Source organism: Brassica napus, chromosome C4 (assembly GCF_020379485.1).
Source record: "Brassica napus cultivar Da-Ae chromosome C4, Da-Ae, whole genome shotgun sequence".
In the NCBI taxonomy this organism is placed as follows: Eukaryota; Viridiplantae; Streptophyta; class Magnoliopsida; order Brassicales; family Brassicaceae; genus Brassica; species Brassica napus.
In genome coordinates, this window is record NC_063447.1 from 11,370,748 (window position 1) to 11,491,182 (window position 120,435).

General features: G+C 34.3%; 15 protein-coding genes, 2 non-coding genes and 2 pseudogenes across 28 annotated transcripts in view; 9 read left to right on the forward strand and 10 right to left on the reverse strand.

Moving 5' to 3' along the window:
• Positions 1-1,386, forward strand: part of LOC106453490 (VQ motif-containing protein 4-like) — a 2,644-nt gene extending 1,258 nt beyond the window's left edge. The window contains exon 1 of the mRNA XM_022701066.2: positions 1-1,386. This exon is cut by the window's left edge and continues 1,258 nt beyond it. Coding sequence (XP_022556787.2) covers positions 548-1,150 — 603 coding nt within the window. The 5' untranslated portion in view covers positions 1-547 and the 3' untranslated portion in view covers positions 1,151-1,386.
• A 7,690-nt stretch (positions 1,387-9,076) lies between these two features.
• LOC106454733 (protein RALF-like 19) lies at positions 9,077-10,473 on the reverse strand. Its single transcript, XM_013896849.3, has one exon. It carries the CDS (start codon positions 9,587-9,589, stop codon positions 9,257-9,259), a length of 333 nt encoding a protein of 110 aa, XP_013752303.1. The 5' UTR covers positions 9,590-10,473; the 3' UTR covers positions 9,077-9,256.
• A 4,897-nt stretch (positions 10,474-15,370) lies between these two features.
• LOC111214743 lies at positions 15,371-26,888 on the reverse strand (annotated as a pseudogene).
• On the reverse strand, positions 20,459-21,079 carry LOC106372893. The gene has a single exon (XM_013813155.1). The coding sequence runs from the start codon at positions 21,077-21,079 to the stop codon at positions 20,459-20,461; it is 621 nt and encodes a 206-aa protein (XP_013668609.1).
• A 20,353-nt stretch (positions 26,889-47,241) lies between the features above and the next one.
• On the forward strand, positions 47,242-48,745 carry LOC106451175 (purine permease 2-like). Of its 2 annotated transcripts, none has more exons than XM_013893055.3 (2): positions 47,242-48,161; positions 48,199-48,745. In XM_013893055.3, exons 1-2 carry the CDS (start codon positions 47,454-47,456, stop codon positions 48,580-48,582), a joined length of 1,092 nt encoding a protein of 363 aa, XP_013748509.1. In that variant the 5' UTR covers positions 47,242-47,453; the 3' UTR covers positions 48,583-48,745. The 2 variants fall into 2 exon arrangements, with proteins under 2 accessions (XP_013748509.1, XP_013748508.1); XM_013893054.3 differs by having other exon boundaries at positions 47,251-48,161; positions 48,232-48,745.
• Positions 48,635-50,356, reverse strand: LOC106451176 (protein CutA, chloroplastic). The gene is made up of 6 exons (XM_013893056.3): positions 50,110-50,356; positions 49,929-50,035; positions 49,760-49,822; positions 49,355-49,386; positions 48,956-49,050; positions 48,635-48,871 (listed from the first exon to the last, which is right to left on the reverse strand). Exons 1-6 carry the CDS (start codon positions 50,283-50,285, stop codon positions 48,790-48,792), a joined length of 555 nt encoding a protein of 184 aa, XP_013748510.1. The 5' UTR covers positions 50,286-50,356; the 3' UTR covers positions 48,635-48,789.
• Positions 50,357-50,376: 20 nt separating this feature from the next.
• LOC106451178 (chaperone protein DnaJ) lies at positions 50,377-51,563 on the forward strand. The gene is made up of 5 exons (XM_013893058.2): positions 50,377-50,635; positions 50,729-50,806; positions 50,887-50,962; positions 51,064-51,134; positions 51,228-51,563. Exons 1-5 carry the CDS (start codon positions 50,564-50,566, stop codon positions 51,297-51,299), a joined length of 369 nt encoding a protein of 122 aa, XP_013748512.1. The 5' UTR covers positions 50,377-50,563; the 3' UTR covers positions 51,300-51,563.
• Positions 51,564-51,813: 250 nt separating this feature from the next.
• Positions 51,814-52,381, reverse strand: LOC106451177 (B3 domain-containing protein At2g33720-like). The gene is made up of 2 exons (XM_022701762.1): positions 52,047-52,381; positions 51,814-51,940 (listed from the first exon to the last, which is right to left on the reverse strand). Exons 1-2 carry the CDS (start codon positions 52,379-52,381, stop codon positions 51,814-51,816), a joined length of 462 nt encoding a protein of 153 aa, XP_022557483.1.
• A 10,202-nt stretch (positions 52,382-62,583) lies between these two features.
• Positions 62,584-65,464, forward strand: LOC106454731 (annotated as a pseudogene).
• Positions 65,465-72,123: 6,659 nt separating this feature from the next.
• On the forward strand, positions 72,124-74,147 carry LOC106451174 (ethylene-responsive transcription factor ERF112). Its single transcript, XM_013893051.3, has 2 exons — positions 72,124-72,432; positions 73,125-74,147. Exons 1-2 carry the CDS (start codon positions 72,255-72,257, stop codon positions 73,595-73,597), a joined length of 651 nt encoding a protein of 216 aa, XP_013748505.1. The 5' UTR covers positions 72,124-72,254; the 3' UTR covers positions 73,598-74,147.
• A 577-nt stretch (positions 74,148-74,724) lies between these two features.
• Positions 74,725-77,139, reverse strand: LOC106451171 (probable protein phosphatase 2C 27). 9 transcript variants are annotated; one of them, XM_022700534.2, is made up of 6 exons: positions 76,884-77,138; positions 76,326-76,385; positions 76,132-76,256; positions 75,860-76,039; positions 75,580-75,785; positions 74,725-75,493 (listed from the first exon to the last, which is right to left on the reverse strand). In XM_022700534.2, exons 2-6 carry the CDS (start codon positions 76,330-76,332, stop codon positions 74,932-74,934), a joined length of 1,080 nt encoding a protein of 359 aa, XP_022556255.1. In that variant the 5' UTR covers positions 76,333-76,385; positions 76,884-77,138; the 3' UTR covers positions 74,725-74,931. The 9 variants fall into 9 exon arrangements, with proteins under 9 accessions (XP_022556255.1, XP_013748503.1, XP_022556253.1 ...); XM_013893049.3 differs by having other exon boundaries at positions 76,817-77,138; XM_022700532.2 differs by having other exon boundaries at positions 76,681-77,138.
• Positions 77,140-80,623: 3,484 nt separating this feature from the next.
• LOC106451170 (pentatricopeptide repeat-containing protein At2g33680) lies at positions 80,624-84,720 on the reverse strand. 2 transcript variants are annotated; one of them, XM_013893044.3, is made up of 6 exons: positions 84,142-84,720; positions 83,876-83,991; positions 83,706-83,756; positions 83,286-83,359; positions 83,127-83,197; positions 80,624-83,017 (listed from the first exon to the last, which is right to left on the reverse strand). In XM_013893044.3, the coding sequence occupies exons 3-6, from the start codon at positions 83,728-83,730 to the stop codon at positions 80,812-80,814; spliced, it is 2,376 nt and encodes a 791-aa protein (XP_013748498.1). In that variant the 5' UTR covers positions 83,731-83,756; positions 83,876-83,991; positions 84,142-84,720; the 3' UTR covers positions 80,624-80,811. The 2 variants fall into 2 exon arrangements, with proteins under 2 accessions (XP_013748498.1, XP_013748497.1); XM_013893043.3 differs by having other exon boundaries at positions 83,876-84,002.
• On the reverse strand, positions 84,625-84,696 carry TRNAD-GUC. The gene has a single exon. It is a non-coding gene; the product is annotated as a tRNA-Asp (tRNA).
• Positions 84,721-95,166: 10,446 nt separating the features above from the next.
• On the reverse strand, positions 95,167-95,240 carry TRNAT-AGU. The gene has a single exon. It is a non-coding gene; the product is annotated as a tRNA-Thr (tRNA).
• A 933-nt stretch (positions 95,241-96,173) lies between these two features.
• Positions 96,174-98,014, forward strand: LOC106451169 (protein OS-9 homolog). The gene is made up of 8 exons (XM_013893042.3): positions 96,174-96,359; positions 96,436-96,512; positions 96,583-96,786; positions 96,863-96,937; positions 97,039-97,130; positions 97,218-97,284; positions 97,356-97,462; positions 97,691-98,014. The coding sequence occupies exons 1-8, from the start codon at positions 96,266-96,268 to the stop codon at positions 97,815-97,817; spliced, it is 843 nt and encodes a 280-aa protein (XP_013748496.1). The 5' UTR covers positions 96,174-96,265; the 3' UTR covers positions 97,818-98,014.
• Positions 98,015-98,663: 649 nt separating this feature from the next.
• Positions 98,664-100,533, reverse strand: LOC106451168 (galactan beta-1,4-galactosyltransferase GALS1-like). The gene is made up of 2 exons (XM_013893041.3): positions 99,240-100,533; positions 98,664-99,162 (listed from the first exon to the last, which is right to left on the reverse strand). The coding sequence occupies exons 1-2, from the start codon at positions 100,367-100,369 to the stop codon at positions 98,805-98,807; spliced, it is 1,488 nt and encodes a 495-aa protein (XP_013748495.1). The 5' UTR covers positions 100,370-100,533; the 3' UTR covers positions 98,664-98,804.
• A 3,320-nt stretch (positions 100,534-103,853) lies between these two features.
• LOC106454730 (mitotic spindle checkpoint protein BUBR1) lies at positions 103,854-106,138 on the forward strand. 2 transcript variants are annotated; one of them, XM_013896846.3, is made up of 11 exons: positions 103,854-104,131; positions 104,204-104,263; positions 104,336-104,480; positions 104,588-104,745; positions 104,834-104,918; positions 104,993-105,065; positions 105,145-105,196; positions 105,281-105,446; positions 105,535-105,620; positions 105,691-105,777; positions 105,874-106,138. In XM_013896846.3, exons 1-11 carry the CDS (start codon positions 103,935-103,937, stop codon positions 105,935-105,937), a joined length of 1,173 nt encoding a protein of 390 aa, XP_013752300.2. In that variant the 5' UTR covers positions 103,854-103,934; the 3' UTR covers positions 105,938-106,138. The 2 variants fall into 2 exon arrangements, with proteins under 2 accessions (XP_013752300.2, XP_013752301.2); XM_013896847.3 differs by having other exon boundaries at positions 104,996-105,065.
• A 1,045-nt stretch (positions 106,139-107,183) lies between these two features.
• Positions 107,184-109,058, forward strand: BNACNNG05440D (trihelix transcription factor ASR3). Its single transcript, XM_013896845.3, has 3 exons — positions 107,184-107,973; positions 108,059-108,106; positions 108,551-109,058. Exons 1-3 carry the CDS (start codon positions 107,367-107,369, stop codon positions 108,847-108,849), a joined length of 954 nt encoding a protein of 317 aa, XP_013752299.1. The 5' UTR covers positions 107,184-107,366; the 3' UTR covers positions 108,850-109,058.
• A 3,921-nt stretch (positions 109,059-112,979) lies between these two features.
• On the forward strand, positions 112,980-117,843 carry LOC106451167 (RNA polymerase II C-terminal domain phosphatase-like 3). Its single transcript, XM_013893039.3, has 11 exons — positions 112,980-113,808; positions 113,919-114,054; positions 114,155-114,210; positions 114,298-114,358; positions 114,443-116,293; positions 116,380-116,526; positions 116,607-116,875; positions 116,952-117,063; positions 117,144-117,401; positions 117,482-117,528; positions 117,615-117,843. Exons 1-11 carry the CDS (start codon positions 113,237-113,239, stop codon positions 117,676-117,678), a joined length of 3,573 nt encoding a protein of 1,190 aa, XP_013748493.2. The 5' UTR covers positions 112,980-113,236; the 3' UTR covers positions 117,679-117,843.
• Positions 117,844-120,435: the final 2,592 nt, after the last annotated feature.

Sequence of the window (120,435 nt, forward strand, 5' to 3'; positions counted from 1 at the left end):
ATTATAAAGTAAAATATTAAGTTAATCAAATTTTAGAAGATTGGCTATTTTCAAAATTAAATATTATTAATATTTTAAATATATATACCATTTTGAATATCCGGATACCCGTTCAATTGTTAGTTTGGTCTAAATATTTTTAACTAAAAATACATGAATAATTACTAAAATAAAACGAAATTCTTAAAAACTTCAATCAGTATTAAAACTAGCAAATGCATACACATTTAAACTGAACAATAATAATTAATTAAAAGAAAAATGCATATCTACTTAAGATATTGGACCATAAGTCAAACCAAAATTATAACATTTATGGTATTCTAAAAAGTCGAAGAAACAAACAAAAATTACTTTTTACTTTTGATAACTGCCTTATATTTTACAAAATACACCTCATCCCGCTAATTGAACTTTGTGTGAACGATAACTCTTGACAAGTTTCTCTTCCACTAGTATAAATATGTATCACCTTTCCACGTTCTATTCACAATAACCTTAGTGAAAAGTGTAAACACTAAAACTCTTTCTCCCAACGCCTCCTCCAATGAAGAACTCGCCAAGAAACAAAGATGACTCACAAACCAGCGGCATGATGACCATCACCAGAATCACCACTGCAAACCGACCCTATATCACTAGATCCGAAACCGCCACTGTCTTCTGCGCCAACTCTTCTTCCTACAGACAAATCGTCCGGATGCTCACCGGACCCTCCATGAATCCTAACCCAACCCACCAACCCGCCCCGCCCCTGAGGTACTCACTTCCTCCACTCAGAACCGTCCCAACCAAGAACCACTCTTCTTCTTCTTCCACCACCATCTACGAACGCCGCAACCAACAACTCAAGATCAACCCGGTAAGTTCCGGGTTAACCGGGAACGTTCCTTCTCTCGTTCTCCCCAGCCCTGACACTCCTCTCCTTCATGACCCGTTTGGGTCTGTTACACCCAGCCCGAGCGCTTCCGAGTCCGGAGAGTACGATCCGAAACATGACTCGGACGTGGAGGAGAGAGAGATAAGAGAGAAAGGGTTTTACTTGCACCCGTCGCCGTCGTCGACTCCGACTGATCCGAAGCCTCAACTTCTCATTCTCTTTCCGTTGACTTCTCCTCGAGCCTCGGACTCTCCCGCCTCCTCAACCTAAGCTCATGAAGCTCTATTTAATCCTATTTAAAATAAATATTAGCTAAATTTTATTTCGTAACCTATATTTTCGTTTTGGAAGCTAAGATTTGTGAATGCTGCTTGCGGCTAACTAAAAATCATGGCTCCATATATCTATGTTGTTGTTTTCTTTACCATCATTTGACATTGGGTTTCATAAACTTATTCATGTATTATTGGATGTTATAATTATTGGTTTAATATCTGCTATATTCGTCAAGTCCTATTGTAATCGAATATCTGAAGAACAATATATACATGATTTAATGTTTAGTATGAAATTGGTTGGTGTTTCAACATGCTAGACATTTATTTATCGGTTTTCTCACGTATTTTATTTTTACATTTTCATACAAAGATTAGAATATAGTAACAAGTGCAAAATTCATGAATCACACGCGATAAAAAATCATCAAATTTGGTGTAATTTAATGTGATAATATTTTTTTCTATTCAGAAAAAGCTGAAAATTATACTATTTTTCAGTCCGAGATTTACGTATTAAACATTTTAAAGAATTTAAAAGGTACAAAATTTAGTCAAGGTATAATAATAAATGTACATAAATATGAATAGATATTCAAAACATTATAATGAATTTATACAGATCTCAAATATGATAATTATACTAACTGCATTTATTATAGATGTGTTCTATACTTGTCATCATTCGTAATTTAGTATAACTAAAATATGGTCTCATATTTCAGTTGCATAAGGATTTGTGAAATATATAATAAATTAGATGTGTTGTTGTTTTCGTTTCTCCTCGTTAAACATTGTTTTCATAAACCTATTCAGGTTTTATTAGATGTTATATTTATTCGATATAGATTCTTTATGTTTTTACGTCCTATTGTAGTCAGATATTTGAAAAACAATTTACGCTTGAGTAAGTTTACTGTGAAATTGGTAATTTAATATGCCCGACATTTCTTTGTCTCAATTTACAAACTTTTATTTTTTATGTTTTTACAGTAAAAATAATAGAAAATCGTAATATGTACGAGGAAAAGTAAATGCGTCAAAAATTTGGTGTTTATTGTGAGATGTTTTTTCATTTCATAAAAATTTGAAAATTATATAATTAAGTTTTACCAATCATAGATTTATGTATAAAACCATTTTTGAAATTTTAAAAGGTATGAAAATTTAGTCAAAGTATACTAATAAATATATGCGAATATGAAAAGTTAGTCAAAAGATAATAATAAATCTATACTGATCATAAACATGATAGTTATACTAATTGCATTTATTATAGATATGCTCTACATTTGTCATCATTCAAAGTTTAGTATAACTAAAATATGGTCTCACATTTCAATTTCATAAGGATATGTGAAAGAGCGAAGAATTAGATAATTAGATGTTGTTGTTGTTTTCGTTTTTCCTCGTTTAACATTGTTTGCATAAATCTATTCAGGTTTTATTAGATGTTACATTTGTTCGTTATAGATTCGTTATGTTCTTCAAATCTTATTGTAATAGAATATCTTAAGAAAAATTATGATTGAGCATGTGTATTGTGAAATTGGTGATTCAATGTACCCGCCATTTCTTTGTCTGAATTTACATAATTTTATTTTATTTTTTATTCTTCGTAAGAATAATATATATGTACGAGATTCATTAACCATACATGAAAAGTAATGTGTCAAAAATTTGGTGTGAATTAATGTTAGAATATATTATTCTATTTTTATAATTTAGAAATTATATAATTAAGTTTTACCAATAAGATATTTATGTATTAAACCATTTTTAACTTAGATAAGGTATGAAAATTTAGTTAAAATATAATAATAAATATATATGAATATGAATAGTTAGACCAAGTATAATAATAAATCTGCACAGATCATAAATATGATAGTTATATTAACTGCATTTATTATAGATGTGCTCTACATTTGTCATCATTCGAAGCTTGGTATAACTAAATTATGTACTCATATTTCAATTTCATAAGGATTTGTGAAAGACCGAAGAAATTAAATGTTGTTGTTTTCGTTTCTCCTCATTTAACATTGTTTTCATAAACCTATTCAGGTTTTATTAGATGTTACATTTATTCGTTATAGATTCATTATTTTCTTCAAACCCTATTTTTATCGGATATCTAAAGAACAAATTACAGTTGAGTACTTTTAATGTGAAATTGATGTTTCAATATGCCCGACATTTCTTTGTCTTAATTTACACTATATTTTAAAAAAATTTCTTGAAAATAACAGAAGATTGTAATATGTACGAGATTCATTAACCACACGTGAAAAGTAAATGCGTTAAAATTTTTTTGTGAATTAATGCTAGAATATGTTTTTCATTTCGAACCTTTTTGGAAATTATATAATTAAGTTTTACCAGTCAGATATTTATGTATTAAACCATTTTTTAAATTTTATACGGTATACAAATTAAGTCAAAGTTTAATCATAAATATACATGACTATGAATAGTTAGTCAAAATACAGTGATACATCTATAGAGATCATAACTATAATAGTTATACTAACTGCATTTATTATAGATATGCTCTACATTTGTCATTATTAAAAATTTAGTATAACTAGATGTTGATGTTATTTTAGTTTCTCCTTGTTTAACATTGTTTTCATAATCCTATTTAGGTTTTATTAGTTGTTACATTTATTCATTATAGATTCATTATGTTCTTCAAATCCTATTGTAATCTAGAATATCCGAAGAACAAATTACGCTTGAGTATGTTTAATGTGAAATTGATGTTTAAAATATGCCGACATTTCTTTGTCTGAATTTACACGATTTTTTTTTAATGATTATCGTAAAAATAACAGGAAATTCTAATATGTACGATGTTCATTAACCACACGTGAATAGTAAATGCATCAAAAATTTGGTGTGAATTAATGTTAGAATAATTATATAATTAAGTTTTACCAATTTATGTATTAAACCATTTTAAAAATTTTATAAGGCATGAAAATTTAGTCAAAGTATAATAATAGATATACATGAATATGAATAGCTAGTCAAAATATAATGATATATCTATACAGATCATAAATATTATAGCTATATATACTAACTGCATTTATTATAGATATGCTCTACTTTTGTCATTATTTGAAGTTTAGCATAGCTAATATATATATATATATATATATATATATGATTTAGTGTTTAGTATGAAATTGGTTCATGTTTTGATATGACATACATTTATTTATCTGTTTTCTCACAAATTTTATATTTATGTTTTCATAAAACGATTAGAATATAGTAACAAGTTCAAGATTCATGAATCACACGCGATAAAAAAAATCATTAAACTTGGTGTAATTTAATGTGATAATAATTTTGTCTATTCACAAAAAGCTGGAAATTATACTATTTTATCAGTCAGAGATTTATATATTAAACATTTTTAATAAATTAAAAGGTACAAAATTTAGTCAAGGTATAATAATAAGTGTACATAAATATGAATGTTTAGTCAAAACATAATAATAAATTTATTCATATCACAAATATGATAATTATACTAACTGCACTTATTATAGATGTGCTATATACTTGTCATCATTTGTAGTTTAGTATAACTAAAATATGGTCTCATATTTCAGTTGCATAAGGATTTATAAAAGAGAGGAGAAATTTGATGTTGTTGTCGTTTTCGTTTCTCCTTGTTTAACATGGTTTTCATAAACCTATTCATGTTTTATTAGATGTTACATTTATTCGGTATATATTCATTATTTTTTTAAGTCCTATTGTAGTCAGATATTTGAAGAACAAATTACGCATGAGTGCGTTTATTGTGAAATATGTATTTTAATATGCATGACGTTGATTTGTCTGAATTTACACAGTTTTATTTTTATGTTTTCTCTGTAAAAATAACAGAAAATTGTAATATGAATGAGATTCATTAACCACAAGGAAAATTAAATGCGTCAAAAATTGGTCTAAACTATTCTGAGAATATATCTATTTTTTCATTTCATTAAAACTTGGAAATTATATAATTAAGTTTTAGCAATCATAAATTTAAGTATTAAACCATTTTTGAAATTTTAAAAGGTATGAAAATTTATTCAAAGTATACTAATAAATATACGTGAATATTATTAGTTAGTCAAAACATAATAATAAATCTATAACGATCATAAATAAGATAGATAGTTCAGTCTGAAGTTTAAAAGGAATCTGTTCTCTTTTATTTCTTGCTTTTGATTACATATCAACAATAGAAGCACTTGATGTAAATATGTTTTGATTGAATAAAATTTTACATTCATTCAAAAAAAAAAACATAAATAAGATAGTTATATTAACTGCATTTATTATAGATATGCTCTACATTTGTCATCATATAAAGTTTAATATAACTAAAATATGGTATCATATTTCAATTTCATAAGGATTTGTGAAAGAGCGAAGAATTATATAATTAGATATTTTTTGTTGTTTTCGTTGCTCCTCATTTAACATTGTTTGCATAAACCTATTCAGGTTTTATTAGATGTTACATTCATTCGTTATAGATTTATTATGTTCTTCAAATTCTATTGTAATAGAATATATGAAGAATAAATTACACTTGAACATGTGCAATGTGAAATTGATGTTTCAATATGACCGACATTTCTTTGTCTGAATTTACACAATTTTATTTAATTTTACTTTATGTTTTTTGTAAGATATGTACGAGATTCATTAACCACACGTGAAAAGTAATGAGTCAAAAATTTGGTGTGAATTGAATATATTATTCCATTTTTATAATTTAGAAATTATATACTTAAGTTTTACTAATCAGAAATTTAGTATTAAATCATTTTTAAGTTATATAAAGTATGAAAATTAGTTAAAATATAATAATAAATATATATATGAATATGAATAGTTAGTCAAAATATAATAATAAATCTGCGCAGATCATAAATATGATAGTTATATTAACTGCATTTATTAGAGATATGTTCTAAATTTGTCATCATCTGAAGCTTAGTATAACTAAATTATGTACTCATATTTCAATTTCGTAAGGATTTGTGAAAGACCGAAGAAATTAGATGGTTGTTGTTTTCATTTCTCATCATATAACATTGTTTTCATAAACCTATTCATTTTTTTATTAGATGTTACATTTATTCGTTATAGATTCATTATGCTCTTCAAATCCTATTGTCATCCGATATTTGAAGAACAAATGAGTACGTTTAATGTGAAATTGATGTTTCAGTATGCCCAACATTTCTTTGTCTTAATTTCTTTATCAAAAATTTGGTGTAAATTAATGTTAGAATAATTATATAATTAAGTTTTACCAATTTATGTGTTAAACCATTTTTAAAATGTTTATAAGGTATGAAAATTTAGTTATAAGTATAATAGTAAATATACATGAATATGAATAATTAGTCAAAATATAATGTTATATCTATACGTATCATAAAAATAATAGCTATACAAATACTAACTGCATTTATTATTGATATGCTCTACTTTTGCCATTATATGAAGTTTAGTATAACTAAAATACAGTCTCATATTTCAGTTTCATAAAGATTTGTGAAAGAGAGAATAAATTAGATGTTGTTGTTTACGTGTTTCCTCTTTTAAGATTGTTTTCATAAATATATTCAGGTTTTATTAGATGTTATATTTATTCGTTATAGATTCATTATATTCTTCAAATCCTATTGTAATCGAATATCTGAAGAACAAATTACGCTTGAGTAGGTTTAATGTCAAATTGATGTTTCAATATGCTCGACATTTCTTTGTCTGAATTTGCACAATTTTATTTATTATGTTTTTCGTAAAAATAACATAATATTGTAATATGTACGAGATTTATTAACCACACATGATAATAAACGCGTCAATTTTTTTGTCAACTAATATTAGAATATTTTTTCATTTCCCAAAGAATTTGAAATTATATAATATAGTTTTACCAATCAGATATTTATGTTATAAACTATTTTCTAAATTTTATAAGTTATGAAAATTTAGTCAAATCATAATGATAAATGATAGTTATACTAACTTCATTTATTATATATATGCTCTACATTTGTCATTCAAAGTTTAATATAACTAAAGTATGGTCTCCTATTTCAATTTCATAAGGATTTGGAAAAAGCAAAGAAATTAGATGTTTTTGTTTTTGTTTCTCCTCTTCTAACATTGTTTTCATAAACCTATTCAGGTTTTGTTAGATATTACATTTATTCGTTATAGAAATATTATGTTCTTCTAGTCTTATTGTAATCAAATACTTAAAGAACAAATTATGCTTGAGGACATTTAGTGAGGAATTGGTATTTCAATATGCCTGAAATTTCTTTTTTTTTTTTGAATTTATGCGATTGTTTTTTATGTTTTTCGTAAAAGTAACATAAAATTGTAATATGTACGAAAATCATGAATCACACGTGAAAACAAAACGCGATAAAAAATTAGTGAGAATTCATGTTAGAATATATCAGTGTTTTTAAAACCGGACCGACCCGATGGTTGGACCGGGTTCGACCATGAACCGGTTATATAGCCGGGTTGGTCTAGTAATTGGTTCGACCATGAACCGGCCACATAGCCTGATTATATTTCAAAGTTATACGTACCAATAAAAACCACAAAAACTATCGAAAATCTATAAATCATCCATATAAACAAGAAACTAATTTATATTTATAATATTTTATGTTCAAAATTGATTTATATTTTAACTATGCATCATGTTTACTAATATTACTTTTATATTTACATACTAAAAAAATATTAAACCATATTATTGAACCAGGTTTGACCCGGTCGAACCATATTGAACCGTGACCCAAAATATTTCCGGTTCAGCTTCCGGTCCGGTTTTAAAAACACTGGAATATATTTTCATTTCACTAAATTTAGAAAATATATGATTAAATTTTATCAATCGGATATTTATGTATTAAACCATTTTCAAAATTCAAAACGTAAGAAAGTTTGTTAAAATAATATAATAGATGTACATGAATAAGAATAATTAATCAAAATATAATAATAAATTTATACACATATATAACCATTATACTATAGCTGCATTAATTATAGATTTTTTCTCCACTTGTTATCTTTAGAAGTTTAGTATAACCATAATATATATGGTCTCAACTTTCAATTGCGTAAAGATTTGTGAATTGAGTGGATAAACTAGATGTGTAAGAAAAATGTTGGGAAGTTTTTTTTTTTCCAAGAAATTTGGGTCGAATCTCATAATTTGAACTCCATATTCGAAGCCACACTATAATATTAGTTTCTCTTTTTTTTGTATTATACAAGGGGGTATCTTGGTCCCATAGAATTGGGTCCAGAATAGCCACGTGTTAGTAGCCTACGTTTTCAGTTTATGTGTTGGTCCCCTGTCTCTGGCATTGCGAAATGTTAATTTTCCAGCGGCTGGAACTCGAACTTTGGTGGCTCATCGTATTGGGTTTTGCCCTCAAGTTAATCACCACCGGATCACAAGCCCTGGTTTACTATAATATTAGTTTCATGTTAACGGTCATTCGAATCGGGGCTCTGATACAATGACCAAGTCTAACGATACCATGTGAGAAAATTTTGTTTAGTCTAACTTTTATAAGTGCAAAAAGGATCTAATATTAAGGGTCGTCTTGGATTATAATATTAAAAGTCGTCTTGGATTATGATACTAAGGATCGTCTAAATACAGTTTTGACTTTTATTTGAAGATATAGATACAATATCATACAATACAAACGTCGTCAACATTTTCAATTCTGTCTCCATTTTTCTCCCATTTATAAAGCCTATTATTTAACGTAGATCACAAGGGATTGCTTACTTATAGACATAAATGAAACACAACGTCGAGAAATATAAAGGGATACCAACAGATAAACGCGTATATGCATCATGATCATAAATAAAAGGATTAAAGATCACTGAGAGAAAAACGGGAAATATCAAGAAAAACAAAGTTAAGAATCGTACGTAGAGGAAACATGTGATTTTTTTTTCTTTTTTTTTAACGCATTCTTTGCACTCTCGCTTCGTTACTCACACTGTTTGTATGTGCTCATTCAGATTAAGAAGTTAGCCTGTAGCAATGCGTGATGATACTGCACCCACGCCTGTAAGGGTTAGCCCTTTTCCTCTTCGTGCAATCATAGTAAGACCGGCCACGACGGCTACATGGCACATTGTTCTTCTTGAGTGCACCGTAACTGATGTACCTTCGCCTTGCGGCTAGTTGCCGCCGGTTAGTCTCAGAATCCATCAAGGACTCAAGCCCATCATCGTCTCCAATGCAACCTTGTCCATTGACACGAGATTTTGTCAGGGACCACGTGACATTGGCTGATTCAGCGACTACAACCAGGGTCAAGAGGCAAAGGATCAACAGGAACTTGATACCCATTTAGCTTCTTTTTGTGTTTGATTGATGATGAGATTTAAAGGTTTTCTTTTACGGTTATAGAACTGTAATGTTGGATTCTTCTACGCCCTTCCTTGTGAAAGGAGGGAACAATAGAAGCGGTATTACAGAAGAACAAACAAGGATGCTTTTGTTGGGGATAAAAAGGGGAAGACAGTGTGTAATGTTTTGTGTTTTATTTTTGTGGTTGTTATTTTTGTTTGTGTCCAAAAAAAAGGTTGTTATTTTTGTTTTCTTGAAGTGTTGGCCCTCTCTCTTTTAGGATACCTTATTTTTGTTGGTTGGTGTCGTTCATTTCTTAGTTTAGTTGTGTTAATTTATATATGTGGCACTCCTCTTTGATCGGGTATCTAGTTTTGTACGTAGAGATTCAGTTAATTGATTTTTCTAATTAGCTTGCAAGCCAAGGGCTAATTTATAAGTTACTTTCTGCATGCTATGTTTTTAGCACATTATGTTCTTCCCAGTCAATTACAAATATGTGGATCAGTATGTGTAGTCCCATGGGAGAAGAGAGAAAGACTGCACATACACCCATAGTAATTTCAAAAGCTAATTTATTTTTTTATTAGTTCGATCAGTATATTTATCTATATTTGTAAATTTACATTTTGAACAGCCAATCCAGTAGAAATTAGTTCCACCGTTTTGTACCAAAAGCATGTTCACTGGAATTATTTAAAGAAGGATTTTCATAATAAAAATAATAGAAAAATGAAAAAGTGAGAAAATAGTTTTCAAATGAGTTATTTTGAGAAATTCATGAGAACTTCTAACACCACATATGTTTTATTTAGTGGTTCTTTTTAACTAAAACTTAATTATCTAACGAATTTTTTCTTTAAATATTGATATAATTTGTTTGAGATATTCATCAAAGCTGTTTTAATAGTTTAATAAGGGGCCAATATGTTGTATAAAAAGCCTATATTTCTAATGTTTTTTTATTTTGTCAACCTATAGTTCTACTGGTATTTGTCCTTAACCTGCACTAGATTTGGATCCGCGCGCCCGCGCATGTGTTTTTTTTTTAATTATATGTGACTAACATTTGACAATGCACTCAATTCGATTGTTCTTGTTCATGTTTGTCATTGGATACGTTTTTTTTTTTTGGCCTGTATACCTTTTTCAATGTTTTTAGTTTCTGAACTTTATAATTTATGACTTTGGTATTCATTTTAATTTAAAATTTTCCACGGTTTTTCAAGAGTGAATCAGCTTAACACAGATTCGGCAACCGATTTTCCATTGTTTTGCATCCTTAAAGAGTGTAACTACTTTTTCCCCATTGCCTCCGGTGATTTGATAATGTGATCATGAATTGAGTTGATAGGAAGTGGTGTATATAAATAAGTAGATAACGCCTAGATAGGGAAGATATTAAAAATGTACTTAATTCGGCTATATTTATGTGAGATTATAGCGCATAAAAATTAGAATATTCCTATCTAAAATATATTTGAATTTCGTATATAGCTGTTAAATATTATAGGATGCAATCCGAAAATGTGAATCACACAATGTATACGGAAATTAAACTTTATTATGAGTAATCAAATATAGAGATTTGATTTTCAATTGGTTGACTATATTTCTGTAATATATTGTTTACAAATTTGACTGTCAAAATTTATTTGGCAAGTAACTCTTGTTTACATATTTTCAAGATTTTTGGCTGATTGGTTAATATTTTAGTTTATTTTCAAAAATACCTTGTATGTAAAAATGAATGATTACAAAACAGAACCGTTGGTTATTTTAACTGAATGATTTAAATACAAAGACCAAAACATGACCAGTTTTCTACCTTCTAAGAGTAAATTATACCAAAATTATATATGTAATATATATATTTAGGAGATCATCAATATCATAAGTTATAAATTGCGTAAGAATCATAATCATAAGTCAAAATTGTTCTCATAATTATACGATATGTGCATGTGGACTATGAAGTGGAAATATGTTTTAAGTATAAGATATAATCATATTTCGGCCCAATAATTATTTTTAATCATAAGTAATGGACTTCAACAATATCTAGTAGTAAAAGCCTGCCCAAGATTATTATTAGGTTAAGAAACAATGGCATTCAATGGTAATTGTTAAGGAAAATTAAGGTTAATAACTAATTGTACTTCAGTTTTAATAGTTTAGATGATTTAAATACAAAGACCAAAACATGACCAGTTTTCTACCTTCTAAGAGTAAATTATACCAAAATTATATATGTAATATATATATTTAGGAGATTATCAATATCGTAAGTTATAAATTGCGTAAGAATCATAATCATAAGTCAAAATTGTTCTCATAATTATACGATATGTGCATGTGGACTATGAAATGGAAATATGTTTTAAGTATAAGATATAATCATATTTCGGCCCAATAATTATTTTTAATCATAAGTAATGGACTTCAACGATATCCCATGTATATTAATTGAGAAACATTTGAAAAGATGTAACCTCAATTTTGTATTAATTAAAATAAGCTTCAATGCATAGGTGGCACTCAATTAGGTAGTCAATTACATTCAATTGAAAAATAAGTAGGTCCACATTCGATTTTTATATGTTGTTAGATACATAAGTTGGTCAAACTATATGATATAATGATATGATATGCTATTTTCTTTCCTTAAATAAAACCTACGGAATTACCATAAATGACTAATATATATATGACAATTAATGATTTTAATAATAAAGATTTGATAACAATTTATATCTCCTCCATCATTTTTTGTTTAATTTTATATTATTAAAATAAATTAAACAATCAAATTAGCTATAAAAGTAAAATTTAGATTTTTTCGTATATGTTATATTTTGAATTTTTAAAAACGACAATAAATGACTAAAACTATTAAAATTATTATGTTAAAAATTAATGATCAATGGTTTAACATTTTTATTATAAGAAGATACACATGATTTTAAAACCATATGAATAAAAAATATCATTTAATAATAAAATAAATATATATATATATATATATATAGATTAAACACTATATACCATAAGATTACATAAATATTTTAATATTAAAACTTTCAATGAATTTTCAAGAACTTTTATAAATTATAAACTTATTAAAGATTTCAGATTGAAAATTTTGTTATCGATGATTTAAATATTTGGTTATAAAATGATATGAATGATCATATAAAATATACTATTCTTAGAAAAATAGGTTGGTCCATCTTAACTTATATTACACTTTTTATTAAACTAACTATCGAATTGATAAATAATGTACCAAAAAATGTTTTGCACTTTCCTTAAATAAAAGCTACGAAATTGCCTAATATGATTAACATATATGTGAAAATTAATTATTATGAATAATAAATATTTGATAACAATTTTTGTATCTTGGTTCTTTTTTAAAATTTTATATTATTAAAAGATATTAAAAATCACATTAAATATATAATAAAAAACATTTATATTTTTTTTATATGTTATATTTTAAATTTTTCAAAACGTCTATAAATTATTAGAAATTTGAAGATCCCCACTCTTAAAATTTTGTGATCAATAGATTATTTTTTTTGTAATAATAAGTTACAAATGATCATAAAATTGTAGTAATATGAACTTTTATTTAATATTATAAGAAGATACACATGATTTTAAAACCATATGAGTAAAAAATATCATTTAATAATAAAACATATATATATATATATAGATTAAACTATATACCGTAAGATTACCTAAATATTTTAATATTAAAACTTTCAATAAATTTTCAAAAACATTTATAAATTATAAACTTATTAAAGATTTCACATTGAAAATTTTGTTATCGATGATTTAAATATTCAGTTATAAAACGATATGAATGATCATAGAACTGTATGATTATAAATTCTCATTTAATAAATGACTATATAAAATATACTATTCTTAAAAAAATAGGTTGGTCCATCTTAACTTATATTATATTTTTTATTAAACTAACTATCGAATATTCGAATTGATAAATAATCTACCAAATTTTGTTTTTGCACTTTCCTTAATTAGAAGCTACGAAATTACCTAATATGATTAACGTATATATGAAAATTAATTATTATGAATAATAAATATTTGATAACAATTTTGGTATCTTAGTTCTTTTTAAAAAATTTATATTATTAAAAGATATTAAAAAATCACATTAAATATATAATAAAAACATTTATATTTTTTCTTATATGTTATATTTTGAATTTTTCAAAACGTCTATATATTATTAGAAATTTGAAGATTCTCACTCTGAAAATTTTGTGATCAATAGATTATTTTTTTTGTTATAATAAGTTACAAATGATCATAAAATATAACGCATATGAATTTTTATTTAATAAATATTCAAACTAAATAATATATATATATATATATATATATATACTAATGATTTAAAGCAACAAGATTGGCTGATCAATTTAGTTGTCCAGTTGAAATCTTTCAAAAGTATGTGAAAGATTAAACTCAAAGTAAATATGGATTTAGAATAGTAGTTATATTTTACTAACCAAAATACCGTAAAAAACCGAACCGAAACCAATCCGATATCTGGATTGAACACCCCTAATCCAAATGAAGCCAAACTATTGTTTCATTCTCCAAAATATAACAAAAATAATAACTTAATTTCGCGCAAGGCGCGGGTCTCATCCTAGTCTCGTAGTAAAAGCATGCCCAAGATTATTATTAGTTTAAGAAACAATGGCATTCAATGGTAATTGTTAAGGAAAATTAAGGTTAATAACTAATTGTACTTCACTTTTAATAGTTTAGATGTTTGAAATCATGGGTTCAAACCGGCCTAAAATATTCAGGCACGGCCTGGTTACAGGCTGTCACGTCCAAGCTATTAGGCATGGGACGGATCGGATATCCGGGCAATTTTAAGATATCCGGATCCGGATCTTTATCCGGTGGATCCATAATTTTACTATCCTTATCTGGATCCGGGGTTCGCGGATATCCGGGTGTCGGATATCCTTCTAAAAATTATAATATCCGGCGGATATCCAGATCCGAATTTGGATCTTTAAAATAAATAAAAAATAATATTAATCTATATAAAATATTAACAATAATTTAAAAAGAAAAATATATATAATGTTTTTAATTATTTCTATGTATAATATTACAAAATTTACATAAAATTTATATATACTATTATAAAAATGAAAATATATTAAATAAAATTATTTTTTATATATAGATATTACTATTTTTGAAATAATTATTAATAAAATTTACGGATCCGGATATCCGGACTAAAAATCAAGATATCCAGATCCAGATTCGGCTTTGATGGATCCAACATTTTACTATCCGGATTCGGATTCGGCCTTTCTGGATATCCGGATTTTCGGATCGGATCGAATCCGGTTTTCGGATAAAAGTCTCAAGCCTGCAAGCTATTACTATAAGTAAGGTTAAGTATATTCCTAAGACAAGTTTAACTTAACCAAAACACACAGAAGTAATTTAGCCCCTTGAAAAAGGCATCCTGATTCGGACAATTATTACACATTTATGTTATTTAATTTTGCGAAAGTGGTAGGCAGAGGCATCTTCTTATCTGGAGGGAATCAACTTGGTTTGGAAAAAGCATCCAAAAAGCAGAAACGAATAAAGGAAACCCCATAAAGGAACGGTAATCGGATTTAGAAAATAGAATTGCTATAAAGCACAAGCATAAAAGGCAGACGTGGATGTAGTTGTATTGGTCCAACTCTAAATCAAGATGAAGTTTTTGTTTCAGCTGCCTTGTTGCTCTTGCTTCTGTTTCGTCAAGCCAAAGAAGGGGAAACACAAGGAGGGGGAGATAAAGAAAGAGTAACGAGAAGCACCTTCAAAGAGAGAATGAATCCTTTTTTATGGTGTCAATTTGATGTTACTTATGTATCAATCGATGATTATCTTTGTCAAAAGAAGGCAAGATCATTAAGTTAATTATGATGTTGCATCCTCTTTTTACATTTACCAATTTGATTAGATTCCCTCGATATGATTTCTACCCAATCTTTATTTTCCTTCTTAAACGTACTCTAAATTAACTCGTTACTATGGGCTATGAAAATGGTTATAGAGTTTTGTTTCTCATTAAACAATTTTAAAGCTGATTGCTTTCAACTAATTAAGAAGAACGATAAGAGATAGCATGTTCCAGTTACCAATCTCTTTACTTACCTTTAGGTCCGTTTATCAAAATAGCCTAAGCTTGTGTGCCAGTTTCAACTACAAGACTCGATGAGCACAACATAACATGATAGACTGTCAAAATCCTAGTTTCAAGTAGCCAAAAATGTGGTTTAAAGCCAAGAAAGACCAAAGTGTTTCATTGCGTAAGACCCAACTAGAAAGTTTAAAGCCAAGATCGACCAAGATCTGCCTGTGTCTTCTGAATACATGGATTGGCTCTGGCACTGAAGTATGGAACCCATGGAGCTCCTCCATCCTTCAAGTTCATCTTTCCTTTCAGGCTCTTGTTCTTAGTGAGAAGCCATAATTACTTCAACGAAGCTGGCTATGATAAGCAGTTTGGCCGAGCTGAGGAAGCGAAAAACTCAGTGACTTACAATGAGAATGAATTGCTGTTATGATTCTGCAAGTCTCCAAAGGTATGATTCTGCTGCAACAATTCAAACGCAAAATGAATTGCTGTTATCCAATAATTACAGTATTGATCAAAACTGTCTCTCTCTTTTTTTTGTAACTAAACAGTTACAAAAAAAAGAGAGAGACCGTTTTGATCAATACTGTAATTATTGGATATTAGAGAAACAAATCTGTTTATGGAAAATGAATTCTATTCTCCTTAACCGTAAAATGTAGCATACATGGAGTTTATATACACTTGCGTTTAACCATAGTAAACCACATACAATAGAATGAAAGTCTAATCTACTCTAAACCGGACTGAACCGACCATATACATTAATAGCCTCCCTCAAGATGAAGGTGCATATATGTTATGGAAACCCATCTTGCGTATATTGTCCCGGAAAGGAGTAGGATAAAGCGCCTTGGTGAGAACATCTGCAAGTTTATCACCAGTACGCACATACATTGTCTTGAGAAAGCCATCTTTCATCTTCTCCCTTACCTTATGGCAGTCATTCTCTATGTGCTTAGTGCGTTCATGGAACACCGGGTTGCTCGCGATGTGCAAAGCGGCCGTGTTGTCACAGTAAAGATAAGTAGGAAGCTTAAAAGGTAAGCGGAGACCAGTCAAGACTTTCACCACCCAAATCATCTCCTTTGTAGCCATACACATTGCTCTGTATTCAGCCTCCGCTGAACTACACGACACAGTGTCTTGCTTCTTCGATTTCCAAGATACAAGAGAATCTCCAACAAACATTGCATAACCGGTAACTGATCTTCTAGAGTCTGGACATCCATTCCAATCAGAATCAGAGTAACCGCGCAAATCAAAGTTAGTCTCTGTACTATAAAACAATCCAAGACCAATCGTTCCCTTCAAATATCTCAGTATCTTGTGAACAGCTTGAAGGTGAACATCAGTAGGAGCCGCAGAATATTGAGCTTGCTTTCCAACAGCAAAGCAAATATCTGGTCTCGTAAACGTTAGATACTGCAATCTTCCCAACAATCTTCTATACTGTTTTGCATCCGTAAGCAGAGTACCATCATCTTGAGATAACTTCTGATTCGGTTCCATTGGTATTGATGAGGGTTTACAGCCAGAGAAACCAGTTGATTCCAGAAGATCAAGTACATACTTGCGCTGACAAATGGAAATCCCTTCAGCAGATATTGCTATCTCCAGACCAAGAAAATACTTAGGAGCTCCCAAATCACGTAGTTTAAATGCTGCACTCAATCTCTATTTCAATTCATTCACCATATCATCATCTGTACTGGCGATGAGTATGTCATCAACATACACCAATATTACCAAGAACTTCCCATCCAAAAACTTCACAAACATCATATGATCTCCAGTACATGTCTCGAAACCGAAATCTAGTAAAGTTGTGGAGAGTTTCACAAACCATTGCCGAGGAGCTTGCTTCAAACCAAAGACTGATTTGTGTAGACGACACACTGCTGTAGGAGAAACTTCAACTCCCTTTAGCTCAGAATATCCTGGTGGTAACTTCATATAAATCTCTTCCTTCAAATCTCCATTTAAGAAAACGTTAGAGATATCAAGCTGCATCAATTTCCACTTCAACTTAGGAGCAACAGACAACAAAATCTTCACCGTAGCAATCTTTGCTACAGGGGAAAACGTGTCAAGAAAGTCTATGCCCTCTTGTTGAGTATAACCCTTACCGACGAGTCTTGATTTCTTTCTCTCCTCCGTACCATCTGCATGATATTTGATGGTATGTATCCATCAACAACCAATTGCTTCTTTCCCTGACGGTAACTCAGTGATCGTCCAAGTCTCTGTTCGTTCAAACGCATCAACCTCCAAACCCATGGAATCACACCATACCTTATCCTTCAATGCCTCTTTGTAATTTTGTGGAATTGGTGCTTTGGTGATGATATTAAGAAAGGCATAGAAAGGCTCAGATATAGAAGTATAAGAAATATAATTTGTGATGGGATATGGAGAAGTAATATGAGTTTTATCAGTAGAAGAAGAAGTATTATAGCAATGATAATCCTGCAAATGAGAAGGTAATTTCCTTTGGCGAAGAGATTTTGATTCAGAAGAAACCAAAACCTCAGAGGATATCTTATCTTTTGAGAGATAAGTATCAGAAGAAGATTGTGGTATATCAAAAGTTGCAGGAGAAAGCGATATGAGGAAAAAAAAGTCCTTGTATCCTCTGTGATGGTAGAGGATACTAAGGGAAAAATATCCTCATAGAAAATGACGTGTAGAGAAATAGAAACCGAGTGTGTCTCTATGTCTAGTAGCTTATAGCCTTTATACCCATGGGGATAACCTAAGAAAATACAAGCTCTAGCTCTAGGATCAAACTTATTTCTATGACTCGACGAGGTTGAACTATAACAAAGACAACCGAAGGTTTTCAAGCTATGATAATCTGGGACTTTAGAAGTGAGTTTCTGATAAGGAGATTGATCTTTAAGGACTTTAGAAGGTAACCTATTGATAACAAAGGTAGCCGTTAAGACACAATCACCCCAAAATTCCAAAGAAATACCCGATTGAAACATAAGTGCTCTAGCCACATTTAAAAGATGCTGATATTTTCTTTCTACTACTGAGTTCTGTTCAGGAGTTTCAGGACAAGAATGATATGCTTTAATACCCTTTTTATGATATAAATCAGTGAAATTGAGTTCATTAGCATTATCAGACCTAACAGAACAAACTTTCAAGTTGTATTGAGTTTCTACCATCGAAATAAAACCAGGGAACACATGCAAAACATCAGATTTTTGTTTAAGCAGATACACCCAAGTTGCTCTACTAAAATCATCAACAATTGTCAAGAAAAATGGAAACCTTCTTTAGTTGGAACCGAAAACGGACCCCATGTATCAATATGAATCAATTCAAATGGTTTGTGACACATGTTTCGACGAGATGTAAAAGACAAATGTTTCTGTTTTGATAGATGACAAACATGACATGGTTCATGATTTTTATTACTTTTATGTTTAGGTAAAACCAATACATCAGACAAGAACTCGATCTTAGACACAGATGGATGGCCTAATCTTTTATGCCAAGTGGCAGAATCTATATGTAAACTAGAACGAGTAGGAGACATACCTTGAAAAGATAAAATATCAAGCGAACAAGGTAAATTCAGAACATATAAATTTGCCATCTCAACACCTTGACCAATCATCTGGGCCTGAGTACGATCCTGGATAAAACATTCATCAGCAGTAAAACTAACTTAAGAATGCAACGTTTTAGTTAAAACACTAACACTCAACAAGTTGAATTTAAAAGCAGGAATATACAGAACATTGTATAGAGAAATCACATCAGTCAATTGAATAAAACCAGTTCCTTCTATTCTGACAGTGTAACCATTTGGGAGAGTAACATAAGTCTTATCTAAAGTATCATATTCTAAAAAATAAAGACATATTATGAGTAACATGATGACTAGCTCCCGAATCTATTACCCAAGCTCTAAGAGACACACTGGTTTCTTTAGAGGTAGATGAAATTAACACGTCATTAGTAGAACATTTGAAAGTGAGAAATGTACTAGTTATCTGTGAGATAGATGGTACGGAATGTGAAGACGAGGCAATGTTCCTTTCGGATATAGGACTAGGAGTTTGGAGCTTAACACTGTTCAACTCTGGTGCAATGACAGAAGAACCTTGGAGTTAATTACTGAGGTACGCAATCATGTGCTGAATCTGATCTTTAGTCATGCTGTTATCAGTCTCCTTCACCTGAGATTCCTGATGACCAAGAGTTGCGAGATTGGTGTTCACCGTCTGTTTGTTAGGTTTTCCTCGTTGAGGATGTCCAGGTGGATAGCCATGGACCTTGTAACATTTGTCAATGGTGTGACCAATTCGGTGACAGTGAGAACACTTCGGCTTTTGATAGCCTCCCTGAGCAAGCATGATCTGGCCATTATCTGGAGCAACAGACTGCATTTGAAAAGCTACAGGAGTAGGACTTGCCATTGTGTTGTTCCCAATCAATCTTTGACTCTCATATTGTTCAAGCATGTTGTAGATATCATTCAGCTGGGGACGCGGCTTCATGTTCAATATCTGACCACGGATGTTGTTGAATGAATAATTCAATCCCATAAGGAACTGGATAATTCGACTTCTTTCAGCATCCTCAAGCAATTCCTTCACTTGATCACAGTTACATTTCTTCACAAGAGACGATTCGGTGTTCGCAAGTTACTCCCATAACGTCTTCTTCTTGGTGAAGTATGTAGATAGATCTGAATCACCTTGCTTGAGCGTCATCACTGCCTGTTCAAGTTGATACTTCCGCGGTAGATTATTGACTTTGAAACGCCGGAACAAATCATCCCACATCTCTACTGCATCTTCATAGTAAAGAATGCTATCATAGATTTCCTTATTAACCACATTCAAAAGCCACGATTTCACCATGCTATTAGAATGACTCCAGATCTTGAAGTATCGATCATCAATAGATGGCCTAACCAAAGATACGTCTATGAAACCTAATCTGTTCTTCGCATCGAGACTAATCTTCATCGCAATTGACCAGCTATTGTAATTCGTTCCGTCAAGAGTATGAGAGACGATAGATAGACATGGATGATCGGCGGAATGAAGGAAGAAGGGACTATGAGTGCTATCATACGATTCCGTCGGCATCAGCGTCGAACTAACTCCATCGCGAATCACCGAGCTGCGAAATTGTTGATGTTTTGCGGAAACTTCATCAGGTTCGTCGCGATTCGGTGTGATCGACCTCGTACGAACCTCAGAACCTTGATCGTCATCGTTGAAGTTCTGATTCTTCAGTTTTGCGCCACGCTTCACCATTTCGACCCGATCGAGCTCAAAAGAGGAGAATCAACCGGTAGAGAATCGATATTGAGGTGAATTGGAGCTGGAAAACACTCAGAGGATCGAGAAATCACGAAGAATCAACAAGCGAAGCGAAAGATCGCTCTGATACCATATTAGAGAAACAGAATCTGTTTATGGAAAATGAATTCTATTCTCCTTAACCGTAAAATGTAGCTTACATGGAGTTTATATACACTTGCGTTTAACCATAGTAAACCACATACAATAGAATGAAAGTCTAATCTACTCTAAACCGGACTGAACCGACCATATACATTAATATTGGACTGTAGCATTTTGAGGTGCTTGTAAAGGACCACTTCGCGCATAGGGCTCAGCATGTTCTGGCTGCGTGTAAGGCTTATATGGAAGGCGTCACTGTAGGATCATCCACGAAACTGCAAGAGATCTCAACCACAAACTCCACCGGTTTCAAGATCATGCTCTCTAAACTTTACCCAAAACTTGTTGAAGCATTCTCAGAGATTGGAGTTGATCGCAGCCAAGGGTTTGCACTTGAATCATGAAGGTTGACACTGTTGTTATGTGTGAGAATAAAAGGCTGTAAAATAGATTCAGCTTGTAATATATCAAAGGGTTGTAATGTTGCAAAGAACCATGTGTACCATGTTTTGTAATAAAAAAATGAAACACTTGTGTGTTGTTGTACAATACATATAGATTCGATTTGACTCATTGTACGTTTAGGTCAATGAAACTGTCGGGCCAATTTAAGTTAATGTAGGAATTAATATGATCAACAAGTTCGTGCACCGCGATATGGCTTTGTGTAAGACATTTACAAATAAAATTAATATGATCAACAAATAGTTTGTTTATTTTATTAATTAAAATTAGTCACCATTTCTTTTTTTCTTGTTAAAAAAAAGGTTAAACCCGGGTCTATTAAAGACACAGGCCTAACCCCCGGGTGGGAGGTGCAGTCCACGACAGACCCTCTCCCGGGTTTTCATACGGACGAATCCGCAGCCGTGGTGAGCAGAACAATGTGACTTAGTTTTCGCAGCAGGAAGATCGAACCCGGAATGTGTTTCACCATTTCGGTACGTACAGACATTTACAAATAATTTTTTTGCAGCTCTCCATCGATCCCGCCCATCTATGACAACGATAAAAACATCCATAACAAAAAATATGTTCGGCCTTATCGTCGAATGTTTGAGGACTTCCTGCATGCTTAAAAGGAAGAGTGTGTCCTTCTAAATCAGAACTTGCCTTGATATTACATACACCTGCAAAAATTATTAATAGAATGTCAAACAATTAAAAAAAACTGTTGGCGAATGATAAAATAGGATGCATATTGATCTTAGTTAACCAGAAAAAAAAACTTACATGATGAAACAAAGAGTAAAGGAACAAACAACTGTCTTCATTTTCCTAATGTAATTTTTCCAAAGAATGATAATTAAGTTGTTTGCTTATCGCTTTGAGCTCCAGTTGCAATGTTAATGAGGTTAAGTAGTGCCCTATTTATACACATCTTTTACCCTTATCTTACAAATAATTAGGACTATACTTAACGTTCTTTCTTATAAATGATGTTTACAAAACCATAACTCATGTAACTTACGGTGCTCTATTAACATATATACAGTTAAAGTATTTTTTTTTTTGTTCAAACCAACTTTCATTAATAAAACTTAGACTCCATCAATGGAGGAATTGTTCAACAGAAACAATAACACAGCCACATTAGCTAAATAAACCGCTGCATCAAAAGCACATCGGATAGCACAAACATAAATAAAAGCAAACATAACACACAAGCAACTTAAAAGTGAAACAACATGAGTGCTACTGAGTGAGATGAAGCCACGGGAATTGGAGAACACATTCAGTGAACTGCTACCCGAACATGCTGCAGCAACAAATGCATAGAGAGCAGCAAGAAACTTGGCTACAGAGGTGATCAAGCACCAACTTGATGAGCCTTGAAATTGTGAGGAAATCCGCAACCATAATGAGGTGTAGAGTTGCAAGAACCACCACGGCTAGAAAACCAAGTCTGAAACTACGAAGCCAAGGTTGGCTTTTTTAAATCCATCGCTTATCTTTTTGAGTTGTAGACCTGAAACATAAGAGAAGACTACCAACACACAAATATATTGTAATGAGTCCAAAAAGACATTTCGAACAACAACCTCATGCCGAGTTAAGTAACCCTTATACTGAAGTAAATGAACCTCATACTGAGGTAAAGGAAGGCAAAACAAGTGCCTAACAGCTTCGTACTGAGTTAAACGATGACTAACAAGAAGCATAAGGTCCTCATACTGAGGTAATGGTCGTGAATGGTTCCTTATACGGAGGACAAGGAATCCAAATCTACGGTATGTTCCATCCCAACTAGAAACATCTAGACGGATCACAAGGGTCATACCTTTCCAAGCTATGCCTAAGAACAGGGAGAAAAAACGAGTTTTTCCCCATATGAAATTATAGATCTGAAACCTGAAACCATCGGTAGGGAGAAGCAGATGGTTGACAAGGTTCACTCCAAGAGAAACAATCAGCAAACAGACTGAGTCGGATGTTGTTGTACAATGAAGAGGAGACCTCGCAGCTGCTAAGGTGAAACAATGGCAGGGGAAAGAGGACAGATCCAGTACGACGAGAGTGTCAGAAGCGTCGGGAGGATCAGGAGGGTCGGGAGCAGAGACCCCAGCGAGTAGATCTGGAGGAAAAACAAACGGCGGCGGCTCAGGAGGCGCGGGAAGGAGCAACAGTGACTCTGAACCCCGAAAGAGCAGCATCAAACCCATGGAAGAAAGTAAGAGGAGGGAGACAGAAGAGGTTCTCACCGGTGGGCGAGAGGCCACACCGACGGCGGCAGATTAAAGTGAAAAAACCCTAATCGCCTTGGAGTCGCATAGAGAGAGAAAACACCATTAAAGTCAACCGACAGATTTTCTATGGGTCTCACAGTTAAAGTATTCAATGAGACTATTTATTTTAGCGATTGATGGATCCACACCATTCAGTAACTGCTCATCATGGATATGATGGATCCTACGATCCATTCACCACTTACATTTGAGTTTTTCTTGAGATGGTTTCTACCGGTGGCGGAGCCATAATTGTTTTATACCGGAGTCAAAATTATTTTTTTCACAAACATAATTTATAAACCATTAAAACTATAAATTAAAACTTTAATTTTTAATGTTTTGTAACTATTTTAGTGAAATTATATTTTTGTGGGGTCAAATTTTATATTTTAATGGGGTCAATAATTTTTTTCTTAAACAAAAATAAATATATTTTAAAAATTAGTGGGGTCAGCTGATCCCACTTCTCCTTTACTACATCCGCCCCTGGTTTCTACCAATGGGAAGTGGTGAATGGTGTGGATCCATCAGTTGCTAAAATAAATATTGCATCCGAAAGTATTAGCTTGTATATAGCTTGGTATAGCTTGTATATAGTTTGGTACAGTTAACCGGTTTAGTTATGGTTTACACTTGTATATAAGCTTCACTTGTAATCATTTGTGAATTAATGAGATTAAGATATTATTTGGTTTTAAAAAGCTTACCTGTCTTTCTCAAATTGATTTGAGTAAAATGTAGCTATTAACAAATTGATTCGAGTAAAACAATACGTTACCTCACCTCCGCCACTGTACATGTATATCATTATATATACTAGGTTATTTTCCCGGGCTACGTCCGGGTTATTTATTTATTTATAAACCGCTTGTTATTTAATTTTAAGGAAAGCTTTCGATTTAATGTGAATATACCATCTTTTTGTTGGTTGAATGTTACATATAACTTTTTCTTGCATTTTGTTATGTAACAAAAATATTTTTTTTAGTTTTCTAAAAAATCAAAACTAAGTTTAGAATACATGAATAGTCCAGATGATGTTGAGAAGTTGTTATTAGTTATATTTCTTCGATTATTATCTCATGAGCTGTAGATGGAGGTTTAGCTCTAACTCAGTTAGACCTAAAATGGAGTAACTTCTTTGTTGTTGATTTATTTATTTTTTCTTGCTACTTTTTTTGATGTCATATATGGTATAATATCAAATTTTAGTTTTTTATTTTCATTTTTGATAGAAATTTTGAATAATCTATATTATATCTAATGAAATGGAATTTTTTTTAATGGTGTCGTGACAATTACTAAGCGAATATAACATCTATCATATACTCAAGCATACAAAGATGTATTGTAACAACCAACCTTTAGTTTGGATTTTGGGTAAAAACTTGGTGTTCCACGTGAGATTAACACATTTATTGAACCTAGAAAGGAATTCTTATATTGATCAAAGAGTAATATAAGGATTTTAAATCATAATTCACTACGTAACTTAACTTAAATAACCCCTTATTCAAAAAAAACTCATTTGCACCAAAACGGAAACCTCAAAGCCATATTTGATTGCATCCAAACATCAAAAATGGAGAATCTACCGTAATAAGGAGTATAGTCTGAAACATAAAATTTAAAGAAGGCAAAGTCTGAAATGAAAACTATGAAGCAGGCAATGACTTAACATATATTAGCCACTCTTAGCACGTTTAGCTTCATGTGATTCAAGACTGCCAGAAGCCTTTCTAATCCTCTCATCTGCTGGATCTTCAATGGCGTTTTGTGGAGCTGGTGCTGGGAGAACCTTTGTGACAGTGATGGTGTGAGTCTTGCCAGTGAGGTTATGCTGAGAGACTTTGACAACAAACTTGTGTATCTATCCAATGGTATCCATGAGAGTTTGTGAAACCAGGACAGTTTGATCAGTTCCCACGTCCTCGTTTAACTGACATTCAAGTAAAGCACTTGTGTGAGAACATAGACTGAGCTGGTGGATAAAAATGTTTGAAATTACCTCAAAGTATCTTGCAACTAACTCTGAAACATGCTTGCCGGTCAACTCACGACCAGCATCACCAGGAAGGACAAACACCGCCTGCTCACTCTTGTCATAAACAGAGATCTTAGTTAAGTACCTTCCAAGAAAGGAAATTAGTAAAGATTGATGATAATAGATGGATGTAATGAAGCTAACAACTCTTACTGTGGAACTCCCACGACCTCAGATTTGGCACACTTTTTGTTCGTACAAACCAGTGAGGTAGGCCCTTTGGTTGCCTTTGTGTTACACCCACCACAAGAAATATAATACCACGGGGAACCATGGAGTACATCATCGACAGTGGCTGTACACTCAAACCAAGCAACCTATGACAGTGTTAAAAGAAATTTCTTAAGTACCCAAGCATATCATATTAAACGGAAAGACATAGCAAACATTGTACCTTAGCAGTTTCTTGCTTGATGTAGGAGAAGAGTTCACCTAGAGTCACTGTCTCAGGCTTAGTGACTACATCTGCAATAACCTCATTAGCAACACCTGAGTTGGAGCCCGACCTGTTTAGAATGAGAAAGTGAACATTATAGCACAGATGGAGGAGCATGAAATACAAATTTGTATGCGTAATAACCTACCAGTTAAGATAGTCCCTGGTCGGCTGGACATCAATGTCCATAAACACTCTAGAAGATGTCATAGAAGTAAGAGCAAGAGTCCATGTTTTTAACACATCAGTTGGGTGTTAGTAACCAAATTATATTACAATTTTATTTTGTAAGTGAACTACTGACCTCCAATTCGTTTAGGATTCACTGTGGTAACTAAAAGAACGCGTGGAGTGCTTCCATAAGATTTGAACTTCTGGCAGAAGGCTGTTGCGGCTTGGTCCCATAGGCATAGCTTCATCACTGGTCTGCTGCATGATATTAAAAATAAAGTGTTAATAGAAACAGACATATAATACATGTAAACATTAGATAAACTCACTCATGTGTCTGAACATGGACCACCAAATGCCGCTTTTCTGCTATGTCAACTTCGTCAATTATGAGATGCTCGGTCATAGCTTGCCCATTGATCAGCCTCATGTGGCAAACATAATCTGAAATAGGCTAAGTTAGTTGCCAAACATCTGAAAACCTAAAACGTTCAAATGCAACAACCCCGCAACAGCCAACATATATACAGTCGGTGATGTATTACAACCCAAAAAAATTTAAGAATCAACTCAATGCTAATTAAATTCTCAAAGTTGTATATAAATGGAAGAGACATGGCTTACCATAAAGATCACCCCTGAGATCACAGTTAGCCTCGAACTCCTCGTGGTCATGAAACCGGAACCGATCTTCTGGAAATGGTACCAGACTATTCTGAAGAGGAGTTAGAACCGTGTTCCATGAAAACATTACTGTCACGTTGTGATCAGCAACCCGAAACTGAACTTTACTCCTCGATCCAAAGAACTTGTTTAGCCTGTAAACGGATCCTGATGTCATCTCTCGCAGATATGTCTGAACACGACTTGCTGGAATAAATCCTTGTATAACATTTCCCTATCCACCATATGAAAGTGATCCGATTAATAGAATAACTTTATTAATCGATCAATAATAAACATACAGAAAAAAAATTAAAGATGAACCTGCTCATCAATGAGAAGCATCTCCTCTCCAATGAGGGTTTTCGTATGTGGGCTCCGAGCCTCCCAAAAATGGATAAGACGAAACCGCAACTCCGCTTCATGTGGGACAAGTGTCACTTCGCCAAAGCCCATAACATCGACATCGTTCCCGGAGACTACAGCAGCCTTACCATGAGGCTTGGTTGCAATCACGGAAGAGCCAACAGCCTTTCCGCTGGTTTTCATCTTCATCGCGGAGGAGGCGACGATCTTCCCGGTATGTTTGAGCGCTATCGTGGAGGGGCAGGTGATTTTCCGTTTGGTTTCATCCTAATCGGGGATTCGCCTTCGGTTTGAGTGGTTGATTTGCGTTCGATAACTGAGTAGCCGTCCGTCTCCGTGGCCGACATGCGATCGATGGATGTTGGAGTCCGGCCTTTGGATTCCATCGGTGTGGATGAGCCGTCGATCTGGAAGTTTGACTTCGGTTCGATCGCGGAGGAGACGTCGGTTTGCATGTTTGAGGTGCGGTTTCTGGAGGCTGAAAGGTGGCTTTTGGATTCCATCGATGTGAATTTTTTAATATGTCTTGAGGATTACCATCAAAACATAGGGGAAGAGTTTTATCCAACAAAGGATGGAGAGGAAGATGAAAGGTCTTCATTGAATGAGATAGAAGAAGCTACAATTAAAGCATATAGTGGAGGAGTCTTCGATTGATTGCAGAAACGGATCGAAAGAGAAAAAGAATCGAAGACGGAGAAGTCGAAAGAAGAGGAGTCGCAAGGGAAGAGATCAATCCCGGCCTGATTAGGGTTTCACGGTTAACAAACCAGGCCCAAAGGAAAATGTTTTAATTCCAGCCCACGCCCAACCGGATTGAAACTCGGTTTCACGTCATCGCCAATGTGGCAGTATGAAGCTTTTCTATTGGTTGTTTTTTTGGGACGACGTGGACACGCTAGTTACTTAGCATATCCGCCTTTTATTTATAGTAGATAATCCAAGAATGGTGAATCTATACTATTAAAACAGTATCATATTGTCATTTTTACCTTAGCATGCCCTTTCTTTACTTACATTGCATGTTTCATTAAGAACAATCAAGTAATATTAAAAACAAATCTATATTGGGCCATTTTTTTTGGATCTAGCCCACTGTCCACATCAGATCACTCTTGGGCCATTTGGGCCGATTAAGAAATTAGATCCAATTCTCACCTTTTTTTTTTCCTTTGGGCCATTGAGTCCAAGTTCAAATAATATTTTTTCAACTATTCTTAATTTTTTTTTTCTTTTCTTAATATAATTTAAGCATTCATAAAAAAAAATGATTTTTTCATTGAAAAGTATAAATCTTTATTAAAAGTATATAATTTTTTTTATTAAAAATATTAACCACATAATAAAATTAATTTATCAGAGTTATACCAACTTAATTCATTAAATAAATACAGTTTAATTTTTTAAACATAATTAGTCATTTAAAATAAAACACGATAAAGAAAGATAAAAAGTTTAAGTCTTTTATAAAATAAAACACAAATATATGAAATATGACATTTACTAAATATTTGTCAATTGAAAAAAAAATAATAATAAACCCGCACTTTGAAAGCGCGGGTCAAAATCTAGTTAATGCTATTAAAACAGAAGCAAAATTTATTTACTTGCAAATAGTCTATGTTGTACCATTTTATTTAATAATAACTAGCATTCCTATTTTTTTTGGATGTACCCTATATTAACTATTATTAAATATACACTTAATCTTAACACATTATTTAGTTTTTTTATGACATCTCTAAAACATTATTTAATCAATCGAAGTAAGTGACATATTTAAATGAATCCTAACACATAATTATACAATAATACGAAATCATAATACATATATATCGAACCAAAACCTTAGGGGGAAATTTCATGTTTACCACTTTCATAGTACCACTTTTCATCTTTACTTAAAGAGACATTTTCAAAAATACCTTATTCATTAAATGGCAAAAGACTTTTATACTTTTGTTCTATATATAATAAATCATTATTTAAATAAATAAAAAAACTAAAAATAAAATTTAAAAATTTAAAATAATTTTAAAAATTTTTAAAAATTTAAAAAAAAAATTTTAAAAATTTTAAAAATTTTTAAAAAATTTAAAAAATATTTTTTTTTTGTTTTCGAATTATACTTTTTTATAGTTTTTTTTTCAAAATTTCTTTTTGAAAATCGAAAATTATGTTTGAAACTATTTTCTTAAGTATTTATTTATATATTTATTAGAATCCTAAATTTCACATTCCAAAAACCCTACTCCACCCCTCAACTCTAAATTCTAAGTCTAGATTAGTTAATCGTAGGAGTATAAGTGTCTTTTATCCTTCATTAAAAATGAGGGTAAAGTGGTTAGTGTCAACATGAAAAGTAGTATTTGCGGCAATTTCTCAATAGATTATTGGCGCTTATACCCATACGGGAGCCTTAATCAGACGCTTACCCCTCCAACAAATTTACTGTTTTATGACTTTTTTGTCCCTATTCTTGCATTCCTTATCTTATTCTAGTTCTGACAAAGAGTCTGTAAGCTCAATTTTGTGCATTATTCGTTGCAGACAAAGGGCCCTCTTCTTATTTTCTACCAGCTCTCCCTCACATACTCTTTTCTACTTTTTTCATCTTCTCTCCTACTTTTCTTTCTTTTCCTCTCAATTATAAAACATGTCTTCTGATTTTAACCTCAATCTCTAATTGTTATACAAACTCTATTTTCATCGTCTATTTCATATGTAGCTTTGAATACAAAAGATATTTGGCTGTATCCATCAATTTTAAAAATTCTACAATGTTAATTTCTTCAGTCAGTAAAGAAATTAACCAGTTTCTTTTTCACATTTTTTAAATCTGTTAGTTTGCTTGTTTTGAGCGGATTTATGCAAGATTTAAAAAATGTCTTTTGTTTTTTATGTTTGTTTAGGGCTTGACAAGAATGTTAAGTGTTTCTGAAAATTCCAAAATTATTTTTGTGTGTTAGTAGGCTGGATTCTAAAATAAGCTTCAATTTTGCTGTTATAGCTCTCTCTGCTATTATTGTTTTTGGTCTTTTATCGATTGTATCTGTATATTGCCACAGTAATAAACAATTCTGCAAAGAGGTTTTGATCTGACATGGCATAATTAATCGTTGTCACTAATGAGTCTGCGAAACACAGTGAAGGAATTTCAGATCCTCCATTCTAGTTTCATGATCATAAATTGCCGATCCGGATATATGTTTGGTTAGCCGCTACGAAATTGTTATTACCATCCACGTTTTATTAACTGTTTAATAATATTACAAAATAGATTACAAATAAGTGTTCTTAACTGATACTTGGTTTGTTAACTGCTACAAATTTGGTTACAAAGTAATGGTCGTTAGATGAGTCACCATATATTTTCAATCTGATGCAAAGTATGAGATGAATGTGTAGACCACAACGTAAATAGTTGTCCTTAGCTGATACTTTGTTTGTTAGGTGATACATTTTCTTGTACATCGTTTGTAAGCTTATATATGTTTTCTTATTATATTTTATTAAATTATTCATGATTTGATATTAAAGACTCGATATTCATTGTTATGTATACTACTGATTTTTAACACTCTACATATAATTACTAAATGTTACAAAATGTTATGGCTAATTGATAAATTGGTCCTTTGATGCTACAAAATAATTGTCACTAATTTGTTTGTTACCGGGGGGGGGGGGGGGGGGGGGGATAGTTAGTTGATTTAAAATTTGTCCACTATCCTTTTCTATATACGGTCAATTGTTTTTAAACACATTATATGTTTACTTAACAAGCAACAATTATTATTAAGTGTTAAAATAATCTAATACTATACCAAATAGTGATATTTATTATTCAACATTAAACCATGTAACATGTAACAAACAATGTATCAGTTACCAATTGTTGTACCGCCTAACAAACGACTTATCAGTTGATGCTAATTATTTTGGTTAGTTTATGAACTAAGTTATTTATGAATACATATGTTTTATTATTTAGTTTCTAGAAGGGATTTTATGTTTCCAATATTTGTCACAATCTCTCTTAATGTATTGGTTCTAAATTTTGAAAAAAAAATGAAGAAGATTCAAATATTGAGGAATTGTGGTAAAGATGAGATAAAGAAAACAAAGAGAACAATAGAAGTTTGAGGTTCAAAAAATCAGAGTTAAAATTCGGAATGAATACAAACGAAAAAGAGTTATGACTTTGTATAAAAATTAGACTTCTCCATTAAATTGAATAAATTTTTGTATTATGAAAAAAAAAATAATGAATTACACATAGAATTTGTTAGCGGTCTGATATTTATGTTGGTGAAAATTATTATAAATTTTAATTTAGTTTTGGATATATGTTTATATATTTTAATGTTTTAAACAATGATATTGATTGTTGAAGACAAAAGATATTAATTGTTTCAGAAAAAACCAAGATATTGCTTCATAAAAATCAGTGAAAACAAGGGGTCCTCAATTGTTGTAATAGCTTACATATACTGCGCAACAGTAACCACGATTTGACAGTGAATCAGACATGTCTCTGAGGCTTGTACTCGTCTGGATCATTGTGTTAGAAGCTAAGGACATTATCGTCCAAACCCAACATCAAATGTATGCCTTTGTCTTTTATGTCACTCCATAGATACATTGCAAATATGGGTCTCCATTGATGGTAGTCCACTAATTCTCCCATTTCCCAAACCTTAGCTACATTGCATATCAAACCCAAAAAAGCTTACAAGCTTTAAACAACTTACACATGTTCAAATTCAAGATTAAAGCCGACAATTATTCCAACGAATATCCAACCATGTCTTATAGAAGTTTACCAATTTGTTTCAGACTGTTTCATATATTTTACTAATTTGTTTCAGTTTTTTTCTGCTAAAATTTTGTTAGATTCAGTTTTTGCATACTACATTGTAAATATTTATTGGGATTCTTTCAAAAATGACTCAAAATTTCAAGTCAAACACAAAAATAACCTATGCTTTTTTGAAACTTTGTTTTGTCATATTCACCCTAGAAGTTCTAGTTATTCACGAAAATGTCAGTACTTTTTTCTTTCTTATTTTTTTTGAAAATAAGGCTTTTACCTTACCTTCCTCATCTTCACCAAACATTTACAACTTTGCCATTGACATCAATACCCCAACCACCATAAACTACCAAATTGAGAGTGTTAATGCCCTAAAATTTCAATTTTTTATCATCCTTTCTGATTTCCTATCCACACAAACCACATATCTTACACTTTCTCTCTAAATTCCTTTTAAAAAAACTGAAGATTTTGATTACAAATTATGTAAGGTTCATAAGCTCACGATTCTTGGTGATTACGAGTAGGTAGCTGTTTTGGTGAAGTTCTAGGTGATTGGAGAAACCACGCAAGTCATCTCACGAGTTCAAGGAATGAAATCGCAAACTATATTTTATTTTTCAGATCTGTTCGACGAAGAAGTCTTCTTCATCAAGAAGACTTCTTTAGAAGTCTTCTGGTCAATGCATAGGTTAGTTTTGCAATTGACCTTTTGTGTGTTTTTAATAGAAGACTTCCCTAGAAGTCTTCTAACTTTCCTTTGTAAACAAAAAATTTCGAAATTCCGGATAAACAGGTTACTTTTAAATTTGGCCGAAGTTGGTCAGAAATTTGACTTTTTGTAGAAGACTTCTAAGGAAGTATTCCTGGAGAAAACTTCGACAGAAGCCTTCTGAAAGTCTTCCCTAAGTCTTCTCAATGTCGGAAGATGTCTGCGTGGGTTACTTTTGCAATTGAAAAATAATAGTAAAACATTTAATATCAATGAGAAGACTTCTAAAAAAATCTTCTATAATTCTGGGTTTTGGTCAAACTTTTGCCCGCGAGAGAAGACTTCTAGAGAAGTCATCCGACGGACTCTCGAAAAGTCAAATATAGTCAATTGCAAAAGTAACCCATCAGACTTCTTGCGACATTGACAAGACTTCCGGAAGACTTAGAGAAGACTTCTTTAGAAGTATTCTCCAGGTAGACTTCCCTAGAAGTCTTCTACAAAAATTCAAAATTCTGACTAACTTCGGTCAAATTCAAAAGTAACCTGTTTCTCTGGGAATTTCGAAAAAAATTCAATTTCAAAAGTAAGCCAATATTTACAAATGATGACTTCCGAAGATGTCTTATGTAGAGTAGACTTCTTAAGAAGTCTTCCTAAATTTGCAATTGCAAAAATGACCTAAATAAAAGATTTTTTTGAAGTCTACACAGAGTAGACTTCTTTTGAAGTCTTCCGTGAATGCATTCAAAAGAAGTCTTCTACGTAAATCTTTATTAAACTTCAAATTTATCCAAAATTAAAATGAATTTTTAATATCTTCTTACTAATTCATGTTTATTAGTCAATATTGGGACTACTGAGTCGAATTTATAACTCAATTGGTGATAATTATGAAGTTACAAACATTGATGTTTAATAATGTTTCTAGCTAAACGGAGAAGTCTTCTGTAAGTCTTCCTCATAGACGACTTGTAGAATCCGATGATTTTGTTTTATTATGTTGATGTTCTGTGTTTGTGTTGTCTTCCTCATAAGATACAATTTTTAACTTCCATGAGATTTAAAATTTCAACTTTCACTTAAAATTTAATTTTGATCTTTTGTGAATTTGACTAAGATTTCTTGAGAAGTCTTCTCTCTTAGTTTTAGCAAATTTTACTAAGTTTTTGTGTTGTTGTGTTTTGTTATGTGTGGGTAGAATGATTAAAATATTTTTTGGTATGTTGCATCAATAACTTTAATGAAGTCAAGTACTTTTGGCAAAACATGAACATATTTACCATTCTTTTGATTAACATCTCTTAAAGTTTACAAAATAATTCATAACTAAAATATTACACATACAAATCATAAAAAGACCATAAACAAAATTATTACACAACTAGATATTATTCCTCAACATAGATAAGCTTGGACTCCACTTCACATCATCTCTTTGTACTACTTTGGGCAGAAGACTTTCGAAGACTTTCTGAAGACTTTGTGGAAAGTCTTCCGAGAGTCTTTCGAGAGTCTTCCGAGAGTCTTCCAGGAATTATCCCAGAAGTCTTCCAAAATCTGTCTAAGATCTGAAAAATCTGCATATTCAAAAGTATTCAAATGACTTAAAAATAGAAAAGACTTCAAAAATAAATTTTTCGATAATAAACAAAACAGTCACATTAGGTTGGATCTATCATTTTTTAGAATCTAATATATAAAATACACGAAATACATATCCAAAATTTATACCACTTTAGGCAGAAGACTTCGGAAGACTTCCTGAAGACTTCGTGGGAAAGTCTTCAGGAAGTCTTCTAGCATAAAATGCATTAGAAGACTTTCTAAGAAGGCTTATGAGAAGTCTTCCGAGAGTCTTCTTAGCAGTCTTTCAAAGTCTCTCGGATCTGGAAAAACCTGTAAATTCAAAAACATTCAAATGATTTCAAAACAGAGAAAAACTTCAAAAATGAAAATTTTATGCTTACAAAATAAACAAAACAGTCACACTATGTTGAATCTATAGCTTTTTAGAATCTAACATATAAACACACACATAAATTCATATCCAAAATTTAGAGATCTACCTTTGAAAGAGTGAAAGATGAGAATCATGTAATGAAAAACCAACAAAAAGAAGATAAATTAGTGAGAAGACATAAGAAAAGTGAGAAATGGATATAAAGTTTGGTGTTTTGATGTTCAAATAGACTAGAGAGAGGTTGGAGAGTTTTAGAGTGAGAAACATTACATTTTTGTTGCAGTCATTTGAGAGGAAGAAAGAGAATGTGTAAATTTTCTTTATATGTGGAGACAAAAATTCCAATTAGGTTAAATATTTTCGACCCAGGAGACTTATGGAAGACTCATGGAAGACTTATGTAAGACTCATGGAGGACTTATGGAAGACTTTGATTTAGGCGGGATGTGTCAGAAGAGTTCTTTTTAAGTTTTTTGTGAGTCTTCTAGACCCTAAAATCAAATAACTATGCAAAAAAACTTTTTTAAACTTAAAAAAACTTAGAAATTGTTTAAATCAAATTATTAGATAGTTACTAAACATATATAGGTCAATTTGAAAAAGGAAAAAAAATGAAGATAAGATTTCAAGTCTAACCCTAAAGATACCAACAATACTATAGCATATGTTACCAAACTCTAAACCAATGACTCATGAACCAATCTACATTCACTCATCTATATTGAAAATAATTCAATTTCAGATAAACTAAATTTTCATCATTGAAAAATGTTTATTATTACATGATTTCAAATTTTAACCCATGAAAATATTTTTTATAAAATTTTAAATTATTTTTAAAATCTAATCGATGAGAAGACTTTCTCTGGAAGACTTCTAGAATACTTATGGAAGACTCATGGAAGGCTTATGGAAGACTCCTGAAAGACTTATGGAAGATTTTGATTTAGGTTGGAAACCTAAATTATTCCAAAATTTAGGCGGAAACCATAAATTCTACTAAAATTTAGGCGGGATGTGTCTGAAGACTTTTTTAAGTCTTCTGTGAGTCTTCCAAACCCTAAAATCAATTAACTATTCAAAAAACACTTTCTTAAACTTAAAAAAAAATTTAGAAAGTGTTTAAATCAAGTTATTAAATAGTTACTAAACATATATGGGTCAATTTGAAAAAGAAAAAAAAAAATGAAGATAAGATTTCAAATCTAACACTAAAGATACCAACAATACTATAACATATGTTACCAAACCTTAAACCAATGATTCATGAACCAATCTACATTCACTCATCTATGTTGAAAATAATTCAATTTCAGATAAACTAAATTAACATCATTGAAAAATGTTTATTATTACATGATTTCAAATTTTAACCCATGAAGATATTTTTTATAAAAAATTTAAATTATTTTTAAGATCTAATCCATAAGAAGACTTTCTCTAGAAGACTCCTGGAAGATTTATGGAAGACTCCTGGAAGACTTATGAAAGACTTTGATTTTGGTGGGAAACATAAATTATTCCAAAATTTAGGCGGGATCCATAAATTCTACTAAAATTTAGGCGGGAAGTGTCTGAAAATTTCTTTTTAAGTCTCATGTGAGTCTTCCAAACCCTAAAATCAATTAACTATGCAAAAAAACACTTTCTTAAACTTAAAAAAAAAACTTAGAAATTGTTTAAATCAAGTTATTAAATAGTTACTAAACATATATAGGTCAATTTGAAAAAGAAAAAAAATTAAGTTAAGATTTCAGAATCTAACCCTAAGGATACATACAATACTATAACATATGTTACCAATCCCTAAACCAATGATTCATGAGCCAATATACATTCACTCATCTATGTTGAAAATAATTCAATTTCAGATGGATTAAACTTACATCATTGAAAAATGTTTATTATTATATGATTTTAATTTTTTACCCATCAAAATATTTTTTATAAAATTATTTTTAAGATCTACTAAACGAGAAGACTTACAAAGAAGTCATAGAGAAGACTTACAAAGAAGTCATTATAGATAAGACTTACAAAGAAGTCTTCTCCAACGGAGGATTATAATGGTAAAATTGAAAACAGGTTTTTTGTTTGTTCATAAGGGGACTGTTGTAATTTCACTAGGCTTTTAGGTTACTTTTGCATTTGATTGAATTTGTGGTACACTTTTGTATTCAAAATCAAGTTTTGAGTCATTTTTGGCAAATCCCCCATATTTATTTTTAGATCTTATCCGAGATTTGTTTTTGAATTTAACTGTAATATAAAGTTTTCTAAAGCATTAGATTTTGACTTTATATCTTTGATCTCTTAACAACTTAAACAATATGCACTTTATTAGGAACTAGATTATGATCCGCGCCTTGCGTGAGATAAACATTATATATAAAAATTATTTTATATATTATATGTTCTTACATATTATGAAATAATAAATATATATTGAATAGTTAAAAATCAGTAACTATTACATATATAATTAAATTGGTGCGAACGTATAAATCAATTTTATTAATCCAAACAATTTTTTAAAAAAATTGGTAGCATATGTAATTAAATTTAAATGATTTTAACATACATAGTATATTTTTAATATTAATGTCTATTAAATGATGCTTTCTACTCATATTTTTTATCATGTGTATCTTTAATAGCAAAAACTTTAAATTACTGATAACAAATTTTCATTGTGGGATTAATAATTTTAGTAATTTATAATTTAAAAAATATTATCAATGTTAGTTCGAAACTTTTATCAAAAAAAATTATTCAAAGTAAATTTTGAAATTAAAATATTTATTTATTCAATATGGTTTATAGTTTGATTTAGAATGATATATATACATATATATTTTAAAACTTAATGATTAATTAAATTAGACTTTTATTTATATGAATGTAATCATTTGTATTTTGTCATAACAAAAATTTTAAACCGTGGATCGCAAAATTTGAATGTGAGACTTTTAACAGTTTTAGTAATTTATAGTCATTTTTTAAAATTTAAAATATAACATATACAGAAAAATCTAACTTTTTATAATATGGTTATTGTGATTTTCTTAAATTATTTTAATAGTTTAAAATTAAACAAATTTGATAGAAGATACATAATTTTCTTATCAGATCTTTATTATTCAAAATCATTAATTGTCATATATATTTTAGCCACATTAGGAAATTCCGTAATCTTTATTTAAGAAAATAATAAATGACATTAATAATGAATTTATGGTTAGTTTAATAAAAAACTTATTATATAATTAGATGGACCAACATATTTTTCTAATAATTCTAAGAATCATCATAGTGATGACATGTGGCTACAAAAAGAAGTTGTAATGTTTCACAAATAATATATAGGGGATGTTAGCATAACCAAAATTATTTTTGTAAGATACTTAGAAAATTTTCTATATAACTATTAATTTTTCAGTTCTATTTATATGTATAATTAATTAATTATATATCAGTAGATCATATATATGATCTTTCTTTATTTGATCCATCTATACTAAATAATTGACAAGGACTACTTGACTGACTAAAATAATAAGACTAATAAGTTAGCATAAATGTAATTTGGATTAATTTTTTAGACATACATCAAGTTTTTTTTTTACGACCATCAAGTTTATACATCTGATTTCACTAATAAAACCCGGGTTTTTTTTATCAATTTGGTTCTACATGTGAGTATTAATCAATTATACAATGGTTATAACCCATTTTGAACAGATTCGTTTATACATGTGACTCAGTGAGGAACTAATCGATTATATTTTATTTATTAAATAATGATCCATGTCTACTAATCGTGTATATACCAACTGTGCATTAATTCAAGTGCAAGAAATAAATTCTTCAATATCCTCACCACATACATAAAAAAAATATAATTCTTATAGTTAGTATTAAAATTAGATATATATATATATATATATATATTTTTTTTTTTGATAAAGTAAACATTAATAATTAGCTACTATTAATATTTAATAAGATGAAACATGTTATTATTGATATTTTTATGAGTATAGTTCTTACGGGTTATTCGAAAAACATGTAATATATTTGTCAGATATAACTAATTGAAAATATATTAACACAATTATATCATAAAACGTTACATTAACATAAATTGATGCAAGAGAGTATGGGTCAATAGTTTAATTACTTTTAAGTATAATTATATATATAAAACTGTAATAAATTAGGAGTTAGATATATAATAAAATATATATATATATAACAAAATTAAAATTAATAAATATTTAAATATCTAATGTGAATAATAAGAACTAACTTTTAAATAAAAAATAAACTAAAAACCAAACATCAAAAAAATTCTAATAATATGTGAAAAACAAAAGCAAACTAAATAAATAAAACGATTTTATTTTTTCTAACGTAAATCATTAAATTGTAGTAGACGTATACAAATTGTTGATGCTCAAATCTATTTCTATTTTTAGCATGCATCCTCTCAAATGTTGATCCATTACACTTACAACAAGATGAAAAATTAGTTTGACTAAAATTATGTATATCTATCTTTTGTAAAATTGGAAATATTCATGAATTAAAATACTTTAAATATAACAATTTAAGTCAAATTCGATTACATATCGAGTCACCCATGAGTTCAATCGGTAGCCAGATTCCGGGTTTTAGCAATTATTTGCGGTTTTATAGAATTCTTAAATAACATTTTTTTCTTTAAAACAAATTGTATTACATATCCTGTCACCGGTTTTGCTAGTATAACTGAGGATCCGGGTCGGATTTGAAAATACTGAATATAATACTTCATGTGGAGCATTTAAATGTAGATACACAATCAAAAGTACCAATTTACATCATATAAATTTGATTTGTTTCAAACATAATCTCGTGCTTTCAAAAGCGCGGATCAAAATCTAGTAATTGTTAAAATTAAATATATATTAGATTGAATTCGAGATGCGAGAAACAAGCTTTCAAAATGAAATTATTGTTAACTAGTCACATGATAATTTGTATTACCCAACCTCATGTGCATATAGTGTATAAGACACGCCTGATCGACCCCTATTATTATATATGATTCTTATATGGGCTTTGATCCTCATGGTTTGTTTATTTGCTTCTGTTCCACCAATTGGTAGTCTTTTTTTCTGCTAAAAGGTACCGTTAATTTATTCTAATATATGATGGTTTCAGTTTTTAGAAAACCAATGAACCAAAACCGAAAATAAACCATAAAAACGAAAGTGTACACTCTTGGAAAGTACTGAGGTTGGGTTGGTTGATCAGAACTTTGAAAACACGGTTTCATTTTGCAAATGCACCGCGCTAGGTATCCCAAACTTTAACTTACCTCTGAAGTCTATTAAACCAATGATACATGAAGACCGCTCTTGTAATCATAAACTGTATTATTTCGGCGATTGGAAATATGTATGATTTTTGGTATTTGATATTTTTATAAGGAAAAAGACTAGTATATGTACTAAGATGAAGATACAAGATTCTCAAAATATGTTAGTAATGCCAAAGTGTATTTTTCCCAGATATTCCACAAAATTCAATCAAACACACCAAAAAGTAGTTAATTCATTCATACTGGACATCCTTTATGGCTTCATGGACCAGTGAATATAAAAGAACGAGTACAACGACAAATGAAGTTTTCACAGCTTTGCACATATTTGTATCTTCTTATACAACTATGAACACATCTACCACAAAAATCATATTCAGTTTCAAAATTGGCATTTTTCTTTTTGAGAACAGTTTCAAAATTGACATTTTGAGGGCTTTCTGCACGCTTAAAAGTAATACCATGTCCGCCTAAGTCGGGTTTTGCCATGATATTTGACATACCTGCAAAAAAATGTATATGAAAATTAAATTATTAAACACAAAAATATTGTTAGAAAATATAACATATGATGTAAAGTTAACCAAATATAAATTTACATGATGAAACGAAGATTAGATAAGTTAAAAAACAAAGGACTGTATTCATTTTTTGAAAGGAAAATAAGTTTTATTCTTCTTCTTTTTTAGTAATCACTCTGAGCTCTTGTTGAGATCAAAATAGTGCGATACTAATATACAATCTTTTACTTTGTAACGCAATAGTTGATATAATACACTCGACGTTTATTCTTATAAATATTTAGAAAACTCCTTTAAATTACAGTTTTAGTTAAAAACTATCAAATGTGCATATATTTATTATACTGGGTCATTGATTATTCGGTTATTTCAAATAAAATAATAACTATAGTCATTAATTTCAATCAGAAGTGTCAAGGGATAAAGTTTTGTTTTGAGCTTGAAAGAGAATGAATTACACATAGAATTTGAATAAAATTTTGTATTATGAAAAAAAAGAATGAATTACACATAAAATTTGTTAGCGGCCTGATATTCATGTTGGTGAAAATTATTATAAATTTTAATTTAGTTTTGGATATATGTTTATATATTTTTAATGTTTTAAACAATAATATTGATTGTTGAAAAAAAAATATTAATTGTTTCAGAAAAAACCAAGATATTGCTTCACAAAAATCAGTGAAAACAAGGGTCCCTCAATTGTTGTAATAGCATACCTATGTTGCGCAACAATAACCACGATCTAATAGTAAATCAGACATGTCTCTGAGGCTTGTACTCATCTGGATCTTTGTGCTAGAGGCTAAGGACATTATTGTCCAAACCCAACACCAAATGTATGCCTTTGATCTTTTATGTCACTCCATGGATACATTGCAAATATGGGTCTCCGTTGATGGTAGTCCACTAATTATCTCATTTCCCAAACCTTAGCTACATTGTATATCAAACCAAAAAAAGCTTACAAACTTTAAACAACTTACACATGTTCAAATTCAAGATTAAAGCCGACAAATATTCCAACGAATGACATAAATATGTGTATTTACAAATATTCAACCATGTCTTATAGAAGTTTACTAATTTGTTTCAGACTGTTTCATATATTTTACTAATTTGTTTCAGTTTTTTTCTGCTACAATTTTGTTTGATTCCGTTTTTGCATACTAGAATGTAAATATTTATTTTTAGATCTTATCCGAGATTTGTTTTTTAATTTAATTGTAATATAAAGTTTTCTAAAACATTAGATTTTGACTTTATATCTTTGATCTCTTAACAACTTAAACAATATGCATTTATTAGGAATCTTAGCATAACCAAAATTATTTTTGTGAGATACTTAGGAAATTTTCTATATAACTATTAATTTTTCAGTTCTATTTATATGTATAATTAATTAATTATATATCAGTAGATCATATATATGATCTTTCTTTATTTGATCTGTCTATACTAAATAATTGATAAGGACTACTTGATTGACTAAAATAATAAGACTAATAAGTTAGCATAAATGTAATTTTGATTAATTTTTTAGACATACATCAAATTTTTTTTTACGACCATCAAGTTTATACATCTGATTTCACTAATAAAAACCGGGTTTTTTTTTTATTAATTTGGTTCTACATGTGAGTATTGATCAATTATACAATGGTTATAACCCATTTTGAACAGATTCGTTTATACATGTGACTCCTGAGGAACAGTTAAAAATATTTATTATCCTCACCACTTGATATTAATTTTATTTTACTATATATTGTCATTAGCTTAATATATTGTTATCTTTTATGTGTTTTTTTTTTCATTAATACTTAATTAGAAATTTATTTTTAGATACAAATTAATATCTAACTTTTATTTGTAATATAAATCTAATCAATTTGTTCTGACTAATATAATTGATAGAATAGAATTCTAATCTATAATTTTGATTATAAGAGTCTACATAATAATATCAAAATATTTTATTTTGTTATAATATAGATTTTAATATGAAATGTAGTAGTCATAAATGTATTTTAATTTGACTAATATTTAAGATCATATATTAATAATTAAGACGTCTATAATATATCCTTACTTTATTTTACACTCAAAAATTACAAAAATAACATAGATTTATATATGTTTTATTGTTTTTAATAACTGATTTAAATTACATGTATATGTATTGATCAATTATACAATTAATTAATTATTAATATTTTCTTAGGAGATATCATAATATAGTTTTTTATTGACATCCGAAGTACTATAAGTTTACATTTTATTTCATTGATTTTATAGAATAACTCGAGTTTTATTTTATTTAATTATATTAATAAATTATCTTATGATTCGGACTACTATATCTACTATTATGATAGAATATTATAAATTATAATATATATAGTATATAATATATATATATATATAACTTGATAAAGTATAAACAATTAATACATATTAGCTACTATATATATATATTATATAAGATAAAACATTAATAATTAGTAATATAATAAGATTGTTATATTTTTATGGGTATAGTTTTTACGGGTTATTCGAAAAGACATGTAATATATTTGTCAATTATAACTAATTGAAAATATATTAACACAATTATATCATAAAACATTACATTAACATAAATTGATGCAAGAGAGTATGGGTCAATAGTTTAATTAATTTTAAGTATAATTATATATATATGAAACTGTAATAAATTAGGAGTTAGATATATAATAAAATATATATATATAACAAAATTAAAATTAATAAATATTTAAATATCTAATGTTAATAATAAAAACTAACTTTTAAATTGAAAATAAACCAAAAACCAAACATCAAAAAAATTCTAATAATATGTGAAAAACAAAAGCAAACTAAATAAATAAATAAAACTATTTTATTTTTCCTAACGTAAATCATTAAATTGTAGTAGACGTATACGAATTGTTGATGCTCAAATCTATTTCTATTTTTAGCATGCATCCTCTCAAATGTTGATCTATTACACTTGCAACAAGATGAAAAATTAGTTTGACTAAAAATATGTATATCTATCTTTTGTAAAATTGGAATATCGCATTCATAAAATATCCACCATTCATCTAAATATTCATGAATTAAAATACTTTAAATATAACAATTTAAGTCAAATTCGATTACATATCGAGTCACCCATGAGTTCAATCGGTAGCCAGATTCCGGGTTTTAGCAATTATTTGCGGTTTTATAGAATTCTTAAATAACATTTTTTTCTTTAAAACAAATTGTATTACATATCCTGTCACCGGTTTTGCTAGTATAACTGAGGATCCGGGTCGGATTTGAAAATACTGAATATAATACTTCATGTGGAGCATTTAAATGTAGATACACAATCAAAAGTACCAATTTACATCATATAAATTTGATTTGTTTCAAACATAATCTCGTGCTTTCAAAAGCGCGGATCAAAATCTAGTAATTGTTAAAATTAAATATATATTAGATTGAATTCGAGATGCGAGAAACAAGCTTTCAAAATGAAATTATTGTTAACTAGTCACATGATAATTTGTATTACCCAACCTCATGTGCATATAGTGTATAAGACACGCCTGATCGACCCCTATTATTATATATGATTCTTATATGGGCTTTGATCCTCATGGTTTGTTTATTTGCTTCTGTTCCACCAATTGGTAGTCTTTTTTTTCTGCTAAAAGGTACCGTTAATTTATTCTAATATATGATGGTTTCAGTTTTTAGAAAACCAATGAACCAAAACCGAAAATAAACCATAAAAACGAAAGTGTACACTCTTGGAAAGTACTGAGGTTGGGTTGGTTGATCAGAACTTTGAAAACACGGTTTCATTTTGCAAATGCACCGCGCTAGGTATCCCAAACTTTAACTTACCTCTGAAGTCTATTAAACCAATGATACACGAAGAACCACATAAAATAGAAACAAATGTTTATGAGCAAGAAGATGAGATGAAGACCGCTCTTGTAATCATAAACTGTATTATTTCGGCGATTGGAAATATGTATGATTTTTGGTATTTGATATTTTTATAAGGAAAAAGACTAGTATATGTACTAAGATGAAGATACAAGATTCTCAAAATATGTTAGTAATGCCAAAGTGTATTTTTCCCAGATATTCCACAAAATTCAATCAAACACACCAAAAAGTAGTTAATTCATTCATACTGGACATCCTTTATGGCTTCATGGACCAGTGAATATAAAAGAACGAGTACAACGACAAATGAAGTTTTCACAGCTTTGCACATATTTGTATCTTCTTATACAACTATGAACACATCTACCACAAAAATCATATTCAGTTTCAAAATTGGCATTTTTCTTTTTGAGAACAGTTTCAAAATTGACATTTTGAGGGCTTTCTGCACGCTTAAAAGTAATACCATGTCCGCCTAAGTCGGGTTTTGCCATGATATTTGACATACCTGCAAAAAAATGTATATGAAAATTAAATTATTAAACACAAAAATATTGTTAGAAAATATAACATATGATGTAAAGTTAACCAAATATAAATTTACATGATGAAACGAAGATTAGATAAGTTAAAAAACAAAGGACTGTATTCATTTTTTGAAAGGAAAATAAGTTTTATTCTTCTTTTTTTTTAGTAATCACTCTGAGTTCTTGTTGAGATCAAAATAGTGCGATACTAATATACAATCTTTTACTTTGTAACGCAATAGTTGATATAATACACTCGACGGTTTTCTTATAAATATTTAGAAAAACTCCTTTAGATTACAGTTTTTGTTAAAAACTATCAAATGTGCATGTTTATTATACTGGGTAATTGATTATTCAGTTATTTCAAATAAAATAACTATAGTCATTAAGTTTTTTTTTTTTTTTTTGTCGACCATTAAGTTTTGTTCTGAGCTTGAAAGAGACTTGCAAGTTTCTCAAAATTTTGATTTCTTTTTTTTGTTAAAGAAAATTTTTGATTTTTTAATTAAAATATATTTTTTTTGTAAAAGAATCTTTTGATAACTTTGTATACGGATGTCTTCACAATGCAACAATTGCACCTTACGATGCCAAGCAGTATCCGAAACCTAGAACTTTTTTTTTTTTTTGCCATCTAAAGTTTATTAAAGGGACAAGGCCCAAAGGACCAAGTCCAAAACGTAAACAAGAATACAACCATGAAGCCCAAACACACTACGGCTAACCAAACCGTAAACCTATTGGGCCCTAAGCCCATCGTCCTAACCCAGAAAGGCGCCTCTTCCTTCCCGCGAGATGCGTGAACATGACACGTGTCGTAATCCTTACTGCAAGGGATACGCGTCACCAGGCCGCCACGTCTTGACCGAAACACCATCAGAGGGGCATGTGTCCTAAGATCGAAGCCCCACCCCTTCATCGGCATGCAAACTCCGTTGTCGCAATAATCGGACCTCCACCGGAAGAATACAACAGCTTCCGCCGGGGTCAGAGCAAAAGCGCGACCCGACTCCACCTTGGAGCCCAAAACCGATGAAAACCTATAGATCTCAAACACCATCGATCCACGCTTTGAAAAACAACAATCATCTTCGATCGATCCAAAAAATCCATACAGATTTTCAGATCGAGAGTCGATTGAACAGAGGAAGAGCAAGAGCGTATATCGAGAACTTGATTCCGGATCAAACCGGAGAAGGAGCCGGCGAAAGAACAGTGCTATCAGAGCCACCGCTTTCCCGGAGACGAAAGCCGGCGAAATCGGTGTTGTCAGAGCCACCGTTCACCGGAAACAGAAGCTGGCGATAGCGGTATAAAGAAAAACACCGCTTTCCAGAAACAAGCGTACTAATTGGAGATGAGACTGTTAGAAATTCCGGTAGAGGTCTCCTCTCAATCCTTCCTCTGTGTCAGATTTAGAGAGGACCGAGCAAAAGGACAGATGACCTCTCTCTTCAGGTGTTTTATTGTTTTTTACCTTGTTTCCGAAACCTAAAACTTCTAAACTAAAGTCAAATTTGAGAGAGAAATTTTCCAAATATGTTTGTATATTTATTCACATGCGACGGCTGATGCTTTGTTTTTCTCTTCTGAATGATTGATTAGTCACCTAATAATTTGTGTCACTCAACTACGTGTATTATTATTATATCGTCGCGTGTGATTCTTAAAGGCATTCCACTAGAAGGTGGTGAATCTTTGACTTCGGTGATCTCGTTATCATACAATAGATTTTAAAATGGCTGTAGATACCAACCAATGGTGAAATAAACTAAATATATTTTATATTGTTCTATCAATAGGTGATGTATTGGTGTTATGTTTCACAAAACAAATGAACCAAAACCGAAACTAAACCGTAAATCAAACCTATGTAAACCGGCTTTTCAGACGTATCCCTACACCACATCAAGTTGAACTAGTAACGATACACTTGAAGTCACTCTTTACGAGCAAGAAGATGAAGATGATGAAGATGAAGACGGTTCTTGTAATCATAAACTGTATTATCTTGGCGATAGGAAACTGTGGAGGCCCTCTAATGACGCGTCTCTACTTCAGAAACGGTGGCAAACGAATCTGGTTCTCAAGCTTCCTCCAAACCTCAGGTTGCCCCATCATCCTCCTCCCTCTCCTCATCTCCTTCCTTACCCGTCACCGTAAACAAGAACAAGAAGATACGAAGACTACACTTTTCCTCATCAAACCTCCTCTGTTCCTCGCCTCTGTTGTGTTCGGTCTCCTCATCGGCTTCGACAACTACCTCTACGCTTACGGCTTAGCTTACCTCCCCGTCTCCACCTCCTCTCTCATCATCTCCTCTCAGCTAGCCTTCACCGCTCTCTTCGCCTTCTTCATGGTGAAGCAAAGGTTCACGCCTTTCACTATAAACGCCGTCGTTTTGCTCACTCTCGGCGCCGGAAGCCTTGCTCTTCACGCGGACGGTGACAAGCTCCCCAAGGAGACGCGCAAGGAGTATATAGTTGGGTTTGCTATGACGGTCGCTGCAGCTGTTCTCTACGCGTTTGTGTTGCCGCTTGTGGAGCTTACTTACAAGAAAGCTAGTCAGAGGATCAGCTACACGCTTGTGCTTGAGATGCAGTTGGTCTTGTGCGTGGTGGCCACTTGCTTCTGTCTCGTTGGGATGCTAGCTGATGGGGACTTCAAGGTGGGAGGCTTTTTATCTTTCTTGATTAGGATTCAAGAATCAAGAATTTGACTTTTTGTTCATCGTGCAGGAGTTAAGAAGAGAAGCGAGAGAGTTTAAGCTTGGAGGGTCGAAGTATTACTGTGTGGTGGTTGCGTTCACGGCTGTTATCTGGCAAGGGTTTTTCTTGGGGTCTATTGGGATGATCTTCTGCGCTTCGTCTCTCGTCTCTGGAGTTTTGATCAGTACTCTGCTTCCGTTGACGGAGGTCTTGGCTGTACTTTTCTTCCGGGAGAAGTTCCAGGCGGAGAAAGGTGTCTCTCTGTTTCTCTCCCTTTGGGGGTTTGTTTCTTACTTCTATGGAAAGATTCAGTCCGAGAAGGAGAAGAGGACTCAGGAGGCACAACTGTCTCAGCTTCAAGTTACTGAGTCTGTAGCTTAATAGCACCTAATGGTCTATGTGATGGTTGCACTTTGGTTTGTTTGCTCACGTATATGAGTACAATTTTTTATTACACATAAGTGAACTGGTCTTTAGTATTTGAACACCTCACACAGTCGCACACTATGGCATAATCCACAGATGGGGAGAGCTCTTTATTTGAGAAACCAAACTCCAGAGCCAGTGATGGTGGACAGCTACGAGATCTTAGTTCCTTGTGCTGTTTTTCAACCATTCTAGATACTTGTCGCTCCCACCAGTTATGGGCAATGCAATAACTTCTGGCACACTAAAGAAACAAGTAAACAATGTTCAGTTACTTAGGTTTTGTAATATGCTAAAGAAGACAAGGCAATATATGAAAAATGCATACTCGTATTCGTGATTAGCATTGACGTGCTCGGTAAGAGACTCCAGAAGGGATTGCCTTGTTTTGATTATCAGGAGCTCCTCCGAATCACTCTGAACCTGAAAGTCAAAAGGGACATGATTATATATATGTAATGTGTTCAGAGATCAGCTTGCAGAAATAGCTCAGATCCAAGATGAACAATGTTCCAAGCAATAAAAAACAAATAGTAAGCATCGATCATACAGACTATGCATTAAGTAATCTCATATGTAGTCTTTTATTCTGAATTTTTCTAGTAAATCTTTAAGCTTTAGAGATCTTTGTTAGCCATTGTCCATACTAGTCTAGTCCAGGAGATAAGGGTTGAGATCAAATAACATTGCAGAAAGATGATTTTGCAAGTGTTGTTTCCTTACTAACCTTTCCTTCCCACTCGTACACCGATTCAACACCTGCATCCAAGCGATGAACCATAAACATCGTGTAGTTTACAAGACTAGTAATATTCAAAATCACAGAACATGGGAAGCAAACAAAGAAGTAAGCTAGATATCAAGATGGTATAAAAGCATGGACTGGCCAAAGTTTAGCTTATAGTCTTTCTTGAATTAACTTAGTTCTATTTCTGAATAGCAAAAACATGCTCACCACCAAGTGACTACTAAAACAAAGAAGGTTTTCTTACAAAATCTTGTTAGCAGAAGAAACTTAAAATGACTAAATTGGATGGAAGAAGATATGTTAACTCAACTTACAGAAAGTTTGTGATGGAAACAAAAAGGTGAAAGAGGCAGCTAAAGACAGCAAGAGTAGGGAAGTACCTACCAGGGACAATGTTGACACAAGCAGCAAGCTTTTCTTGGACTATGCTATTAGCCAACTTCTTTCCTGCCCAGTGATACAAACGGAACATCAAAATATAGGTAGAAAGTTTTCGACTTTAGAACATTTTCAATTCATTTTCCAGCCATTACACAATGAATTGAATCCTAACCTGCTTCTCTGTTAGGAACAGTGACGTAGACAACAATGCTAGGCACAGTGTTGCTCCCCTCCTCCATTCTGATCGATGATGAAGAAGCCTTACTGCTAAATCTAGACCTATAAATAACAATCTCCAGTGTTCATAAGGGGGGGGGTACACAAGAAACCACAAACTAGATCGAGATGCTAACCTTAAGAGAGGGGCAAAAGAGAGAGACTGTGCACAACCCGGTTTATAGGAAGACGAGGAGAAGGAGGATGAGAGGGAGGAGAAACCCAAGCTTAGCACGCAAAACGCACCGACGAAGGGAATACGCCGTCGTATTAAGACGGAAGATCCGATTCTACTTCCCAGAGACAAAGCCATCACAGCTTTACCTCAGCCGTGTCTTATTTATTATTCTGGAAACTGCTATAAGGTCACTGCTTTTTAATAAGAAGAAACTTAAGGGGTCTATATGCAATATTTAAAACATTGTTTTCTTTTCTTTTCTTTTCTTTTTTAGCTTCTTTTATCTTTTAGTTCCGAAGTGCGTGAGTGCGTGAGTGAGAGAGAGAGAGAGTGAGAAACTCGTGAAGTGAAGAAGACGAAGAGAAGAAGAAGAAGAAGAAGAAGAAGAGTTGTTCACTTGTTTGTTCACACGAATGTGGTGTTCCGGTTGGGGAGACGGCCATGGCTCTTTTCTCGATTTCAATTTCGATTTCGACAACTACAAGGTAATAAAAAAATAACAATATTTCTCGACAGCTGTTTGGTTTTAAAGGTGAAGTTTTTTTTTTTTTTTTGGGGTGAATTGGGTGTGGTTGCAGGATCACTATAAAGTCCTTGAGCTGAACAGCGACGCCTCCGATGATGAGATTCGCTCTAACTTCATCCGCCTTGCACTGGTTCCTTATCCTAATTTGTGTCCTTTTTTTCTGACAAGGTTTTGTCAGTGATGGGAGTTGTGTTTGGTTGTGTGTTGCAGAAATGGCATCCGGATAAACTTAAAGAAGAGGATTCCGCTACGTCTAGGTTTCAAGAAATCAACGAGGCTTACCAAGGTTTTTGCTTCTCTTTTGCCCTCTCAAAAATATGTACGATTGAAGAAAAAGGGTTAACTAGTTAGGCGTAAAGGTTTGATTTTTATTTTTGGTTGGAACAGTATTGAGCGACCCATTTACAAGGGAGGAGTACGATAAGAAAAGGATGCGTCGTATCTATGAGCACAACATGGTATGTACAATAGATTTGTTATTTCTTTTATTTTGATTTGAGAGAGCTTCAGAGTTTGATAAAATCTCCATTGTTTTTCTGTTGTTCTTGCAGGAGCTATTCGACCGGTACAAGGAGCTGATATTTACTTGCAATGGCCTTGGGATGAATAATTTTCTCTGGTGAAATTGCCAAAAAAAAAAATTAAGGTTAGGTGATATGTATAGACTTTGTATGATGATGAGTTAGAGACATCAGCCTTTGTAGCAGTGGTTGAGTATTGATTCTAGTCTGAGAGCAAGACAGAGTAATCAAATCAGTTTAAGGATAATCATGTTTTAGGTTCTCTGCTTCCACAAGCTTTCATTGTCCTTTCTGTTCTTTGTTCTCAGTTGAAGGCTAGACTGGGTTTGTATTCTGCTCCAAAGTCAAATGTTATGTCTTTTATGATTTGCAGTTTGATAGCGAAGGAAGCAGAAGCAGTAGCAGTAGCTAGCGGGATAGTTTGAAACTTTTGAGTAACTTTTGAATTATTTAGTGCTGATTCTGTTTATTACTTGCATAAGAAACCACATGATATACCATAAAAGAAAATATGTTTATGATTCTGTCACCAAGTCATAACCATTAGCAACATTAACATAGCACACCCAGTAAAGGTTCTATGTATTCTGGAAGTAGAGTGTCCACTGGGTAGGTTCTATTGATGCCTGAGATGATCTGCAAGAAGAGTGTCCACTGGTTCACGAGGCAGCACGCTGAAATGAAGCTTCGAGTCAAAAGGATCCCAAAACATTCCAATCTCATCTTCAATCTTCAAAGCCCTCCTGCAGACAAAATCCACGAACCATCCACCAGTGAGAACATAGTAAAGACACTTGGTCACATTTCCTTAGTAGCATCTGGTGCGTAGAATCAGTATCGTGATCATACACGTCAACGGCAAATGCCCAGCCTTCTTGGACTATCTTCCGGTCACACTCAGGGAGATATCTCAGTATGTGGTGATGTATGGTACTGGTGTTTAGAAGAAGATGGTTTAAGTAGCTAATATCAGTTATGGTCAGTTCCTTCTTGATAGTCCATGGATCAGTGAAGAGATTTAGTTCTGTTGAGACACCGTACTGCTGCTCCTCTTCTCGTTCTTCACTCGAGAGAAGCCTCATCCGAGCAAGGTCTATCTTGTCTGAAATAGGAGCCACGTTCATTACAACGTTAGGGGTCAAAGGAAATAACTCGAGAGTTAACTTTTGCGTGTCTTGGTTCATTCTCGTTCAATTCTTTTGCACCGATAGAGACTGCAATATAGAGGAGCGAGTGACCAAAAAGTACTTTGAGAAGATATATCTGGATCGAAGCTCACTTTTCATTCACAGATTGCAATAAGTAAATGTATTTAAATTAAATGAACGCATTGGTTACATATCTGTTCTGAGAAAACAATATTAATCTAGGAAAAGAGAGATGGAAGAATTTTTTTTTTTTTAAATGAGCCCATAGTTTGCATTTATATATAGTTTTTAGCGAATATTTTTTTTGAGAAAAAAAAAATCTAACAAAAAGTCTTTAATTTGCTTTAAGAAAAAAAAAAATCATATCAAAATCCTTGACAAGTAAATAATTTTACTAAAGTATCAATATTAAAATCTCCATTAAGTTTTAACACATTTTCAACTAGTATTTATTTAATATTTTAACTAGTTCATTAAAATTAGCCAATATTTATTTTTAATGAAAAATGTATATCAAAATATCTAAAATAAAATTTCCATACATTTTCATATGTAAAATTATGCAAGATAAAATTCGAAAGCATCATAACACACAGATTTTAAATATACATGTCATTTAAAATTATTTAGATTCGGGCTTTTTGCAAAAGTAACTCAAAACTTGAAGTCAAACAGAAAACTAACCTTTTCTTTTGACTCCTTTTTTTTTGAGATTTTAACCCCACACCTGCATTTTATCTACGAAAATGCCATTAACATTTTGTTTTTTTTTTTTTCGAAAATGGCTTCTTTACTGTCTCAACCTCATCTTCTTCAAGTATTTACAATATTGCCACTGCAATGAATAGTGGCAACAACCTTGTACGAACTGTTTGGAGCTTTTAATGCCCTTTAATGCACGTAAATCTCTTTACACTCTCTCTGTTTCAATTGTTATGAACTAAAAACAACATTTCTTTCACTTTCTCTCTATATTCATCCAAAAAACTCAAGCTTTTGATTCAAAATATGGGCTATGGTTGACAGAGCCATATTTCTTTCGTTTTTACTTACGGTTGCTTTCGTTTGAGGTTCTGGGTGGTTGGAGAAGACCCTGTGTGCAAACGAAGTCATCTCACCTAGTTTAAGGTACGAATTTGAATTTTTTTTCAAGATCTGTTCGCGTAGAAGACTTACTAGTAAGTCATCTGTATGTAGAAGACTTACTGATGAGTCTTCTGGTCAAACGGACGACTTAAATTAAGTCGTCCAGCTTTGTTTGTTAAAAAAAAACACTCCAGACGACTTATATATACGTCGTCTACGAGAAACGGGCTAGTTTTGCATTTGACCGAATCGTGTCAGATCTTTGACTATTTCTGGACGACTTATAATTCAGTCGTCTCTGGGAAAGTTAAAATTTTAATATTTTATGAAAACTTGACGACTTACGTGTAAGTCGTCCTAGGTTAGTTTTGTAATTGAAAAATAAAACTTCATAATTTAACTTTAACCAGACGACTTAATATAAAGTCGTCCCTCCAGAAGACTTAATTTAAAGTCGTCCGGGGAAAGCAAAGTCGTCCAGAATTTTTCCCAATTTTCTGGTCAAACCTTGCTTATCCCGGACGACCTTAAATTAAGTCGTTTAGCTGGACGACTTTCATCTAAGTCGTCTGGAGAAAGTTAAATTTCAAGTTTTATTTTTCAATTACAAAACTAACCTAGGACGACTTACACGTAAGTCGTCAAGTTTTCATAAAATATTGAAATTTTAACTTTCCCAGAGACGACTGAATTATAAGTCGTCCAGAAATAGTCAAAGATCTGACACGATTCGGTCAAATGCAAAACTAGCCCGTTTCTCGTAGACGACTTATATATAAGTCGTCTGAAGTTTTTTTTTTAACAAACAAAGCCGGACGACTTAGAATTAAGTCGTCCCTTTTAATTTTCAATTGCAAAAGTGACCTCTTTAGACGACTTACCTTTAAGTCTTCTGGACGACTTAATGCTAAGTCGTCTGCGGCAATGTTTATTGAACTTCTTCATTTTCTCTATGTTTACTAATGTGTTTTATTTTGAATATTTGCAGATGATTTTTCAGTTACATGCAGTGTATGGAGAATGGTTGTTGAGAGATTTCCGTTGGGATTTTGTGGTTGATGATCTCAAAGGAGCAAGATTGTTTTTATTGAATGAAGATTCAACACATGCTGAACTTGTTGCAATGGCTCAAGAAGATTATAACCTGGACATGAGAACAGTGAGTGTGGAGATTAGCTACTCATTACCAGCAGAAATGATGATGGCTCCAGGCAGTCTTCCCATTCATGTTACAAGTGATAGACAAGTTCGAAACTTGCTGGAGATACTCAAAACCCATAGAGTATGTCTTTGTGTATCAAGCCGCAGCAAGGTCGAAACGGTTTCAGAGAAAAGGGATATTGATGAAGCTGGTGAATGGGAAAAAGATGTTGGTGATAATGATGAAGCTGGTGAATGGGAAGAAGATGTTGGTGGTGATGATGAAGATGTTGGTGATAATGAGTTTGTTGAAGATGAAAATCAAGATGGGGAGGAGGAAAATGGGGAGGAGGATGCTGATAATTCTATTGTTGGTGAAACGGATCAGAATGGTGGGGATTACAGTCTTTATGGAAAGGTTCCAGATGAGGACGAGGAAGATGATGATAATATTTGTTTTGAAGAAATCCAAAAGGCATATGCTAAGACAAATGCTATTGAAGGAGGAAAATCGAATGGTACCATCTATGTCAACCAGAGTTTTGTTAGCAAGGGTGCACTGCTTTCAGAGCTGCGGTTGGCAGCAGTGAGGGGTAAGTTTTCTTTCAGATTATACAAATCAACGAAAACTCTCGTTGTGGCAACATGTCCGGTTAGCTATTGTGGATGGAAGGTCAGAGCGAGTGTCAAACATGGGACAAACACGTTTTGGGTAACAAAGTATGTGGAAAAACATTTATGCTCAGCGGGAGACCGAATCGCTCAGCGGAGACACTGTACTCCGAAGTATGTAGGTAGTCTTTTCATTGATCGTGTTGGAATCATTGATGGGATAACTCCGCAGCATATCACTGATGCAATGAGGAACATGTTTGGCATGGCGCTTGATTACACCACTTCATACAGAGCACTGTTATATGCACAAAGATTGGTGAGAGGATCAGCAGAAGAAGGGTATTCGCGTCTGGCATCATATCTCGAGCAAATCTCCATTGCAAATCCTGATTCTATCACGGCGATAGAACTTGATTCTATGAAAAGATTTAAGTATCTATTTCTCTCTTTTGGAGCTTCTATCAAAGGTTTTAAGTATCAGAGAAGGGTCATTGTGGTGGATGGAACTCACCTAAGTGGAAAGTATGGAGGAACTATGTTAGTTGCAGCCGCACAAGATGGCAATTTTCAGATATTCCCATTGGCTTTTGGGATCGTGGATGAGGAAGATATACCTTCTTGGGAATGGTTTTTCACAAAATTGGCTAGTTGTATATCTCATGACAAGCCTCTGGTGATAGTCTCCGACCGGCACAAGGCCATTAAAAGTGCGTGTGATAAGGTGTTTCCTTGGGCAACCCGAGGAATATGTTATTATCACCTTCAAGATAACATTGTCAAAAAGTTTAAAGGGAAACATCTCATGTACTTGGTGAAAGGGGCTGCTTATGCTCACACGGTTTACGATTTTGACCGGTACATGGCTGAGATACGGAGTGCAAACCCGGAACTTGCAACGTATTTGGAGAAAGCCGACGTCAGGCTATGGTCAAGGGTTTATTGTAAGGGGAACAGGTTCAACATAAAAACAAGCAACATTGCTGAATCTATTAATTCCGCACTGAAGCGAGCAAGAGGATTTCCGATTACGTTCCTGCTGGAGTTCATAAGGCAGAAGTTAGGAAAATGGTATTGGAAAAGGAGACAAGATGCTTTGAGTCTCACAACTGAACATAGCCGGGCTGTTGAATACTTGCTTGCTGTTCGAGAAGAGATAGCGGGTATGATGACGGTCGAACCAATTGATGGATGGCATTTCTTTGTCAAAGGTGGCAAAATGGACTGTGTGGTTGATTTGGAACATGCAAAGTGTGATTGTGGTGTCTATGGAGTGGAGAAAATACCTTGCTCTCATGCTATAGCTGCTGGAATACATGCTGGTTTGCATATCTCCACACTTGTATGTCCACTGTACTCAAAGAATTATCTGTATGCAGGATACTCAGAGAATATATATCCTATCGTGTCACAACATATTGAGGAACGAGAATGCTTTCCTCCAGAACTAAAGCGTGGTCGGGGGAGACCGAAGAAATCAAGATGGCAATCTTGGTTGGAGCTATCTAGGATGAGAGGACACAAACCCAGGAAGAAACACAGGGCACGGAGATGCTCAAACTGCAAGGAAACTGGCCATACGAAACCACAATGTACACAACCAGTTGACTAGTTGTCCAGACGACCTAAATTTAAGTCGTCCCGTCTTGATTACCCGTCCAGACGACTAAATATTTAGTCGTCCAGTGTATTTTATTTTTAGACGACCTTCTACTAAGTCGTCCAGTGTATTTTATTTTTAGACGACCTTCTACTATCCCTTCAAGTGTATTTTATTTTTAGACGACCTTCTACTAAGTCGTCCAGTGTATTTTATTTTTAGACGACCTTCTACTATCCCTTCAAGTGTATTTTATTTTTAGACTACCTTCTACTATCCCTTCAAGTCGTCCAAACCTTCTAGACGACTTATTTGTAAGTCGTCCAGTTGGAAAACCTTCCAGACGACTTATAATAAGTCGTCCAAACCTTCTAGACGACTTATTTGTAAGTCGTCCAGTTGGAAAACCTTCCAGACGACTTATTTGTAAGTCGTCCAGTTGGAAAACCTTCCAGACGACTTATTTCTTCCAGACAACTTATATCATGTTCAAATACAAAAATCATGTTAAAAAATCATGTTCAAATACAAAAATCATGTTCAAAAATCATGTTCAAATACAAAAATCATGTTAAAAAATCATGTTCAAATACAAAAATCATGTTAAAAAATCATGTTCAAATACAAATCTAATCATACATGCCCACGAACTTATCACCATCCACATTTTCTTTCAGATGCTGATCAACAAGCTCCTTCCATATATCCACCGCCATATTATCCCTCATTTTCTTCGCGTTGCACCTAGCAAAGTCTTTAGGGTCAAAGGAGCCCCCGAGCGCATGACATTCAATGTACTTTACAGTGTACACGCCACAATCACCATTGTTGGCCGTGGGTACACCTTTCAGCGGTCTCTCATATGTGTATGGCTCCAACCCGTATTTGACCCGCATTTCGTCGGTGGCTGCGCACTCAACAAGCAGATAAGGGACCATCTGGAGAAAAGGCTCCATTATCGCATCCCATGCGTCTGGTACACTAGATGAAGGTATGCTGTCCCAGACGACTATGTGCCTCTTAGGGATCGATATCCAAATAGCAACCCAATGCTTGTCGTCCAAGTTCACTGGCGCATAGATATCATCAATGTCCTCCCCCCACTTCTTGTTTGATTGGCAAAATGAAGGTATTGATCCGTCATAAAAATACGACGCCCCACCAGGTAGAACTCTTCCTAAACCTTTGTGATCAGGTTCCGATGTTTTGAAGAGCTGATACTGCTCTCTCCAAGACTGAGAAAAGTTGTGATCCAGGAAGCACATTCGCTCGCTCCTGAAAGCTTGTGGGTTCTCCTGATACCTCTGCCTTAGCACATTAATCCAAGCATCTATATGCTGCATATTAAATATAACAAGTTAGAAGTTACCAGACGAAGACGACTTAATTATAAGTCGTCTACGTGGTCGTCCAAGTAGACGACTTTCCAGACGATTTATCTTTAAGTCGTCTGGAAAGTAGTCTACTTGGACGACTTTGTAGACGACTTAAATCGTGTGCAGAAGACTTACGCAGTCTTCCAGCCATCCTCTGGCTGTCCGGAGGAAGTGGTACCACCTTGTTGGTGATGTACGTGGTTTGTCCTCGATCTTAGTTAAATAATGACTGCAAACAAAAAAGCAATCAGTTTTGGACGACTAAATCAAGCTATTATGGGTAAAGCAATCACTTACGGATCAGTTTTCAACCAATCAGCGAGTTCCTTCAACTTTTCTTTGTTTACTGGCGGAAATGGATTATAGGCTGCCACTTTATCTTTTTTTTTCTCTGCCATATAAGGAGATCTCACAGTAGGAGCAGGTTTCTTCGCTCGTTTACTCTTTGCACGCTTGTCCAATACAACCAGGCTCGGTTGTGAAACTGGATCGCTTGGCTCGGTGGAAGCGAGGCTCGGTTGTTGATCTGTGGAAGCGAGGCTCGGTTGGTGATCGGTGGAAGTGACAGCAACAATCTCTTTGGAGGTGACACCATCTGCTTTATTTACCGAGTTCGCCTCGGTTGCTGTATCCTCCGGCAACCATCTCTGCAATAAAAGTTGCACACAAGTTAACCCTGGACGACTTAAATAAAAGTTGTCTGGACGACTAGTTGACCCTGGACGACTTAAATAAAAGTTGTCTGGACGACTAGTTGACCCTGGACGACTTAAAATTAAGTCTTCCGTGGTCAACTAGTCGTCCAGACAACTTACGTTTAAGTCGTCCAGGGTCAACTAGTCGTCCAGACAACTTTTACAGTCGTCTGGACAACTAGTTAACCCTGGATTTGATACTAACATATTTGATTTGAGGAGGCTGTTTCTTTTGAGGAGGAGGCTGTTTCTTTTGAAGAGGAGGAGGCTGCTGCTGTTTCTTTTGAGGAGGAGGAGGCTGCTGTTTGGTTTGATGAGGAGGAGGCTGGTTACTAACCACGGTTTCATTGGCATGAGGGGTAGCCTGTTTGTTTCTACCCCCGGTTTCTTTGGCAAGAGGGGTAGGCTGTTTATCTTGAGGGGTAGCCTGATTGGTTAGAGGTGGAGGGGTAGCCTGATTGGTGACACCAACCTTCTTCTCCACAGCTTCCAATCTATCAGACAACTTCCTAAACTCCCTCATGCACTTATTAAACCCTTTTTTCATAGCCTCAGCTACGCCCTTGAACATAATTTCCAACTCCTCTCTGGTCACCCCTCTAGCCTCTTCTCTAGCCTCTTCTCTAGCCTCTTCAGGAGCCTCTTTACGAGCTTTCTTCCGAGGTCTTGGATTGTCTTCCTCCTCCTCCTCCTCCTCCAACACAACCATCTCTTTGGCCTTCTTCGATGGAGTCACAACCTTAGGTTTTGTATTGACCTTAGTACCAGTGACTTCCCAGCAATCCATGGTCCACTTCCACGGTCTCCGCTCATACATGACTTTAATGATGTTCTCCGCGGGCAGGTCCTCAACCTCAGAGTCCCATTTTGGCCACATTTCACTAATGTCCTTCTCAACAAAGTTGATCACGCGGGTCTGCAGTAAATAGAAGAATCGAGTTAGATATTTGAAAAAAAATACTAAATAGACGACTTAATTATAAGTCGTCTACTAAGTCGTCCAGCTGGAAGACCTTCCAGACGACTTATAATAAGTCGTCTAATAAGTCGTCCAGATGGAAGACTTTCCAGACGACTTAATTAAGTCGTCCGATAAGTCGTCCAGCTGGGAAGACTTTCCAGACGCCTTATTATAAGTCGTCTAATAAGTCGTCCAGATGGAAGACCTTCCAGACGACTTATAATAAGTCGTCTAATAAGTCGTCCAGATGGAAGACTTTCCAGACGACTTATAATAAGTCGTCTAATAAGTCGTCCAGCTGGGAAGACTTTCCAGACGACTTATTATAAGTCGTCCGATAAGTCGTCAAGCTGGACGACCTTCCAGACGACTTATAATAAGTCGTCTGCGCAGTCTTTTGGATTGAAGTAAATACCTGACTCAAGATAGCAGCTTTCATTGATCTGCGGCCTCTGCTGCCCTCGTAAGCCAGTATCGGTGGAGACGGACTGTCTGCTCTGGGACCACCAATACTAGCACCCAATTCCGGCATAGCTGTGTACGTCCAGACTTGAAGAACTTGTATAAACCCATCCACGGTGTAACAGCCAGCAATTTCTTTGTTCCACAAAGAGTCCATCAGCACCTTAAACGCGACTCTCCCCCATGGATAATTCTCAAACCGTTCTAAATCCATCACTAGCCTTGCCAGAGTAGATCGTGTAGCGGTTGAAAACTTTCTCCCTTCAATGAATCCAGTGAAGATGGAGAGGTACGCGAGCCGCTTGCGATCTTCCCTGGACCAATCCCCGCATCTCTTCAGTGCTGCTATTATCTGATCAGTAGTTGGCCCAGCTTCCAGATGAACTCCCAGCATCCCCCAGAAAGAAACCATCTCTGGGGTAACGTCACATTTTGGTGTCTCAAGGTCCTCGATGTACTCGCAGTTTAGACCAGTGAGGTTTTCAAACTCTAACAGTGAAAACCTCAAAGGTTCTGGACCAACGAGAGACCACATCTCATACTTCTTCTTAATGTCCAGCTTGAAACTGAGCATGTAGTGAACCAGCCTTGAAGCCCAACCAAATCCCTGCTCCTTGAACTTGATGAAAACTCCCAAACTCGACTCCTTGAGCTCTTCAAATTCGTCATCAGTAAGAGCTTTCCTAAGAGCAGTATGCAACTTGCTGTTATCCGTATGATACGAAATGCTATTGTGGGCTTCTGGCTCTTCCCCTGATGTGTATAACCTACGGGGGAGTTCTGGAATATCCATCCTTTTTGTCTGCAAAATAATCAAAGACAACAATATAAGTCCAGACGACTTAGTAGACGACTTAAATTTAAGTCGTCTGGAAAGTCTTCCAAATGGACGACTTATATTTAAGTCATCTACTAAGTCGTCCAGTGGAAGACTTTCCAGACGACTTAAATTACTTACAAGTCTTCCAGTCGCAGAAGGAGTTGGAGTACTCGTCATTGCGGTTATAGATCTGAAAAAATAAACGTGAAACGGTGAGAATGAGTAAATTGATAGAGACAACGTTTTATGTTCATCTTTTCCTCGAGATTGATGACTTAGCGGCGTTAGGGTTTACAGAGAAACGGCGCTAAGGTTTACAGAGAAGAAGCGGCGGCGCTAGGGTTTAGAAGAAGCGGCGGCGCTAGTGTTTAGAGGAAGCGGCGGTGAGAACGTTGGTGACCACGGTGGCGAGGGCGACGGTTTGTTCGGAAATAGTGGAAGCGGCGGCGCTAGGGTTTAGAGGAATCGGCGGCGCTAGGGTTTAGAGGAATCGGCGGCGCTAGGGTTAGAAGAAGCTGCGGCGACAACGGTGAGAATGAAGTGAGATAGATAGCTGACGTTGAGAACGATGGTTTGTTCGGAAATCGTGGGAATTCGAAATCGCCTTTGAGAGAGAACTGTTAGGGTTTCTGAATTTCGTGAAAAATGAAACAAAAAAAATAAAAATCACCTTATATATTGGGTAAATAATCCGGTTAGCTTTAAAAGTACATTGGTAAACTTTAAGGTTTGGTCCGGTTTAGACGACTTATTCTGGCTGATAATGTACAACAGACGACTTAATATTTAGTCGTCTGTTTTCAGACGACAAAATATTAAGTCGTCCTAGACCCTAAAATGAACCCCTAAACTAAAATGACTAGATTAACTAACTAACCACGTTATAAAATCAAATTATACTTAAATAGTGTTTACTATACACAGAAATGAACACGCATAAGTAATTTTAAAAATTTTCAAAAACGGTTTTAATGCTTTCCAAAATCTAACCCTAAGAACACATACAATACTACAACATATGTTGATGAAACATAAACTAAAGAATATCATGACTCACTACTTTCACTCATCTATGCTGAAAACAATTGAAATTTGTTATATCTTAATTTATACCTCCTAAGACATATGTTAATTACATAATTCCCATTTTTCACTTATCAAAATATTTTTTACAAAATTTTTAAATTATGTTTAAGACTAACTGTCCAGACGACTTTCAGTTAAGTCGTCTGGACGACTTATTTTCAAGTCGTCTAAACAGACGACTTGCGAGGGGTAGAAACGTAAAAAAAATTCCGTTTTTTTGTTTGGTCACAAGGGGATAGTTGTAATTTCAATAGCCTTTTAGGTTACTTTTGCCTTTGACCCAAGTTGGGGTATTGTTTTGGTTTGACTCCAAGTTTTGAGTCACGGTTGGCAATTCTCCCTTTAGATTCTTCAAAACAATAAACATGTCCATCGTATCTTCTTCTTCGCCAAAGAAAAAGAAAACAGTGAAGAAGAAATGAAGCTCATTAGTCCAGTTATGGCGATCCTTTTCCTAACGATGATCGGCGTTGAAACGGCTATGGATATGTCGATCATTTCCCACGATGACTGCCACCACACCTTCTCGGCCGGCAGCCGGAGCGACGCCGAGGTTTCAAGGCTCTACGAGGAGTGGCTAGGGAAACACGGGAAGGTTCAGACAGGCCTGGGTTCAGAGTTCTCTTACAGAGAAAGATCGACGGTTCGAGATCTTTAAAGACAATCTCCCTTTCGTCGACGACCACAACGCGAAGAATCTTAGTTACAGTCTTACAGATTGGGTCTTACGAAGTTCGCGGATCTTACTAACGACCAGTACAGATCCATGTATGTCGGCTCCAGGCTCAAGAGGACAATCACGAGGACCAGCCTTCGCTACGAGGCTTGTGTAGGTGACGCGCTTCCGGAGAGCGTCGACTGGAGGAAGGAAGGTGCCGTGACTGAGGTTAAAGATCAGGGAAGCGGCGGTAAGAATTTTTTTTTCACTCGATTTATCTTAGCTTGATTGTTGTCTTAAGTGGAATAATAAGTATGAGCATGATTAATAATATCTTATTTAAGAGTGGGTTCGTAGTTTTTTTATTTAAAAATTAAGAGACGGTTTTTTATATTCCGTTAAGAATTCACCATCTTATTTAAAAGCCGGTTCTTAGTTTTTTATTTAAAAATTAAGAGACGGTTTCTTATATTCTATTAAGAACTTCGCCAAAAAAACACTCCATTAATGATGCTTTAACTATTTTCATCAAATATGCATGGAAAAATATAAATCTCTTGTTTTGTCTGGCTCGTTCAAAAACTATTGAAACCCGAGGAAAAAGACGTGTTTGCCCCTTTTAGGAATGGTTTATCGTAAGAAAATGTTGATAATGGTGTTTTGTTTTGAACATAAAATGTTGATAATGGTTTATCGTAAGAAAATGTTGATAATGGTGTTTTTTTTTTTTGAACATAAAATGTTGATAATGGTTTATCGTAAGAAAATGTTGATAATGGTTTATGAAGTAACTATGTGTTAAAAAAAAAAGGTTTATGAATGAACTAATTTCTCTTGTTGATAATGGAAGGGAGTTGTTGGGGGTTTTCAGCCATCGGAGCTGTGGAGGGCGTAAACAAAATCGTGACCGGAGACTTAATATCTTTGTCTAAGCAAGAGTTAGTGGACTGTGACATTCCATATAACGAAGGCTGTAACGGCGGCCTCATGGACTATGCTTTCAAGTTCATTATAAACAACGGTGGAGTCGATACAGAGGAAGATTATCCTTACAAGGGTGTTGACGGACGTTGTGACCAGACTAGAGTTAGTGTTTTGACCAGGAATTATATAACTCTTTAACAAATTTTGGATGATTTTTAATTATATTCACTTTTTTTTTTGTTGCAGAAAAACGCTAAAGTTGTCACCATTGACTCATATGAGGATGTGCCTGCTAACAGCGAAGAATCACTGAAGAAAGCACTTTCTCACCAACCAATCAGCGTCGCCATTGAGGCTGGTGGTCGTGCGTTCCAGCTCTATGATTCAGTACGTATTTTAACCATGTTATCATAGTTCTTAGAAGTTTTTTTTTTTTTTGAATACCAGTAAGTTGAAGTAGAAGTCCGTAATCTCCATACCCGAAACAATATCATATAATATTAGTTTTGTCCTGGCGCTGGCGCTGGCGGATCTAGAAAGAAATTTAGTATGAGACACAAACTGTAACATACACATAGATTAGGATATATGAATAAATTTTAAATTAATTACTGAAGAAAAAATAAAAAAGAGAGTGGGGCACGTGCCACACCTCTCCCCTACCTGCGTCCGCCCCTCACTCGAACAGGGACCTCTGACACAATGGCCACATCTTTATAAGTTTTAGCATTGCCTAGGTTGTTTGTTTACTTTTGCATCTCTGTAATCTAATGTTTTTATTGTGTTATTTTCCTTCTGAAGGGTATATTCGATGGAATTTGTGGAACAAATCTAGACCACGGAGTTTTGGCGGTCGGATACGGAACAGAGAACGGCAAAGACTATTGGATTGTGAAAAACTCATGGGGTCAAGCTGGGGAGAGAGCGGATACATAAGGATGGAGCGTAACATTGCAGCTTCAGGTGGAAAATGCGGAATCGCTGTGGAGCCTTCATATCCGATCAAGAATGGCCAAAACCCACCAAACCCGGGACCTTCACCTCCATCTCCCATCAAGCCTCCGATCCAATGTGACAATTACTACACATGTCCTCAGAGATACACTTGTTGCTGTCTCTTTGAGTATGGAAAGTATTGCATTGCTTGGGGATGTTGCCCACTAGAAGCAGCCACTTGTTGTGTTCACAACGACAGTTGCTGCCCTCACGACTACCCCATTTGTGACCTTGATCATGGAACTTGTTTAATGGTAAGTTTTTGCATCTCCCACTTCTCAAGAAAAACAACATATTAATGGCAATGCTTGAAACTAAGTCATGCGTCATTTGCAGAGCAAGAACAGTCTGTTTAGTGTCAAGGCCTTAAAGCGAAAACCTGCAACGCCATTCTGGCAACAGAGCAGGAAGAACATTGCATAAAGAGAAGATTGAGACACTGCACATCTGCTTCTTCATCCAGGACCCTGACTCATATGAGCAGAGAGATCTCTCAAGAGATTTGTCAGATGCTTGTAATGTTGTTGTTTATGCCATAACTAGATACATTAAAAATGCAGCAGCTGGGTTTCGTGTATATATAAAGAACAATAAGCTGCATATAGGCGCTCTTAATTGGGTTTCGTTGATACAGTACAGTATATGGCGATGTTATGGAAGTATCCCTTATCTTCTATGAAATGATGGTCCACATTTCTTTTTCTTTTTGAGTTTTTAAAAGATATACTAACCTAAAATTTAATATAAGTGTAAATATATTATGAATCAATACCTTTAAAAGATGATCATTCCCAAATTTAACATTTAATGAAAAGTGCAGTTTTTGCAAAAATACCTTTATTTTTACAAGGTATTAATAAAATTCATTAATGACATTTAAGTCTTTTGATTTTGGGCTTACAGATGCACATGAATGGATTTATAAATAATGGGCATATATCTATATTATTAAAGCAGAAACATTGCGTTGGACCTCACATTTATTTTGTAAGTTTTTAAATTAAATGCATCTTTCTACTTTATAGTTAAACCTACATTAAATCACTAATAATACTTTTTTTATACTACTATCAATGTTTCCAAACAATATACTTATTTTTTTATACTACTATCCATGTTTCCAAACAACATTATAATAATTAATTTTGTGTCCAAACAATATAAAATATTAGAATTCATATTTTTAATATTATTAAAAAATTTCTTTCAAATGATTTAGATAGATTAAATAATTAAAAAAATTAAAATAATTTATAAAACAACGAAAATAAATAGAACTTATTTTTACAGGTTTAAATACTACAAAAATATTTCAATCAATAATAAATTAATTAAATTAACATATTATTTTATTTATAATTACTAAATAATGGTTATATCATTGATTTAAGTAACATAACAATTAAATAATAGCCATTACATAATATATATATATATATATATAAACATTATAAAATTTACAATAAATTTAATAACAAAAAAATTTATGAAAAATGTTCAAAATATATGTTATCTAAAAAAATGCTTAACACTAATTGTTAACAGCAAATTTAAACCGATTATAATATAAATTATTAACAACATAAATTACACAAAATAATTATTATAAAATTAATTAAGCTATATAAAAAGGAGCAATATGATCAAGACATATTTATAATTGTTAATTATTTTAAATCTATCATTTTTCTCTATCAAAATTTTGTAGAAACGTCATAATTTCATAAAATTACAAAATAAGGAACTTTAAAATTTGGATTAAAAAGTGACAAATTATGAAACTATAACAATTTAAATCAAATTGGATTATATATTGGTCATCCATCAGTTCAATCGGTTAGTCTCGGGTTTTAGTGATTTTTTAAATATGAATATTTTTACAAATCTAAATCGAATTGTCGGATCAGCGGATTAATCGGTTAGACCGCGGGTTTGGGTCGAATTCAAAAGTATTGATTTAAATGCAATAATATTATAAATACACAAAATTCTTACAAATTAACAAAATATTTGTTAAGTTATTAGTGAAATTATCGTCATAAAATAATCTGCGCTTGCTAAGCGCGGATCAAGATCTAGTATATATTTAAAAGATATACTAACTTAAAATTTAATATAAGTATAATTTTATTATGAATTAATATCATTAAAAGAGCATCATTCTCAAATTATACCCTTAATAAAAATTGCAGTTTTGTCAAAAAAACTCTTATTTTTACAAGGGATTAATAAAATTCATTAATGGCATTTAAGTCTTTTTGTTTTGGGGTTACAGATGCACCTAAATGGATCTATAAATAATAGGCATATATATATATATATATATATATATATTTAAAAGATATACTAACTTAAAATTTAATATAATTATAAATATATTATGAATCAATATCATTAAAAGAGGATTATTTCCAAATTATACATTTAATGAAAATTGCAGTTTTCTCAAAAATACCACTATTTTTACAAAAGATTAATAAAATTTATTAATTGCATTTAAGTCTTTTGGTTTTGGGCTTACAGGTGCACCTAAATGGATCTATAAATAATGGGCATATATATATATATATTTAAAAGATATACTAACCTAAAATTTAATATAAGTATAAATATATTATGAATCAATACCTTTAAAAGAGGATCATTCCCAAATTATACATTTAATGAAAAGTGCAGTTTTCTCAAAAATAATCTTATTTTGGGTTTACAGATGCACCTAAATGGATCTATAACTAATGGGCCTATATATATTTAAAAGATATACTAACTTAAAATTTAATATAAGTATAAATATATTATGAATTAATATCATTAAAAGAGGATCATTCTCAAATTATACTCTTAATAAAAATTGCATTTTTCTCAAAAATACTTTTATTTTTACGAGGGATTAATAAAATTCATTAATGGCATTTGAGTCTTTTGGTTTTGGGCTTACAGATGCACCTAAATGGAGCTATAAATAATGGGCCTATATATATATATATTTAAAAGATATACTAACTTAAAATTTAATATAAGTATAAATATATTATGAACTATAAATAAATTAACAAACATGAAAATATTATTTTTTAAAATCTACGTATCAATATTCAAAATAGATCATTCGAATATTATACATATTTTCAATACAAACCAAAAATATATATCTTACACCATATATCATATCAATACCGTTAAAAAATGACTATTCCCAAATTATATCATTAATGAAAATTACAGTTTTCTCAAAAATACTCTTATTTTTATAAGAGATTAATAAAATTCATTAATGGCATTTAAGTCTTTTGGTTTTGGGCTTACAGATGCACCTAAATGGATCTATAAATAATGAGCCTATATATATATTTAGAAGATATACTAACTTAAAATTAATATAAATATTTTAATTAACAAATTAAAAATAAAACATAATACCCTTCATCTGATAATCTATCGGATTTTTAATTAACAAATTTTTCATTAAATCCGAACCGGATTATATTCAATGCATCGGGTCTATAGGTTCAACCACGAATCTAGATCGGATATGATAACAAATCTAAAACTCAAACATTATTAAAGAACAACTACAATATTTCGAACAAATACCATATTTTGAAAAGAAAAAAGAACAAATGATAAAAATCTAAAAACTCAATTGTTATGGTTCGAAACAAAAATAATGGTAGTTTTTTTTTTGAAACACTAAATAATGGTAGTTTAGAAATCAACTTTCGATCTATAAATGAAAAACAAACAAATCCGCGCTTTCTAAGCGCATATCAAAATCTATTACTTATATTAAGACCACATATGAGAGAACCTATCTGCACATGCGCTCCCTTTATATCTCTTCTCACATATTTTTTGAGGCACATTTAAGATTTTCTTAACACTTTTAGCATTGCTTGACGATGATGGATTAATGGCAATGCTTGAAACCATAATAAGCTGCATTTAGGCTCTTCAAATTTTTGTTTTGGTTATTGCATATCCAATTTTATTTTTATATTGAATCAAATGTTAACATATGAGTTTTCTTATTAGGCTTATTAATATTAAATTTTGCTTCATAATTTCTGTTAAAAATGTTAGTTTGTTAGTATGATATTATTATTCTTATTTTAAATTGATATTTTAAAAGTTTTTATTTAATTTTAATGCTATATATTATTTTAAATTTTTTAATATAATTGGCAAATCGAATTGAATAATCCGTAATTTTTTAAAAAAAACTTCGGATATCCAGAAGACCGCATCGAAGCGAATCACAAACGTAGATATTCGTCTCGGACGGAGGGGATCACGAATACTACGAATTTTTTGGATATTCACTTCATGCCTAGGCCTAATTGCAGCAATGTTTTTATTTAATTGAATAGCATTCGAATAATCAATACTATTAAAACATAAAGAATTTTTATCTACGTAGAAATAGTATAGGTTGGACCTTATTTTTTTGGGTTCCTATTATTTCTACTTATTTCTAACTCATTTATTATTAAATATATATACTATCCTAAAATTAAGGAACTAAATAACTAATTTATTGTTTTTTAATAATGAATTCAATTTATATTAACACTAAATTTAAGTAACTAATCAATTATTTTAATTATTATTATTTTAACTAATCAGTTGTATAAATACAGCTGTACTTAATCCAAATGCAAAAAAACAAATTCTTCAAAGCTCTCACCAAATACATAATAATATAATTCTTATAGATAGAGTATTAAATTAGATATATATATATATATATATTTGATCAAATAAATATTAATAGTTATGTACTATTAATATTTAATGATATGATGGAAGATGTTATTTGTTCTAACCAAATGGGTAGCACAAAAATGGAACATGTTATTGTTAATATTTTTATGAGTATAGTTATACGGATTATTCCAACAAACATGTAAAATATTTATCAAATATAAAGCTAATTGAACAAAACATAAAACACACTTTAAGCTAGGCTTGGGTGTTCATGTACCTGTTGGGATAGACGTTGGGTATTTTGAATTTTGGTTCTAGCTTATATCACATCATATGTCTCATTATGGTAAATTTGTAAGCATAGATCGGGTTCGGGTATAATACATTGGTTTTGGTTCTAATTTGCATCACATCATAAAATCCATAAAGTAATCATATGTCGTTTGGATTCGGGTTATATTGGTTTGGTTCGGTATATCTGTAGTTAAATTCAAAATTTAAAAGCATAACATAAGAAATAAATACTTATATATATAATTGGATATTTAAGGTACTTATTTTAAATTTAAATACTTATTTAGATATCATTTAAAAATAAATATAGAATTGAATATTTGAAGTACATATTTATGTTTCAAATATTTATATTAATATAGACATTTAGATCGGTTTTCAGATTTTTTCGGGTTTTCCGTTTTTTTAGGTTATTCGTTCGGGTTCGTCTAATAACACTACGGTTGCGGATATGTTTTACACCACCCTACAAAATCCATTATGGTATTTCTTACCGGATGCGGATCGATTTTTTTGGTTTAGGTTCAGTTTGGACTTCGGATTACGTATTTTATGTTTAGGCCTATTTTAAATAAAGAAAAAAATGCAATTATATAAAAAAAATTCCAAAAATTATCTCGCGTTTTCAAAGCGCGGATCAAATTCTAGTTAAGATGCAAATAGAATCATTTCATCCACCTTACCAAATAATTATTGTATATAATTAAATAATTGCCACACTAATTAATTAAAGAATAATAAATCAATTTAATACAAAGTCAAAGTCAAAGTTTTGTGAACTTTGATACTTAGTCAAAGTTGTCCAAGGATAATCATTATAATTGTGGCAATTACTTAAACGACGGTATTTGATAGGTATGTGTTGGAGTTGATTTGTTCGTGTAAGTCTGCTCTGACTATAATATTCAAGGTTGACTACAATTTATGTAAGCACATACGTCATCTTGGTCTTAAAACCAATATCTTATTTCAAACACTTTCAGATTCTAAGTTAGCGCAGTTAATTTATCTAGTTCAGGTTATGTTTCTTTTTTCTTTTAAGTTTAAATATTGTTTTTTTGTTGTTCAACCACAAGTTCTTAGATGATTGACAAATTATTCATTGACATCATGTGCATGCAATGACAAGATTCCTACCCCAGAAAGAAAAAAATAAACCCTCAAACTATATATTAATGGCACGAACTGTCCAAAACTGCTTATAATACCTTAGAAATATAATATATTTAAAGAGATTCATTGCATATTCTGTTGTACTTTTTTAATGACGAAGTGCGGAGAGTACATTCAGGAAAGTTGTGTTGCGAATAGAAGAAACTCAACTCTTTTTTCTAACAACGATGAAAGTGGCAATCTCATAAAAAGTAAGCACACACGTGAATGTTTCAAAAAACGATGTGGTGTTTTCTGAATACGCAAAGTTTAGAAATCAGATCACGAGAATTGGTTGAAAACTCTACATTGATTCAGAAGACCAAAATAGAAATCGGTTATCAGTGTCTCGAATATGTATTTAGTGTCATTTGTTCTTTCTTTAATATACTTATTGACTTCATGACGGGACTGCCACGAAGTGTCCTTACTAAATCTTTAGCTTTTGTTGATTGGAGTACCGAATTTGATAAATTGGTTTCATGTTTTCCCACGATTAACTGACTAAACATTACATAATTATGGTATACATTGATATACGATTGGTCAAAAGTTAGTGGCTAGTGTACATGCACGTAGGGAGGTATGATGTGCCAATATATTTATAGGGTGCAATTATGATTACCCAAACAGATAGATCATGCATGATCTAAATACACAAATAACCGTAACTAAGATCTTTATGGAGCATCTTGACCTTTGAAAAAACGAACTCATTTCATGAAACAAATAAGAAATTTTTTTTGTTTTCTTCCGATCGATAATCAGTGAAATTGTGGTTATATGTTGTATTAATAAGAAAAATATATTACAAGATTATATTGCAGTATACTCCGTAATTATCGTTGACTTAATGATGGACATTTATGCTTCGCATGAGATACTTAATCCCAAAGTTAATTCTATTGAACTTTTAAGAAATCGTCATAGGTGTGCCAAAACAGAATAAATTTTAGTTACACCTTTTTTAAAGGCTTACACTTTGAGTTAATAACTTAATTAATATTAGGACATGACGCAACTTAAAGTACTTGCATGGTGAGTCTATCCATACAATTATATAAGAGATTCCAGAATTATTTATATGGATCGAACAAAAAATCTGTGTTATGAAAAATAATCATCTAGCTAGTTATACAAACCTTATAGGTATCAAATACCATTAAGTTGAAAAGTTATACACAAACCTCTCTCTATATATATATATTGGTCAACAAATACATGCGTGTGTGTCTATATATAACATAGATAAATGGATTAGACATCTTTGCTGTACTTTTGGCTTGTACCCAATCCATCTTTGACTACCCAAAAAAAAAAATCGTAATTGGTATCATCGGATAATGCATAGTGGGAAGAGACCTCTTTCACCGGAATCAATGGCCGGAAAAAGAGAAGAGAAAGAAGAGTTGGGTTCTTGCTCAACTTTGTCAGAGTCTGATGTGTCTGCTTTTGTCTCTGAACTCACAGATCAACCTACCCCACCATCAGTAAATCAACCTTCATCTCTTACCCTTCAAGGTAACCTCATCTGATCTATTTGCGTATAATTCTAATTACTATGCATATAGCTTTTGTGTTTCTCTTTCACAAACTTGGAGATTGGATGGTTTAATTTATATTGGAATTTTGACATTAGTATTGCACCTTGGCCTTGGCCTTGGCCAATTGGAGATTTCATAAAATGAATATCACTCTTGTATGTAGCTCATTTCGTTAGAACTCAATGCATCCTTTTGAATATTCCTGGTTTACTTTTCTCAAGGTAAAGCTCCCTCTTTAATTTTCCAAACTGTATTTTAAGCTTGACACAAAGGGGCTTAGTATTCTGAATGGTCGGGCTTAAATATTTTATATACTAATATCGTAAGAATTAAGAGAATGTGTTATGGAGACTAATTACCTGGTCTTTGGCCTAATAGGCATATTTCAGGAGAGATGTAGAATGATCATATCATATGATCCCACCACACTACACACATTAGAATAATCTTTAACAGGTGCTTTTAAATCGGTAAATTGTGTTCTTTATCAAAACGAAAAATAACATGTGATATAACGATTTCTCCTAAATCACAAGCATGCGTAATTTCATCTCGCTTAAGATCCAATTTAATTATTTCACCGTTACCACAAGAGTGAACTTACAATTTGAATCATTTCTTTTTTTTTTTTTTTTTTTTTTTGTAAAATTTTTGAATCATTTCTTTCAGAACAAAGTAATACGAGACAACGAAACTATAGAGGTGTGAGGCAAAGACCGTGGGGAAAATGGGCAGCCGAGATCCGTGACCCAAACAAGGCAGCTCGTGTGTGGCTTGGTACGTTCGACACTGCGGAAGAAGCAGCCTTAGCATATGATAAAGCTGCTTTTGAGTTTAGGGGTCAAAAGGCCAAGCTAAACTTCCCCGAGCACATTCTTACCAACTCTAGTGGTCCATATGGACCATATCCATCAACCGCTACTTCCCATGATCGCATCACCGTAATGCCATCTCCAGCTATTGCTCCTGACATACTTCTTGATCAATATGGACAGTTTCATTCCGCAAATATTGATTCAGTTGCCAACTTTTCTTTGACTATGTCGTCTTCTTCGTCTTCACTGAATCAACAAGAGCATATACCTAAAGTAGAGGATGGTAAGAGCGTGAAGAATGTTAGTATTCATAAACGAAGAAAATAGCATATCAATGCTTCTGTGGTACGTATATGCCTATTATGACTCTTCTGTTCAGAAGCATGACAGGATCTGAGATTTAAGGGGCTAAAACGCATTGAATGTCGATCCAAAGAGTGAAGAAGTGCATTTAGGATTCAGGCATCATGGATGAAAGATTACCTTCTGGGACATGAAAATGCTATAAGGGATGAAGATAAAGAAAGCTGTTCTAATTATTCGGTCAAGAGAACCAATCGATTAACGGGTCACCATAGAAGATGGAGAGAGTGATAGAGACTATGTACAACACACCTTGATCCAACAGCTGCAATGAAGTTCTTGTAGGCGAATAATCTTAAAACCTCCGACACTATTCTTTTACAAGCATACTTTAATTTTAGTTATATTTCCTTTATGTGCTGGCGTTGGATTAGAAAACTAGATGCATACATGTGTGGCGTTATCACTTACTTAGCATTATCTTATTGCGAGGATCTCATATCAAGAAACCAACTCAATTATAAGGTATCGTCGTTCCATAATACGTACGTACTATACTTATAATCGCTGTAAAGCAATTTTTGATTTTTGATTTTTGATTAATTGATGGTTGCTACAAGAGCAGCTCCAACGGTGGATTCCTATGAAATTCCATGCACAAAAGAGTAAAATTAAATTCTTTAACCAAAACTAGCTGATGAGCAGTTCCCTCGTAACAAATGAAAGTTGTAGTATTGTTTCAGTAGAATCTGTAATCAATGTTTTTGAATCATGTTGATTAAAGATAAGTACGTTTTAATGTTTTCATAACTATATAATGTATTTATATTGTTAATTTATTGTTTAAGCTATCGTACACATTGACCGTCCTGATCGGTTAAGACAACCAACCAATTAGCATAGAAGATGAAGGCAGAGATAACAACACGCCCTGACCACTTTAAACAAGTAACATAAAAATTGGGCTATAGATAAGCAATAAGATGAAGCCTATTCCTAAGCATTGAGAAGAAAGATAAGATAAGGGTTCTATCAACCAAGAATTAGAGAAAATGGGCTTTGTCTTTACAATCTTTCCACCTTCAGCTGTAACACAATATACAACCTTGTTTAGATATGATGGAACAACCCTGTGGATTTGAGCATACAAGTGAAGAAGAAAGTCTTATATATTTTTAAAAACTAAAATATTTACAAAATAGTAGTACATACATCCATCTAAAATCTCAATGAATCTTGAATACTAATATATGTAAAACAACAACATATTCAGATACACAACATGGTCAACCTGTAACACTCTCTAACATGGCAATAGCCTCCTCACAAAGTAAACATAGAACAACAACGAACATACTCTAAGGGTAGCCATCAAGCACGCCTTTAAGTAGATTCAACCCATCCGCAGATATGCTCCGCCTCACCCGTGACTGCACTCGTACCTCTATCCTCTGCGGAGGATCCGGAGAGAAGCACACAACAACCACTGTCAAATTATCACACGTGTTCCGTTTAAGAGCCTCCCTAACAAGCTCTCTAGAGCACCTCTCCGGATCATTATGAATCATCAGCGCCTTCCTCGCGATCGTCACCGCGCACTGGCTGCTCATCACATCCCACAGACCGTCACAACCCATTATCAAGAACTCGTCGGCTTCGCTCAGGTCTGTCTCTTGCAACTCTGGCTCGGGGGTTAGAGGACAAGCAGAGCCTCTGGGGCCTTTCATGTGCCAGTCTCCTATGGCACGTGAGACTGATAGTTGCCCGTTGAGGTAGCCATCGTAGACAACTCCACCTAAGTTCTCTATTCTTGTTTTCTCGGTGATGCAGTTTGGTTTGTGGTCTTTGGATAGCTCTATTGCTCTGCCTCTTCTACCAAGTACTGCTCGGCAATCACCAGCGTTTGCAATGATCAACCTCCTGTAAAAGAAAGAAAGAAAGCAGCAACTCTATTCAAATTCAAATCAAAACTCCAACGACTTATGGTAAACCAAACTGCACTTTACCTTCCAAAAATCAAAGCTGCAAGAGCAGTGGTCCCAGAAGAGATGTCAAGAGAAGAATCATCTGCAAATTGGTAATCAGCTTTCAAGAAAGCATTCTTTATTGCCTTTTTGACACATAGAGGGAAGTAAGTGTCTTCTATAATGAATCTCAGAATGTTCTTTCTAACAAACAGTGCTGCATCTGTGCCACCGTGGCCGTCGAATACCTGCCCAAAAGGTTAATATCGACAACGTTAAACTACTTTCAAAAAGTAAGCATGAGCTGCATCTATACACTCACCCCATAGAAGGCTGAAAGAGATGAGGAATCAAGAGATGCACCAAGATGGTCAACGAGATCATCGATGCAAATATGTTCATCTTCCATGAACTGTTTTGCCCCTTGCTCAGCACAGCTTCCTGATCGGTATACAGGTAAAAAATCCGATTTTTCATCAGGTGACTTACAAACATCCAAATCCTGCGCACAAAACAGAAACCCAATTACATCATTTGAATCCCAATTGCAAAAAAAAAACAAATCCAGAAACTGTAGGGCGTGTATAAAATTACCGCAGTGACTGCAACCTGAAGCCTACTAGTAGTAGTGGTTGTGATACGTTGCATAGAAGATAGGTGCCTCGGAGGTTTTCCTTTACTACTCATTAGCTTAGTAGAGTCATCTAAAGTATCAGTTTCTGTTGAAGAAGCATTGTCCATGTTGAAATCTCCCTCTAGAACCGTTATCAAAGGTGAAAAATCCATACCAATCATACAAATACTCTTTGTGTGTGTGTTTCCAACGATTTGTCTTGTTCCCACTAGATCTAAGATCAATCAACAAAGACCAACATGCAAGGATCAGACTTTTTAGTTTACCCACTTGGAAAACTAGAGGATCCTTACTTACCAAAGATCAACTTTAAAAGCAAAAAAAGAAATGGTTTTGATAAATTCCCAAAATCAGTAGATCATCATTGATTATTCCCAACAACTTCAATTAAGCAAAGCTCCCAAAAAGGGTCAAGAACCAAATTCTCAAAGGTGGGAGCTTTTCTCAAGTCAGATCACGCAAAATCGATGATCCAGAAACCTAAACCTAAACCCTATTCAGAAATTTACCAGAATCACACCCAGAAGCTTAATTCAACAAAACCCCAGCTCACAAATTCTCATAAATCCCGATGAATTCAGCTCTTGGGCTAATGAGAAACGATATCTCGAAGCAGGTAGATCATTCAGAAATTGAGAAAATTACCAAAGACAAACGCTCAGAGATTATCTGAAGAAATTCTTCGAAAACCCAGAAAAGAAAAAAGTTACACCTTTGAAGAAGAAGATAATTGACGAAAGGCAATCTCAGAAAAGTTTCTCTGATAGAGAGAAGAAGAAGAAGCTTTGTTGTCTCGTTTGGTATTTTGTTGGCCACCGGCGTTTCCAGGTAATCTCTTGGTTTCGTCCCTCTGTCATACCGGAGATCTCTTACCGACACGTGTCGTCAATCGACGGCTAAGCATCGCTTTGACTGGGTACCTATTCCCAGCCGTTAGATAGGAAACCAACGCTCACGATCTCATCCACGCTATCTCCTTCTGCCTTTTCCGAGTCGCGAGGGGGTTATTACCTCCGATTTTAAAAACCAAAAATATAGATGCGTTAGATTCCCGCCGTCCACGTGTCGTTATTACACTGGCTGTTTCTAATACTTCGGCTATGTTCAAAACCAAATTTTGTTAGCAACCTAATTAGACGCGATTATTTCTCTCTCTGATTTGATCTCTCATGAAATGGTATCATTAGTTAGCTAATGTTGTTGGTGATTGGACGTCTCATTGATGGAATAAGCATATTAGTTTTGCAATTATTATTTTCTGACTCTTATTGCCTTTAAAAGTATAAATAGTAGCTAATGATGAAAAAAATAGAAACTTTGATGCCTAAGACTATAACAACCGGTGGTAGTTACACATATGCTATTTGTGGTCGAATCTTCTATGTGATTGTTGAGATTTCGATATGTTCTTTCTATCAAAGTCATGAATACGATTGAGATTTTGATATGTTCTTTCTATTAAAGTCATGACTACGATTGATATCTATCTCTTACTGTCAGTTGGTTGTTATGTTCAAAAGCTTAATCAAAGTGTTGCTTATAACATCTCTTTTCCTAAGGTTCATCATCAAGTTTAGGAAGATGCTTGTCGCCTTTACTAAGAGTTAATAATAGTTTAATGTCATGTTTTTTTTAATCGCTAGTGGTTATGGAATTGACTTTTAAGTTAGTTTATATTTTTTTCTAATTTGCTAAAAAAGTCATTCGGTCATCACAACTTGTGCTAGAAAAATATCGTACCAAATCACGTGTGATTGAATAGTCAAACTCTGTCAAAATATTCAGCCGTATGAACAGATTAATATTCTTTACATAAATGTAGGCTAATACTATTATACATTTGATGTATAGTTTCTGGCCAGATGGCCGGGTTCTCTTAGACATAACATCTATGTATTGATGACAGAAAATCATAAACAATGGATAAAAAGATAGAGAAACAAAAAAAAAAATCAAGTCAATTATCTCACAACATGAAATAAATCACATTGGAGAGTAAATAAAACAGAAGCGAGAGAGCACATGTTTGTTGTTGAAGCCTAAAAACCGGCAATCACGTTTAGAGATTAATCAAACAATAATAAGAGAGATGATGTCGGAGATTTCATTTATATAAATATACAAGTCGAACCAAGAGAGATGATACAAGAACATGTAATCAGTAGTTTAAGAGATTGTAGTCCTTCTCTCTCACATGTCATCATTACATCTACTTGCTTGCACAATAGTGTCTTCTTTAACTATTTACTAGGATAAGATCTCAGTGACATCCTGAGTATCGTAAATTTATATGAAAGTTATTCCAAAAATATAGTATAGAAAAATAAAATTTATATTATTGATCGAATTGATATTTTTGGTTATAAAACAATTTTTTTAAAAACGTTTTTATAAATTACAGAATTTGTTTACTAAAGAGCTAATCTCATTTTTAAAAATAAATAATCACTTATCGAATAAAAAGTTAACGTTTAGGCCGAAGAATCTCAGGCCTACTATTTGGTTACAATGAAACTACGTCAGCTCGGTTTTATATTATGATTTAACAATTTAAAAGTTAATTATGGTTATGAGAAGTTTACGTTCACGTGTCAATTCTATCTATCTTCAATATTTTTCTCATTTTTGTGTCGTTTTTTTTTCATTTTGGTTATTGCTCGATATAAATATTGATTTTTGAATTTATTCTCATTTCGTTATTTTGTTTTGGCCTGAGATTAAGAAAATGTTTAAGATTTAAAATTATTAAAGAGATACATACTTGGGTTAAGATCCGCGTCTTGTGCAGAATAAATATTTTATATTTTTCGGTATATTATGAAATAATAAAATAATAATTATATATTAAATAACTAAGAAACCAGTTACTATTATGTAATAAATTGGTGTGCGCATATAAATCAAACGACCACTCTTGTTTATTCTCAATCACTTTAGGGTAAATAAATCAAAACAATCAAACTTATCTATCGTATATGATATATAGTTAAATTTAAATGATATTAACATAAATATATAATATGCTTTTAATATGAATATTTATTAAATGAGGTTTCTACTCATATGATTTTATGATTATTTGCATATTTGTGTAACAAATTTTACACAAACGATTTTTTTTTATGTGTAATGTTTATTAGTTTCAATAATTTATAATCATTTAAAAAAAACAATGAATATGAAATATATATATCAAAATATAAGTATATATTTTCATATGATATATATTTTAATTAAACGATATGAAATATATGTATTAACATAAACACCTATTAAAATAAAATTATTTATTCATATGATTTTATAATCATTGTATCTTATTGTAGAAAAAAAATAAACTTTGCTCACAAAAGTTTATGTGAGACTTTTAACAGTTTTAGTAATTTATGCTCGTTTGAAAAATTCAAAATACAACATATACAAAAAAATTTAAATTTTTTATATGATTAATGTAATTGTGTAATTTGTTTTAATAATAAATAATTAAAAAATGATAGAAAGTATACATAGCAAACATTTATTATTTAAAATTATTAATTTTTATATATATATTAATCACATTAGGTAATTTCGCAGGTTTTATTTAATGAAAGAATATATAATAATTTCAATTTGATAAATGAATGGTCCATAATTGACATAATATATAATATAACATTTCCTTTTTTAACTGAATATAATATTCCCTACCAATTTAATTTTGGACTAACAAAATTCTCAATTGATTCTCGAGCCGCCACGTAAACAAAATTAGCATTATAATTAGGTGACAACTCAGCAGGACATTTTTTTAATTAGTACAAATTACATGATATAACTTTTTAAATGTTTTTCTATTAATTAATATCCCCTAGACTATATTTGCGAAGTGATTTTGCCACATGTCCTCTCTACAATCAATTTCACAAAACAAATATGACATGGCTATTGAAATTGATGATATGACTTCCGCAAAAATATGACATGGATAATTTTATTTAATGCTGATTTATATTTTTGGCAAACTTATTAAAATATGGTAATAATTCATATATTACATGTAATATTGATATTTCTTTTTGGTAATTTTTTTTAATATGGTAATAGCTCATACATCATCTATAAAATAAATATATTCATATATAACATTTCAAATTTTGAAATATTATTATTTTTGTATAATTATCCAATTTGTATTACTAAAGCTTTCAAAAATTCCTACAATTTTTAAAAAATTTAAATATCTAATCGTAAGATCATTAGTTTTTTATATACCTACAAATTTTATAAATATTGTTTAGGCTAAATTTTTGATAATTATATAATTTTATATTAGTTTTATTAGTTTTATACAAATTAATTTAATATATATATAATATATATTAAATATTAGTAAGAAAATAGTAAAATCTACAATATTTAATAAAATTTATTTTTAAATATAAGTTAGATTAAAAAAAATTATTTACAGAGGATTTCAAAAGTTGTATCCATTTTTCATAGGCATACTAATCAAATTCAATCACATTTGATAGGTTGATTTAACTATATGTTATATAATTTCATACAAAAAGGTTACACACTTAAACTAAAAACCTATAAATTTAAAAGAATACAACAAAATTTATATCTCTACTCGATATATAATAGACGGATAAAAATCATGACAAAACTAATTGTGTTCCTTCTTGGACATGAGAAGAATCCAACACAGTTGTGAACCCTTCTTCCATCATCGGTCTACTCACCAATCTAACCAAATCCTTGATCTCTTCAATCCTATAATGCATTGTGTCCCCCACAACAAAGGTATGGCACTGATTCTCCAAAGTGATCCAACTACAACCCACGTCTTTGCTCACCCCGTTCGCTCTCATGAGTCCCCAAACTCGTTCCACATCTCTCATCCTCCCTAAAACCGTGTAAATGCTTGCCAACTGCACATAAGTTGACGACTCCCTCGATCCAAGGGCCATTAGCTTCTCCCCCGCGTAAGCTCCTAGCTCACAGCTCCCATGGTTCTTACACGCGCTTAGCAGTATCCGCCAAAGGCATATACCGTGATCGACACCAGCTGATTCGATGAACTCTTTCGCCTCTCTGAGCTGTCCTGCGCGGCTCAGCAGATCAACCATACACGCGTAGTGGTCCACCTTTGGAACAATCCCAAACTGATCGGACATTTTATTGAAATAAGACCAGCCTCTCTCCACAAACCCTTTATGGCTACACGCTGATATAACGTTCACGAACGTGACATCATCCGGCTCTGTTCCCACCGCTAGCATCTCCTCAAAAAGCTCCAAGGCTTCGTCTCCTCGTCCGTTATGGGACAGGCCTGAGATCATCGCGTTCCAAGAGACAACATCTTTGTTAGGAGTTCTTTGAAAGACGAGGCTCCCATCTTCTAAACTCCCGCACTTTGAGTACATTGTAGAAAGCGCGCTTCCAATTGGAACTTCTAAGCTGAACCCGTGCTTGATTGTGTGTCCATGTACTTGCTTCCCTAGCTCCAAGGTAGCTAGAGAGGAGCAAGCTTTTAGAACGCTAGCCATGGTTGGTTCATTTGGGATAATACCTTCTGCTTTCATCCCGCAGTACAGAATCAGAGCCTCTTCGTTATCTGAGTTTTGGACGTACCCGCTAATGATCGACGTCCAAAGAGCGACATCACGTTCTTGCAGACAGTTAAATCCTTTCCTGGCGTCTTCTAAACAACCAGCTTTCGCGTACATGTCAACCAAAGCCGTAGTCGCAAACAAATGATTCTCAAATCCCAACTTTAACAAAAAGGAATGAAGCTGTTTCCCTTCTTCTACATAGCAAATGTCACTGCACGCGTTAAGAACCCCAACGATAGTGTATTCGCTAGGCTTGATTCCAGCTGAGAACATTCTCGAGAAAAGCTTCACTGCTTCGAGTGATTCTCCATTCTGAGAATAGCCAGTAACCATTGCTGACCATGTAATCCCATTTCTGTCATCAGACGAGTCAAACATCTTGCACGCCTCGGTCAAGCTCTCGCACTTTGAATACATGGTAACTAGCGCGTTACTCAAAGCAACAAACACGAGCAAACCGTTTTTAACCGTGAGGGAATGGATTTGCCTCCCTAGGCCTACGTATTCTGTTGCAGCCAGAGAGCTAAGGACCGCGGTGAAGACATAGTCACAATCACTTTCTTCGTCCTTTTCTCTAAGAAACAGATTGAAGACTTTGATGGCCTCTTCAACGCGTCCTCTTGTAGCAAAACCAGAAACCATAGTGGACCACGTGTAGGTGTTCCTTTCAGGCATAAAGGCGAAGACTTTGAGTCCGTCCTCAACGAAGCCCGCTTTACAGTACATTCCCAACATCGAGGTGTCAACGTATATATCCCCAAAACTTGACATTTTGACCACAAGGGCGTGAGCCTGCCTCCCAACTGTACAACTTCCAAGACTCGATTCAGCTTTAAAAATTCCAGCGAGGGTGTAAGCGTTTGGGAGCACATCTTGAGATCTCATCTCTCGGAACAGCTGCATAACGGTGCGGGAGCTGGAGAGACCTCCGTGCTGGGAGTATCCAGTGATGAGACTGTTCCAGGATACGACATCTTTGCTTACTATGGAGCTGAAGATGGAGTGGGCTTTGGGTAAGTGTCCGCATTTGGCGTAGAGATTGACCAGGCCGTTGGCATGTTTGGTGCATGACGATGCTCCAGTTCTGATGATCTGTGCGTGAACTGCACGTCCAGCCTTGAGGTTCCTTTGCTGTGAATGACGCGTCAGTTGGTGTAAGAACGTCGAACTCGGAGTGACAGGATTGAGTTCTGTCTGGGAGGTACTCGGATGCATTTCTTTGATTGATGTTGAACATTGTTTGTCCCTGAATGTAATGCAATATTTAGATTATTAGTTGTTAGATAATATTTGAACTCTACCTAAGAACAAAAGGGTGAAAGAAAATCATCTAATGGAAAGGAACAAATACTTACAGGGTCTCTTCTGCTGATTTTTCTAGACCAGAGTGTTCTTCCAATCCAGGTTTCGGTCTTCTTGCCAAACTCTGACAATTTTGAATGAATATCAATCTTAATGGTAGCAAAAGATATTCAAATATCAAAAAGATGCGGAGACAGAGGTATTTTCTCTACCTCCTTGTCAAATTCAGTGAAAAGGCCAATACTTCCAGCTCCGTAAATATCTCTCTCTACTTTCTTCTTTATAGCTGTTGATTACACAAGGAGCAACGTTCAAAATCCAAATTACTCAGAGAGTGCATGGAAACCCACTCACATTAAGCCTAACGCTAAAAAGCTTACATCCCCCTGAAACCCCTAGTATATTTCAAAATCCATCCTTTTCATTTATGAAAATTCAACAACTTTAATAAAAAAGATAGAACACTGATTCATATTATTTTTACGTCAATCATATCCTAAGTTTCAAAAATCCCTTTGCCAGCACCGACCCTGACAACCCTTTAACAGCACCTTGAAACTTCTCCATGATATTTTACACATTCTCAACGAAGAAAGCATGACAAAAAGTTTCAAAAGTAAAACATAATTTACCCTTAGCGGCAGGAGCTTTAATCATTGAATATTCAAATCCTTTAGCGCAGCCTGAGCATAAGATTTTCCGACATTAGTGGCGCAAGTTCAATTGAACTTTAAATGAATCGACAACTATAATTGAACAAAAAAAAAAAAAGAACTCGACAAGGAACGATGAGAAAACATACCCAGAGAAAGGTCGCTACTTTTACATTTTGCTAGAAGAACCACCAAGTATAGGACCTCTAAGCCTATTCATTTGTCCCACTTAGCTTCTTCTTCTAAAGACGCGGGCTTTTAAAGGCTGCAATATCACTAACAGTCATACAAAAAATGAGGGAGAAGTCTGCTCTTACATCACATGGCTATCTAAGGCATTTGATCGAACAGATTGTGCGCAGATATATTTTAAAGAAACAGAACCATGAACACATCTACAAGAAGAGAGACTTACGAATTCAGCTAGCAGGGGGGAGGAGAGTAATGGTGGTGACGGCTGTGAAATGGTGACGACGGCGCAGGATACAGAGACGGCTAAAGTAAGTGCGGTGAGAGAGCAAGCGATACGATGTTGCACCCCGTTAGGGGGCGTTATTTTCAAAATTTACGGTTTTGTCTTTAAGACAATGGGCCCTTGATTGATTATGGGCTTTTTGTTGTGGTTTTTGAGATTGTTTTTACTTTTTCTATTCGTCAAAAAAAAATCTGTTTAATCATCTACGAAGAACACACAAATATCACTCATCATCACTTAAACAAGTTATAACTACACCAATTTTAATATTTTATCACTCATATAGGTTAATTTGCTCTATTTGTTCACCCTGGTTTGTAGGTTTCTAATTGGTTTGAATCGGAAATGTAGGGAGGCGAACGATTTAGAGAATTTATAGAAACAAAATTTTGTTAAAAAATTAGCAGAAAAATAAAAATTAGACGCCGTTGCCGGGTATCGAACCCGGGTCACCCGCGTGACAGGCGGGAATACTTACCACTATACTACAACGACTTTGATGCTAAGTTTCGTATAACTAACAATTAATACTAAAACTGAATATTCCTTGAGACAGTTACCATATAGCCGAAGTTATGTCTCTGTACGTTAAGATAACTGAACTTCAACTAAAAATATTGTCACCTACGGACTACAAATGTTTCAACTGGAATCTAGTAGATAAGTGTTTTATGAAGTTGAGAATCATAAGGGATAAACAGTGGAAGGTGTTCTCCTCTCTGTAGACTAACTTGTTCGAAATAACAACTTAAAGAGTTTTCTCGGAGTCTCTGACCCTTCAGCTACCATCACTCCCAGAAGAAGTTATGGACCATTGGACAATCCGGTGCATCAGATGTTCTATTAGCAGACAACAATATTGTTGAGCCATTGATAAAAGTGGATTCACCAAAGGAACCCAAAGATGAAGATCCTGACCTTATAGACAAAGTCAACAGACCATAGGCTTTGATCCTCCGCAGCTCCGCTCTTTTGGCCATAGCTCTAGAAAACTCTTAAAAGAGACGAAGAAGTAGTATTGAAGATAGACTGGAGCGAGACTATACCAAACCCTTATGTTAGAGTTGAGTATTAGCCGGTGGCGAAGCCAGAAACTTTTTGAACTGGGTCAAAAATGTTTTTAACATAATTACTAAACTATATAAAAAACTATATTCTACGACCTTTATACTACAAGAAAACATAATCTTAACGAGGGCGGTTTTCCTCGTTATTTCGTCGTAAAAGAGGCTTTACGACGAATTAGCGAGGAAACGCGTTTGCTCGTTACACGTCCGTCGTAACACATATTTCCTCGCTAATTCGTCGTAACTTAGCGAGGAATATATTTCGTCGTAAAGACGAAGTAGAACGATTCGTCGTAAAGACGTCGCTACAATTCCTCGTAAGGACGTCGCTACAATTCCTCGTAAATAACTCGAAAACAGTTCCTCGTAATCTACACGTAAATACCTTGAAAGATTTTCCTCGCAAAATACACGTAACAACCACGAAATGATTTCCTCGTAAAATGGTCGTAAACATTTCCTCGTTATTTCCTCGTAAATAATTCCTCGTAAAATACTCGTAAACTGTTTCTCGTCATTTCCTCGTAAGATTTCCACGTAAAGAGGTCGTACTTTAGCTACGAATTTACTTCGTTTTTATTATTTTACAGAATTTTAAAATATAATTAAAAAATAATTAAAATTATTTAATTTAATAATAAATTAAAATTCAAAATAAAAATAAATTCATATGAAAATATTTTATAAATAAATAAGTTTTGAATTTATATAATACAACAAAAAAAAAAAAAACTAAGGGTCGTTCATCGCCCGGTAGAATTCATCACTCCTCCTCGTAACATCCGCCTCGTTATGTACGTCGTCGGATGACTCGCCATGAATGGGATGTTGTTGTCGCATGTTCCTCAACATGGACTCCCATTCCGGATTTGTGGCCGCAATAACGTCCAAGAAGCCCTCGACTCCACCCATACGAGATTTTGTCGCGGTCAACTCGTTACGCAGCTGAGCGGACTCTCTACGCAGCTCCGTGACTTCATCATCCCGTCGCTGACCATAAGACGATGTCGCTCTCGGAACATCGTTGACGGAACCAATACCCAACGTCCGTCCCTTTTTTTTAGGGACAACCTTAAAAACAAAAAATAAATATTGTAAGTAAATATTTAAAGTTAAATTAAATGAATAATTAAAAATTAATTTTTTTGAAAATTTACCTCCTCGTAAATCTTATCCACTTCAAGTGTGGATAAGGTGACGGGTAATCCGTCGGTAGACTGCTGGGTCAGCTGAGTCTGGCGGTCTTCAACCCGAGCAACTACGTCGTTGTAGATTTGCTCGGACTTGCCATCTACAAATACGCCCGCCTTGTTCTTGTGGGTCCTCTCGTAAAGTTCCATAAGAGACGGGAGATGTCCCGTCTCTTTGGCCTAAAAAACAGTTAAGAAAGTTAGAATAAATTAATATAATTATTAAAAAAATTATTTAATAAAATATTTAATTTCCAAACGGACACCGGCGTGGGGTTTTTGGCCCGCAGTGTGAAGCATCGGCCCGTTCCCGTGCTCATCGACCGTGTTACGGGAGTTAGAGCAAGCCTGAGCGATTCTAATCGAATCAGGAAGGCGCCAATAACGGATGAGGCCATCCCACACGTCCGTGGTGAGCTCAGCGGGTTTGCCACGCTCATACCCCTTCACGATCCAGTCACCCTTCCAGTTGGAGACCGTGTCCAACAAGCGAACTTTCGCTTTCGCGTTAAACTTCTTCCTCACCCTCTCAGTGATCCCCAAAGCCCAATTATATTTTTGCTGTTGGAAAAAATAAATTAACAATTAGTTTTTTAGAAAGTATATATATAAATCATGAAAAAATTAAAATATATATAATTAATTAATAGAAACTTACAGCGTAAATTTTGAACCACGTCTTTCTGACGTAGTGAGGCGTCTTACTCCAGTTTGGATGTGCCATGGAGAAGTAACCCTTGATCGTGTCGGTTACGTCCGATGCAAGACATCCGTCAACCCCCCACCTGGAAAATACAAATTTAAAATATAAATTATTTTTTAATGTTATAAAAGATATTTAAACGAATTAAAAAAATTAATGCAACATACCACAACGTTCCGTCCGGTCGGTCTGGGTCGATGACTGGTAAACCTTCTCTGCCTGGCAGACTGAGAATGTCCTCTACCGTGTACTGCGAGTAAGGAGCACTCGGAGGCACCATCAGATCAGGATGAATATCAGCGACCATCGGAGGTGCCATCGGAGGAGGCACAGGAGGAGGCATCGGAGGAGGCACATGAGGAGCCGATGGTGCACTAGAAGAAGTAGACCCAGAGACTCTCTGAGTGTACTGAGTCTCGGGGACAGTCTCCTGGCCCGAAGAACTGGGAGCGGAAGAAGAGGCCGGGTCTAAACGACTACCCGGCTCACCGAAGATCTCTCTGTAATGGGCAGTAAGTCTTCCTTTTCGAACCTGGAAAAAAAAATGAAATTTTAAAATTAACATCAACAATATATTTTCCAACATTATCCACCTAATCAACACTAAATAACATAAAATCCGCAAACCTATCTAAATTCCATATACTAACCACCTAATCTATCCTAAACTAACCAAATTAGAGAGGAATCAGGCTTACCATTGCTACGAAATGGAGAGGAAGTAGAGAGGAAGTAGAGAGGAAAGAAAGAGTGAGCGGTCGGGTGTATATATAAGATTACATATCGTCGCAAATTCGTCGTAAATTTACGACGAAATAGCGAGCAGTTACAAAGGCCCGTGTTTTTTTTTACGAGGAAATGGCGAGGAATCACAAAGGCCCGTGTTTTTCTTTACGTGGACTTTACGACGATTTTGCTTACGTGGAATTAACGTGATTTATGTTTAAATCTTTTTACGTGGTCTTTACGACGATTTCATCCTACGTGGAATTAACGAGTGTTATGTTTAAATCCCTAGAACCCCAAACCCGAAACCCGAAACCCCAAACCCCAAACCCCAAACCCCAAATCCGAAACCCGAAACCCGAAACCCCAACCCCGAAACCCGAAACCCGAAACCCGAAACCCCAAACCCGAAACCCCAAACCCCAGATTCCTTATTTTCTACTTCATATATTCCAAACCCCCATCTTTAATTTTCTACTTCATATATTCGAAACCCCAAACCCGAAACCCCAAACCCGAAACCTGAAACCCCAAACCCATATTCCTTATTTTCTACTTCATATATTCCAAACCCCCATCTTTAATTTTCTACTTCATATATTCCAAACCCCAAACCCAAAACCCGAAACCCCAAACCCGAAACCCAAAACCCCAACCCCGAAACCCGAAATCCGAAACCCCAAACCCGAAACCCGAAACTCGAAACCCCAAACCCGAAACCCAACCCCGAAACCCGAAACCTCAAACCCGAAACCCGAAACCCCAAACCCGAAACCCGAAACCCAAACCCCCATCTTTAATTTTCTACTTCATATATTCCAAACCCCCATCTTTAATTTTCTACTTCATATATCCCTAGAACCCCAAACCCGAAACCTGAAACCCGAAACCCGAAACCCCAAACCCGAAACCTGAAACCCGAAACCCGAAACCCCAAACCCCATATTCCTTATTTTCTACTTCATATATTCCAAACCCCCATCTTTAATTTTCTACTTCATATATTCCAAACCTCATATTTAATTTTAGGTTTCGTCGTTATTTCCTCGTTGTCTTACGTGGTTTTTACGACGATTTAATCCTACGTGGACTTTACGACGATTTTATGCTACGTGGACTTTACGACGATTTCATCCTACGTGGACTTTACGACGATTTCATCCTGCATGGACTTTACGACGATTTCATCCTGCGTGGACTTTACGACGATTTCATCATGCGTGGACTTTACGACGATTTCATCCTACGTGGACTTTACGACGATTTCATCCTGCGTGGACTTTACGACGATTTCATCATGCATGGACTTTACGACGATTTGTGCTTAAGTGGAATTAACGAGTGTTATGTTTAAATCCCTAGAATCAGAAACCCGAAACCCGAAACCCCAACCCCCAAACCCCATACCCTAAACCCGAAACCCCAAACCCGAAACCCGAAACCCGAAACCCCAAACCCAAAACCCCAAACCCGAAACCCGAAACCCGAAACCCAAACCCCCATCTTTAATTTTCTACTTCATATATTCCAAACCCCCATCTTTAATTTTCTACTTCATATATCCCTAGAACCCCAAACCCCGAAACCCGAAAGCCCAAACCCGAAACCCAAAACCCAAAACCCGAAACCCGAAACCAAAAACCCGAAACCCCATATTCCTTATTTTCTACTTCATATATTCCAAACTCCATCTTTATTTCCATTCCAAACCACAATATCCCACATTTGCTTATTCATAAAACAAACTCCCAGCATTACCTTATTCATAAAACAAACCCCACATTATCTTATTCATAAAACAAACTCCCTCATCTTATTCATAAAACAAATACATCAATCGGATACATCGACATTCTCGTCATCACTAGAAACATCATCATTTTCATTAAACTCGTCTTCAACAGCTTCGTCTGTGGCATCATCGGTAAGATCTTCGTACTCGTGATTATGCGGATCAATGAGAAGGATGTCATCAATTTCTTGTTCAGGTTCCTCGACTTCATTTATCTGTTCTTCTTGCAATGGTGGTTCTTCTCCACTGATGATTCGTCCTCGAGGTGTAACTTTGATCACTGCTAACCAATTTATACCTGAATCTCTCATCCGAGGGTATGGAAGGAAGCTAACTTGGTCTGCTTGTGAAGCTAAGATGAAAGGCTCGAATTTGTTGTACCTTCGTCCACCGTTGACATCAACTACACCGAATTTGTTAGACCGAACACCTCTGTTGACGACGGGGTCGAACCATTCACATTTGAAGAGGACGCATTTCAGCTTCAGTATCCCTGGAAATTCGACTTCAATAATCTCCGTCAAGATCCCGTAGAAATCTGTTTCCCCTTTCACACATATTCCATAGTTACTGGTCGCCCGCTGTCTACCATAGTCATATGTATGAAAAGTATAGCCTCGTGTGAAATACATCTGTGATGTGGTGACCTTTACAAGTGGAGATTGAATTACTTCGTGTAACCACTTAGGATAATCTGCATCGTCGTCGTCATAATCAACCTGCAAAAATAAAGAGAATGTTAATGAAATACAGATAATGTATGAAAAAAAAGTTTTAGTTAATACCTGATTCCGCAACCACTTAATGAAGTGTTGATCTTTCCTTTTGTCTACGTCACTTGTGGATATACCAGGAAATGTTTCTTCGACTTGAGAAACAAATAGGCTGTAAAATCACATTTTATAGGAATGAATCTCTCGCAATTATACAATTAATTATAGTTATATGTGTTTCGAAGTGTCAATATATGTTACCTTTCAAAATAACGCATCAATGGATCTTCGCAATTGAGTAGAATATAGGTGTGTGCACTATGAGCGTCTTCTTCACTCGACCACCAAACCTCTTTACACTTCCCACCGAGTCGCCCAATCTGGCTAAAGATGTCTGGAACACCAGCAACTGCATATGTTGGCGCAACACCACCATCATCATATCTTCTTGGAGCTCTTCTCCGTGTACGTACTTTTGACGCAAAGTAGTACGATGTGAAGTGAGAAACTTCTTCCGTCAAACTTCCAGCAATTATAGAACCTTCAACTTTGGCGAGGTTCTTTGCTTTTCCCTTCAAATATTTCATGGCTCGCTCATACTGATACATCCATCCGTAATGTACAGGTCCACGAAGCAATGCCTCATATGGGAGGTGGACAGCTAGATGCTCCATGACGTCAAAAAATCCGGGAGGAAATATCTTCTCCAAGTTGCACAATAAGATGGGAATGTTCTCCTGAAGCTGTTCCACAACTTCTTCTTTAAGAGTGCGTGTGCTCAGATCCCTGAAAAATGCTCCAATGCCTTTTATATTCAAAAAAAATTAAACACATTGTTAGTCATATATTATTTTGTAAATTATTGTGATATAATACACTACGTACCTGCAAGTGCTTCATGTACGTTTGTTGGAAGTAGCTCCGCAAATGCAAAGGGCAGTAGTCGTTGCATAAATACATGACAATCATGACTCTTCATCCCGGAGAACTTTTGACCCTTTTCAACACATCTAGAGAGATTCGAAACATACCCATCGGGGAACTTCACTTCTGATGCCACCCAGTTGAACAACACCGACTTTTTTTCTGAAGATAATCTGAATATCGGAACGGGAACTTGTCCATTGCTTTTAATATGTAACTCGCTTCTTGAGCAAATATCCGGCAAGTCCAACCTCGATTTTATGTTGTCTTTTGTCTTCCCTGGGACATTCAATATTGTATTCATGATGTTCTCAAAGAAATTCTTCTCTATATGCATCACATCGAGGTTGTGGCGCAGAAGAAGATCCTTCCAATATGGCAACTCCCAAAATATACTCTTCTTGTGCCAGTTGTGATGAACACCGTAAGAATCTGGCATATTACGAGGGACATGCCAATTACCACCCCAACGAACTGTTTCGTTAGCTCCGTAGTAGTCGATTTGCGCTTCAATTTGTTCTCCAGTTAGATATGGAGGAGGAGTGTCTCTCACAACCCTTTTGTGCCTAAACAAATTCTTGTTTCTTCGGTAAGGATGGCCAATGGGAAGAAATCGACGGTGACAATCAAACCAACTTGTCTTCCTACCATTCTTCAGTTGAAACGCATCTGTCGTTCCATTACAATATGGACAAGCTAATCTCCCATGTGTAGTCCATCCAGACAACATCCCATAGGCAGGGAAATCACTTATGGTCCACAAAAGCATCGCTCGCATCGTAAAATTCGTCTTCGTTGAACAGTCATACGTCCTCACCCCTGTTGACCACAAATCCTTCAACTCTTTTATCAGTGGTTGTAGGAAAACATCCAGGGACCTTTTTGGATGGTTCGGACCAGGTATTAATATGGTCAAGAATAGTAACTCCCGTTGCATGCACATCTCCGGTGGCAGGTTGTATGGAGTAAGAAAGACTGGCCACAATGAATATTGTCTCCCTGACATTCCGAACGGACTAAATCCATCTGTGCATAATCCGAGATACACATTCCGGATATTGCTAGCGAAATCTGGATGTACTTTGTTGAAATGTTTCCAGGCTCTTGCATCTGATGGATGAGTCATCTCACCATCCGTCTGAGTATGCTCGGCATGCCATCTCATCTTTCCAGCAGTCTGCTCTGATTGATACAATCTTTTCAATCTGTCTGTAATTGGTAGGTACCACATCCTTTGGTACGGTACCCTATTACGTCCCCGTCCTTGCGGCTTGAATCGTGGCTTCTTGCAGAATCGACATTCTTCTAGCTTCTCATCATCTCCCCAATAGATCATGCAGTTGTCGATGCAAACATCTATCATCTCCGAAGGCAACCCAAGACTATAAACCAGTTTCTGAATCTCATAATAAGAATCAGCAGACACATTGTCTTCCGGCAAATACTCTTTAAACAAGTCCGCCCATTCGTTCATGCAACTTTCAGGTAGATTGTGATCAGTTTTAATATTCATCATTCTAGCAGCTAACGACAATTTAGAGAGACCTTCTCTACAACCACTGTAAAGTGGTTGATTCGCCGCGCTTAACATTTCGTAAAAATATTTTGCATCTATATTAGGTTCTTCATCTCCATCATGAGCTACGAATGCATCAGCTACCATATCATGAACCCTATCATAATCTACCATCTCCTCCTGCTGGTAACTATGTTCATTATGCAAATGATGATCAACCGGTTCTTTTTCCTGAAAATTGCTATTACTACTACTAGCTTCATTCTGATCATAATTAAAACCTTCTCCATGTTGAAACCAGATATAGTAATTTGCCGTGAAACCTCTATTTATTAAATGCTTCCAAACATTTTCACGGTTTGCCAGTTTCGAATTGTTGCATTTCCGACAAGGACAGAACATCTTACCACTTTCTTGGGCGAGCGGTGTTGAATCTGCTTGATGCATAAATGTCTCCAGACCCGCAAGGTATTCTTTCGTCACTCTCCCGTTAGCATCTCTATGCATATACATCCACTTCCGCAACTCGTAAATATTCCCGGAGCCAGCCATTTTTTTTTCTTTCACGTTTTTTGTTGTTGGTGTGTTTAAAATGATGTTTAAACATCCATATTTATAGGAAAATTCGAATCTGGTAGTTGTAATTTTGCTATGAATTTACGACGAAAATTAATTAGGTGGGCAAAAAAAACGTGTAACACCTATAAAGTTGGTGGATTCAAAAATTTCCTCGCTAAATACACGTAAACTATTCCCTCGTAAATACCACGCAAAGTTTACGTCGTATTTACGAGGAAATAGTTTTTCCTCGTAAAATACTCGTAAAGTTACATCCACTTTACGACGAAACAGTTTTGTCGTTACGTTACGAGGAAATAACGATGACTTTAGTTTTTCACGTAAATTCGTCGTAAACTCGACGCAAATTTACGAGGATTGTTTTTTCTCGTTAATTTTCGTCGTTAAGCATGTGTTTTCTTGTAGTGTTATATTTTGAAACTTTTTTATTACAGTTTCATTGACTATATCTTTAAATATTTGTTTCGATAAAAAATAGAAAAATACATTCCAACCAATTACCAAATTGATCAAACTAAAAAAGATTAAACCAATTTGATGTATTTTTATAAGTATTGCCTTAAAAATTATGACCACGAGGTTGACAAAATTCTCAAACTAAATATTTGTATTTTACTTTTTTTATTCGATTATGGTGATATTACAATATTTTTGTTTCACCAGGATCATCTAGATAAATTGGCCCATTATTTATCTAATTAATTAAAATTTGCCCATTTCTAAATATGAAACTAGTTGTTAAAAATATTCAGGTTATAAACGTAAACCCTAAATATTTTTATTGAATTTGAATCAATGAATCATAATCATTTTTAGTTTGATAAATAAATAATCAAAACAACAAAGTATAAGATAAAAAAAAAAGAACCCAACTTGAAATTAGTTCAGAACATTTTTCTGCTTTCGCTTTTTCGAAGAAGATGAGTTTGTTTATTAATTTGTTTTTAATGTTCCTAATATAAATTACTATACTATTTGGCCATATATAATTTGGGCTTAAAACTAATATGTAACTAAGTTTAAGATAAAAACGTATTATTAATTTCATGATTTTTTTGTAATAGTAAAAATTGAGATAAAAATTAATTCAAATCCAAATTTTAACAAATAAATGATATAAATATATTAGTTATATAATTTTATCTTTAAATTTTAATTATTTTTGTGGGGTTCAATTTTTAGTGGGGTCAAATTTAATTTTCTGTTGGGGTCAATACATTTTTACTAAAAAAAAATACAAATATTTTTAAAAAATGCAAAGATAAATCAGCTTGTCAACGTGATAACTGCAAATGCAGGAACAATTGGGAAGGATGTGATGCAAATGCTCTATAATAACTGTCTCTATAGGTATAGGTGTGTCAAATAGAGAATAGGAACTTCTTCTAAATATTTTTAGAACAGATCTCAAATTATTAAATTTACTAGCTAGCTTGTGCAGAGAGAAGAAATGAATCGAGAATCAGTTTGTTCTTCATAATTATGGTTCTAACCACCATTGTAGGCATCTCATTAGCTGCTTATATATTCTACAAGTACTATTTCAGATAATGTCACGTTGCCACTTATGGATTCATGGATAGTAGTGTCTATTATGGCTCAGTACTACATGCCACTTGATAGCAAAACACTAATGAAGACTCGAAGCAAATAATAACAAAAGAATTTTGAGGCGTTCCCTTGATATATTGTTCGAAAATTTAACATGCATTGTTTTAAAAGGACAAAAACTAAAAAAAAAAAAAAAGTAATTAATGCTTTCATTGAGAGTTGAACTCAAGACCTCCCGCTTACTAAACGGGTGCTCTAACCAACTGAGCTATGAAAGCCTTTGAAATCTTCGGGTGTCGGTAACCATAATAACCAGACAAGCAATGCAATGGACTTGTATCTAACAAACCTGTGCTATATAACTACTCTTATTTTGACGTTGTAATCGAAAAATGTTTTAAAGAATTGGCACCACTAACCAAACTCGGTGACCGGTTTGGTTTTCGCAGTGGGCATCAAGCATATGAGAATCAAAACTTAAATCGCTGCTTTTGAAGGTTTTTTTTTTAATGCATTGTGAGGTTTGAGAATCGAATCTGAAACTTCGTTCGCTGGTTTTAATTTCCTTCTGTGGGAACATATAAGTTGGATTCGAATTCTTTGTATACCATTTAAGTTGGTTGGTCACATGCGTAGACTTGTATATTTTCTGATTCTGCTTGTAGTTATTATTGTTTGGGTTCATTTTACTATTGTGGTGGTCTACCACAAGGGTTTGAACAATTATGTTAGGAACTTGCATCAAGATTAGTGAAGCTTTTCATTTTGCTGTGTATTTATATGCTATGATACGTTGTAAGTTCTTTGGTAACCCTTGGGCATCATGAGTTTAGAAGAATCTTGTCACAGAAAAGACCACAACATGAATAATTCCTTTAAATTTTCTGTGGTTTTCCACCGTTATGCGAGAACAAAACAGTCAGTCTCTTTGAGTCTTTGGTTAGCAAGTTGTGTTTTGGCGAGAACAAAACGTTCAAAATTTGCAACGCCTACTACAACGCTGTTCAAATTGTGTGTTTTTGCTATTTTTAAGCTCACTGGACTTTAAAACAAGAACCATTTTTGATGAGAGTGCGTGTTTATTTCCCCGGGTCGGGTCGGACTGAACCAGGAACCAGCGTTTTATTAAAAATTGAGCATGGGCTTATAAAGCAGCCCATAATAATCCAACTTTAAATGGGCCGGAGTTAATACGGTCCAGTATCACAAAAGCTAATACAATGGAGCGACCTTCATCAGTCAACATTTCTAACGAACATCGTCTCCTCCATTGCTATTCGCTTCCCAAATCATCGACGAGAAGATGAGGATCACGCAGATCTTATTATCTCTGCTAATAATTTCACTCTCTTCAATCTCCGATGTCTCCTCCGATCAGATCTTCCCAGCTCATCTAGGTACTTGTCTTCTCTCAAAATCTCCCTATCAAATTTGATTATTCCATTGATTCTTGATCAATCTCTCTCTTAAAAGTGGGAACATTCAGCCGAAACAATCGTGAACCAAAGTACACCATCGAGTATCTCCCCGAAGATTCACCTTTCCACCCGGTAAATCAAATCTCCTTATCTTCACAGTTTCTTGACCTAGACAGTGTTTGATCTAATGTTATCTACATAGGGTGATAATCTGGAATCTATGGTGATGCTTGACAAGCAAGGACGCAGATTCTTATGTTTCTTACCAAAGGAGGAAGAATCTCCTACCGGATGGACCTCTACGCAGCAGAACATCAGCACTGTGTTGATGGAAACCGATAAACAGCTCAAGATCAAGACTCCTGACGAGCTGCTTCAGCCACTCAACGACCAATGCCTTCTCAGGGTGAGTCAAGGGCCTTTTGAGTTCATGTTTCTTTGACCGGGAACTGAACCGGTGTTTTTTTGTTTTTTGGGTGCAGCAAGAGGGTTGGTGGTCCTATGAGTTTTGTCATCTGGGGTCAGTAAGGCAGCTACACGTTGAGGATGTCAATAAGGTTTATATGCTTTTTCATCTTCTTGCCTTTTTGGTGGTTTCTTGATTATCTCTCTCTCTATGGCTTTTATGAATAACCTTTTGTGTGTCCTGTGACTGTAGATTGTGCAAGAGTTTTCCTTGGGTAAGTATGACCCAGAGGCAACTGCTGCTTTTAATCAAAATCTGTCTCATGCTTCTACTATGAAAGAGAGGTATATAAAGCTGTGGTTCTACTTTTGTTTTAGCCTTTATAGCCCAAGGTAGTGTATCTCAGAGGTTGTGTTTGTGTTTTTTTGAAGGTATCACTCTCATATATTCACCAATGGGACCACCTGTGATCTTACAGGAACGCCTCGAGAAGTCGAGGTATAGCCTAGTGTCTGCTGATTTTTGAGAATTAAGGATTTCATTTATTCATGAAAAGTTTCTCAATGCAGGTGAGGTTTGTTTGCGCAGAAACCAGGGCAATGGTCACTTCTATCACCGAGCTATCCACTTGCAAGTACGCTCTGACTGTTCAGTGTCCGACCTTGTGCAAGCATCCGTAAGTAATCTCGTTTGCTTGAAGTCTCATTTTCAATCGAGAGTTTCTTACTGCCACCTTATCGTAATGCAAACATATGTTTGATCTTGCATGCTAATTACCAAAGAGAAGTGCAAAAAACAACTTGAAACGATGTCCGAAATGGAGACATAAATTTAGTTGATATAGTAATTCTTATGATGATCCCTTTGGTTTGTTAAACTTGTTGTTCTTGTGGGGGCATTGCAGGCTGTTTCAGCTAGAGAAACCAGTGTCACACACGATCCACTGCAATTTGATTCCGCAGGAAGAAGACACAACAAGAAACGAGGAGGAACGAGTAGTAGGCGAATCACCTAAGGTTGCTGATTCTTGAAAACCGCTTAAGTGAATCACAGGAGTAACAGTTAATACAGTAACTATATATAAGAGCTTAGTATATATCCAGTGTTGGTGTGTTTACTCGATGAAGTGTTCATGCTTATAAACCTGTTTTGATGAAGAATGAATTAGATGAATTTATTCCAAGTTTTACTTCATTATATTCATCTTATCTCATTCATTTTTGTTCAATCAAATCTTTTTTATGTTTACCATCTACATCTGGTCATGAGAAAATTGTTTAAAGCAATACCAGAAACAGGCAAATATAAACTTTCCTGTAAATAGAAGTGTCATAGAAGGCTAAAAACCTTTTCAGGACTTTGTTTAATAGTTTCCAGAAGCTACCTTTGTCTTTCCCAAATAAGAAAAAATAGCAATTTCTATTATATAGGAAGAAATAGAATTTGTCTTTCCCAAATAAGAAAAAATAGCAATTTCTATTATATAGGAAGAAATAGAAGTGGGTTGGAGTAGATTTTCTTCTATTATAGCATATAGAAGCAAATATAAAAGTGAGTTGGAGATGCTCTAAGAATCGAATCACATTGAAAACTAATTGTTATCTAATAATACAAATAATTAGCTTTGACTTATTTGCTTTTAATAATTTCATAGTTATGTTTATATTGTACCAATTAGTTCCCATCATTGAATCAATTATGGAATGACATAACACTCCTCCAGATTATACGTGTCCCACCAGTCTACTATGTATCATCAATCATATATATTCATATGACCAAGGTCTTGACTACTCTGATTTACTATACTAATAAGTTCTTTTTTTTTTGTCATGTGACTTTCATTATAAGCTCAAAACTCAACGAGAGAACACAACAAGTTCAAAAAAATATTTGATAAAAGTTATTAATGAAATAGTAAAAGAGGACACAACATAAACGAAGCTGATACAAGTAAAGGGGAACAAACTATACCATTATAGACAAAATGCTTATCAAAGGGATTAAGTTACGTCTGGTCATGAGAAATTCTTCACAGCTTCCGTCCCAAGTTTCTTCTCCTCAAACTCTTTAACCGTGTTAACTAGCTTCTTCATCTTGTCGTCATACACATAAGGAAGCTTCTTATAAAATGTCACATTGTCCTTGGCCGAAACAGGCAGCATCTCTCTGCAAAGCTCCTCGTGCACTGTTATAGTGTTGTGGTAATGGTAATAACGGATCTTCCTCTCCGTCTTGTGTAGCGTTTTGCCTACTACGTTTTCAGACATGTGAACTCCTGTCGCAAACGCGTTCTTGGCTTGGATCGCGTATTTCCTGTCGCGTCTTATGTTCGTTCTCGATTCCCTAAATAACATCTTCTCAAATCCCCATTGCCTGATAACAACAACACACCAAACAAGATCACAACCCTAATCAAAGTGAAAGCTAAGGGGGACTCAAAGAAGCAGTACCTGGGATAATCTTGAGTTGAGTCGTTTAAGCAAAGAACATTAGACATTGGGTTCTGCTCAATCGTGAACTGAGTGTAACGCGAGAACTCGTTGAGAACAGCTTCAAGCGTGTTCCCATCAGGCAAGTAAATGTACTCATCGACATCAAAGAAGAAGGTCCATCTCGCAGCGTGACGATACCGATGCAAGCAATCATTAACGATCAAGAACTGGTTATAGTAGTAACCATCGTACTCAGACTGATCCCTGATATCCTGAAGCGTGACCCTCCCGGCTCGAATCCACGGATCGAGAACCTCCCTGACCTCCGGCGAAACACCGCCGGCGTCGTGGAAAACGAAATGCGATCTGTCTCCGAAGAACCAGGCGTGGTAAGCCATCCACTCCCTCATGCGCGACGAGCTCACGTTCCCGTAGAGCGACGAGCCGCAGTAGAGGTACTCGTAGGGATACGGCGGCGAGAATCTGGACTCGTTGTAAGATCCGGCGGACTCTTCCAGGGTCGTGAATCTCTCGAAGAGCTTGGGGGATTCGTTGTAGTAGGCGTTGAGCATGAGCTTGCCTCCGGAGTTGTCGGAGTTGGGGTTTGAGGGGAATGTGCAGTTGACGACGACGACGGTGTAGACGCGGCCGTATCCCCAGTCCGGGAGAATCTTAACCGCTTTGGCTCGGAGAGAGGTTCCGTTGGTGGATAGCCACTCGCACTTGAACCACGGCTTCCCGAAGACGTGGATCGGCTTCGAGGCGAGGCCGACGACGGCGAACGTCGTCGGTCCGCCGCGGTAAGCTCCCATGAGGACGAACAGCGCCGCCGCGTTTCCGAACGGTTTGAAAACGCGTTTGTTCGGATCTGACGGGGTTGAATCGACAGAAACTACCGGCGTGGCGGCGAGAGAGGTGGTGAAGTTCTCAGGCGAGGAGGAGGAGGAGGAGAGTATGGTGGTGGTGGTGAGGGAGCTGGGAGAGGCGGCGGAGCAGGGACGGGCGGTGGAGATGAGGCTGTGGTAGTAAGGAGGAAGGTTCCAGATGATCATGACGAGGGAGAGAGCTAGCAATGTAGCGACTAACGGCTTCTTCTCGAGGAATTTCACAGTGGTGGTGGTCACCGGCGGTAATATTTCTTTCCGCATTGTTTTGGCGGCGACGGTCAGACTAAAACGCGCCGTTTTGGTTTAGAGATAAATTTAATTAAAATATTAGTGTGACGACAAGCGTCAGAGAGAAGTGACTATAGTAGCTTTGCCGACACGGCGTTTTTGATTATAGAGGGACTCGTGGCTGTCTAATGAGTTAAATTGTCTAGTGTTGTGGTGTGGAGGTTGTTGTTATAAATGCCCTTGGATCGATTGTTATTTACGAAAACGACACCGCACCTAATCGTAAAGTTGGATCGTCTCCAGTGCTGGCTCCCAGTTGATCGCCTTGTGGGACCCTTGATTTGTGCCAGGTTGGCGTAACGGTGCTAACTCTGATGATTTGTTTTTTTTTTTTTATAAGTTTACCAATGGGAATGAAAAGTTACTAAAAGAGTAACAAAGAAAAAGTTAAGAGAGTTTGAGAAGAAAAAAAGTGAAAAAGAAATGGGGTAGATTTTGTTAAAGAATTAGTTAATTTGCAGTCAAAAGATAAAAAGAAAAAAAAGTTTGCAAATTCTTTTCAATAGATTCCGCCTGACTAATTAACTGAAAAATGTATAGCATACTCAAATCTCAAGATGGAATGGTGTTGTTGATGACTGATAGTTCTAAAACAAATTAAATTAAAATTAAATTTATATAAACAATCTGAGTTTATATAAAGTGTTTATCCGTTTTACTAATGATGGTGTAAACTTATAATCCAAATTTACATGTGAAAACTTGAAACGATAAAACAAATTTCACAGAATTTTTTTGAAAAGCCTATAGCACAGTACCATTTCATTTAAAAGTATTCTACTACTTCCATTTCACAGAGTTAACTTTTTAAATATTTTCATATATATTAAGAAAATACAATAAATCACTATAATGAATGTATTGTTTTATGTGATTTCAAAAAAATTAACCAATAATAATTCTTTAAGATCAATTAACTGTTTCGAAGTTTACAACTATTTCATAAAAACACAAAACTCTATGTTTGTAAAAAAAAGTCATCTTAATGGAATGGAAGGAATATTTACAAGAGAGAGGTATTGATAACTGACAATAGTTCAATGTGACAAATTCAAAAATCTAACTCTAATAAATATATCATGTAGTTCGTGAGCAATAGTAGCAATCACCTTGTTTGTTGTCGAAATATTACATTGAAGGTCCCACGGTCACATCCATGTTTAAGCTACTAGATCCAAGTCTGAATGAAGCTATATTTAAGTTTTCGTTAATAGTTTTTTTTACTAGACTTTGTTTTTGTTAATAATTTTGAGCAGAATTTATTATAATACCATTTCTATTGTATTCTTTTATTTTTATTTATCTTTTCCTCCAAAATAAAAAACTCTAAAACATATTTTTTAAATTAGTTCACGAGATAATTGAGTAGGTTAAGATAGATATCACAATTTGAACCAAAAACGTTTTTTAGTGATTAGTATGTTAGTTTCTATGTGTATAAAATAAAAGAATGTTATTTTCATTTAAAAGAATTTTTTTTTAAATATGAAATAAGTAGTAATTAATTTTTGTCTAAAAACAAAAGTGATTTGAAAAATAATGTCATGCATAATAGCATTTGGAGTCAAATATAGAAATTTGTTAAAATGTTATTTTTACAAAAAAAAAGGTATAACTAATTCATGGTGGTTCACGATTTATCACGGGGTTAGGGATTGTGGCTTGTGTCCTTCCATTACACTACATTATTAATCATGGCACTTAGTTGTGTAACCAGTTAAAGTGTATCATCTATAACTGTACATTGGTTGTTCAGCTTGTTATCTATTGTTGTATTCGTTTAATATTTGATTAGCCTATCTACTGACTTGCTATTATTGAAAGTCTAAATTCGAGAGTCAGTCAGTCATTAATCCATGTTCTTTCGAAATTGTGCTCTACATATCAATTTGAGAAAGCTGCAAGTACCAGGATGGACACCAAAAGACCCATGTAGGAGATAGTTTAATGAAATTGTGAACTCTCTTAGCATCTTAAACCCGAAAAGAGTATTTGACGTATTTGATTAGACAACGAATCTCTTGTTACAGAAAAGATTGTAGGTCAAAAGTTGATGCCATGTTTAAACTCCAATATAACAAAAAGGGTTAAACATAACATTCTCCATAAGTACATTTCTTTTAATGTAGTGTTTAGAGTCTCATGATCCCTGAATCGATTATAAACATGATGTTTTCGTCTAATTATGAAACTCCTGATGAGACTTAGGAGTGCACGGCAAATAGTTTATGTTTTAATATTAACAAGCATATGTAAATTTAATGCGAATATGATTGCATGTTTATTCCGTTTGATAATCATAGCTAAATACAGTTAAGACTTCACTTTTTTCTTCAAACGTAAACGTCAATAAAGGAGAGACCATGTGTCACATTGCAAAACTGAAGGATACCATGTACTCTTTTTATTGTTATTTTCGCCATATTATTTTTATTTTGAGTTTATTTTTCTTGCTGTCAACGGTTTTCAGAATCTTTTCACAATCGTGTCGGTCGACGTTGTTACAATCAACTCCAACCACAAGTAATAGTCCTTTATACGAAACCTTCATTATGAGATTGGCCATCATAAGTTAGCATACTGAGATTGTCGTGTAAAACGCAATGTGTTTGTTTGATCAATGAAAACTTGTGACCGACAAAGTGAATCTTGTGGTAAAACTGTTTTAGCTTCCAAGGTAAAAATAAATTATGCTCGTAAGACAAATAAAAATGGTAAAAATCTAACATGCTTACATCTTCTTCTTAAATTTGGCTCTGATAGGTGTTATGGAAAACTAGTAAACCACCGAATGATAATTTGTTTATCGCAAATCTGCAAGCTTTTGCCAATCTTTTTTTTGGTAAAGTAACAATACATGTTCAATCATTTTACCTTCGATTAGTATAAAATTGCCATCTACAGGTTTAATAGAGAAATTTTTTTTTTTTGTTAAATGACTTCCTCATTATTTTCCACATACTTATTTAATGTTTGTGGCTATGTCCGTACGTTATCCAGTGTTATCAAATCCAAGTTCATACATTTTTTGATCAGATTGATGATTCTGTATTCTATTTGTCAACTAAATATCTAAGTAAAAGCACTTTGCTATGCACTTTACTCAGCGTAAGCATTTTTAGGCTATGGGGCCCCTTAATTAATATTAAAAGGGCTTGGCTTAGTCAAATGCAAGCACGGCCCTGACGAAAATCCATAGTCAGACTCTCACTCCCTTTGTTATTCTCTTATTTATTGTGAACAAAGCATATTCCATAGCCTATGACGACGGATCTAACTGACCACCAATCAATCACTCCACGAAAAACAATTATATACAAATCCAAATGCCGTTACCACCAATAAATGCAACGAACTATTAAAAAAAGCAAATCCTGGCCCATCTAAGTTAGGCCCATCAAAACGTGGGCCCACATACACGCTCCCCTCTGCGCTTTATATCAAAGCTGTGGAAGCACTCATCGAGTAACCTAACGGCTATATTCCCTTAAAGATTTCAAAATTTTCTAGCGAAGAAGAAAGAAACAAACATCTCTCTATGGCGGAAAGGAGGGTTGAGATCTCAGATCCAGAATCAGAGTTCTTCGCTTCGAAGCAAGAGACGGGACACGAGTGGGAGCTTTTCAAGGAGAACGTCAGGCCTCTCAAGAGAGGACGCAACGTTCGTCTCCTCAACCACGCTCTCAAATCTCACACCGACCACCAATTAAGGAAGACCCTCGTCGAGAAACGGAGGTAAAGCTTTCAACTTTCTTCACATCTATAGCTCTCTTTGGGGTTTCAATTCTAATTGTCTGCTTGATTCAGGAAGTTGATTGAGGAGATCGATGAGTACGCTGGCGATGACCCTCTCTTTCCCTGGATCCAGTGAGTTCTTGAAAAATTGTAACTTTATCGTGAATAGAGAGATTCTTAAACCAATCCGAGCTTTTGCTTCAGGTGTATAAAATGGGTACAAGAGGCGTTTCCACCAGGTGGAGAGTGCTCGGGACTGTTAGTGATATACGAGCAGTGCGTGAGAAAGTTCTGGCACTCCCAGCGTTACAAAGATGATCTCCGTTATCTCAAAGTTTGGTTGGAATATGTAAATGCTTTCTCTCTCTCTCTCTCTTTTAGCTCTCCTTCAATGATCTTTCTTTGTATTGAGGAGTATAGTACTAAATGAAAAGTGGTAATCTTTTTTTTTGAAAGGCTGAGCATTGTGCTGATGCGGAAGTGATTTACAAGTTTCTGGAGGTTAATGAGATTGGAAAGACACATGCTTTGTACTACATTGCTTACGCCTTGCACATGGAGTTTAAGTCTAAGGTGAAAACGGCTAATGAGATCTTCAATCTCGGAGTCTCTAGGTAAGTGTGTGATACATTTTGGTCCTCCTTGTATTTCAGATTTTTGTGACATGGGTTGATTGAAAGAGTGTGGGGACTTTATGTGCAGAAACGCAAAGCCTGTGGAGAAGTTGAATGATGCTTACAAGAAGTTCATGGTGAGAACTATGAGAAGGCCCAAAACAGCTGATGAAGTAAGAGGTTTCTTCTGTTTGTAAGCTGCCTTATGTTTTTGTCTACTTGATGCTTAATGTTTCCACCTTACCAGCAGGAACCAAAGGAGAATAATGACTTGCCGTCAAGAAGCTTTGGCACTGTATTGTCTAGGGTAGATAACAATAGTGAGTTGCATTAACTTTTACCTTCGTGATCACTAAAAGGTTTTGGATAACCTCTCTTACATGACAATGTTTTGTCTAGATGCAGGAAGGCAAGCTTTAGGACCACAAGCCCCAAAAACAAAGCTGAATCAGTAAGTGATATTCTTTAAGCATGCATATACAAACTTAACCAAAACTCTTTAACTTATTGTGCAAACTCAATATGATCTGTGCAGATCATCCAAGGCACCTTTATCTATCTACACAGACACTACATCGGGGAATCAACAACAAGAGTCAGACAAGTCAAGACCAGAGTATGGTTCTTGGCTCATGCTTGGAGGCAGAGCAGAGAGGAACAAAGAAAACAATTCTCTACCTGGAAAATGGAAAACATTCAAGGTTTTGACTCTGCTCTAATAATCTCCACAACAAACTAAGTTACCTCTGCGAATTGATTACTTAACTGCATTTTTATATATCCTCACAGGTTCCTCAGAAACCTATTGTGAGAACACCTGCAGCTTCTGCTTCCTCCTTTGAGGTTTTTGTAGATGAAGAAGAAGAATGCACAGAGTAAGTATGCATTTTTTCGAAGCAAGACACAGATGTTTTGTTACTGACTTTTTTTATTATGAAATTGCAGAGAGGGAGGAGAGAAGAAGACTAAGAGCGAAACCATCTCATCATCATCAAACGCTCTGCCGCTTAATGATGGCCGTGAGATTAAGAAGTAAGTATAAGATACCTTCTTTATTCATTCACCAAACAATTATGACTTGTGAATCTAACTAACAATGTTTACTTTTTTTTTTCTTTTTAACTATAGAGAAACAGAGCTGCTTAGACAGAACCCTTTAAGACATTTCCCACCCAACAGCTTCTTACGATGATAACATTATCATCATCTCTACCAACAAGCATAACAGACACGATCTTCTGAGTTTGAGCTTTGAGCTTTTGTCTATAAATCTCCTTGTATTTTTTTCATGTTTGGATTTGTTTTTGTGATGTACTGAGATTTTTATGTACTATGATGAGCTTTTTCATGTTTCTTTAAACTTATGAGTTCTTTAATTGATTCCAGTTCGTTACTTAACATCTCCTCCTTGAAAGTTTATGTGCTATTCACTGTATGTTTGTTTTAAATTAAGGAATCACTATAGTCAACGTTATTTAAAGTTTCACTGTAATAGATGCGCAATGGGTACAAACTACAAAAGAATAATTTGATTGGGCACTGCTCTCAGAAAAAAACAACAACTCAATGCTAGAAGAAAAAACGAGTTGGCCTTAAGCAGATGGGAGGGGGCATAATCAAAGCATTAATAGTCATTTTAATAAATGATTAAGAACCAATGATGCGATTTAGGAGATAGACTTTGAGTGGTAAACAAGGGAAAATGAGAAGAAGAGAAAACCTCTCGGGGAATTTTATTTGGAGTTAGTGGTAGGGGCATCATTTCATTTCATTGTCTACCCTTTAGAGCTTTTAAGGGGTTCCTCTATGCCAGTACTTTATATATTTGCTACTTAACTAGCATATAACCACTCAATAGAGATTTTAATAAAATAAAAAAGCAATTTTTTATGAGTTAGATTAATCTTGGAAAAATCTTTCATGAGTATAAAAATATTGTGAATTTCATTTTTGAATATTGTAACTCTACCTTTTAGGGCTTATAAGGGGTTTCTCTATGCCAATACTTTTCATATTTGCTACTTAACTAACATATACCACTCAATAGAGATTTCATATTTTAATAAACAAAAGGCAAATTATATGAGTTAGGTTAATCTTGATGAATTATTTCATGTGTATGAAAATATTGTAAATCTCAACTGAGGCTTACATATATGACATGAATATTTATGATTAGATCAATAATAATTGAATCTTGGCCGTAGAAAATAAGGTGGTGATGATAGTGATGTGTCAAAAAATCAGGAAATATCCCAAATCAAAGCAAGTAATCCCCTAACTGGAGTAAAGAATTAAAGATTACCCATCTACTTGATTATATGCCCTTAATTCAACAAATCAACATGAACCTTAAGCATGTGTTAAGGGCCGAGATTAAATAAAGAAGAAATTAAGGGTCAATATATCTACAGTTACCAAATTAAAAATAATATTATAGATTTTTATACATAAAAAGTCATTATCTCCACAAAACAAATCCTTCTCCTCCTTCATTAGCACTCTCTCCCTCGCCGCAAACGCCGTAACGGGGATGTTCTCGCCATAACGTCGTTGAATCTAAGCCCGTTTCTACACGTGCCATAACCAAAACGGGGTTTAAGTAATAACATCCCGTTTCGATGGCTCTGGAACCGTTGGGGCTGGGAGTGAACGTCGTTGACGGTGACGGTAACGTTAACGGCGGTGGGGAGAATAATAATACTACCACTACCCCGTCTAACGAAGGCGGAGATGACGGCGTCAAGACGGCGAGGCTGCCACGCTGGACGAGACAGGAGATTCTGGTGCTGATCCAAGGGAAGAGAGTGGCGGAGAACAGAGTCCGGCGAGGGAGGGCGGCGGGGATGGCGCTCGGGTCGGGTCAAATGGAGCCCAAGTGGGCGTCGGTGTCGTCTTACTGCAGGCTTCACGGCGTGAACCGAGGGCCGGTTCAGTGCCGGAAAAGGTGGAGCAATCTCGCCGGAGATTACAAGAAGATCAAGGAGTGGGAGTCTCAGGTTAAGGAGGAGGCGGAGTCGTATTGGGTGATGAGGAACGATGTTCGCCGTGAGAGGAAGCTTCCTGGTTTTTTCGATAAAGAGGTTTACGATATTGTAGACGGCGGCGTTGTTCCTCCGGCGAATCCGGTTCTTGCGCTTGGCTTGGCTCCGGCGTCGACGTCGGCGGAGGAGCCGGCGAGGAGTGTGGAGAAGTTGAGTTCCGCTTCGGCGCCTAAGTCACTTATAGGTAAAACTGAGATCAAACTCAAAACTTTACATGTTCATTATCGTGAAGTCTCAATTTAATAAAGTTCATTTTTTTTTTAATAAAGATGTTATAGACAAGGAGAAACAAGCAGCTTGTGAGGCAGCAGATCAAGGTTTGTGTTTTGTCTTTTTTTATATTCTAGCAAAAATTAGATTGCTCGTGCTTGGGTTCGAACCAGTTGACCTGGGAAGCCTCGAAAGGATATCTTGATAAAAATGTGTCAATTAGTGCTTTGCAAAGAACACCATGTAAATGTTTATCTCTCTGTGTTTCTCATTTCCATGCTTGCTCTGATCTATTACATAGTCTTAAACCTTGATCTACACGCTCTTATCTTAAACAAGTGCAAGAGCTCTAAAGTTTCTTTTGACTACGTACTTATGTAGGAGAATGGTTTCATATTGTAAAATAAATTACCTGTGATCTTGCTTGCTCTGGTCTATTTCTTTTGACTACGTACTTATATTAAGTTATTAACTATGATCTTTTTTGTTTATGTTGAAGGCTCTACATTATTTTGTTTTTTCACCTAAAAGTTTGATTTTTGTTATTGAAGGTGGAATGAAAGAGAAACATCCAGAAGCAGCAAACCCGGAAGCTGCATCGACATCTCAAGAAGAGAGAAAGCGTAAACGAACATCTAGTGGTGATGAAGAAGGAGAAGCAACAAAGAGCAGGCAGGACCAGTTGATAGAGATTCTAGAAAGAAACGGGCAGTTATTGGCGGCACAGCTTGAAGTTCAGAATACCAACTTAAAGCTAGACAGAGAGCAAAGAAAAGATCATGGTGATAACTTAGTCGCTGTTCTCAACAAGCTCGCAGATGCTGTTGCCAAAATCGCAGATAAGTTATAGATATAGTAATACATTATATATATGTACATTTCGTCGAATATTGGTTCAACTTTACTTCTCATTATTATTCTTCTCTCTCTTTTTTTTTTGTTTCTTATTTACCACCATTGTTGATTGAATATCGATGTGATGCCACCACAAGAGGCTCTATAGCAAATCTTATATCAACATGGAGAGTTATATAGTTTTAGACATCAGTTTTGTCTTCATTTTGCCCTTTTCACTGATTCAGACATCTTTAAAAAAAAAACTAATAAGAGATGGAGATTTATACTGTTTTAGGACATCAAATGTCTTTGTTCTGCCCTTTAGACGCTAATTCAGGCATGTTATATAAACATGGCGATTCATACAATTGTAGGACATCATCTGACTTTGTTTTACCTAGAGCTGGGACGGATCTAAAAAACCGAACGAAACCGATCCAAAGTATAGTATAAAACTGGACCAAGATTAGTCAGATACACCAACAGATCCAAAAGTTTAATTCCTGAACAGCTAGAACCAAACCCGATCCGAATATATGGAACATAATTATATACTTAAATATATTAGTTATTTTTGACTTAGTGTTACAAAAATATTCAAAATGACTGGAAGTATATAAAAAAAAAATCAGGATAACCAAAGAAAATGTGCGAAATAGCCAAAAATACTCAAAACATCGAAACTTTAAATATCTGCTAGTTCTTCGTCCAAATATCTAGACCGAACTAATTTCCATATTAGTTTTAATATTTTTGTCATATAATATTTAAATTTATATGTTATATTATCTTTATTTGTGAATTTTGAGAATTTAAGATATATTGGATTTTAATTTTTTATATTATTTAAATGTATTTTCCAAAATATGAAAGAAATCTACAAGGCTCTTAATCGAACCCAAACTAAAATTTATATATATCATAATAAAGCTTAAATTTTTAGTTCTAAAAACTCAAAACCCAATATCTAAATAGACTCAAATCGAATATCCGAACGTCCATTTATAGTTTTACCATTTTTGATTAACTCAAACATTTTGATGCCCAACATAGTTTATGACTTGTTGTGTTAAACATCAATTTGGTTTTTGTTAGTTATAAAATTTCATCGTTTTTATTTTGATAAGTGGATTACTATGTTTACTCTCTATATTCAAAGGAGATTTATTTATTAGATTATTTCCAATTTGTTTCTATATATTTTTTAAAATAAACGAACTTTATTATTTATGTGATTTATTCGAATGTATACATTTATAATAACTTTCTTATATTTTAGAAAATAGTTATATACTTTATATTTAATTTTGGAATTAAATTGTTAACACATAATATAACATATCTATATTATTAAAAGAGAAGTACACATTTTAAAATGCATTTACTTCATTAATTAAACTTCCTATTTTTTGTTTGTCTTTTTCAATTACATTAATGAAATATCCTTAAATGAATTTAAATTACCTATTTTATTTCTTGTCTTTTTAGTTACATTAATGAAATATCCTTAAATGAATTTAAACTACCTATTTTATTGATTGTCTTTTTCAGTTACATTAATGAAATATCTTTAAATGAATTTGGCCGAAATGTCATTTAATCAACAAAAAAAAACTCATAAGTTATATTTACGTGCATAATTTTAATAATGGAGATTTTTCAAAACGTGCATCATTAAAATGTTATCTAAAACTTGCAGCACTAATATATAATATACATCAATAAAACTAGATTTTAACCCACATAATCGTACGGGTATTATTTTTCAATTGATTAAATTTAAAAATTATTATTTATTCAAAAAATATTTAAGAATGGATATGTTTTTTAAAAATTATATGGTATTTGCTCCTATTGGTAGTATAAATTTAAACAAAATTTTAGCATAATATAACTCATTTGTCGTTTGCTAAATTTATGGCTTTTATTTATAATTTTTATTATTTAATTATAATATTTTCATTTTATATTTGAAAGATGAATGAATATTTCTTTCTAACAATATTTTTTGTATATATATATATTTTAAAAAATTCAATTTAAATTGTTATTATCATTGAATATAATTATTTTTGACATAATTTTAGTTTTTGTTTACATCAAAACCAATCATATTTTAGGATAATTATAATTTAAAATGTTAATTTTCAGATTTTTCAAAAAACGTCTAAAAATATTTTCAAAGGTTTTGTTATAATTGTGTTAAAAAAAATATATATATAGTTGCATTTCAAATAAAAAGGTAAATATATTTAAAAATATTAAAATATGTACAATTTAATATATTTTTTACGAAATGATTCAAATAAAAAAAATCACGCATGAAAGATATCATGATTTCTGTTAACTGGGCGGGTCATTGTTTATATGATATCGCACACGAAAGAAAAAATTATATTTTTACAATTTTCTAATTAACTCTATATATATACTTAATTTTTTATATGATATCACACATTCGTCAAAAATAGATAGTTTAAGATGCAAAAAATATTTATTTAATGAACATAATATGATCAAATATTAAAATAGATCATTTAATAAATTAAATAATCAAAAAACGAAAATTCATAACTGCGCTGGCGCGCGGGTCAGGGTATAGTTTGTTTTATAAGAGTTTCATTTGGATTTTATTTTGGTTTGTTTTATTAATAAACTTTACTAATTAGATTTGGGCTATTTTGACAATATTCGATAAAGCGGGCCGAAAGTAAATATTATGTATGGACCTTACTCAAAAGCCGATTAAGCCCAAACTATAACTGGTTAGTCCGGGAAGATAACATCCACATGTATAGATATCATTCTAACGACTTTTTAAAATTTTAAGTTACCTTTTTAAGATAAACATTCAATTTATACTAAAGCAGGATCCTATTGTCTTTTTTACCTTAGTCTACCATTTTTTTATTAACATTGCATGTTTCATTAAGAACAATCAAGTAATATTAATAACACATCTATATTGAGCCATTTTTTTTGGATCCAGCCCACTGTCCACTTCAGATCTCTCTTGGGTCATTTGGGCCGATTAAGAAATCAGATTCAATTCTCACATTTTTTTTCCTTTGGGCCATTGAGTCCAAGTTCAAATAATTTTTTTTCAACAATTCTTAACTATTTTTTTCTTAATATAATTTAATCATTCATAAAATAAAAATTGATTTTTCATTGAAAAATATAAATCTTTATTAAAAGTATATAATTATTTTTATTAAAAATATTAACCAGATAATAAAATTAATTTATCATAGTTTTACCAACTTAATTCATTAAAGAAATACAGTTTAATTTTTTAAACATAAATAGTCATTTAAAATGAAACACGATAAAAAAACATAAAAAGTTTAAGTCTTTTACAAAATAAAACACAAATATATGAAATATGACATTTACTAAATATTTGTCAATTGAAAAAAAAAAAGGAAAATAAACTCGTCAAAATCTAGTAAATGATTATTTTCTATGTTTTTCGATGTTCTTCATTACAATTAGATCGTCAACCGATCTTCGAAATCAAGAGATTGAAAGCTACATATGTTTTGCATGTTTCTCAAAACCTCAATTACATTTCCTCAGCCGATCAATGCATATATCATGTTTATATATCATCCAACTCAAAATCTCTTGGTAATCAAAACTAATGAAAAGTTAATCAGGCCAATAGTATATGAAGATTGAATTGAAACCGAATCCAACATACCACATTACTAACACACTGAAAAAGGGGATATCTGATAAAAGGGGATGTAAATCAAATTAGTTCCAATATTACGCGATATCCATTAATGCTAAAACTTTATTGATTAATTTCAGTGTCAAATCTGTGTAATAAAGGACAGAGTAACAAGCCTCATGATAGCCGCCGCAGCAGAACCACGAAAATAAGTGTACGAAAATTCTTTACTTGTAGGAGTAAAAAACATAACCGACTCACTTTCGAGTCAAAAACGTTGGATCGTGAGACATATAAATGGCAAAGGAAAAAACACATGATGTAGCAGCATCTTTCTTTCACTTACTCTCATACATACGTCGCGCTGACCTAGCTACGTTACTCGGATCGCTGACGTGTACGGTCTAGATTAAACTGAACATTTAACTAGATTCTCCTTCTTCGCTTATAATTAACAACTAATCTCTCTCTCTCTCTCTCTCCCCACTTGCGTCATTATATTTTATTTTTTCACAATAATCTCTCAAGCTCGTCGGCGTCGGGAGAAAAAAAAACAAAATCTCAAAATTGGATCTGGATTTGAAAAAAGAAAAAAAGCAAAGAGATTTGAAAATCTCCGATCGAGAATTTGAATTTGAAATTCTTAACTTGAAATCTCTGTTTCTTTTTGAATCAACGGATTAAAACCCTAATTTTCCGTTATTTGGGATCGAATTCGAATCGAATGGGGAACGACGATGATTTGATTGTGTTGGCTGCGGGTGTAGAGGACGGAGAGATCGCTGCTGCGTCGGGTAACGCTTCGATTGAAGTTAGGCAGAGTACGGTGGCTGATGGCGGAGACGTCGATGTTGGCGGTGTGACGGGAGGAGGAAGAGGAGGAGGATTTGACGGCAATTCTAGGGTTTGGACAATGCGTGATTTGATGACGAAGTATCCTGAGTACCGCGGATACGCGAACTCGGGTTTGTCGAATTTCGCTTGGGCGCAAGCTGTGCAGAACAAGCCGCTGAGTGAAGGTTTGGGGAAGGAGTATGAGACGAGAGAGGGTGGTGGTGGTGATAAGATTGTGATTGAAGACAGTGATGATGAGAAAGAGGAAGGAGAGTTGGAGGAAGGGGAGATTGATTTGGACTCTACGAGAGATGATGAGATGGAAACTGAATCTCTTGTTGTCTTGACAAGTGTTGCTGACGAATTGGAAGATGATAGGGTTCGGAAGGAGAGAGAGTTGGAGACCAAAGTGAAACTGATCCGTGATGTGTTGGAGAGTACGTCCTTGGTTCAAGCGCAGATGTAAGTCGTGAACGATGGGTCTCAGTTACTTGATGATGACGAAAAAAATAAAACCTTTTGGTTTAGTTTGATGGATTGAGTGATTGATTGTGTGTTTGTTTTTGTTTCAGAGCATTTGAAGGAGTGTGTTCTAGACTTTTGGGGGCTTTGGAGTCTTTGCGAGAGCTTGTTTCTGATAATGATGATTTTCCCAAGAGGGATACTTTAATGCAATTGTCGTTTGCTTCTCTTCAGACCATAAACTCCGTATGGCTGCTCAAGATCTGTCGGCTTGACTCTTGTACTTGAATGCTCTGTTGTCCTATGTCCGACATTCTTGATTCTAATCTCTTTATCATTTTTGCAGGTGTTTACCTCCATGAACAATATGTCCAAGGAGCTTAATAAGGATACTATGTCGAGGTTCTTTATAAAAAAAACTTATAATTGAACATGTGGGAATCGTTGGATTGCTAACTATTTTTTTTTTTTTTGGGAATTCTTGTGCAGATTGGTATCTCTGGTAAATGACCATTGTTCCAGGTTTCTCTCATCTAACCAGAGAATTGAGGTGTGTTCCTTTCGTCTTCACTAGTCTCAAACCTTGAGAAACGTGCCTTCATTCTTACATAAAGTATCTGTCTTGGTTTTGCAGATAGAGGCCATGAATCAAAACCTAAGACGCTCAGCTATTTCACTTAGCGCTGGAGCCAGTAGTGAGGAGAATGTTAACCGAATGACTCAGACAAGTAATGGTGACTTGTTTCCTGCAAAGAATCTGTCTACAGAAGGTACTCGTAGAGGAGCCTTCTACGCAAGGAGCAGGCTGCCTCTGCTAGACCTTCACATGGACCATGATGCAGACAGCCTTCCATCGCCCACAAGGGAAACAACACCAAGTTTACCCGTAAATGGTCGCCATATGATGGCTAGACCAGGTTTCCCCTTTGGTAAAGAGGGCCAAACGAGTGAAGTTGCCAAAGTCCATCATCCATATGAGAGTGAGGCCCTTAAAGCAGTTTCGAATTACCAGAAAAAATTTGGAGTTAATTCATTATTTAAAACGGATGACCTTCCAAGTCCAACACCGTCAGGAGAACCTAATGACGGCAATGGAGGCACTGGTGGCGAAGTTTCTAGCTCTGTTGTTGCCAGTAAAAAGCCGGGGACTCTCATGACTTATGGGCAAGACGTTCCTCTGCCCTCCACTTTTAGTTCTAGAAGCATGCCTGTTGTATCGAGCACTGTTCCACCACATCCTTTGTCCATTTATGGTATGTCTACACCAGCTGGTGCAACTCAAACAGTTCTTGCATCTGATCAGACAGTGAAACCTTCTGCAAAGAGTCGAGATCCAAGACTACGGCTTGCAAAACCTGATGGTGCCGCCAGTGTAACCATTAGTCCTAGAGTAGTGCCTTCTGCAGAATTGGTGAACCAAAGAAAGCAAAAAGCCACCAGTGAACTTTTTATTGATGGGCCTACATGGAAAAGAAAAAAGAGTGATAATGATGCGCAAAAGGCTACTAATATTGGTGGCTGGCTAGAGGATACAGAATCATCAGGGCACCCAAAACTGGAATCCAAGCCTAGGCTGATTGAGGCCGGAGTAACATCTATGAAAACAAGTGTTATGCCCACGAATGCTGTCACTGTGACTCCAAAAGTAACTACGGCAACTTCAACTGAAGCACTGTCATCTCTTTTTAAGGATTTTGCAGAAAATCCTACAATGATTATGAATATCCTTAAAATGGGACAAAAGCAAACGGTACCTGAAAAAGCTCCTCAGAAGCCAATGGATCCAAGAAGAGCAGCACAACTTCCTGGCTCTTCTTCCGTACCACCAGTGGTAGCTCCACCAGTTAGTATACCTGCATCGAATGCTTTACCTGCTAATTTTCCACAGCCAGGAGCGCCTAAGGACGAATCTGGAAGCATTCGCATGAAACCACGTGATCCTCGCCGAATCCTGCTTGGAAGTACTCTTCAAAGAACAGACTCTGTGGCAGAGAAACAGTCCAAACTAAATGACTCCTCCACTCTGAAGGGTAAGACAGAAGTGTTAGAAACACCTTCCCAGCTCGTTCCACGGCAGAGTATTAGCCTGAATGGTACCAGCAACATGAGAGTTTCTGGTGAACCTGTCAGAGGAAAGACACCTGACTTCACCAAAAATCTGAAAAATGTTGCTGATATGTCTGTCTTATCACAACAAGTTGGCAATCCATTAGCAACTACACATGCAGCAGACCTTAAGACAGACAAAGATCAGGAGGAGAGTGCGTCAGTTTCAGCAGCATCCGTAACGGCTGCAGCTGGTCCCACTCGTTCCATGAACAGTTGGGGAGATGTGGAACACCTGTTTGAAGGATATGATGACAAGCAGAGAGTAGCTATCCAAAAAGAGAGAACTCGAAGGTTAGAGGAACAGAAGAAAATGTTTGGATCAAAAAAGCTCTCTCTTGTCTTAGATTTAGACCACACCCTTCTCAACTCAGCTAAGGTTGGTTTGTTTGTTTGTTTATCTCCCACTCTAGTTTGCTTCCTTTTCTTACATTCTTTCTGAAGTTGGCCATTTCTCGTTTTTAGTTTCATGAGGTTGAAACCGCTCATGAGGCGATGTTGAGGAAGAAGGAAGAACAAGATCGTGACAAACCATATAGACATCTCTTTCGCTTCCCCCACATGGGAATGTGGACTAAACTGAGACCAGGGATTTGGAATTTTTTGGAGAAGGTGAGCCAGTGAACAATACTTCATTGCTGTTTAACTCTGTGTGCAAGACTTCGTTGTAACTTTTTAACTGTGAGCTTCAGGCTAGCAAGCTGTACGAGTTACATCTTTACACTATGGGCAACAAATTGTACGCTACAGAGATGGCCAAACTGCTTGATCCTGAAGGGGTTCTGTTTAATGGGCGAGTCATATCGAAAGGAGATGATGGAGATCCTCTTGATGGAGATGAAAGAGTACCCAAGAGCAAAGATTTAGAAGGAGTTATGGGCATGGAATCGTCTGTTGTGATCATAGACGACTCTGTGCGAGTGTGGCCTCATAACAAAATGAACTTAATAGTTGTTGAAAGGTATCATCTAACGCACTATGACTAACATGAGACCGTGACAGTTTACTTACTGCATAATATATGTCTCGTGTTGCAGATATACTTATTTTCCTTGCAGTAGACGGCAGTTTGGGCTTCTTGGTCCTTCTCTTCTTGAGGTAGATTTCGATGAGCGACCTGAGGAAGGCACATTGGCATCTACATTAGCGGTCTGCACTTATATGCACCTTGTTATGTTCTGTTATCAGTTTCAGGTCTTAGAGCATCATCACATGGTTTCACTGTGCAGGTTATTGAGAGAATACATAAAAACTTCTTCTCTCACACTTCACTAGACGAAGCAGATGTGAGGAATATTTTAGCTTCCGAGCAACGGAAGATCTTGGCTGGTTGTCGGATTGTGTTTAGTCGGATATTTCCAGTGGGTGAAGCCAACCCGCAGTTGCATCCCTTGTGGCAGACTGCTGAGCAGTTTGGTGCTGTCTGCACAACACAGGCTGATGAACATATCACTCATGTTGTCACAAACTCTCTCGGAACTGACAAGGTAAAGATAGCCTGCAATTTTTGTGATTAAAACTGTTGTTGGTCTATTTTGCAGATTCTGAATGTGTTTTGTTTAAGCAGGTGAATTGGGCACTAAGCAGGGGTAAATTTGTTGTTCATCCTGGCTGGTAAGAGTCCCTTTGTAAAAGATTTGTAAAACCGTAACTTGTCTTTTTCTTGTTTGGTAATAGTTTATCATGGTGTCCGAGTGCAGGGTGGAAGCATCAGCGTTTCTGTACCAGAGAGCAAACGAAAGCAATTTTGCCATCAAACCTTAAATACCAAAATGCATTTCCCGCCTGCTAAATATCGTCCCCCACCTTATGATCCAATTTGACATTTGTTATGGCCTGAAAACCCCAAAAGGTCATATCGGGTTTGATTAGGCAAAGCCCCGGTGGGTACATATGCATTCATTTGCCCCCAGAAAGTGGCAGATTTCATTAAAATGCCAAAAGTACTGGGGGCGAGGGGGGGGGCGAGGGGGGGGGGGTGGGGGGGGGGGGTGGGGGGGGGGTGGGGGAGGGTGAAGGGGTGAAGGGGAAATGATCAGTCTCTGGTTATAAAAATATTACACCAGAGAGGCCCAGTAGAAAGTGATGATGGGTCAGGATCATGTTCAATTTTGGTCCCTCTTCTGTTGAATGTTGTTGATTCATGACAGAGTCAGGTTCGCTTGTTGTGCTATGTTATGCACTTGTGGGAAGCAAACGTGGCAAAAGACAACGGACAATAAAATGCTTAGTTTAATGACTGAAAAGAACTTTGATTGAAATGATCATATGCCTTATTAATTCCCCAGAATTAAATGTGGTGGAGAAAGCAAATTCATTGAGACAAGTCAATCTCATTAAACTAGTGCTTGACCAAGTTACTCGTAATAGAACGCAAAAAGGGTAACTTTTAAGAACCTATAAAAAATTGGTGAAAATCATAAATATATGTGTATCAAGAAAATACCAATCTCTCTACCTTTACGCACAACTCCCGATTAGGTTAATGAGACAATATGGGGAATAAGCTCATCGACTAAGAAAATTGGTGAATCTTAAAAATACGTATATCTGTTATAAAATAACTTATGATTTTATAGTATTGAGAAATTTAAATAAGAGTAAAAATTTATACCCGTAGGAGAAGATAACAATGATAACAAGAGAAGATGTGTTATTAGAAGGAGAAAGAATGGTGTGTTACAAACGATCGAGACGATTGTTTATATAGAAATGAAAAAGTGAAGTTATTGTGCATGCATAGTGACAGTGGGCTCCACAACGTTTATAATGTCAAAATTTTCGGCCACAAATATTGACGTTTGATTCTTTTTACGTTTATAACACTCCCCCTTGGAGACCAGTGTCACTATCGCTTCTTGCTTAACGTCTATGTTGCCTCGTTAAAAACCTTTCTAGGAAAACCCAATGGGAAAAACCATAGGAAGGTAAAAAGAGTACAACTACATAAGCTCCCCCTCGAATGAGCAGTCACAGATCCTTCTGATGACGCATTCCAATGTTATGGACATGTTTTCTGAATACTGAAGTCGGAAGTGATTTTGTGAAGAGGTCAGCTGCATTGTCGCATGATTGGACATATCTTACTTCAATCTCTTTCTTCTTCACGAGCTCTTGAGTGTATGAGAAGAACTTTGGATGAATATGCTTCGTTCTATCGCTTTTGATATATCCGTCATTTGTTTGAGCAACACATGCTGCATTATCTTCATATAGAATAGTTGGCTCTATATTTTCGTCAATTCCACTGCTTGAACAGATGTGTCGGCTTATTGATCTTAGCCATACACATTCTCTACTTGCTTCATGGAGTGCAATGATCTCAGCGTGATTTGAAGAAGTAGCAACAAGTGTCTGCTTCTGAGAACGCCAAGATATGGCGGTGCCTCCAATTGTAAAAACATATCCTGTCTGGGATCGAGCTTTGTGTGGATCTGACAAATAACCTGCATCTTCAAAACCAACCATTTGACCTTTTGAACTTTTAGGATAAAACAAGCCTAAATCAATGGTCCCTTGGAGGTAACGAAAAACATGTTTGATCCCATTCCAATGTCTTCGGGTTGGAGATGAGCTGAATCTTGCCAAAAGATTCACAGCAAATGATATATCAGGCCATGTACAATTTGCAAGGTACATCAGCGCTCCAATTGCACTTAGATATGGTACTTCCGGACCAAGTATCTCTTCTTTCTCCTCAGGTGGTCGAAATGGATCACTTTCAATATTAAGTGACCTAACGACCATCGGGGTGCTAAGAGGAGTTGATTTATCCATGTTAAATCGTTTCAACACTCTTTTAGTGTATGTGGATTGATGCACAAATATACCATTTTGTGAATGTTCTATTTGTAGGCCAAGACAATACTGTGTCTGTCCAAGATCTTTCATCTCAAATTCTCCTTTGAGATAGTCTAATGCCTTTTGTATTTCCTTTTGAGTTCCGATAATGTTAAGATCATCAACATAAACCGTGATTATTACAAATCCGGATATTGTTTTCTTGATAAAAACACATGGGCATATAGGATCATTTACGTATCCTTCTTTTATTAGATGATCACTGAGACGATTATACCACATACGTCCAGATTGCTTTAACCCATATAATGATCTTTGCAATTTTATTGCACATAACTCTTTAGGTTTGGAACTTAATGCTTCTGGCATTTTAAATCCATCAGGAACTTTCATGTAGATATCAGTATCTAATGATCCATATAGATAAGCTGTAACAACATCCATGAGACGCATCTCTAGATTTTTATCAGCTGCTAGACTCATCAGGAATCTAAACGTGATTGCATCCATAACTGGAGAATACATTTCTTCATAATCGATTCCAGGTCTTTGAGAAAAACCTTGAGCCACTAGACGAGCTTTGTATCTCGTAACCTCATTTTTCTCATTTCGTTTTCGAACGAAAACCCATTTGTACCCAACTGGTCTCACATCTGCAGGTGTGAGCACAATAGATCCAAATACTTCTCGTTTATTAAGCGAATCAAGTTCAGCTTGTAT

Excerpts from the sequence above, each read along its gene's own strand:
- LOC106454733 (XM_013896849.3), bottom strand. The coding sequence starts at position 9,589 with ATGGGTATCAAGTTCCTGTTGATCCTTTGCCTCTTGACCCTGGTTGTA.
- LOC106372893 (XM_013813155.1), bottom strand. The coding sequence starts at position 21,079 with ATGGTGAAGCGTGGCGCAAAACTGAAGAATCAGAACTTCAACGATGAC.
- LOC106451175 (XM_013893055.3), top strand. The coding sequence starts at position 47,454 with ATGAAGATGATGAAGATGAAGACGGTTCTTGTAATCATAAACTGTATT. Across the intron at positions 48,162-48,198 it reads TAGCTGATGGGGACTTCAAG|AATCAAGAATTTGACTTTTT; the intron begins GTGGGAGGCTTT and ends TTAGGATTCAAG.
- LOC106451176 (XM_013893056.3), bottom strand. The coding sequence starts at position 50,285 with ATGGCTTTGTCTCTGGGAAGTAGAATCGGATCTTCCGTCTTAATACGA. Across the intron at positions 49,823-49,928 it reads TGTTCCTAACAGAGAAGCAG|GAAAGAAGTTGGCTAATAGC; the intron begins GTTAGGATTCAA and ends ATCACTGGGCAG. Across the intron at positions 49,387-49,759 it reads TTGTGTCAACATTGTCCCTG|GTGTTGAATCGGTGTACGAG; the intron begins GTAGGTACTTCC and ends GCTTGGATGCAG.
- LOC106451178 (XM_013893058.2), top strand. The coding sequence starts at position 50,564 with ATGTGGTGTTCCGGTTGGGGAGACGGCCATGGCTCTTTTCTCGATTTC. Across the intron at positions 50,807-50,886 it reads ACTTCATCCGCCTTGCACTG|AAATGGCATCCGGATAAACT; the intron begins GTTCCTTATCCT and ends TGTGTGTTGCAG. Across the intron at positions 51,135-51,227 it reads GTATCTATGAGCACAACATG|GAGCTATTCGACCGGTACAA; the intron begins GTATGTACAATA and ends TTGTTCTTGCAG.
- LOC106451177 (XM_022701762.1), bottom strand. The coding sequence starts at position 52,381 with ATGAACCAAGACACGCAAAAGTTAACTCTCGAGTTATTTCCTTTGACC. Across the intron at positions 51,941-52,046 it reads TGGGCATTTGCCGTTGACGT|GAGGGCTTTGAAGATTGAAG; the intron begins GTATGATCACGA and ends TTTTGTCTGCAG.
- LOC106451174 (XM_013893051.3), top strand. The coding sequence starts at position 72,255 with ATGCATAGTGGGAAGAGACCTCTTTCACCGGAATCAATGGCCGGAAAA. Across the intron at positions 72,433-73,124 it reads TTCATCTCTTACCCTTCAAG|AACAAAGTAATACGAGACAA; the intron begins GTAACCTCATCT and ends CATTTCTTTCAG.
- LOC106451171 (XM_013893048.3), bottom strand. The coding sequence starts at position 76,332 with ATGATTGGTATGGATTTTTCACCTTTGATAACGGTTCTAGAGGGAGAT. Across the intron at positions 76,040-76,131 it reads TTCAGGTTGCAGTCACTGCG|GATTTGGATGTTTGTAAGTC; the intron begins GTAATTTTATAC and ends TTTTGTGCGCAG. Across the intron at positions 75,786-75,859 it reads CTCTTTCAGCCTTCTATGGG|GTATTCGACGGCCACGGTGG; the intron begins GTGAGTGTATAG and ends CCTTTTGGGCAG.
- LOC106451170 (XM_013893044.3), bottom strand. The coding sequence starts at position 83,730 with ATGATTAAAGCTCCTGCCGCTAAGG. Across the intron at positions 83,360-83,705 it reads TAAAGCTCCTGCCGCTAAGG|CTATAAAGAAGAAAGTAGAG; the intron begins GTAAATTATGTT and ends TGTAATCAACAG. Across the intron at positions 83,198-83,285 it reads TCACTGAATTTGACAAGGAG|AGTTTGGCAAGAAGACCGAA; the intron begins GTAGAGAAAATA and ends CAAAATTGTCAG.
- LOC106451169 (XM_013893042.3), top strand. The coding sequence starts at position 96,266 with ATGAGGATCACGCAGATCTTATTATCTCTGCTAATAATTTCACTCTCT. Across the intron at positions 96,938-97,038 it reads ACGTTGAGGATGTCAATAAG|ATTGTGCAAGAGTTTTCCTT; the intron begins GTTTATATGCTT and ends CTGTGACTGTAG. Across the intron at positions 97,131-97,217 it reads GCTTCTACTATGAAAGAGAG|GTATCACTCTCATATATTCA; the intron begins GTATATAAAGCT and ends GTTTTTTTGAAG.
- LOC106451168 (XM_013893041.3), bottom strand. The coding sequence starts at position 100,369 with ATGCGGAAAGAAATATTACCGCCGGTGACCACCACCACTGTGAAATTC. Across the intron at positions 99,163-99,239 it reads TCAACTCAAGATTATCCCAG|GCAATGGGGATTTGAGAAGA; the intron begins GTACTGCTTCTT and ends TGTTGTTATCAG.
- LOC106454730 (XM_013896846.3), top strand. The coding sequence starts at position 103,935 with ATGGCGGAAAGGAGGGTTGAGATCTCAGATCCAGAATCAGAGTTCTTC. Across the intron at positions 104,481-104,587 it reads TCAAAGTTTGGTTGGAATAT|GCTGAGCATTGTGCTGATGC; the intron begins GTAAATGCTTTC and ends TTTTTTTGAAAG. Across the intron at positions 105,621-105,690 it reads GAAGAAGAAGAATGCACAGA|AGAGGGAGGAGAGAAGAAGA; the intron begins GTAAGTATGCAT and ends ATGAAATTGCAG.
- BNACNNG05440D (XM_013896845.3), top strand. The coding sequence starts at position 107,367 with ATGGCTCTGGAACCGTTGGGGCTGGGAGTGAACGTCGTTGACGGTGAC. Across the intron at positions 107,974-108,058 it reads GGCGCCTAAGTCACTTATAG|ATGTTATAGACAAGGAGAAA; the intron begins GTAAAACTGAGA and ends TTTTTAATAAAG. Across the intron at positions 108,107-108,550 it reads TTGTGAGGCAGCAGATCAAG|GTGGAATGAAAGAGAAACAT; the intron begins GTTTGTGTTTTG and ends TTGTTATTGAAG.
- LOC106451167 (XM_013893039.3), top strand. The coding sequence starts at position 113,237 with ATGGGGAACGACGATGATTTGATTGTGTTGGCTGCGGGTGTAGAGGAC. Across the intron at positions 113,809-113,918 it reads TCCTTGGTTCAAGCGCAGAT|AGCATTTGAAGGAGTGTGTT; the intron begins GTAAGTCGTGAA and ends TTTTTGTTTCAG. Across the intron at positions 117,529-117,614 it reads TTTGTTGTTCATCCTGGCTG|GGTGGAAGCATCAGCGTTTC; the intron begins GTAAGAGTCCCT and ends GTCCGAGTGCAG.